Raw genomic sequence first — 140,120 nt, 5'->3', positions numbered from 1 at the left:
GGACAAACATTAGATCATTTATTCTTAACAATAATTCTTGTTATGCTCATGAGTAAGCATGGCCTTTATGTTTAAGAAACCTGACCAAAGTTGCGCAACTAGTAAGTGACGGGGCCATTCATTCATTCAACAAATATTATTGGGTGCCTACTTTGTGCTAGGATTTAAAGCCCCAGAAAATTACCCAAACTTTCTGATACCCTCTGTTCCCAACCTTCTAGATGTGGAGGCCACAGCCACAATTCCTCCCCTAGCCTGCGCTTATCCTCACACACTTCCCACAAAGCCAACCAGAAAGTGCTCCTTCCCCAAGGCCTCAGTGAGATCTCAGTGGACACCCATTGTGTTGGGTTAGTTTGGATCTTGCATTTCAGTTTCTGGATCTGGAATCAAATGCCAGTTCATAGGGTTTGGGACTTGCAGATTAGTAGGGGAGATTAGGTCCCCAACTCCAAATAAAGGGTTTAATGGGACCAGACATAAGTGATATAAGAAGTAGAGGAAGAGCCAGGCGCGGTGGCTCAAGCCTGTAATCCCAGCACTTTGGGAGGCCGAGACGGGCGGATCACGAGGTCAGGAGATCGAGACCATCCTGGCTAACATGGTGAAACCCCGTCTCTACTAAAAAATACAAAAACTAGCCGGGCGCCTGTAGTCCCAGCTACTCAGGAGGCTGAGGCAGGAGAATGGCGTGAACCCGGGAGGCGGAGCTTGCAGTGAGCTGAGATCCGGCCACTGCACTCCAGCCCGGGCGACAGAGCCAGAGCCAGACTCCGTCTCAAAAAAAAAAAAAAAGTAGAGGAAGGAAAAAAGAAAGGAAAGAAGAAATGGAAAAAAAAAAAAAAAAGGAAGGAAAGGATAGGAAAGGAAAGGAAGGAGGGAAGGAAGGCCTGGAAGAAAAAGAAGGAAAGAAAGATAATTTAGGATTTATTGAGCATGTTCTACATATCACATACTGTTCAAAGCCCTTTCACTTAAATCTCATTATTATCCCCATTGTTTCCATGAGCAAAGTAAAACTCAGAAAGACAAAATGATCTGCCCAAGGCCACAGAGCCAGTAAGTTACTTAATCCCAAGTATGTCTGATTCAGAGCCTGTACAATTTCCTAGCAGGTCAAAACAATGAAGAAGCCATTGCCAGGGTCTCCTGTTCCAGTATAGCCTGCTTCCTTGAGGTCCCTATACATCTCATTCCAGATGCCGAGTTTCTGACCCCAACCATGTGGTCTCATTCCTGTTTCCCACCTTTCTCTGTTGCACAGCACAGGCAGAATCAGAGGAACCGTATAAGTATTCTGGGTAGGGTTGGGGGTGTGGCTTTGGGGTACAGGCAGGCAGTCCCCTATCTAGGATTTCACGATCTGAGGGAAGAGGTGCCAAATCCTTCTGGGCTAGAATTGGATGGTTAGATCAAGAAGAGGCTGCAGTGTGGCTATAAGTACCAGGGCCTCAGGTTGGGAGGGTAGATGACTGCGGGGACTGGGGCAGGTGGAGGGAACTAAGCTGGTCCCTTCCCCTTACCCCCATCTCCCTACAGAGTCAACAAAGGTGATGTGGTTTCCCCTGTGGTCTGTTGCCCTAGACACCTGCAGTTCTGAATATGCATGTATGTGTCTATGTGCCAACTATGTGGCAGGGGACACAAGGAGAAAGCACTGGGACAGGATGGGGAGGGGCAGGAAGCCAGACAGTCTCCTCAAGCCCAAGACAGAGAAGGTACCACGAATGAAAAGATGGCAACGGTCACCCCTTTGACTATGTCAGGTCCCCAGCCAGGAGCATCAGGAGAGAGCTAGAAAGGAGACATTGTGGGGATCAGGAGCCTGGGCTGGTAGTCAGGGAACTTGAGTTTTAGGCCCAGTTCTGCCATTAACTTCCTGGGTCACACCTTTCTAAGTCTCAGTTTCCTGCTTTGTAAATAGCAATATCTTGGCTACTTACCTCACAGGGCTGGCCTGAAATCAGATGAAGAATACATAAAAGGATTTGTACCACTGTGAGTTTTAGAATTATTGTCCTGATGGCATAACAAATATTACAATTGCTTACTTTAGTTCCTGGATACACAACACACCCAGAGTGTGGAGATAAGAACATTAAAAACAAAAACAAAAACAAAGCCCCTGCCCTTCTATTGGTCACAGAGTGTTGAGGAAACAAAACAAACACATAAAACACTTGAAAGCCTCTTGCAACGCCAACTATTTTAAAAATCTCACTGTGTGATCTTGGCCAAGTTGCAACCACTCTGGGCCTCAGTTTTCTCATCTATCAAATGAGGGGGCTGCTTTAGATCATCTCTATTTGTTTTTCTGAGTCTAAAGCAGTTTTCTGATTCTGTTAGTCCAAGTGTAAATGAGTGCATCGCAAAGAGGGAAGACTGGAGTACATCAGGGCAGAACATGGCCTCAATGAAGCTGGCAAGTGTCGGTCAAACTGGGTTTTGAAAGAGCCCAGAGATGTGAATCAGAGTGGGGAGAGAAGAGGGGGTGACATTCCAGGTAGAGAGAATGGCATGTGCAAGGGCGAGGCAAGGAAGCAGAGGGTGGCAAACAGATTAGCCAGGCTCAGGAATGAGGTTGGCAGGATTGGAGGGACCTGGGGAGGAAGTCGGGAAAGGAAGACTAGAAGGGGGCAGTCCCGGGGCTGAGTGGCTAAGATGTGAAAGTGGGGGAGGAATATGGGTGGGGAGAGACGCTCTCAGCCCGAGTTCGGTGCCAAAGCCTGTGGAGCCAAACTCCACCCAGGAGAGAGGGAAAGCAGGGTCCCCTTGCCAAGAGGCCCCACCCACCAGGGAAAGCCCTTCCCTCCCTACCCTCCTCTCCCAGCTTCACTCCCAACCCTGAGGTAAGCAAGGCCCCGCTTAGGCCAGAACCTTGTTCATGGCAGAAACACACAGATGGGCAGCCACCACATCCTTCTATAACAATAATGCCAGCAGCAAAATAATAATAATGATAATGATGAAATAAACTACCCATCACCTGCTCTCTGATAAAACCCCTCAGCAGCAAAACCTCACGATGTACCCATTCCATTTACTAGAATATTTGCTCCCAAAAGCTGCAAGTGTTTTATAAGATTATCTAGTCTCCAGGATCCCCTGCACCTAACACTATATCAAAACCACATAGGCCGGGTGCAGTGGCTGACGCCTGTAATCCCAGTACTTTGGGAGGCCAAGGCAGGTGGATCATCTGAGGTCAGGAATTTGAGATCAGCCTGGCCAGCATGGGGAAACCCCATCTCGCCTAAAAATACAAAAATTAGCCAGGTGTGGTGGCACATGCCATTAATCTCAGTTACCCAGGAGGCCGAGGCAGAGGATTACTTGAACCCAGGAGGTTGAGGTTGCAGTGAGCTGAGATTGCGCTACTGCACTCCAGCCTGGGCGACAGAGCAAGACTCACTCAAAAAATAAATAAGTAAATAAAAACCACTTAAAAGAACCTGTGAAAAAAAAGATTCCTGAGTCCTATCCCAGACCCCATCAGACTCTTTGAGAAGGTTGGATAGTACCCAGGAACCTGCAGCACCACAGGTAATTCTAAGGTGTGGTTAAGTTTGGGACTCCCTGGTCTAATCCAAACCATTCCTTTTACAGATGAGGAAACGGAAGACATGAGGAGGATGTAAATTGCCAGAGATGACATGGTTAATCAGGGCCAGGGCAGGCAGAGAACTCGGGCCCCCAGGCTTCTAGGTCAGCGCTCCTTCCACAGCCCACACTGCCCAGCCCGGAGATGCCTGTGCCAGCAGAGATTATGGTCAGGGAGGCAGCCACTGGGCCATATTCTAATCATGAGTGAGAAGAAATTCGTCTGAGTTGCAAAATGCCTTTCTGCAGCCAGCTTACCATTACTTGCTCCAGTGGGCCCCTGCAGGGGTACTGTGGTCCTCCCGCTGGCAGGCTTGAGCTTCGGCCTTGCCATATGCCCCAGCACAACCCTCCAGTTGCCTAGGGGCTATACTGGCTGGCAGACAGGATCCCACTTTACTACAAATCTCAATGCTTCCTATTTGGAGGCACGTACCTCTGACTCCAGAATCTCCAGGAGAGACCCCTGAGAAGGTCTTGGCCTGAGGACACTCACTTCTCTTTCCCCAGGAGGGTCGTTCAGGGTGGGTTTGGATTATGCGCCTGTGAATCAGGAAGATTAGAGGCAGGAAAGAGAGCAATGAGCTGAGGGCGGCTAAGCTGGGAGGCGAGCAGGGGTGTCCTGGCTGAGACCTTGAAAAACTCCACCCGTGATGATCACCATTATACTCCTCTTCATCAACACACATTTGTTGAGCATCTACTCTGTGCCAGGCACCGTGTCAGGCTCTCAGGCACAGAGGCAAAAAAAAAAAAAAAAAAAAAAAAAAAAAAAAAGCCACAGTGAGGAATTCATCACCTCCTGGGGAGCAGGATACAGTCTAAGAACAGAACCTGGAGTGGAGAAAACTGTTGGATGAGGGATTCGAATAACATATGCCACAAAGGAGAGGGTGGATTCAGAGTCACCGAGAGTTCCAAGCAGGGAGAGACCTAATGGATCCTGGGATCAATGTGGACTGGGGAGACGGTTCTGCCCTCACCTGCTCTCCTCTGTGCTTGGGGTCTGAGGAAACCCAGAACAGTGATTCTAGAAGTCCGTCTCATCAGATCCCTCACTCCAGCTTGGCCTAAATGGCTAGGGGTGGGAAGGCAGAGGAGGCAGAGACAATGTGCAGACATCTCCCTTGGGCAGGCCCTGAGTCCTTGGGCTCCAGGGTTCCCTGCACTGAGCTTTCTCTCTCTCTCTCTTTTTTTTTTTTTTTAGACAGAGTTGCGCTCTTGTTGCCCAAGCCCGAGTGCAATGATGCAATCTCGGCTCACTGCAACCTCCGCCTCCTGGGTTCAAGCAATTCTCCTGCCTCAGCCTCCCGAGCTGCTGAGATTACAGGCACGTGCCACCACGCCTGGCTAATTTTTTGAATTTTTAGTAGAAACGGGGTTTCACCATGTTAGCCAGGCTGGTCTCGAACTCCTGACCTCAGGTGATCCATGTGCCTCGGCCTCCCAAAGTGCTGAGATTACAGGCATGAGCCACCAAGCCCGGCCCCCTGCACTGAGCTTTTAAGAGATCATTTAGGCCGGCGCGGTGGCTCACACCTGTAAATCCAGCACTTTGGGAGGCTGAAGCGGGCAGATTACCTGAGGTCAGGAGTTCGAGACCAGCCTGGCCAACATGGCAAAACCCTGTCTTTACTAAAAACACAAAAATTAGCCAGGCGTGGTAGCGGGCGCCTATAATCCCCTGCTACTCGGGAGGCTGAGGCAGAAGAACGGCATGAACCCAGGAGGCGGAGGTTGCAGTGAGCTGAGATTGTGCCACTGCCCTCCAGCCTGGGCGACAGAGCGAGACTCCACCTCAAAAACAAAAAAAAAAAAAAAGAGAGATCATTTAAAAGCACCCAGAGGAGTGGACAGAGTGAGGAAATGTACTGTGGTTACGAGCAAAGATTTGGTATGGAGCTGCTTGGGCTGGAGCTTGTTGCTTCCCCACTGCTTGACCTTACAATATTATTTAGCCTCGAGGAGTCTTGGTTTCCCATCTGCAGATTAGGGGATGAAGTGCCTGCTATATTGGGGTTGTTGCAAGGACTGATGAGATCGGGACATGAAGTACTTAACTACAGTGCCTGACACACACTGAGCTGTTAGGGACAGAGCTCCAATGCTCACATCAGTAATAGAAGAAAGACAGTGTCCTGTCTCTTCTGTCTCCCTAAACCTATTTTCCTCTATAATTTGAGGTCTCAAAGTGATCACTGAGCTGATTTATGCAAATGAATCCAATAGGGCCTATTGCCCAAGCTGACCTTTCTAGGGTGTACAGCCAGGCTACAGAAATGGGAAAATAGGTGCAACCTTCCTGATCCTCCTGAGATCCTCAAGTGTTGTCTTGAAGTTGAGGGGAACCTGGACCAGGCTGCAGGGAATGCCACAGGGACTGCAGAAAGGGCCTGGCCTCCCCTCCCAAAACACTGCACATCTGGAGTGATCTGCCCATCTGGCTGCATCCCTGGGGCAATGGCCACAGCTGCTATTTGAGGGAGGAGACATCCAGCTCCTTAGCCAGTGCCTGGGGTTGGGGGGGGGGGTCAGGGGGGCTATAAATAACTAAGAGGACCAGGGGGTCAAGGTTGACCTTTGGGGGTCAGGAGCTGGTGACTTCCCCCTCCTTGCTTGAGTCCAGAGCCAGAGTTTTAGCAAAACAGGAAGAGGCAGCAGCAGCTTCTGGGAAAGTGGGAGTGGCTCCCCTTCCCCCACTTGCCTGGGGCCTTCGGATCCCAGCCAGGACCTGGGAGAGGTGGAGTCATCTAGGCAAGAAGAGGGAGGGGCAGACCCACGCAGACTGGGCCCCAGCTTCAGTGCCCTCAAAAGGCACAGCCGGGGCACAGGAAAAGGAGAATGAGACAGAGAAGGGCAGCCCAATGGAGTATATCTGCCACCCCTGGTCCCCTCCTGTTTCCTTCTGTTCCCCAGGAAGGATAGGCATTAGAAATGGAGCTCAAAATGTGCCTGTGACCCAGGTAGTGTACAGGGAGGTTCAAGGTCAAGTTGAGCACACCTCCATCTCTCATCCCCTCCCAGCCTGCGGGGAGCTGAGCCTGAGCCCAAGTGGGTAGGAGGGAGGGTTCTAGACAGGGGGAAGGACACCTCTGGGCTTCTGGAAAGAGATCCAGGACCTGGCCCAGGTGGAATGATAGAAAAATCTTCCAATGAACTATCAAGGTGAGGCAATCCAAAGGTCTGGGTGGTCCTGGGTGAGTGCTTTTCCAGAATAATGGGGCATCTACAGGGACAAGCTCAGGAGAGCTAAGCCTCAGTCCAGAGACCCTCATGAAGTCAAAGACTGAAAGAATTATCCAGGAAATGTTGCCTGGCTTTGCTTTGCCTGAGTGAGGCTGGCCACTGAGAATCTGTCCTTCGGTATCTGGAGACATCTGGTTGGAGCTCTGGCTGCCCCACACCTCTAGTAGGGTCTGTACCTGTGTCTGTCATGGACTGCCCTTGTCTCCTGAGCCTGGAGCCCCACATTTCACCTGCTGGGAGGGTCTAGATCAGCGCTGTCCAATAGAAACAGAATGTGAGCCACATATGTAACTTATTTTCTATTAGCCACATCAAAAAAAGGAAAAATAAACAGGTGAAATTCATTTTAGTAGTATATTTATGTAACCTAATAGAGTAAATCTAAAACATTATTTTGATATGCAATCAAAATAAAAATTACTAATGAAACCTTTTACATTTTTTTCCATACTCAGTGTTTGAAAGCCAGTGTATATTTTATACTTATAGCACATTTCAATTCTGACTGGCCACATTTCAAGTGCTTAGTAGCCACATGTGGCCACTGGCTACTGTATGAACAGCACAAGTTTAGACTTATAGCTTCACCTCTTCTGCATCCCTTCCAGTCTCTTGTTGGAGAAGAGGCTCAGGAGGTGAAGGAAAACGCTGGTGAGGTCAGTGTGAAGGGTTAATTTGCTCTAGGAGGGTGACCACTCCCTTTGGCTTTCAAGCGTCTGTCTCTAGATCTGGATCAGTTCTAGTGTCCAGGCAGGCAAGGAAATTGAAGCATGGAGGGAGCAGCATCTTCCCTGACAACTGGCCTTTTCCTGCCCTTCCCAGCGCCCTTTCTCTGAGCAGAAGGTTGATAGAATCCGATTGCCTCTTCAGGCTCATTAGCCTCCACCTTCCTCTTTCCTCTTCCAAAAGCGACTCCAAATCCAAAGGTATTTGAGTAGCTGACTTAGGGAATATGGGAGGAGAAGCAAATTTGGAAGAAAATGCAGAATGGAGCTTTGCACAGGTGGAGTTTGAGGTGCTGGTGGGATGAACAAGGGGGGCTGTTGAGTGGACAGTTGGTATCTGGAGATTACGGAAGAATTTGGAGGTCATCAGTGAGAGATGAAATTATAAGAGTGAATGACATCACAAGAGCAGGAGAGAAGAGAGGAGAGAAGGGGAGGGCAGGGAAGATGGCTAAATACAGAAACCTGAGAAAACAAAGATTTCAGATGGGCGAGGAGTGGAAGCTGGAGGAGGTCAGGAGCAGTCACAGATTTCAGTGAAGCAAGAGGAAGTACATTGGAATCCCAAGTGGAAGAGAATATCAAGAAGGAGAGACTCACACTTGGTTGCAGTTGACAATGCTTTAAAATCATTCTTTTTTTTTTTTTTTTTTTTTTTTTTTTGAGATGAAGTTGTGCTCTGTCGCCCAGGCTGGAGTGCAGTGGTGTGATCTCGGCTCACTGCAACCTCCAACTCCCGGGTTCAAGTGATTCTCCAGCCTCAGCCTCCTGAGTAGCTGGGATTACAGGCACCCGCCACCAGGCCTGGCTAATTTTTATATTTTTAGTAGAGACAGGGTTTTACCATGTTGGCCAGGCTGGTCTGACCATAGGCAATCTGCCTGCCTCAGCCTCCCAAAGTGCTGGGATTACAGGTGTGAGCCACCGCACCTGGCCCTAAAATCATTCTTATAAAGAGAGCTCACACAAACTGGCCGGGCGCGGTGGCTCAAGCCTGTAATCCCAGCACTTTGGGAGGCCGAGACGGGCGGATCACGAGGTCAGGAGATGGAGACCATCCTGGCTAATATGGTGAAACCCCGTCTCTACTAAAAAATACAAAAAACTAGCCGGGCGACGAGGCGGGCTCCTGTAGTCCCAGCTACTGGGGAGGCTGAGACAGGAGAATGGCGTGAACCCGGGAGGCGGAGCTTGCAGTGAGCTGAGAGCTGGCCACTGCACTCCAGCCTGGGCAGGCAGAGCAAGACTCCGTCTCAAAAAAAAAAAAAAAAAAAAAGAAGCACTAGAACAGTGGAGACTAAAGTTCAAAGCCCAGAAACAGACTCTTCTGGAACAGAGGAAACACAACTCACAAGTAAAGGTAGGGGTATGTTCAACCTGATTGTCATCAAAGTAATGCCAATTAAAATGAGACAAAGGTAGGTGCCTTTTTGAAACATTAGCGAGAGCTCGGTGAAGTGTGTGTGCTGTCGGTAATGGCGTAACCTCTTTTGAAATCAGTTTGGCAATATATAGTAAGAGCTATAACGTGCTGTTACCCTTTGGCTCGATAACCCCACTCAGTATATCCTAAACTAGATTTCTGTAGCCACAACTGGGGGAGGAGGAGGAGCAGAATATGTGCCTAATGATGTCCCCCATCACACTGCTTATAATATAGAAAATTAGAGACAATTTGAACACTATGATTGGAAAATTGTGGAGGTAAATTATGATATTATATTTCCACTTAATAGAAAACTATGAAACTGTTAAGATGTTTATATGCAACAAGAGAACATAGATTGGTGCATACCCTATGATTGCAACTGTATTAAAAAACATATATGCATGGAGGAGAAGGTGAAGAGGAAGTATGTGCCATAGGTAATGATTATGTAGCGTGGAGTGGGTATATATGGTTTTGGTCTCATTTAATGAGTCTTAACGTTGTGGAGAGCGGGAATGAGGGTTGACCAGAAGCTGAGATTTGGGTCTCAGCTATAGGGAGGGACCTGACAACCTTCCAGAGGCCATGAATGCGTTTATCTGGCAACTTAATGGACTGAGCTCTGACCGCAAGGCAGGTGCGGTCACTGTGGGTATCAGCTTAGCACTCTCCTGATAGGAAAAAGCCCACCATGAGGGACGATGGCCAGGTGCTCACCACGGATTCCCTCCCATGCATGGGAAGTTCCTGGAGCCCCATAGTCTCCTCTACTACTGTTGAGGAGCAGGCTGTGGCAGATGCCTGTGGGGACAGCCCCCAGAGGACAGGGCCGACTGCAGGAGAAACAGAGCATCTGCAGTAGTGGCCACAGTGAGGTGAGGAGCTCAGCGGGTATGAGGGCCTCTCTACTCTGGGGTGGGGGTTGGTGGGCTGTGGTTGGCCACCTGCTGTTTCACATCACCCCAAAGGTGACATGAGATTCAGGGGCCATCACCTCCACGGCGCCCCCAGGAACTCTACCCAGGCCCCCACCTACAGTGCCATTGGGCCTCCTGCTCCTCCCCCTCCACTCTCTTCCCACAACACACTGGGGCCTTGAAATAACACATCTTTCTTTACGCCATCATTTCCACAGAATTTGCCTATGATTCATTTGTTGTCAAGAGGTATTAAATCCTCCAGCTCCCAGGCACCCTGGTCTTTGTACCCCTCCCTCCTAGGTCCCACCACTCCCCTTCCCACGGTGTCCTGCCCAGCTCTTACCCTGTCTTCCTGAGCCCCAGCATCCCAAACTCAGCGCCGCCTCCCCCACCCCCACCCCCACCCCTCTCCTCCCCACTTGACTCCTTGGGGAACAGTGGGAAGGGGCTAGGGCAGGTCCAGATGGCACCCACCCACCTCCCCAGCCCAGCTCCACCGGAGGAATGCCCTGCTGGGAAGGCCTCTAGCCTTAGGACTTGGAGATGAAGCCCTGGAAAGGGAAGAAAACTCTCTTTGCCTAAAAACAGGAGGCGGTGGAACCTTCAGACCCAGAAGCTGCCCCTTTCTGTGACTCCCCAAACCCCTCACTTGGGGAGGCTGGATTTTCCTCATACCTCCAGGCCTGGTCCCTGGGTCCGTCCCCATCACTGTTTCTGACTAGGCACAGGGGTATAGAGTTTCCACCGTGTGTGTGTGTGTGTGTGTGTGTGTGTGTGTGTCGGGGAGTAGGAAAAGCTGTCTTCTCACACCCTCATTACCCAGTAAGGCTTTGGGGTTCCCCTCCAGGGCCCTCCCCAGGGCTGTGTAGGTGTGTCAGGGAGCTAGAAGGTGGGGGTGGCAGGAGAGGAAGAGGGTGAGGAGCAAGGGGCCGGGGGGCTGCTGGGAGCTGGGCTGGGGTGAGGAGAGCTGCTGTGGTCGGGTTATCTGATGTGATGAGCCAGGTGTGCAGCTTTGAGGCTCTGGGGGTGGGGGAAGAGCAGCCTGAGAGAGAAGTAGAAACGGCAGAAGCAGCCTGGAGCCAGCGAGGTAGACAGGAAAGACAGAGGTGGGAGAAGAGAGCCTTAGTGAACCCAGGAAGGCCTCTCCCCAGAGCGCTTTTCTCCTCAAGCTCTGGAGGCAACACCAGAGCAGGCAGGCAGGTGGGCAGGGGAGTATCCACTGCCTCTGCCATGGCCCAACTTCACCAGCTCCCCAGCTCCCAGGGAACCAGGCAGCCTCCCCTCAACACTGCAGGGCTGATGGGCTCGAAGGTCCAGCCTTATCCCTGAATCAGAGCAGTTGGAGACAGTTGAGGCTCTATAATCTCGGTTGGAGGTTAACGGGTGGAGGAGGCTTTGCAGGAGGAGATAATGGGGCGGACCTCAGGTCCTCTGCACTACCCACCAGCACACCACCGTGGAGCTGGGGGAGTGAGCGGAGTTGTCGGCACCACGGGCCAGGCCAGGGGTGTGTCTGCCATCCTTGGAGCTGGGTTGAGGGCCAACTTGGCCTTTCACAAGAGGGGTCCACCTGTGAGTCCTCGCTTCTACCCTGTCTATCCCTGACTTGGAATGTGTTGGAGGAGCTGCTTGTAAGGAAGATAATATCAGGTCAGAGGTTATCTCTTTAGAGGAGAGGGTCCCCAGAGGATGATGAAAATTACAGTAATAAAGGTTAACATTTACTGAGCACCAAACTCCATGCCAAGCGCAATTGTAAATACTACATAGTAGCTCAGGTGGTTCTCACAACACCTAGGAAGTAAGTACCATTACTCTCTTTGCTTTACAGAAGAGAGACGAATAGCCAGCAGTCCCACAGCAACTCAGGGGAGTGCCAGAGTTCAAGTCCGGCTCCTGCTAGATGCCACTTCTGCTGCTCTTCACTGCTGCCCTAGACAAGGCCGGGCCCTGCGGCGTGCTGCAAGCCTTCCTTCCGTTATCTTTACCAGCTCTACACTGTCATTCACAGATGAGAAAGCTGAGGCTCAGAGAGCTCACACATTTCCCCCAAGGTTACACAGTCAGTAAGAGACACTATCAGGATTCCGATGACCTGCTCTTAAAGTTCATCTCTTATTCGCTCATTGCCTCCCTCAAGGTTGAGGAGTGGGGTGGAGGGGAGACCAGGAGAGCTACTGAGCTCCATCTGCCTCCGTGGCCCCCGCAGCCCAGAGCTCTGCCAGCAGTGGTAGGAGGAGTGTGGTTAGTATTTGCTGATGAATGAACAACCGAAGGACAAAATAATGAACTGTCATCTTCCAAGACAAAGGATTGCAGAAGCCACTGATATCCTGCCCACCGCCCTCCCCATCCACTCCTCTACTACCTCCAGTCCTTCCTGTGAACACAGCAGAGGCAGGAGCCCCTTGGGGTGGGGTCCCTATCAGGGAGGAAGTGCAGCTGGCTTCTCCCCCACCCCCGTTATCACTTCTCCCCCATCCCTACTTTATCACCCAGGGCCTCCACAGTCCCCTCCCTGTCCCTCTCCGGGGGCTCCTGGGTAGGAGAGGGAAAGACATGGAAATCAGTGGGGCTGGGGGAAGCGGGGGAAGCAGAAAGGATACCAGGAGCATTTCCCCGGCACATTTAACCTGGGGCTCACAGTCCTTGCCAGGCTGGGCCAGTGGTGTAGAGGACCAAGCCCTTTCTGATAGGCTGCTTGATCTATCTGGCCGGCCTAGTAGGCAAATGGGGAAATGGTAGTCAGGAGCTGACAGAGTTGGGGCACCTGCCCTCACTTCAGCCCTAGCCCCATGCCGGCTGCCACAGATGTTCACAGGTGTCTGCAGGATTGTTTTGTTTTTGTTGTTTTTTGAGATAGGCTCTCACTCTATTGCCCAGGCTGGAGTGCAGTGGTGCGATCATGGCTCATTGCAGCCTCAACCTCCTGGGCTTAGGCAGTCCTCCCACCTTGGCCCCCCAGGTAGCTAGGACTATAGGCACACGCCACCAGGCCCAGCTAATTTATTTTTAAAATTTGTTTGTAGAGATGCTGTCTCTCCATGTTGCCCAGGCTGGTCTTGAACTCCTGGCCTCAAGTAATCCTCCTGCCCCGGCCTCCCAAAGTGTTGGGATTATAGGCATGAGCCACCATGCCCAGCTAGGATTTGGGATAGGTTCAGGGTGGCACGGGCCTTTCCAGAGACCCAGTAGGCTTCTGAATGCAAGTGAAGAGTGCAGTGGGGAGGCCCTACGTAGCTAAATAAGGGCTGTCAACCAGGCTATGTGTGAATTTTCCATTCAACACCAAGGTCTGGATGTCTAAGGGGAGCTCTGCCCACTACCCCCAGGAGCTCACGGGAGCTTCTTCCTGCCTTCCTCCTCTCAGCAAACAGTATCCAGGAGGTCATGCCTTCCTTTCCAGAGAGCAGCTCAAACAATTTGCAGAACAATCCAGCTTGAAATTTGACACTTGATCCACCCCTCCGTGTATCCCCTAGATCAAATAACCCTGGATCTGTGACCCTTGGCTCAGATCTGTCTAATTCTTAGAGTCTGTTCAGACTTGGAGTGAGGCTGTTGAGTTCTGAGGAGGGAGGGGCTGTGGCAGCATTGACAATTTCCCCACATTCCTGTGGTACCTGAGTCTTTCCAATGCCTCCCCTCACCTGAGGCTCAATCTCTCATTACCCACCCTCTTCCCTTCCTTATTAGTGAGGTCTTGAACAACTGAACCAAAGAGCTTCTGGTTCATGCGCTAATGTTAACCTGCAGGAGGACACAGTCTTTGGCTCTGTCTCAGTCAACTCTGAATATGGTAAGCAGACCTAGGTTTTGGAAGACGCAAGAGCAGGAGGGATGGTCAGAATACTCTATGACAAAATGAGGATTCAAAACATTCCAGTAAGCCAATACGGGAGAATCAAATCAGATAAATATAAAGAGGGACAAATGCTACATTCTGCATTTAGTCAAAACAAATTGGTGGCCAGGCACGGTGGCTCACACCTGTAACCCCAGCACTTTGAGAAGCCAAGGCTTGGGAGGAAGGGAGGGGGATTGCTTCACGTCAGGAGTTCAGGACTAACCGAGGCAACACAGAGGGACCCCATCTTTACAAAACACAAAAAAGTTAGCTGAGTGTGCCGGTGGTCCCAGCTGCTCAGGAGGCTGAGACGAGAGGATTGCTTGAGCCCAGGAGTTTGAGGCTGCAGTGAGCTATGATCATGCACTCTGGCCTAGGCCACAGAGAGACCATCTCTGTCTCTCTCTCTTTCTCTCTCTCTCTCTCTTTCTCTCTCTCTCTCTCTTTCTCTCTCTGTCTCTCACACACACACGCGCGCGTGCACACACACACACGATCAGCCAAGTACAGAATGAGGGGGATGTGGCGGACACTTTAGGGAGAGGAGTTAGCATGAAGTTTCTGAAGCCACATGGAATTAACTTCACAGGTTCTGAAGTTCAAATGAAGGTGTTTAAATTTGCATAAGTCTGTTTGCATTTCATTTTCTAGCAGGGACATTATTAGCCTTTTTGACTCTCATTTTCTCACAAGTGTACAGTGGAGTTTTCCGGAGGCTTCTTGACACATGATATCATAACCGGTTGAATGCAGAAGCCAATATGAGAATCTGGCTGCCTTCTATTAAATCAGACATTGGCCAGGCGCGGTGGCTCAAGCCTGTAATCCCAGCACTTTGGGAGGCCGAGACGGGCGGATCACTAGGTCAGGAGATCGAGACCATCCTGGCTAACACAGTGAAACCCCATCTCTACTAAAAAATACAAAAAAAAAGACTAGCCAGGCGAGGTGGCGGGTGCCTGTAGTCCCAGCTACTCGGGAGGCTGAGGCAGGAGAATGGTGTAAACCCGGGAGGCGGAGCTTTTGCAGCGAGCTGAGATCCAGCCACTGCACTCCAGCCTGGGCGACAGAGCGAGACTCCGTCTCAAAAAAAAAAAAAAAAAAAAAAAAAAAAAAAAAAAAAAAAAAAAAAAAAAAAAAATCAGACATTAAAGAGATTTGCAAAACTGTGAAACAATACTGTCTTGCCATTAAATTAGTTTTACTGGCCGGGCGCGGTGGCTCAAGCCTGTAATCCCAGCACTTTGGGAGGCCGAGACGGGCGGATCACGAGGTCAGGAGATCGAGACCATCCTGGTCTACACGGTGAAACCCCGTCTCTACTAAAAAATACAAAAAAACTAGCCGGGCGAGATGGCGGGCGCCTGTAGTCCCAGCTACTCGGGAGGCTGAGGCAGGAGAATGGCGTAAACCAGGGAGGCGGAGCTTGCAGTGAGCTGAGATCCGGCCACTGCACTCCAGCCCGGGCAACAGAGCGAGACTCCGTCTCAAAAAAAAAAATAAATAAATAAATAAATAAATAAATAAATAAATAAATAAATAAATTAGTTTTACTTTGGAAAGTGGTTATTTTAAAGAAAAAATGTGTTATTTATCCTAACTTTTAATAGATTCATTATTGCCACATTTAAAGAATACACTTTAAAAGTTTCTGTTTTAATTTCCAATGGTACATATTGATGGATCTAACCCACATACACAAAAGTCCTTTGGGGTCCTTATTTTTAAGAGAGTAAAAGGACGCCAGGACCAAAATGCTTGAGAAACTGGTCTAGAGGCAGGCCACAGAGGTGCACATTCAGAGAACAGCACATACCCGGACATGGTGGTGGGTTGAGTTTCAATGTCTGGAACAAAGACAAATGACACTGAAGAGATCATGGTGGGGTTTATACCTCATCAGAGAAGCAGGGTTCCAACAAACACGGGGATAAATGAATCGATCAAACCCGATTCTTGAAACTTGTCTTGATTCCCTTTTCTCTGGGCATAAGCCAACCCTTGCCAAAGAATACTGACATTAATTATAGGTCAGTAAATATGCATGTGGTGAAGTCCAGGTGTTGGCGATTGTTGAAGGAGTGACATTGACAAAGAAAGAACATGACTGAAAGAAGCTGGGGACAGTAGTCACTAGAGTTCCATGTATTTCAGATTTATATTCCTACCTTCCCACCTCTTTCCCACTTTTCTCCCCAAGTAGCATGCGGTTGGGGCCAATTTGGTTTATTAAGTGGCACACCTGCCCCCTGGTGGCCAGGTGATACAGTGACACCTTCTCTCCATTCTGGTAGATAGCATGGAGCAGAAGTCCCTAGCACCAGAAGCTGAGATCCGGAAGGGCCCCAAAAAATCAGCCTGGAGTAAGTCTAGAGGGCTGGTCAGGGATCGGAGGTCGGAATGTGGGAGCAATGTCACCTCCTTGATAAAAACTTATTTGGCCATCTCAACAACCCAATAGTGATGCTGGCCAACTTTTATGATAACTACGTGCCAGGTACTGTTATAAATGCTTTACACAGATTATATCACAACAGCAGCAAATCTATGAGGTAGGTACTATTATTGTTACCATTTTGTGGATGAAGAAACTGACGCTCAAAAACATTAAGTAACTTGCCCAGGGTCATACAAGCAGCAAATGGCAGAGCCAGGCCTGGGAGACAGTAGTTTACTTGTTAACTGTTACTTGTAACTTGTTAACACCTTGCAGCTTCCACTTGGCATACCTTGCACTCATCTGTCTGTAGGGCTATCTTCTCCCACTGCACAGTGTCTTTCTTGGGGGCGGCGACTGTCTTGTTCATCGCCGTATCCCCAGCACTGAGCTCGGTGGTGTGTTTGGTTAGAAACATTGGAAGGACTACACAACTTGGCTGGACCTCAGAGGGAATCTGCAGCCTCGCTCACTCTCAGCACGGACTATGCTCAGAGGCCCCGGGCACAAGATCTTGACCCTGGGAGGCCCTTGGCTGAGGTGTGAGAGGGTCAGATACTCTCTGTTGCCTGGGAGGAGAAGCCAGAGAGCAAGTCCCTAACCCCATGTCGCTGGCATGAGGAGAAGTAAGCACCACCCTCAGTAGCAGAGACTCAGCGCCTCGCTGAATCTCAGTCATAACATGGAGACAGAGAAAGGGTGGAAGGGGATGTGATTGGGGCTTTGGGGGCGGGGAGGCCAGGCAAGTAGCTCAAAGCTATCCCCGTAGGGCAGTAGCACCACCTAGTGGTGAAGCTCAAGATGATTTAGGAAAAATAGCCGGCTAATCCATAGCTGAGGGGAGGCTGGGAATTCCCTCCTTTGGAGAGCGCGCTCTCCTTGGATGGAGCTACAGGAAAGGACCTGGAACTTTTCCAGCGTCTCCCCAAGCCAGAGCAGCTCACTCCAGAAGGGCTCACCAGGTTGTACAAAATGTGAAGAAAACACCCCTCTATGGACACGTCCTATGGGCCCCAGGCTGAAAAGAGCCGCCTAGCTGAGGTCATGTCAATGAAATCACACCCTCTTCAGGGAACGGCCTGCATCTAACGACTACCTGGTGCAGGAATATAGAAGTGACTCCCCCGCTTCATCTTGGGGCCATCCAAAGGGCCATCCCAGCTTCAGAGATCCCCACACGGGTTGATTGAGACCTTCATTGAGACTGCATTGCAACCCAACTTCTCCCACTGCTGATTCTACTTCTTTCCCTTCCACCAGGGCTGATAATCCTGAGACCGCTCCCCAACAAACTCCCTGCACTTCAACCTTCATTTCAGGGTCTACCTCCCTGGAATCCAGCTTGCAACACCATCCCGTATATCATATATGACATGTGTGCGTACAGAGATTCGGAGCAGCTGTCTGCAGCAGCGAGCTCTCAGATTCCCCCTACTAGCCACAGGCTCCACACCCTGCTGTGCTTCTGGGTCTCGAGGAACACACACTCCCCAGCAGCCTCACGGGCTCCCTGCCCACAATGAGGACTAGTTGCCTATAGGATGTCAGCGTGATGAGCCATCTCCTTGGCCACGCTGGAGGTGTCAGACAGCATCCATCTTTCTTGTCATCTGCAGAGGCCATGGGGTAGGCAGACTGTCCCCACTGCACAAGCAGCCTGCAAGGAGCCTGGTAGAAGCTGGGGAAATTGAAGGGCTCTGGCTACTCCTGGCATGCCCTGTTTGCTTGCTCCAGGGCTAAAGGAATCAATACTTCCTAGCACACCAGTGACTTATTTATACCACATGATGCTTTGAGTCTATCAACCCCATGGTCTGTGCAGTGTTTTTGCTTTATGTCTCTTTTAAGGAGCAGACTCATTCACACTACCCCAGGTGTGGCACAGCCCATTGTAAGGGGAGGATGTTCCCTATAGAGCTTCCATATGATGTCAGGTTAGTGGCCATTCTGCCCAACAGATCAAGAGAAGCACATTAGGCCAGCATCCTCACGGAGTCATTCACAATTTGTACCAGATAAGAACGCATTGTGTAGACCAGTGCTGCCCCATAGACTATTCTGTGATGATGAAAATGTCATGCCTGGCCGGGCGCGGTGGCTCAAGCCTGTAATCCCAGCACTTTGGGAGGCCGAGACGGGCGGATCACGAGGTCAGGAGATCGAGACCATCCTGGCTAACACGGTGAAACCCCGTCTCTACTAAAAATACAAAAAACTAGCCGGGCGTGGTGGCGGGCGCCTGTAGTCCCAGCTACTCGGGAGGCTGAGGCAGGAGAATGGCGGGAACCCGGGAGATGGAGCTTGCAGTGAGCCGAGATTGCGCCACTGCACTCCAGCCTGGGCAACAGAGCGAGACTCCGTCTCAAAAAAAAAAAAAAAAAAAAAAAAAAAAAAAAAAAAAAAAAAAAGAAAATGTCATGCCTGTAATCCCAGCACTTTGGGAGCCCGAGGCAGGCAGATCACTTGAGGTCAGGAGTTCAAGACCAGCCTGGACAACATGGTGAAACCCCGTCTCTACTAAAAATAGAAAAATTAGCCAGGCGTGGTGGCAGGTGCCTGTAATCCTATATACTCTGTCGGCTGAGGCAGAAGAATGGTTTAAATCTGGGAGGCAGAGGTTGCAGTGAGCCGAGATTGTGCCACTGCACTCTAGCCTGGGTGACAGAGCAAGACTCTGTCAAAAAACAAAAAAAAAAAGAAAAAAAGAAAATGTTGTGTATTTGCACTGTCCGTTACAGTAGCCCTGAGGTTATCAAACACTGGAACTGCGGCTTGTGCGGCTGAGAAGCTAGATGTTTACCTTTATTTCATTTAAATACTCACATGTGGCTAGTGGCTACTTGTTTGAACAGTGTAGGCATAGAACCAAAGCTTGGAATGTGAAAACTTAAAATCACTTGATCCTAATTATGCAATCTTCCTGGGGTATATTCCTCTTGGTTTACCTGGAAAAGTTCATTATAACACAGCCTTGGAAATTTTGTGTTCTTCTAGGTCAGCTATAAAAATGAAAACTAGCCGGGCGAGGTGGCGGGCGCCTGTAGTCCCAGCTACTTGGGAGGCTGAGGCAGGAGAATGGCATGAACCCAGGAGGCGGAGCTTGCAGTGAGCTGAGATCTGGCCACTGCACTCCAGCCTGGGCGACAGAGCAAGACTCTGTCTCAAAAAAAAAAAAAAAAAAAAAAAAAAAAAAAAAAAATGCTACATAAGATCCTCCTAACAGTGTATCAGAACTCCATTCTCCACATTCCTCCAGCCAGAGACACGCCCATTTATGCAGCTGTTGATTTCCTTTCTCTAAGTGCCTTCATGTTTCACAAAATAACCCTCAAGTTCTAACCCCGATTCCCCCAAGTTCATCTCATCCCACTGAAACACATTTTAGCCTTTGGTTTGAAATATTTTCAGATATTTCTGAAAAATTAGAGTGAATCACATCCCCAGGCCAACTTATCCTAAATCAATACATTGGCTGGCATGATTTCCTTATTTTCAGATCACAATGCTGTGTCCTTGGTTGGTTATTCTTGTTTACTGTGCTTAGCAACGCTATCCTTCATCATAAATCCCACTTCTTTGGGAAGCAGAGTGGAGTGCATCGGCATAAGTTGGGCCCCTTAGGAGTCCTGTTTCTGCACAGCAGTCATTTGTAATCCTCCAGGTCACTGGCACAGCCACCATCTCTAATGGCAGACACAGTTTTGCCAATAGCTGCTTGGTTTTCATTTTTGAGGGTCTCATGTAGGTGTCACATATGGACTGCACACTTCCTGGGAGCAGAGCACAGTTTGATCCAGCACCTCTAATTTTCCCAGCTCAGGGCCTGCTTTAGGAATGGGAACCTCTTTTATCTCCTCTCTAGGAGAGAGCTAGCAAGACCATCAGTAACCTGTCAGGTCCCCCAACTCAGTAGGAAGCAGGACAATGTAGCAGTTAATTTGTGGCTTCTGAAGCTAGCTGATGAAGGTTCAAATCCCATCCCTTGCTAGTGTGGCATTGCTCAAGCTATCCCTTCTGTCAAATGGGGGTAATAATGATTCATCTCCCTTAGGGTCCTTATAAGGATAAGGCAAATTGGTTTCCATAAAGCATTTATTTACAGCAGTACTTGCAACAAAGTAAGTGCTATGTAAGTATGAGCCATTTTTATTACCATAAGCAAAGCTTTCTACATTGGTTGACTTGACAAACTGCAGGGCAAACTTTTTTCTCTTTGGAAATCATTCAGCAGGCACCGTTTACATCCTTTCGCCACCTATCTCTAGCTTTCACTAAATCTGCCACACATTCCTGCCTTCTCTGTTGGCCTCACTTCGATTCTCCTACATGCTTCCAGTTAGCCAGCTGGAGGATTTTCCTGTCTCTGGGAATCTTGTGGAAAATCTTGCACTTTGGTGCACACCCTTCTTCAGTTATAATGATATACCTTAAAAGTTTTACATTTACAAATGTTTATTTTCACACTTTCATTCTAAAATAGAATCGATGATGACCTTTTCTCCCAGTTCAGCCCCATGAAAACTCATTTTTCCCTCTTTTCTTTTCCTCCCAGCTCCTAGACTTCCTTTGGAGGAGTGGCCTAGGTGGTGGGGCCCAGGGCTGAGTAACTGATACTCCCAGGAGTTTCCTGGAGAAGACAGGGCCAGAAGGAGAGCTGGGAAGGTGGCAACATTACAAAGACAAATGCATGTTATAGATGAGGCAACAGCATTATACAAGGGTGAGGCGGAGAGCCCAGCAGGCCTGGGCCACATTGCGGTGGGGCAGGGTCTGACTCACAATGAGGCAGAGGTGAGTCTCCTTCCTTCTCCTTCTCCTTCTGATGGGTTGGTGGAGTTACAAGCCATGGAAGGAAGGAAGGGGTCCCAGATCCAGACTTGCTCTGTCTGAAATCCAGGGCTTTCCCCAGGGACTGGGTCAGCCACCCGGGGAATGGGGTGGCTGAGCTCAAACATGGTGGGGTCTGAGCTCAAACATAGTGTAGTGAACAGGACACCAGACCATGACTCCAAAGTCTGGTCCTGTCCTAGTCCACTTCTTTTTTTTTTTTTTTTTTAAAGATGGAATTTCCCTCTTGTTGCCCAGAGCTAGAGAGCAACGGCACGATCTTGGCTCACTGCAACCTCCACCTCTTGGGTTCAATTCTCCTGCCTCAGCTTCCCGAGTAGCTGGGATTAAAGGCATGTGCCACTACGCCCAGTTGTGTGTGTGTGTGTGTGTGTGTGTGTGTGTGTTTAGTAGAGACAGGGTTTCTCCATGTTGGTCAGGCTGCTCTCGAACTCACGACCCCAGGTGATCCTCCCGCCTCGGCCTCCCAAAGTGCTGGGATTACAGGCGTGAGCCACCCCGCCCGGCCTGTCCTGGCCCACTTCTAACTAGTTATATATGCTTGGGTGAGTCACGCCCTCCTCTGTCTGTTTTCCTTAATGAGGGGATTGACTCATTTAGCAACTTTCAAGTGTTTTCTCCTACTGAAGAGCAAGCTGGACCAATACGTTCCGCAGTTAAAATCAAACAAGAGTCTCTCCCTAGACCCTTGTAGAATAACAATAGCAACAATAATTAATGTACAGAAGTTTCACAATGTAAGTTCTCCCCCCATAAATATCTCCAAATCAGTGGTACCTGCTACCCTGTATATTAGAATATAATACAAATGGAGTCTGAGTCTGAAAACAACTCATATCTAATAAATTTACAGATTAAGAGATACATATGCTATTCTGCAGTAAGGAATGTGGCTTTCAGATGTTTTTCCATCTGAAGAATTCTGAAAGACATGGGGCCAGGTGGATACCGAGGCTCTTGCAGTGTGAAGTCTGATTCCTCCCTGGGTTTTCAGGGAACAACGGATACAGGTGGAAGGACACAGCTTCCGGGAGCGGGGCGGTCACGTTCCCACTGACTTTAACATTTCTGGTGACACAGCAAATGCGGTCGCATTCCCCAAACTCAAGCACTGATCTAAGAAGCCTCCGTGATCCACCTCGAAGAACGCCTTTCTGTACTGGTCCCGCACACCTACAGCTCACTCTCACAAGGTCCCCACCCTGGAGTAAACGGACAGACCGTTCCCACCCGCGGGGCTGGGCTGGCTGCAGAAGAGAGCATGCATTTGAAGTTGTATCACTCCGCCCCTGCCTCACTGGCTCCTTTTGACTTTTGGGTGGTGGAGTGAGAATAAGAAGGGACGCTACTCCACATCATGGAACCCCCAAACGCTGTCTCTGACTAGCCACCCGAGGCTGCCCCGCTCTCCCTTCCCACACTCTGGGGTGCGGGAGCGCTAGCTCTTAGCCCCGTGGGTGAACAGCGGCCTTGGAACCACACCGAGGCGGCAGGGAGATCATGACTCAGCCGCTGGGGTCTGAAAGTTCTTCTCCTCCATCCCACCCTGCCAGGTGGAGGAGATGCGGCTCACTGCTTCTTCAGACTGGAAGTGGGGAGGGGGTGGGGGGAGCAGGCTCTGGGTTACCCTCGGTGACCCGAGGAGGACAGGGAGGGCTGGCTCTCCTGGGCAGGAGGTAAGGCACTGGCAGGGGGAGGACGAGGATGGCAGGTGCTATTCTGCAAACTGGGGACAATTCAGTCCTGCTACCTGGATCTGTGAAAGGAGGGCTTCCACCTCAACCAACTCCTTAGATCCAGGGTGAGAAACTGGGGGCTTGGTGACAGGGATAGCTATGACCACCATCCACTATTCTTCTGTGAGGCTGTTTTTGTCTGTTTTCCTCCTTGGGTCTCTCAGCAGGTGGGTTCGTGCCTGGTGCTCCAGTGATGGGAAGAAAACCCACCTCACCACAGCTACTGCCCATGAGAATATAACCAGGGCAATGGGATGTCGGTGGGCACTAAAGCGGGTGGGGTGGGAGCTGTGGGCTGATTATCATGAGTAAGCAGGAGAGGGAGACCCCACTAGGCTCTGGAATGGGGGGCCTGCAGCAGGGGGAGGTGCAAGTGTCTCTGTCCCTGAGGAATTGATGCATTTCCCCTGCCTATTCCCTCAACACCAGTCAGCAGCCACTTATGCAGTAGTGGGGGCATCTCTGGGCAAGGCCCTGCCTCCAGCCTCTGCCCTCTGCCCCCACTTGAGTTTCTTTGTCAAACAAACAGCAACTCCTCATGGCTGAGGTCTCAAGGGACCAGGGAAAGGTCTGCAGGAGAGGGGTTAGGTTGAACAGGAGAGAGAATGGGCTGGGTGGACAGGGGAGGTGGCAGAGGAGAGGCTGAACCCCACACAGGGTGAGGAGGGCTGCTGAGTAGCTGCCAGCCCCGGGGCCGGCACGTGGCCCTGGAGGAGCGGCCCCACCCAGGCACTGCCTCGGGCTGTCCTAGTCAGGAGATCTCATTGCCAAACACTTCGAGCACGAGGGGCGTGAGCTTCATGCTGCTCTCAGGCTGGAAGGAGAGGCAGCGGTACTGCTTGGAGTGCTCCTCATTGAGGCTGCGCAAGTCGGCCAGCTTCTGGATCATCTTGGCATAGAGCAGGTGGCTGCCCGGGGGCGGGTGGCGGCAGCGGATGTAGGTCTGCAACGTGTTGGACAGGCGGTCCTGGATGGCCTCGATCAGCGCGGCATCCTGCACCCCGGGACGATCTGTGGACACGGTGGTAGAGAAGGCACAGGAGCTCTGAGCTGGGCCCCTCACTGCTCAATCCCCCCACCCCCCACCCACACAGACACTCAGTGGCAGCACCCCCTAGGCCACCCCTCTATGACTGCTGACTGGTGATACCACTGCATGGCCCCAAAGCCCTCCAGTGACTTCTCCTTGTATTTAGGATCCAGTCCCAGGTCCTCCCATGGGCCCACCTGGGCCTGTCTCTGCCTGGCCTTGCTCTCTGTCCATGCTCCGTCCATCCCTCAGCGTTCTGATGTGCCGTGCTCTCTGGTCACCAGCCTTCACATCTGTGTTCCCACTGCTTGGAACTCTGTTCTGCTATCTTTGCCAGACTCTTACTGATCCTTTGGGTAACAGCTTAAAAGGTCTTCCTCCAAAAGACTCCTGGCAACACTCTACCTCCGTGGCCCAGACCATGTCAACTTCCCTCCTTCTACCATTCTGTAGTATCATTTACTTTATTTTTACAACTCTTGCCATGTTAGGAATTAGTTGTTAAATAGCGTTTGTTTAATGTTTCCATCTAAGCTTCATGAGAGTGGAGCCTGTGTCCTGTTTGCTGTTGAACTCCAGTACCTAGCATAGTGCCTGGTACCCAATAGGTGCTCAGTAAATTGTTGCTAAGTGGATGAATGAATGAGTGAATGCTGGCTGGGCAGGTGTAGGGGAGCCCACCTCCATTCCTTGAGCCTCCAGTCCAGGAAAGCATCCCTGGGCAGAGGCCACTAGCTTGTCCCCTGAACACAGCACTGGCTGAGGCAGGGCCACCCCTCTTTGAACCTCATCACTGACATCATGTCCCCAAGGTTACAATAACTTCCTCTTCGGCCTTTTCCCCCTCTTCTCACCTCTAACCAGCAGAAGAGGTCAAGGGTCACAGCACACTGCCTCCAAAATCAATCAGGTAAACTGTATAGGCAGAACTATCTCTCAGGCTCCAGGGTTTTGTACCCTGCCCACGAGAAACCTCAAATAACAGGAATATTGAGCCCAGTTCACACGAGAGCAGAGCCTGAGTATTGGGAACACGCAGGCCCGTCTGTGGCCCGAGGAACCCTGCTTATCTAGTTTCTCAGAATCCCCCCTACGAGTCGCCTACAAACTCTGTAAGGCAGAGCCAAGGGCAGTGAGGGGCACCTCAGCATCCACACACCACTGGGGCTCTGCAAATCAGCAAAGTAGGCATTTCCTTCTCTGCCTCTCCTTTTGCTACATCTCCCTTCAGGTTGCCCAGCTGGCCCTCAGCAGGTCTTCGTCCTTCACGCTCCCTGCTCCCCAGGTCCCCGAGCTCCTCCTGGCCTAGCCCCATACCTGGGGAGACGATGCAGATGGCCATGAGCAGAACATGCTCCTCCTCATGCAAATTCAGCTTCTTCAGTCCCACCTGGAACTTGATGAGGGGCTCAATCAGCTCCAGGCTGTGTCCGGCTGTGAGAGACAATGGCCAGGTACTGTGGGCAGAGCTGAGGAGCCGCCCACCCACCTCCAACCCCATGAGTCGGACCCTCACCCTTCTCTCCCTGTTGGTGCCTAACTCCCTCCCATGTGTCTGATTGGAGCCCAAACCCCAGGAGGGGTGGAGACAGACTCTGGGCGCTGGAAAAGGTGGAGGTGGAGTCCAGGCATACCTTTGGTCACGTCACTGACGCGGTACTTGTAGTCCTGGTTGCCACAGGTCCAGGACATGTCATCCATGGTGAAGGATTCATTGGAGCGTAACATGATGACCTCAATGGCACTTGACTTCAGCAGCACTATCTGGTCCTCAGAGGTGAGGTCTCTGCAGGGGAGGGAGGGAAGGAGGTCAGGTTACCAGTCAAGGCCTTCCAGACACACAAATCAGTTTAGTGTTTTGACAGGTATACACCTGCTGGGCGCCAACATGTGCCCTGGGTCTTTCATCGAGGAGCTTGCAGCCTGGCTGGAAGGGACAAGAGTGTTCCTTGAGAGAGAACAGTTCAGCACTGTGATCATGTGCCAAGGCCGGAAGTGAAGTAGCTCAGTTACTAAGACAAAGAAAACCCAGAGGCCAAGCAGCCAGAGCTGTGAGGCACAGGAAGACGGAGCCCAGGGAAGCTCCCAGCGTTGAGGCATGAATATGGCGGTCTGCAAAAGGTAGGACCACAGTATCTTCAAAAACACCCAAGTTTTCTCCTCCTCTCCCTCCTCCTGTCTTCCAGTCCTTCTCAGTAGTAAATTCAGCCAGCTCTGTCTCCAGGATGTCTCTCGAGCTGCTGATCTTATTTCCACTCCTACCAGGAGTGCTCTGGTTCAGAGCTCCAGCGTGTTTACCAATAGCCTCTTATGGGAATCTCAGACTTGGGTCTCTCCAGTCTGTCATTCATCTTTTTTACCACTGCTGTAGGTCAATGTCTTCTTGTGCTCAGAAATCCTCACTGACTCTCAAACACCCTAGGTTCAGGCCCATACTCCCTAACTTGGCTCCAACCTCTCATTCCAACTCCCTTTCCCATGGTAAACTCCACCAACCTTCCATTCTAGCGGGATCATGCCACTCCACATTCAGATGCTGTGTGTTCTCACTGTGCCTTTTTTTTTTTTTTTTCTTGAGACAGGATCTCACTCTGTTGCTGAGGCTGAAGTACAGTGTTATGATCATAGCATGTTATAGCCTCAAACTCCTGGGCTCAAGTGAGTCTCCCATCTCAGCCTTCCAAATAGCTAAGACTACAAGCATGCACCACCATGCTCAGCTAATTTTCTTTTATTATTATTTTTAGAGACAGTGTCCTGTTCTGTCACACAAGCTGGAGTGCAACAGAATGACCATAGCTCACTGCAGCCCCAAACTCCTGGGCTCGAGCAATCCTCCTGCCTCAGCCTCCTAAGTAGCTAGGACTACAGATGCCTACCACCACACCTAGCTAACTTTTAAATTTTTTTTTGTAGACATGGTGTTTCACTATGTGACCCAGGCTGGTCTCAAACTCCTGGCCTCATGTGATCCTCTCATCTTGACCTCCCAAAGCACTGGGGTTACAGGTGTGAGCCACTGTATCCAGCCATCACCACGCCTTTGAGCATACTACAGCTCCAGCCAGGAATACCTTTCTAATGTTCCATTTTGTTTTTCTGGTCCTGAATCCACTGTGTTTTCCCTTGGAGCCCCGCACCCTCTGACTCTTCAGCACAGTTAGGGCCATGTCGTTGTGACGCATTGAACATTGCTGGTGCTCTTATTTTGCCCTTCTCTTCCAGTTCTGCTCTTTACATGCTTGTTTTCTACTTTTTTTTTTTTTTTTTGAGACAGAGTCTTGCTCTGTTGCCCAGGCTGGAGTGCAGTGGTGCAGTCTTGGCTCACTGCACCCTCCACCTCGCAGGTTCAAGCAATTTTCCTACCTCAGCCTCCTGAGTAGCTGGGATTACAGACACCCACCACCACGCCTAGCCAATTTTTGTATTTTTAGTAGAGACAGGGTTTCGCCATGTTGGCCAGGCTGGTCTCAAACTCCTGACCTCAGATGATCTGCCCACCTCAGCCTCCCAAAGTGCTGGGATTATGGCGTGAGCCACTGCGCCCAGCCACTTGTTTTCTACTCTTATTTGTAAGTTACTTGGGGGCCAGCACCTCCTCTTAATCACCTTACTGTTGCCCACACAATGATCATTGAGCCCTCAGCACAACAAGAGGATTAATAGAGATGCGTTGATGAGTTGAGAGGCCAATGACTAGTTCCACTATTCTGAGTCATGATTGAGCTTGTCTGAACAATGGCGAGGAAAAGGCAGGGCTCACAAATCAGCTTGCTTCTGGCTTTTACTCTCTTTCTCTTCCTGACTGTCTATTTCCTCCTGGATATCCTGTAGATAGGCTGTCATCCCCTGGATAGCTGCATGTTTGTATATAAAGTCAGGAAGCCGATATTAACTGATGAGAGTGTTGTATCAATGGGTGATAGATGGTGGGGAATGAGAAGCCTTGCATGATCAGGATGGCCAGCAAAGGATCTGTATTGAAAAAAATCACAAAGTGCTAGAGTTGGAGGGCCCCTCTTAGGAGCTCTTAGAGGTGGCTCCTACATAACCTCTGTAGGACTCTCCTAGGGTCAGGGAGCTTAGGGCCTCTGGACACAGCCATGGAGTTGTTCGCGCCGAGATTAATGGCCTCTTCTATTGAGCTGCAACCCACGATGATGGTACACTCATTTGTGGTTTACAGTTTTGTACTCAAGAAACCCAGAACCAGACTTCTTCACTAGCCATGGGACTTCCTTCGAACCATAGCTAATGGAGTTTTTTAAAAAGGAAAACTACTTCAGATAGTCTAATGACACAATGTCTAAACATCTCACCATCCTTGTCACTTTTCTCTAGATACTCAAATCACATTTAAAAAACAAAAAGGAACACCATCCCCGTTTTTGATTTGACTCATTATACAAGTAAAACATACTCATTATCAAATCTTTGGAAAATACATAAAAATGTAAAAACAAATTAAAATTGCTCATAACCACACTTCACATTTCGGTGTATTTTCTTCCTGTCTTTTTTTCTTATTTATTTTTCTATTTATTTTAATTTTTTTTTTTTTTTTGAGACAGAGTCTTGCTCTGTTGCCCAGGCTGGAGTGCAGTGGTGCAATCTCGGCTCACTGCAACCTCTGCCTCCTGGGTTCAAGCCATTCTCCTGTCTCAGCCTGCGGAGGAGCTGGTACTACAGGCATGAGCCACCACACCCGGCTAATTTTTGTATTTTTAGTAAAGATGGGGTTTCACCATGTTGGCCAGGCTGGTCTTGAACTCCTGACCTCAAGTGATCTGCCTGCCTTGGCCTCCCAAAGTTCTGGGATTATAGCTGTGAGCTGCCGTGCCTGGCACCTTCCTATCTTTTTTCTATACAAATATATATATATATATCCACACATATACATAGAGAGAGGGAGTATATCTTTAACATACTGGAGCTTATACTAATTCTTTATCCTGCTTCCTATATTACTCAAAATTCTTTAGCCCAGTTCTTAGAGGGTTGCATAATGTTACATCATAACAGTATACTCTAAGTTATTGAACCAGTCTTCCATTTATCTATTTTTGAACATTTTGATTGCTTCCAGTTTTTGCTATCATAGGTAATTCTGGGAGGAATATCTTTATACATAGGCTTTTGTTCAATGCCCCACTCAAACAGATGGCCAGCAGTGAACACACCTTCCATGGGTGCGGACCAGCGAGACTTCAGTGGGATCACTGCCTTTGTGATCCAGACATCCTGCTGCTAGGAACAGAAGCCCAAAACAACCCCAACTGACTGCCCACAGCCTGGAAATACAGGGCCTTTCTAAATACAGCTCACAGCCAGGACCAAGGATGATGGCAAGGTGGGAGTAGAGGTGGAGTTACAGGGGAAGCCACAAGAGAGCTTGTTCCACAATGATAGGCACCAACACAGCTCCGTTCCCCCTCCCTCACCTGTGTGACATTTACACCCTCCTCTGTCTTCACGCCTGCAGCCGCTTCTGGGCACCCGAGATGTGACTGGAATTGTGTTGCTGTTTCATCTTTCCCACCCCCACAGGCAGAGCTCGGCCCCTCCCCTCCCGCATTCCCACGGTACCTCCAGCAGGCTTCTAGCAGGGCTCTTATCTCCTTGCAGCAATTGTTTACACGTCTGTCTCTTTCATCAGACACCAAATCCCTGGATGCCAGGGACTGTCTTCTCAACAACTTTTGTCCCTCACAGTTTGTGTAAGAAAGCTATTTGTTGGATGGATGAAGAAATGAATGTGGAGAAAGGGCACAGCACGAAGGAAGCATGATAACCCCCAGGGCTCTTCCCTGGGTATGGAATGGCAATGAAGGTGAAGGCATTTAGCAGAAAAGGGCAGGGCTGCAGCTGACGTGGCCTGGTCTCTTGTGCACTTTACTTGGCAGTGAAGCCTGGGGGTCCTAAGTCCTGGGATCTAAGGCTGCTCCTGGCCATTTAGATGCTGCTGCTGACGCCACCTCCTCCGTGCATTTCATTTGCAGTGCCAGCAGGGAGGGAGTTTTGTGGGGTGAGACTGAGAAACTAAGGGAGGAGAGGTGGGAGGAGAGAGCAGGCCAAGGCCACACTGTAGCGCAGTTCACACCCAGAGCAGCCCATCCAGCCCCGCCCCACGTTGGTCTCATGCCCACATTGGAGACTCATCCTGTGCCCCCACACACCCACACAGAAGTCTCATCCTGGCTTCCCCACACCCTCCGCGCCTGCCTATAGGCTGCAAGATCAAAGCCACCAGGGACGCAGCCACTATTCTTCTATGTCTTGGAACAACAGAACCCCTAAGTGTGGAAAGCAGCAGAACGAGAGAGCTGCTGGGCTGGCCCATGCTGGGCCCAGTTGGAGCCTAGGTTTGGGCTCCAGTCCAGGCTCAGCATCACCTCTGTCCAGCCACAGAGAGTGTCCATACCAGTGTCCCTGCAAGCTCTCTTAGCAAGGCCTGCTCCATTTTCATTGGCATGCCTTCTGCTCTGGGACTTCTCAAGTCATACTGAAGACAGAGAAGCAAACCCTAGCATGTTCAGGATCAGTTTAATCCATTTTGCATCAATGGCTGGGCAGCTCCTGTACCTGCCCATATGTACCTCACTTTAGCCATGAGTTGCAAGGACAGACTAGGGGACAGAGGGGAACATGATGAAAGGAAGAGGGCAGACTTCAATTTAACCTCGTGAAGAGAAACTGAGAGTAGTACTATTTGTGTCAGGGTCCATGTGGGAGGGCAAGGAATAGGGAACTTGAGCATGGGAGAAAAGTGGAGGCTGGGGTTCCTTAGTGAAGGGGGCAGCATTGGAGTAATCTGATTCAGTAAGTAACTTTCTTTTTAGGACAGCTTTCCTGTGTGTGCAATCTCAGCCCCCACTGGAATCACTGAACCTCAGTACCTGGAAAGGGTCATGAGGGCCCTCTGTCCTACTCCCCACTAGAGCAGGGAAAAATGAAGCCTGTGTAGATGAGTACTACTGCCTGACATGAGGATGGAAGCGGAGTGCTTCCGTGTTTTTCCCTTAGCCGTTTACACAAAACAAGACTTTGGTATATGTGGAGTTTGCAAACAGTAACGTGAAGCGTGGAGGAGGGAGTTGGAACTTGTGCTCTACGGAATGTATTGTCAGTTCCAAGGAAAGGCTCTGAGGGTAAACCCTGTGCTCAGAGCAATGCCTGACTCACATGAGATCTGTCGCTTGCTCCTGCCTGCCTGCCAGAGGGCCCTCGCTCCTATCGCTACAACCAAAATGTGCAATGCGGTAGAAGTGTCTCATCACTGTCTGCCAGTTTTCTTTTCTTTGCCATTTTCACATTAATTCCAGAGGAAGAGCATTGAAAAATTTCTGGTATTTGGGTTGGTGACAGGCATAAAATAACACAGAGCCAGTTTTCTCAGGGCAGAAACGAACTGGAAAGTTCTGGGTTTAACTCTGTGAATGACCATCATCTCACTGGCAAGGCAGTAATTTAGGAAATAACTGATGGCTTTTCTACACAGCTAAGAGGTTCATAAACGGATATGTGGCACCTCATATCTGTTTCCATCCAGAGCCAGCAATGTTAACTCATTTTCCAGCTCCCCGTATTCTAGCACTGAATCTGAGCATTAGTATCTAGGAAGCATTTTGCTCCTTCTACCGGAAATCCAGCTCTTGCTGCTACTTAAAATGATAATAATATTGCTTAAGATCGATTTACTTCTCTTTCTCAACCATATTGTTCATGTATTTTATGGCAATATGCCAAATGAACTTTTGGGAAGAATTAATATACAAACATACATAAATATAGCCATCTCCCAACACATCTACTAAATGTGTCAGTACTCTATTTTAAGAATATTGGCCGGGCGTAGTGGTTCATGCCTGTAATCCCAGCACTTTGGGAAGCTGAGGCCAGCAGATCACTTGAGGTCAGGAGTTCGAGACCAGCCTGGCCAACATGGTAAAATCCCGTCTCTACTACTAAAAATACAAAACTAGCCGGGCGTGGTGGTGCGTGCCTGTAATTTCAGCTACTTGGGAGGCTAAGGCAGGAGAATTGCTTGAACCCGGGAGGTAGAGGTTGCAGTGAGTTGAAACTGTGTCATTGTACTCCGGCCTGGGCAACAAGAGGGAAAGTCTTGTCTCAAAATAAAATACAAAAAATTAGCCTGGCATGGTGGCATACTCCTGTATGTAGTTCCAGCTACTTGGGAGGCTGAGGCAGAATTGCTTGAACCCGGAAGGTGGAGGTTGCAGTGAGATCACGCCATTGCACTCCAGCCTGGGTGACAAGAGCGAAACTCCGTCTCAAACAAGAAAAGGAAAAAAAAGAGTATTAACACTGTATGAGTATTTAAATATAAGTATTATATACACTGTTAGTGTTACAACAATAAAACATGGGAATAAATGAATGAAATTTATATGAGTGAATTGATAAAGGAGGATCCCTTCTCTAGTAGAACTCCTTATACTTATCTATTTTGGCAAAAAATGTTTCAGTATGGTTACGAAATGGTCTTTATGTTTTTCTTTTCTGAGACAGATTCTTGCTCTGTTGCCCAGGCTGGAGTGCAGTGGTACAATCATGGCTAACTGCAGCCTTGACCTCCTGGGCTCAAGTGATCCTCCTGCCTCAGCCTTCCTAGTAGGTGGGACTACAGGCGTGTGCCACCACACCCAGCTAATTTATAATTTTTTTTCTTTTTTCTTTTTGTAGAGAAGAGGTCTCACTATGTTGCTCAAGCTGGTCTGGAATTCCTGGGCTGAACTCCTACCTCAGCCTCTCAAAGCGTTGGGATTATAGGCATGTGCCACCACGCTTGGCCAGGAAATGGTCTTTAAATGGTCTTCATTTTGGTGAAGGATGCCGGGGTCATATACGCCAGGAAACCTGTCTTTCTCCAGGATTCCTAGACTGTTTCACAAGTCTACATGGCCAACCCTTCTCCTCTCTATCACTTCATTCTACTCTCAGAGTTGGGGTGTGGAGGAATCATGTCGTTGAATTTAAAGAGATAATATGAGGATGCCAGTCAAGCCAGCTGGAGTAACACAACAGTGAGCTGGGAGTTCTAGGCCTGGTTCTGACATGCTGGCTCCAACACCAGGAAGGGATCCTGGCTGGCCGTTGGACCTTTCTGGGCTTCCATACCATCATCCAGAAAGTGAGGGGATGGACTAGCTCTCCAGTGCTGGCCTGCAGAGTAACGCAGGATAGGCTGCACTTCATAAATACAGATTTCTGGTCCTACACCAGAGGTTCCGATTTAGCAGGTCTAGGGTAGGGCCTGAATCTCTATTTTAAAGAAGCAATGGAGGCTGGGTGCGGTGGCTCATGCCTGTAATCCCAGCACTTTGGGATGCTGAGGCGGGTGGATCATTTGAGGTCAGGAGTTTGAGACCAGCCTGGGCAACATGGCAAAACTCCGTCTCTACTAAAATAAAAAAATTAGGGCAGGGTGTGATGGCTCACACCTATAATCCCAGCACTTTGGGAGGCCGATGCAGGTAGATCGTGAGGTCAGGTGGTCGAGAACAGCCTGGCCAACATGGTGAAACCCCGTCTCTACTAAAAATACAAAAATTAGCTGGGCATGGTGGCATGCACCTGTAATCCCAGCTACTTAGGAGGCTGAGGCAGGAGAATCGCTTGAACCTGGGAGGCGGCAGTTGCAGTGAGCAAAGACAGCACCATTGCACTTCAGCCTGGGTGTCAGAGTGAGACTCCGTCTGGAAAAATAAAAATACATACATACATACATACATACATACATACATTAGCTGGGCATGGTTGTGGGTACCTGTAATCTCAGCTACTTGGGAGTTTGAGGCAGGAGAATCGCTTGAATCTGGGAGCAGAGGTTGCAGTGAGCCGAGATGGCATCACTGCACTCCAGCCTGGGTGACAGAGTGAGACTCCATTTAAAAAAATAAAAAATAAAAAAAAGGAGTGGTGGATGGGTGATCTCCAGCCCTTCTTATAGCTCAGTCTAGGACTCTGACTCTGTTCCCTAGATATTGCAGAAGTTTCTTACCTGAATCCTGGGATCATCTTAGCAAAGCCAATGACCTTCTGGATGCTGTAACTGACCAGGTCAGCCAGGTGGGGCAGCATGGAAAGCTGGGACAGCTCTAGAGTCAGAGAAGGGTCATCTGAATCTTCTTCACTCAGATCCAGGTTGGAGAACCTGGACGAGTCCATCATGTCTGGGGGAGATGAGGGAACAGAAGGAGCTATTTAAGGATACTTGGACCAGGACCACTCCTGCCAGCCCCTGCAAAGACCTGGTGTGCCCTGGCAGGAGAGCCAGCTGGGAATCCTGCAGTGACTCCAGAGGTCACCCTTCAGCCCAGGCTTCCCTTTGGGACTCTCTCTGCCTCTTTCAGCAGCATGAGACAGTAAAATCAAAGAGCCAGAGACACTCAGAGCAATGAGACTTCCTCAAGCAGACCGTGTGCTGTTCCTACAGATCTCAATCAGAAATGAATTTGGGACCCATCAACCCATGGAAAAAAATGTTCAACCTTGCTAATGATCAAAGAACTGAGATGGAGAACATCTACACTTTTCACCTATAAACCAGAAACAAAAATGTTTAAATACTGATGCCAGTATTTATAAAGATGCAGGAAATAGGCAATGCCTATGAGGGCTGGGGTGCTAAAGGAGATGCACATTACTGCAGGTAATCTAGAAAGCTATTTGACATTAGTCAAACAATTGTGTGTACTCTTTGACCAGTAATCCCACTTCCTGGAATTCATTGTAAGGGAAAATTTCAGATAAGTGTAAATATTTAGCTATAAGTATACTGTTGTCTTATTAAAATGCTGGGAAATAATCCAGATATCCAATGGTAGGGGATTTAGGTACATTATTGTATTCCAAAATACTGTGCAGCCTTTAAAAATTATATTCTGGATGCATACTAAATTGTAAGGAAAAACAATGCAATATTAAAAAAACAAGTCATCAGATTGTATACAGCAAAATTTCTTTTCTGAATGTACATATGTGTTTTTAAAAAAAGAGGCAAGAGATATATTACAGTGCTAACAGTGATTATCTTTGGGTAGCAGGATTAAAGTGTATATATATATATATATATATAGTTTATGTTTTCCCAATGTCTAAGATGAACATGTATTACTTTTGTATAATAATTTTTTAAAAAAATAAAAAGTTTAACTTGTTTGAATTTTTTTTTTTTTTTTTTTTGAGACGGAGTCTGGCTCTGTCGCCCAAACTGGAGTGCAGTGGCCAGATCTCAGCTCACTGCAAGCTCCGCCTTTCGGGTTCACGCCATTCTCCTGCCTCAGCCTCCCGAGTAGCTGGGACTATAGGCGCCCGCCACCTCTCCCGGCTAGTTTTTTGTATTTTTTAGTAGAGACGGGGTTTCACTGTGTTAGCCAGGATGGTCTCGATCTCCTGACCTTGTGATCCACCCGTCTCGGCCTCCCAAAGTGCTGGGATTACAGGCTTGAGCCACCGCACCCAGCCAAATTTTTAAATAAATATATGCTATACTGAACATACCACTTGTGGGGAGGGCAGTTTAAGCACCTTGAATCAATGAACTTACAAGAGGGTATCAAAAAACTCCTAAATAGGCAGGGCGCAGTGGCTCATGCCTGTAATCCCAGCACTTTGTGAGGCCAAGGCAGGCGGATCATCTGAGGTCAGGAGTTCGAGACCAGCCTGGCAAACATGGTGAAACCCCATTTCTACTAAAAATACAAAAATTAGCCAGGTGTGGTGGTGGGTGCCTGTAATCCCAGCTACTCTGGAGGCTGAGCAGGAAAATGGCTTGAACCGTGGAGGCAGAGAGTGTGCCACTGCACTCCAGCCTGGGTGACAGAGCAAGATTCTGTCTCAAAACAAAACAAAACACAAACAAAAACAAAAAACAACAACAACAAGCCTCCTAAATAATATGGAATTACTATTGAAAGCTGAAATACAGAACAACATATGGATTAAACAGACTGGCCTTAACTGATATAAAGAAATATGCTATCACCTGGAAAGAGCAGGAAGGTAAGTACAGAAAAGAGACAAGTGGGAGGGATTCCTACAAGGTGAGGGGCTGGGAGGGTCAGCTGATCATGCAGGGAGCAAGTGTTCTAACTAGTATCTCTGTCCAGGGGCACTGGGACCCTTTCCATCTATTCTGGATCTGGGCACAGATTCATCACTGAGTATGGAATTGCTTTATCTAAGGTTCTAATTGCCTGGAGGGGAAGGTTTTTTCCCATCCCTGCCCTCCTGCAGACCCCAAGCAGAGGACACCAGGGTCAGGTTAGGGGTAGAGAGAGGAAGGACAAGAGCAGGGGGCAGATGAGGCAGGGTGATGAAGAGGAAGGAAGAAAAAGGCCACAAGATGGAAAGCATGGGCGGGGCGTGGTGGCTTATGCCTGTAATCTCAGCACTTTGGGAGGCCAAGGGGGCAGATCACAATGTCAGGAGATGGAGACCAGCCTGGCCAACATGGTGAAACCCCATCTCTACTAAAAATACAAAAATTAGCCAGGTGTGGTGGTATGTGCCTATAGTCCCAGCAACTCAGGAGGCTGAGGCAGGAGAATCGCTTGAACCCAGGAGGCGAAGGTTGCAGTGAGCCGAGATCGTGCCACTGCACTTCAGTCTAGGCAACAGAGCAAGACTCCATCTCAAAAAAAGAAAGGAAGGAAAGCATGATGCCTCCCAGACTCTCAGCTGAGCTGGAGGGGACAGGTCCTCCAGGGCCAGAGTGGTCCCCAGAGCTCAGGTGGAAGGTGGGCCGCAATGGGACCAACACATTCTCCTTCCCACTCCAAATTTCACCTTCTGAAGGGCCCAGGATTAAAATATCACTTAAAGGAAGCAGGTCACCTCCAGGGAGGGGGCCATGGGCTGAAGCCTGGCTTAGAGGAAAGAGCATGGGCCTAGGAGCCCGATGCTGTACAGCTGGAATCCCAGCTTGGCCTCTTCCCCAATGTGGGCCCTTGGGCAAGTCACCCCCTTCTGTAACAGAGGGGCTGTTTTGAAGACACTGCATGGCACACAGTATGTATGTAAGTTTCTATTAGGGAGCCTTCCACCTCCTTCTATCCGGCAGCCCCAGGGCAGGTGGGGTGGACTCCTCACCCCAGCTCCCTTACTCCATGGAGGACTGAAGTCCTGCTTACCTGGAGAGGTGATATAGTGATCTGAGCAGCAGGAGGAGGAGTCCCCAGAGAAGCTGGGAGTGTGTCTCGAGTTGGGCCTGGAAGGATGGCTCCCTCCACCATCATTCACACGAACTGGAGGCTGGAAGGGAAAGATGGGGTCTCAGACCCACATTTTGGGGTCACCTTCCTACCTTGGTCCTGATCTCTGATAGGAATGGCTTTGAGGAAGGTCTACGGGAAGGCGAAGCCTCTCAGTGCCAGGGGGCAGAGCAGCCTCCGTCCCTACCCCAGTTCTATTCAGGATGTCCCCTGCCCTCTGTCCCTACTCCCTGGGCCCTGGTTCCACTAGTGCTTCTCCTCTGGACCGATTCATCCTCCCAGCAGGCAGACATACCCGGAACTGGCAGAAGTCGGAGTAGGTGGGGTCGTAGGTCTTATGGTGGGCGTCCAGCAGGATGGCAATGATGCGCTGCTGCTCCTCAGACAGCTTGGGCCGCAGACTGTCCTTCAAGGCCTCCTCCTCCTTCCGCTTCAGGATCATCTCCCGCTTCCTCTGCACCTCCTCATCTGTCAGGATGACTGTGGGGTGGGAAGGGGAGTCAGGAGGGCCAGCCAGCAGCTCCTCCAGAAAACCTTCCTCCTGTGGTTGTGGGTAAAGGTCCAAGATAGGAGGGGCTTTAACACTCGGGGCTCCCTCGGGGGTCCTCCTGCCACAGGGACTCCCACTCCACTGTGTGAAGAAATATTGGGTTTGCTATGGTGGAAAGGAAGGTACACGCAAGAAGAAGAAAAAGAGGATTTGAGAGGTGGAATGGTCTGCGCTTTAGGGAGTCGGGGGTTCTCAAGAATGAGTTGTGGGACCTTGGGCAAACTCTCTGGGCTTTTGTTCTCTTGTTTGTAAAATGAGAGATTTGAACCAAGGTTACCTTCTTGTACCTTCCTCCATAAAGTGTGTGTGTGTGTCTGTGTGTGTGTGTGTGTGTGTTCACATGCAGGTGGGAGAAGTAATAACACCTGCCTCAAAGGATCAACTGATTTGAGAACTGGATGCATGCCTGGCCCAGAGCAGATGCTCACGAAATGTTAGTTCTCATCTCTCCCCTACCCTGATGTTCCATGAACCTGAAGAAGACATCAGAGTGGAGAAAGGATGCCAGAGCTCTCACAGCGCTGGAAGTGAGGTGTGGAGAGGACGCCTCTGTGTGGCTGTCTCCACATCCAAGTTTCCAGACATGGGACTGTGGAATATAGAAAGACTAGGCCTCTTTGGTTCTCTGCAAAACCACTCCTCCTCCAGCCTGTACAGCCTTGACATTTCTGTCCATGGAAGTTTTCAAGTCCTCTTGAAGGCCCCAAAGGGTGAGGCCTTGCAGCTCTAATCTTGGAAGTTCTCTCCAGCCACTAATCAGGGTGTCGGGCCGTAGAGAGCTCCAACACCACCTGCAGGCTTGTGCTTGCCTCCCTGTGCTGGGGTAGCTGTGGGGGTTGGGGGGATGCTGGGAGAAGAGGTGCCTGGCACAGCGGCTGGGCAAACAGACCTCCTGGCTGTGGCTTGCTGAGCGCTGACGGCAGGAGTGGGCACCGGGGCCCTTGGCCTGTAGCTACTTGCTCGGTGCTGATGCTGCCAGGGCATCTGCCCACAGAACTGGGGAGTTTCACAAGAGCAGGGAAAGGAACCAGAAGCCCAGGGTGGGTGAGTTCCAGGCTTCGAGAAAGGTCCATTGGCCCAGGTCCTCAGGTAGGGGGAGGATGAGATAAGTTGGTAGGGGGTGAGGAAGGGCCCATGCTGGGTGGGAGTGGACAGCCAGTGCCACAGGCATAGCAGGAAAGCGAGTGTTACTGCAAGAGATGGCGCTTCCCTCCACGGGGAGCCTGGGAGTAGACCACGCCCAGGTGACTGACTTACCTGCCCAAACAGCTGCCAACTCTCCTGCCACAGTGGGTGTCTGCACAGACCCTACCAGGTCAGGCAGGGTGGGAGAGGAAGGAGCAGGGAGCATCCAGGGAAGGCAATGGGGGTAAGCCCTCACTTGGGGAGCCCAAGATTAGGTGTCTTGTCTTTCCTGCTCACCTGGGGACCAGAGGAGTTAGGGAGGCCTGTTTCTGCCAGCCACACCATGGTGTCTACAGGCATGTAGCTCAGCCTGACTGGACTTTGCTAATTTTCCAGTGATTCTGTGAGGCCATTCTCCTGCCCAGATACTTTTCCTAGCCCCTACTGCTGACCACATCCAAACTAAAGTTGGCTTCTTACTAACTTTCCTACTTCATGTCTTAGTGCTTCTGGACACAGCCTCTGTTCTGGGCACACTGGCATTGCTGCTGGCCTGGGAATGTGACCTGCTCATACTTGCCCCTGCATTTCCAGTTGTGCTGGGTGCCTGTCTAGCTGGGTCTCCTCTCCCCAATACCTGTATGAGTTCTATCAGTTCTTCAGTGCCTACATCATAGCCATCTTTTTCTGTGAAGCATTTCTTGATTGCCCTGAACTGCACCGAGCCTCGTTTTCTTCTGCTGAGCTTCATTTCCTATGCCTGCTACATATTTAGTCTTTCCCACACACATTGACACCCAATTATCTTCTGCTCTGTAAGACTCATGGTTAGCACAGGTTTCAATTCATTACCTACGGAGGGAGCCCAAGAAGTTCTAGGTCTCTTTCTCTAGATTACAAGTTACTTAAGGGCAGGGTCCATGTCTTACAATTCTTTCTTTCTTTCTCTCTCCTTCCTTCCTTCCTTCCTTCCTTCCTTCCTTCCTTCCTCCCTCCCCTCCTTCCTTCCTTCCTTCCTTCCTTCCTTCCTTCTTTCCTTCCTTTCTTTTTTTCTTTCTTTCTTTCATTCTTTCTTTCTTTCGAGACAGAGTCTTGCTCTACTACCCAGGCTGGAGTACAATGGCACCATCTTGGCTCACTGCAACCTCCACCCCCTGGAGTTCTAAGCTATTCTCCTGCCTCAGGCTCCAGGGTACCTGGGTTTATAGGCACACACCACCACGTCCGGCTAATTTTTTTGTATTTTTAGTAGAGACAGGGTTTCACCATGTTGGCCAGGCTGGTCTCGAACTTCTGACCTCAGGTGATCCGCCCACCTTGGCCTCCCAAAGTGCTGAGATTACAGGCGCGAGCTACCACTCCCGGCCTTTGTTTTATAATTCTTATATTTTCCCCATAAAGGCTAGACCGGATGGGCTACCTGGCTGTGGTGTCTCCTCAATAGTCTGACACCAAACATCAAATGCATCCACACAGATTACACCAACTGTGTGCAAATCATTTTCCTGGCTCAGGAAAGGCTAGTGAGTACTCCAGTGCTGCTTGTCTCCTGCAATGTAGGGTATGGCACCTGGCACACCAGAGAGCTGAGCAAAGCTGACCTCTTTTATTGAAATAATTGTTATGGAAAGATTTTCAAGACAGAAAACCTTGTAACGGAACACTTTTAACGTCATATAACCTTTCCCTGATGATTCAGAGGTATCATTCTGAATAATTACTGAACATTGCAGGACAAGGTTACGGCCTCGGAGTTCGGAGGCTGTCTGCCCCGCGTTGCACGGCTCGGCGTGCTGGGCTTTGGAGTTCTTGGGCTACTTTTCTTGCTTCCAGTGTCCACCTCTCTGTTAAGCTATGCGTTGTCTCTTCTTATTGGTGTCTGCCTCTGGGAGTGTGCCTTTCTACCCCTTAAGACTTACTTTTGATCTCTTGGGAGCTAGAAGTTCCGGTGATCAAGTTTGATGTAATAAAAGGAAAATATTCTTAACGCTGGATAGCACATATAGACTTTTTCTATCTACGAGACACTATTCTGAGAGCTTTTTGTATATTAACTCATATATTTAGTCCTCATGACAACCCTTTAAGGCAGGTTATTGTTACTCCCATTTAGCAGATGAGGGAGCTGAGGCCCAGAGAGGCTTTCTACCTTTCTCAAAGTCACACAGCTAACAGTGGTGAAACTGGTATTTAGACCTGGGCAGTCTGGTTCTGGAGTGGAAGGTCATAACCACTAGCCTCTACTGTGTCTGATTACATCTGGATATAGGCGGACCTTGGCTTTCAGCCATGGAGTTTTGACACACACTGTGTTCCAATCCATCTGAAGAGTGTGAAAATAAAATTAAATCACAAAGCTTGTAAATTACCTACTTTAAAGAGACAAAGAAAGTTCAAGTTTAACCCTATAACATGATTCCTCCAAGTCACTTGCATCAAATAGCAACCATCATCTTCTATGCAGGTAATAGAGGAAGAAATGCTGAGATCTAGCAGTTTCAAACAGGCCCAATCCATAAGCCTTCTGCAAGGCAACATTGCTTGAGGACTGAATAAGTCTAAAGTCTTTCACATATGCAAATGCACTGTGATTTATGAAATAATTTGTTTAAAGAGCTTGTTAATTTCATAGGAAACTTCTTATCATTTTTTTCAATGGATTGAACCTAAAATGTCATTACTATCATGTAGGAAGACACTATATAATATATGAAGCCATTGACCCAGAATAAGAGTAAACAGATTCTGAAAGAGTGTTGGACTCTTTGGTGATTAGGTGTCTGAAGTGCATGAGTTTTGGCATATGGACTTTGTAAAACCTACATGGTTGCTCAGAAGCTTTTTTTGACTTCCTTTTAAGCTCCTTGCTCAGTGTGAAATAATTTTGTGCAAGTTATTCCCATGCAAGACATGTTCTCTCCCTAAGGAAGTCAAGATCTGCAACATAAACAATTTGAAAACATTTCAAGATGCCAAGGATGGCCTAAGAACAACCACAGGAAGACGACATAAAATTTTTCCAAATGAATGGCACAGACATGATCAGGTTTGGGAGAATCTTACTGATCTATAGACCTGTGGAAGATATACAGAGAGAAAAAAGCATAATGAGGAGCTAATATTAATTTATTCCACACATTTATTGAGCACCTACCATGTGCCAGGTACTTTGCTAACACCAGGGAGAAAAGACATACGTCTGTAAAAACATCAAACAAGTTACCATAATGTGTGGTTCTGTGCAGGACAGGTATAGTATAAGCAAAAAGCAAGAACTCAGGACATTTCTTGGGTTCCCAGGGTATAAAGTCAACTAAGAATGGAAAACAGAGAAAATGAGTCTTTGGTGGGACCAAGCTCTTTTCAGTCCATCTCTTAGAGCACGTGAAAGTGCCTGGAAATGCATAATGGAGTGAGCTCCGACCCACTGGGGCCACGAGAGGCTGCCTCGGGTGTGGCCCACAAGCCTGAGCTTTGGAAGCAGACAGACCTAGATTAGAATGAATGCTGATACCATCATCTTAATAGCTCAGAGCCATGATATTTTAATTCCTCTGAGCTTCCTCAGCTATTGAAAAAATAAAAGTATTTACATATTTAGGGAGTATTGTGAGAATTTCAGACGAAAATGCAAGTGCCTGACGCGTTATCTGACTCATAGTAGATGGTCAACACACGGGGTTTCTGTCCTCATCCTTTCCCTTCCTGTGCCTCTTCTATGGAAGGCCCATCTTCCTGCCCCGCTGTCAGGAGCCTGGGCTTTTAGCTTCCTTCCTGTGGTTTTACAAATATTGAGATACTCAGTTGTCTCTGGGATGCTATGCCTTGGGGACAAAATCCAGCCCAGATAAGAAATGAGCAGCTCTCCCAGGGTTCTGAGGCTGGAGGACTTCACACTGGCAAGGCCTCCTAAAGCTGGGCTAACCTGAAGCTGGGAATGATGTCTCTTCCTGGACGATCTTCCCTTTGGGAAAGTAAAAAGCACCAGGACATTTCTGTTTTAACTGGATCCCCGCTCCACCAGCCCATCTGGAACTCAGTACCATTCCCTGCACTGGGATGAGGAGGGTGGTGTGGTGAGAAGCTGCCTTGGGCATACAGCAGGATGGGGACATAGGACTCCACAGGAGAGAATTAGGCTGGGGTGGGGGTGGCTGACACATAGCGTTGATTTAGGGATGGGATGGGCATCGCTTCTGGGCTGCTGGGTTCCCACGTGGTAGGGTGCTCCTGGGCAGTGCCCTCTGATTTACCCCAGGCTGGTGCTGCTCTTCACCACGGATGTAGCGCTGTCTATGGGGACCAGGAGGCAGGTAGAAGGGGACGTGAAGTCTGATTCTAGTCCCAGCTTGGCTACCAACTTGCTTTCTGATCCCAGTCCTGAGGTCTTTACCTTTCTGAATCTCAGATGATCCTTCTATTCTAAGTCAGTAGGACATCCTCTTCCTCCTGAGGTAGGAGAGGGGCCTCTTGGGCATCAGTGAGCTTGGCCCTGAGGGGAACTCTTGCAGCAGTGCCTTACAAACTGCAGCAGCGGAATCTCATGCCAGTCTTGGTTAGCTGGAGCTTTAGAAACCAGGCTCCCTGCTTTGCAGAGGCTATCTTCTCTGCGGAGATGGGACTGTGCTGAGCACACCTTGTTGGTGCCCACCCTAATGCCTCACCCTGAGCAGGGCCCACTGAGAAGCCCCATAAGGCACCCAGGCCTCCAGCCTCCACTTCTTACTCTCTTCAGGATAAACACAGGAGCCAGGGCGTGGCAGGGACTAGGGTAGAAGAGATCAGCGTGCCCAGGCCTGCACACTGTGGAGGTGCGGAGAAACCACAGCCCTGGAAATACCTTCCAGGGCTGCCAGTGTTGGCTGGGGAGTCACCAGATGAGGAGGGAGGAATTGTGACCCACAGAAGAGGATCCGAGGTCAAGGCCCAAAGAGGAGGCCCAGGGTGAGGGCCTCAGCTCTGCCTCTGTGTCCCAACAACAGAGACTTTTTATTCCCATTAAGGAAGAAATTTGCTATCCTCTAAGCCCTGTCCTGTGACTCTTCCTCTGTCCCTGACACATCTTCCTGTTACCTGACCTCTCCCCATTCCCCACCACCCCATACGGTCCCATAGCCAGGAGGGTCTGCATCTCAGCAACATCCCCACCCCACTCTGACTCCTCAGACACACAGCTAGGAGGGCCTGCGTTCTGTCCTAGGGCCTGGTGGGGATCTGGATGCAGACAGCAGACAGGAGTGAGCAAGAGAAGGAGAGCAAGGAATGAGTGTGCAGAGGGCACCCATGCCCAGCTGGCCGTGCTCCAGCCCAGAGAGGACCTGGCTGGCCCCTCCCAGCATCTGCTGAATTCAGTGGCTACTCTAGTTACCAAATAACTGTCCTAGAGCTCCGATGCAAAGTTCAAGTGTTGTTTTCAGTGGTGGGTCAGAATATCCATGTAAATATGCCACGTTGATCTTCTCCAACCCCAGAGTGGGACAGGAAGCCCTATAGAGTCACTCCTCTTTCTCCATCTGGATTCAGAGGGTCGTCCTAGAACCCAATGCATCCTCTGGCAGACTCTTTCCTCCTGGTCTCTCCCTGGCACAAGCCCTCAGATCTGTTCAAGGCGCCAGAGAGGCTGGGAGGCTGGGGTGGGACAGAACGTGGATGCCAGCTATGCTCTGAATACTAATTCTCCCCATCACTCCTGCCCTTCCCAACCCACAGCAGCCCTCTCTCCCCAAGCCCAGAGGACCTGGGGGTCCTTGAACCTCATTCTTCCCTCTCAGTCCAGGTAACAGGGAGCTATGAAAAAAGAATGGCATCCTGGAGGAAGACCCTGACCCAGGAGTAGAAGGGACTCTTGAAGGCAGTGTCCTGCCTCTCCTTCCTCTCAGACTCCACTCTGGAGGGACCCTTCCAGGGCCTCTGACACCAACACACAGATCCTCAAGAGGTGCACAGGGCCACTGAGTGCATCTGACCCTGGACTTCCAGCTGCCTTGTCACCAGCTGCTGGTCCCATGAGGCCCTGGCCCCAGACGCTGGCAGCTACACAGGAAGGGCCAGGCAGACCCTCCGCCCAAACTTGCAGGAGAGTGGCAATAATTATAGTGGCAGAGGTAAAATAGGCCCGTGTATCTACGTCCGACCCATTAACAACACGTCTTCTAACACTGACCGCCTGACTCCTACCCCTTATAATTATAGCAAGCCAATATCACCTACACAATGAAAGTCCTTTACGAAAAAAGCTTTACCTATCCATAATAATTTCTCTACAAATTTCCCTAATCATAACATTTATAGCTACAGAATTAATCTTATTCTATATCCTATTTGAAACCACTCTCATTGCATGCTAGTCAAGTTAAATTATGGGATCAGGTGGTTGTTAGTTTTTGGGCTGTGAGTGTTAGTAGTGGAATATTCAATGAGCCTAAGGCCTTTCCCTGACTCCAGCTCAGGCCCAAACCCCACCCAGCCCCTGGACACTCACACTCCTTCATCATGCCGATGTCCACACAGCGTTTGAGCCGGCAGGCCTGGCAGTGGCGCCGGTTGTCCTTGGTGATGCGGCAGTCCCCGTTGAAAGGGCAGGTGAATAGTGCCTTCCGCTTCATGCTTCGCCTGCCGAGAGAGCACACAGCCTGCCCTGGGTCACTGAACTTCTGGCTCCTTGCCCTGTGACCACGGAGACCTGTCTTCTGGGCCCCCGGTCTCCATTTCTCCAACAGAGGACATGGGGCCCACCCCAGCTGCCAACCACTCTTACCTCTAGGTTGGGCACCAAACGATTCTTACTTCTCCTTTCATTGCCTGCCCAGCTCCCATCATGGCTTGTACTTACTTTTTTTCTTTTAATTTTTTTTTTTTTTTTTTTTTTTTTTTGTGGGAACAGGGTGTTGCTTTGTAGCCCAGGCTGAAGTGCAGTGGCATGATCTCGGCTCACTGCAGTCTAGACCTCCTGGGTTCAAGTAATCCTCCTGCTTCAGCCTCCGGTGTAGCTGGGACTACAGGTGCATACCACCATGCCTGGCTAATTTTTTGATTTTTTTATAAAGATGGGATCTCACTATGTTGTCCAGGCTAGTCTGAAACTCCTGGGCTGAAGCAATCCCCTCTCCTAGGCCTCCCACAGTGCTGGGATTACAAGTGTGAGCCACTGTGCCCCGATTCTTTTTTTTTTTTTTTCGAGGTGGAGTCTCGCTCTGTCACCCAGGCTGCAGTGTAGTGGCTCACTCAGCTCATTGAAAGCTCCACCTCCCTGGTTCACACCATTCTCCTGCCTCAGCCTCCTGAATAGCTGGGACTACAGGCGCCCGCCACCACGCCCAGTTAATTTTCTTTTGTATTTTTAGTAGAGATGGGGTTTCACCGTGTTAGCCAGGATGGTCTCAATCTCCTAACCTCATGATCCACCCGCCTCGGCCTCCCAAAGTGTTGGGATTACAGGCGTGAGCCACCACGCCCGGTCGCACCCCGACTCTTATACTTACTTTTACAGTACTCTGCTCCCCTTCCCATTTTAAAAAATTACACAGGAAATAATGCAAGTGCATTTCCCTAGAAAAAACCTTTTTAAATATTGAAATCTCCAGAGTAGCCAGCATAGTAACATTTAATGAGCTGCTATGAGAAGTAAGGATGCTAGTCTCAGCATGAAGTCTTCTAGAGTCTAGAGACCTGTGACAGGAATAGCTCCTGTTCTGGGGATAGACATGCACATGGAAGGGAGAAAAGGCCCAAACCGTAGCTCTAGACATCCCAGAACCTGCCCAGAAATAGAAGGGGCCAGACAAACAGGTGGAAATCCTGAGGCCTGGCCTTGGATTTTTGAAAGGAAGAGAAAGCAGGAACTCTGCAGGAACAGAAAACCAGAGCTGGGCACGGTGGCTCACGCCTGTAATCCTAGCACTCTGAGAGGCCGAGGTGGGCGGATCATCTGAGGTCAGGAGTTCGAGACTAGCCTGGCCAACATGCCAAAACCCCGTCTCTACTAAAAATACAAAAATTAGGTGGCCATGGTGGTGCATGCCTGTAGTCCCAGCTACTTGGGGGCTGGGGGCTGAGGCAGGAGAATTGCTTGAACCCAGGAGGCAGAGGTTGCAGTGGGCCGAGATCATGCCACTCCACTCTAGCCTGGGCAACCGAGCAAGACCCTGTCTGAAAAAAACAAAAACCCAAAAACAAAAAAACCCAGAAAACTACTAAAGTGTTCTTAGCTAGAAAGGTGGCACCCTTGAGGCCAGGGCGTGGTAGCTCAGGCCTGTAATCCCAGCATTTTGGGAGGCCGAGGTGGGTGGATCACGAGGTCAGGAGTTCAAGACCAGCCTGGTCAACATAGTGAAACCCCATCTCTGCTAAAAATACAAAAATTAGCGGGGCACGGTGGCGCATGCCTACAGTCCCAGCTACTCGGGAGGCTGAGGCAGGAGAATCGCTTGAATTTGGGAGGTGGCGGTTGTAGTGAGCCGAGATGGCACCACTGCACTCCAGCCTAGGCAACAGAATGAGACTCTGTCTCAAAAGAAAAAAAAGAAAGAAAGAAAAGAAAAGTGGCACCCCTGTAGCCTATGTAAGTTGTGTGTGTGTGTGTGCGCACAAGTGTGCAAGTTTAAGGGCTCATTTTCCTAATTTGAACATTCTCTCCCACTGCCAGTCATACCACGTGGACTTTGGGAGGCTGCATAAAGGACACCTCCCTGAGGCACGTCCCTTGAGGCTTTTCATCATCCGTGTCCTGAGAGTCCTGTCCTCCTCCCAGCCCCAGCAGAAGTGGGCCCCACTTTTCTGACATAGTTAGTTGGGGAAAGGTGGTGGCGGAATCACCGTCTGCATGAGCAGCAGCATCTTCCAAGGAACTGCTGAGAGTGAAGATGCCTAAGCCTTCCCAGCCAAAGCCCAGCCCCAACCATTTCCTTCCTGGAAATGAGCTACTGACATCTGCTCAGGGACCACGCGTTAGTTAGGATTCTTGGTAAAACATGACTCACTGTTCATGTTCATTAGCACACACACGGGGTTGAGGGCAATCGCACTCATCAATTGACAAGCTTGCTCTAGCAAAGGGACAGCTGGGGACCACACCGACTCAGCCCCCGGGACAGAGAAGAGGTAAGAGTAGGGCTCTGCTGGCAGTCCCAGGCAGGCCTAGACTCTTAGATCCATAAAGGGCCCAAGAGACTGTCAGTGTAACTCCTTCCCTTTATACATGGGAACACTGAGGTTAAGCAGCTTATGGGTGAGGATGTTCAGCAAGAAGTGCAGGCTTCTAGGTCTGGAAGTCTTAGGGATCTGAGGCTTAGCCTTTAGCTTCCTGGATTGTTTTCAACCCCAGAAACTTAAAGTGCTCAGTGAAGTTGATGTCCTAAACAGCCCCAGGTGGCTCAAGGCCAAGAATGACCCAACAGTCAAGGAAGCAGCTGCTGTTGGTTTTGGACCCTGACTCTGGTACCCTGCTGTGACGACCCTCATCACCCAAGGGGCCTACCGCAGAGCCGGGGTTGTCAGGGAGGTGGAGCAGCACCAGGCTCTCAGGGGCTCCTTAGCTCCAAGTCAAGCCTGCCTCAGGCCCAGTCCTAACCCTGCAGTAGCTAACAAGAGAGAAGTTATACGCCAGACTTTTTTCCATCTTTGTGGAAACAAAAAGCCTTTTGCCTTTCACATCTATTTGTTTACTGCCGCTTTTCTGGAGGGACAAGAGAATATGGAAGCACCTTGAGAACTGTTAGCGTTCCCCAGAAACGAGATACAATCATCCCCACAGGGCACATCTGTATATTCCAGGACATGAGATTGGTGTCCCTCCCACCAACCTTGTGGTTCTTGAGGCTTCGTCTGTCACCACAAATGCTCAAGCCTCAGAATGCCCGTAATTCTCTAAACTTACTCAAGGACCAGAAGTTTCTATTTCAGAAGAAACTCATTTCCTTTTTTTTTTTTTTTTTTTTTTTTTCAACAACCAGGCATTTCGCTCTGGTCGCTGAGGAGCTGCTCTTTCCTCCCACTGGCTGTTTTGTCTGGCTCAGAGCTCTTCCTGTTAAACCTGCAAGGCCATGGGCACCAAGAAGACAGCACATCGTCAGCCTAGCCCAGCCACCACCTCCAGTGATGTGAACCAAAGCCTCTCAGCAGACCGGGCCCAGGGCTGAGAGCTTCCTGAGGCCCCAGGGCCTATCAGAGGCCCCGTCTGTCCTTCCCCAGGCTCCAGGGAGCCTGCATTTGACCCTCACTTGGGGGCAGCTCCAAGTGGAGCCAGCTGCAGGGTTGCCTGAAAAGAGATTCCAGTGCTTCCCCATCTTTCTCTCATCTTTCTCATGTCGCTTTAAATATGAAGCTCCATCTCAGACGTCTATACACAGGAGGGTTGGAGATTGTCACTCAGCCCCACTTTGCCTGACAACAGGAATGAGGCTAGGAATGGGAAGAGAAAACAGTGCAGAGCTGAGTTAAGAGAAAGTACTGGGACTGGGCGTGGTGGCGTGAGCACGCCTGCAAGCCTAGCACTTTGGGAGGCTGAGGTGGGCAGATGGCTTGAGCTCAGCAGTTCGAGACCAACCTGGTCAACATGGTGAAACCCTGTATAAGATTAAAAAAAAAAAATTTAGCCAGGCATGGTGGCATGCAACTGTGGTCCCAGCTACTTGGGGGGCTAAGGTGGAAGGATGGCTTAAGCTGGTGAGGTCAAGGCTGCAGTGAACCAAGATTGCGCCACTGCACTTCAGTGTGGGTGATGAAGTAAGATCCTATCTCTAAAAATAAAAAATAAAAGAGAAAGTACTGGGGGTAAAAAAAAAAGTTTGGTGCTCTTGCTTTTGCTTAAGAGTTGTCATATGAAGCCCGAGAACACTGAAAAAGAAGAGAACACCGTTATGCTCTGGAGCATGGGGTCAGTGTTCAGGGTACAGAAGGCTTGCTCGCCAGCTCCAACTGCCAGACCCAGGGGCTCCCTGGAACTCAGATCCCAGAGCTGGCCTTTGAGGTGTGTCTGGCCCAACATGTGTGTTTGCAGGGCCACAGATCCTCTTGGCTCAGAGGTCCTGTTCTTCCCTGTTCTCCCGCCTTCCAAGGGCACTTCCACGTGTGTGGCTGTCATTTACTCTCTGCCCACGAGGAGTCAGGACAGCCAGACTGCCCAGCCCTGGCTCTACGCTTTGTCCTGAAGGTCCACACCCTACCCTGCCTTCCTCCCAATACTAATTGCCTGTGAGCTGGTTTGGATTTGAGAAACAAGAGCTTCAGGTTTCCATGAGAGCCCATTGCCTCAGCTGCTCTCTGAGCCTGGACCCTGTCATCCTCTGGTTAGTTGGCATTTATACCCCAGCTCAGGAAGGGGGGTAGGGGTGGGGCAACCAAGCTAAATATAGATGCAGTTTCTAGAAAGCCAGGGGTGAGAGAGGACATTGACTGATTCTCATGCCAGAGACCAATTTATCAAAACAGAAAGAGACAAAAACCTCACAAAAGCATCAAGAGCCTGGGGCCAGGGCCTCAGGCCTGGGACAGTTGGGCCTTTCTCCAGTAGGTGGCCTCTGCCAGCAGAGACACACGTTGCATAACCCAGGCGTAGGGTCAACTATCCCCTCTGGGCTCTGTCTCCACCGCACTGAGTGTCACAGAGATCCCAGCGCCTGCTCAGGATACAGGAACTAGTGAAAGCTCCTGATCTGAAAGAGCTATGTGAGGCGCTGGGAATGCTAACTAGATTGATTATGGTGATCATTTCACAATGTATATGTATAGGAGAACATTGAGTTGTGCATCTGAAATACAGACCATGTCTATCTGTCAATTATACCCCAGTGAATCTAAAGGAATAAAAAGACCTACATCATTTGATAGGGGCCTACATGTATGTGAGAGGCAGCATCAGGGGGTTCTCCTCAGGTGGGTTTAGAAAAACATTAAAGGACAGTTCACACTGTAGAAAAGAGCACAGACTTTTGGTTTTTTTTGAGGGCAACTGGCAATGTGAATCAAGCATGTTAAACGCACAGACATTTTAACGCAGTAAAGCGACTTCCAGGTATTTATCCTGTGGGTAGATCTTTCCATGGGCCCAACAGTGGTTACTGCAGCTCTGTCTGGAGAAGCCAAAGACTGAACCTAAATGCCCATGACAGAGGACTGGTTTTTCCTTTCTTTTTTTTTTTTTGAGACGGAATTTCACTCTGTCACCCAAGCTGGAGTGCAGCAGCACGATCTGGGCTCACTGCAGCCTCTGCCTCCCAGGTTCAATCAATTCTCCTGCTTCAGCCTCCCCAGTACCTGGGATTACAGGCATGCGCCACCATGTCTGGTCAATTTTTTTTGTATTTTTAGTAGAGATAGGGTTTCACTATGTTGGCCAGACTGGTCTCAAACTCCTGACTTCAAGTGATCCACCCACCTCGGCCTCCCAAAGTGCTGGGATTACAGGCATGAGCCACCGCGCCCAGCCAGGACTGGTTTCTTTTCTTACGGAACCTCCATATAATACGCTGTGACTATGAAAAAGAAATAGGAAGAATACTGAAATGGGAATGAGCTTGAAGAAGTGTTCTTTAGTAGATAAAACCAAGATGCAGAATGGTGACGTGTGTGCACACATACACGCAAACACACACATACGCACTTTTACATAAAGAATCTGGAAGCGAACACGATGATCTGGCAACAGCGACAGCTTCCCGGAGGAGGTAGGGAACTAAGAATTGGGTTGAATAGGTGATTTACTTTTCACTTACATATCTTCTTAAGCTGTTGGCTCTTTTTTTTTTTTTTTTTTTTTTGAGACGGAGCCTTGCTCTGTCGCCCAGGCTGGAGTGCAGTCGCGCGATCTTGGCTCACTGCAAGCTCCGCCTCCCGGGTTCACGCCATTCTCCTGCCTCAGCCTCCCCAGTAGCTGAGACTACAGGCGCCCGCCACCACGCCCAGCTAATTTTTTGTATTTTTAATAGAGACGGGAAGCTGTTGGCTTTTAAAAAAGCCGTATTATGACATTACATCTAAAAAAATCCACTACCCACTACAACTACCTAAACATTAAAAATGAAATACAGTATTTGGTTAGATTGATCTGTTTGAGTTTAAACCTTAAAGCACAACCTTGGCCAAGTTACTTAACCTTCCCATGCTTTAGTTTCCACATCTGTAAAATGGGAGCAACATTTCAGAGAGGGTTGTAAGGACTAAATAAAGGAAAAAGGAACAGGACCTGGACAAAGGAAACCCTAAATAAAGGGAAAGAAGAGAAACTAGCAGAAAGAGGCAGTGGGAGGGAGTGCTGAGAGTGGGTGAAAGTAGATTTTAAAGTAGATTTTAACCATCTTATTAAGAATTTCAGACCCTGGAAGCAGACACCATGTCTTAGGCCTGCTCTCTGGGTGCCTAGCATGGGAGCCTGCAGGCAGCAGAGTTTGAAACCATATTGCTGTTTTATACGCTATAGCTCCTGATGTCTAGAGCCATAGCCCCCTGTGCTAGTTACAGCAACCACTGTCCAGTTCTGTTGAGCACCAGCCAGTTCTACCAGCCAGCCTGTTGAGTTCTGTTGAGCACCAGTCCAGTTCTGTTGAGCACCAGCCAGCCTTTGACTGACATGAAGCTCTCTCAGAGCCCTTGACCCAGCCCTTCCCTCTTCATACCTCCTTCTGTTTAGGAACCTCTTTTCAGAGACCACTGCCAACACATCACATAGTTACACTTTCCAAGTTCCATGTTAGAGGAAAGGAAGAAAGGATCGTCTGTCCACAAAACTAAGACACTAAAAAGGGATAATGATACTAGTGATCACCATTGGAAGCTTTCTAGGTCAGTATTTTACATACTATCGCCAATGTTCTCGACAACCTTTTGGGTAGGTATTATCCCTGTTTTACAAGTGACACAAAAAGGCACAGGAAAGTTAAATAACTTGCTTTAAGTCACACAGCTAGCAAGTGTGAAAGCTGGAATTAGAATCAAGATCTCTTTGACTCCAAGGAATCTGATTGATATGGTTTGGCTCTGTGTCCCCACCCAAATCCCATCTTGATTTATAATCCCCATGTGTCGAAGGAGGGGCCTGCTGGGACATTATTGGATCATGGGGACAGATTTCCTCCTTGCTGTTCTTGTGATACTGAGTGAATTTTCACAAGATCTGATGGTTTTAAAGCGTGGCACTTCCCCCTTCACTTGCTCTCTCTCTCTCTCCTGCTGCCACGTAAGACAGGCCTTGCTTCCCCTTTCCCTTCCGCCATGATTGTAAGCTTCCTGAGGCCTCCCCATCCATGCAGAACCATGAGTCAATTAAACCTCTTTCTTTATAAATTAGTCAGTCTTGGGTAATTCTTTATAGCAATGTGAATATGGACTAATACACTGATCTTCATATATACTATGGTCCTCATCAGGAATGTACCATCTCTCAATCCAAGCTAGAGCAGCAGTCAAAAACATGCTTTCCGAAAGTCCAGGAGCATGAAGCAGAGGCTGTTTGAAGGACTCCTCTAGGACAAATCCCCCTAGGGATTCAGGCAGTCTCTAGAAGGATGCTTTGGAAGTGTAGGGTCACATCTGACCATGCTCTCCACTGGCCCTGTGTAACCCAAGCACAGGGAAGATCTCAAGTGTGTGCTGAGTGCAAAGTCATGCAAATGAGCCCTGATTAGAGTGCTGAATTTCAAAAGAAATAAAAGAGTGACAAAAAGGTAATGTTAAATCCTATCCTTGCAGCTGTCTTTCTTGATAGCTTCAGTGACCTTCCCTCTCCAAATATTCTGGCCTCCTCGACCCAAGCTTCTGAACATTACTCTTGGACCATCCATAGATCATCCCACTCATTCTCTTTCATTCACATCCATGAACATCTGTGAATGGAGGCTGGCTGCCAAACTGGACCTGGACAAAGTCTCTCCAGCAACACTGACTTCTTGGTCACTCATTTACTTGTGCCCATAGAACACCCCGTGTGGCTGTTCCTCCCTTTTTTCTCTATTTTCTCTCCTTTAAGCAGTTTAGGTTTTAAATTCCTGGACATCTGCCCTATTTCTCTGCTTCCCTTCACATCAGGTTGCTAGAAGAGCCACAAATTTCAGTGGGGTGACCTTCCTGAATGCCAGAACATTCCTCATGTTCCTGGATCCTCGCCAGCCTACCTTTTGCCCCCTGCACTCCGCATGACCCATAATTAACAAAGTCCTCATGGAGCTAGCAAGCGAAAATGCACTTCTCTGCACTGTCTTTGTTAGCTTGTAGCTTGTAGCACACAGCAGTGCAGCGTCCTGATTAAAGCATCCCAACAGGGAGGAAGAAGACAAGATAAGCAGGCAAACGATGACCTATTTCTCATCCTGCTTTCCAGGATCAGCTCTTAAACCTCACCATCCACCTTCATTCTCTTCATCAAAGGGGTTCCTCTGATTTTCTTCTCTGTCCATTACACCTTTCCTTTATATCAGATCCCGGACAAAGTCATCCATGACCATATTCATCCACATGCATATACATACATGGATCATCCGCTATATATATCATTTGGAATAGACCTATTCCAAATGTTTTTCCTCCTCTGGCTCTTACTTATGCTTTAGTTGTTAACATATAGCCAAGAGGTGTCTGGCCATCTACAAGCCTGCCTGTGCCAACCTTATATTCACACTGGAAATATCATCTTTCTCTGAGGATGTCCCTGTATTCCAGAATATCAAGAAGCACAAGCAACATGAAAGAGCTGGCAGGAGGAATTGACCAGCAATGGCCTCTAATGCCCAATCATAGATCGATAGAAGTGTGATCCCTCTCTAGTCTTCTAACCATCATCACACTTCAGCTAGATGATGAGTCTTAGACTAGTTTTGATGATAACAACTAGCTCCTAGAGCAGTTTAGTTAACTATCTTAGAAGCCAAACCAAATACTAGATGGTTAAATGGGATTGAATTACTGGTTTCCAGGGCTTGGAAAACAGCTGGTGACCCAACATTCAAGCAATGCTGTCTATGAATAACTAACAGGAAAGGGCCAAGCAAGCTCCTTGAGAGCAAGGACTTAGTTGCTGTCATCTCTGTGTTCCCAAGGATGCAAGGATGCAGCGCCCACCATAGAGAAGGTACAGACCACTGATATTGTCCTTGCTTCCTGGGATCAAATTTTCACAAACAGATGTAAGCAACCACAGGGTTCTCAAGCAACTATGTGGACCAGACCAAAATGGAAAACTTCCAAATAAAATTTGGATGAAGCAAAGAAGGAGAAGCAGGCATCAAGGGTGGAAGAAGAGGAAAAATGATGTATGTATAGCTGATTCTCATTATTCACGGTAGTTATGGTCTATAAAGTCACTGTGGACACTGGATTACTGAATATTGAAACATTGTTCCTGGGGGAAACACAGGGTGAGGTTTCTGCAAGCGTCTGGTCACAAAATTTTCGTCAACTGATCAACACATAACCTTGTCTTATGTGAGTTTTCTGTTTAACGACATCTTATTCAATAGATATTGTTGATTTGTTGATTTGTTGATGTTGTCTGCAGGAAGCTTGTCTAACACACCTAGCTTCCCTGAGGGCACATCACAGCCTTGCACTTAGGAACACCAGACAGCAGTGCAGCACTACACTTGGGAACTGTTTTAAACAGCAAAGTCACCAACAAAAATCACAAAAAGGTAAAAAAGGTGGCACTAAATAGATTGTGAAGACCTTGGCTGGGAAGATAGGTGCCAAGCCATGCGAGTTTTTCACTGCTCTGCACATGTTCACAAATGACCACAAAGGGGCTGCAAGTATTGAATTTGGTAAATTTTAGCAAGTGGGCAGATTTGCAAATACAGAATCCATGAATAATGAGGATTGACTGTCTGCGTGTGTGTGTGTGTGCACATGTGTGTTTGTTTATTTACATATCAAACAAAATTCAGAACCTTGCAGCTGTCTTTCTTGACAGCTTCAGTGACCTTCCCTCAAGTTTCTGAACATTACTCTTGGACAATCCATAGGTAACACCACTCATTCTCTTTCTTCCACATCCTCAAGCAAGTGACAGACATGTTGGCCCTTTAGAATGTAGCAGTCTGACTTAGTCATTAAGACAGGGACAGTAAAGATCTAAGTAAGGTAGACTGAGGACAGGGTAACAAGACAAAACCAGTCTGCAGCCCATAGTGCCAGGCATTGCAGGCAGTGGTTGTGACCAACAGCCAGCAACAGACTCTAAGGGCTCTTGTCAAGGTGGATTGACGGTGGGTTAAGGTGGCATCACGTGCCCACAAGCAACACAGTCACTCTGTCAGTCTGTGGTGACACAGACTACAAACATACCATCCTTGTTCATTCTGCCATCTTCCACACTCAAGCCTGGGGCATGATAGGACCTGTCCTCCCTCCACCCAGATGCCTCACACATTCCTGTCCTGAGGATTCCCAGCCTAGTGGTGTGTCAAGGGCAGCAACCACAGATGCACAGCAGTCAGAGCCACTCCAGTGAGGAACTGGCGTTCAGTATGTCACCACCCAACCAGCTGCCATCTAAGATTCTCATTTCCCAGAACTGGATCTCAGGGGGAAGGAGGCCTAGGAGGAGAGAGTGGATTTGAGGGTAGAGACTCCATAACCAAATGTTTTGGTTGCAGATTGACAAGATATGACCTTCGGTGAGAAACTCCATATTGACAGCTCCTAGCCCAATGCCAGATCATAAATGCGGATTCAAGTCTGGTGAGGGAATGAGTGAAAGAAACACAAGGCCAGACATGATAGCTCATGCCACTAATCCTAGAACTTTGGGAGGCCAAGATGGAAGGATCGTTTGGGCCCAGGAGTTTGAGACCAGCCTGGGCAACATAGGGAGGCCCCATCACTACAAAAAAATCAAACACACACACACACACACGAGGAAAGTGACTGGGTTGCTGGCTGGCTGCGCGACTTTTGTTTATTTTATGAGAGCATGTTTCCATGAAGGGCAGCAGTAGTGGCCCATCAGGCTAAAAAATCTCAGCTTTTTTCATCAGACTGAAAAAGTGTTTTTCAAAGCACTTTTTTATATGTCATCTCATTAATCCTCAGATTAACACTATGTAGCAGAGGGGCTGGATATCAATACATGCATGCCATTAGTTGAGTTAACTAAAGCCTAGAGATGTCAAGGACATCCATTTGAGCAAGGCTATCCCATAAATTATTGCCATGGCCAGCACCCCAGACCACGCCTTTCTGATGGGTTTCATGGTAGTAAGCAGGCTCTGAGGTGTGCATTAGATTCCCCTTTCATCAGCACCCAAGGCAGCCCCCCAAGTCCCAGGACCTGGCAGAAAAGGGTCCATGTGTCACCTGGGACACACAACCAGGGCTCTAGAAGGCCCACCCTGCAGGATGTGTGGACCTCTGGCCCAAGGATTGGCAAATGCAGCAACAGGACTTAGAGCCAGCGATGCTGCTTGTCTGGTTCCCCGAGCTGGGGAGTAGGTTGCCAGGAAGCGAAGCGGGCAGTCAGTGCCAGGCCAAACAGGCAATTAGCACCCACAGAAATCCCGCTGCCCAGCAATTGCTCAAGGCCATGAAACTCTGGGCCTGCTGATTCCTGGGGCAGAGGGCAGGTGAATTGGGAGCTTGTGTTGACAGAGAGCCCCCAAGTCCTTGAGTAAGAGTCCCACATAAGCACCTGGACTTGAATTCACTGTGCCCCCAAGGCGAGGAGAGCGCTCCAGTTTAGACAACCAAGCCGACCTCAGCATCTTCCTCTGGACTTGATTTGTGCTTTCCTCATTTGATGGTTAGAGCCCTGCCATAGTCACCTCTGGTCTAGACTGCTAGACAGAAGCTCTGTTTTGGCTGCCTTCTTTCAGGCTACTCTCTCTGTCTCTCCAATACATGCCAAATGCTAATTTCTCACGATTCCCAGTTCCCGCCCCAATTCACCCCTTTCCCACCCTCCCACCCTGGCTTTGGATGGGAACCTCCAGTGCTTTTCCCACACCTATCACACCTGTAATCCTGGGCTCATGTAAGGGGAGTGTGTTGGTAAAGAAACTGGCCCTGATCAAACAGGAATGCAGGTACATTCCTGACACTGCCTGGGTGTTCCAAGGTTGACTTTCAGACCAGGACAAACAATCCTTGGGTGAAGAAGACACGGATACAGATCATGATGACCCGACAAGAGGTGCCATTTCCCATGTTCCAAGAAACAGTTTGGATTGGATGGAAAGGCAAGCTCTGAAGCCATGTTCTTGGGCTTTCCCCAAAGACATGTCTGTGTCTTGAGTGAGGAAGCTATGATCATCAACAGGGAGGAGGTTCACTCTGGAAGGATGGACACATGGGTTGGTGCAGGAGGCTGTGGGTCACAGGTGTAATGGAAAGATAGAGACCCACACAGCAACCTCAGGAAAGCAATTTCCAAGTGAGTCAGAGGACACATCTGGAGCTGAGAGGAGGGAAAAGAAGAAAGCACTCACCAAGACCTTCCTGCTCCTATGACTGTGAGCGCCGCATGTTCCATGGACATTGCAAGGAAGGAGACGTGAAAAATTCAAGGGCTCCCTTCATGGAAACACCTTGCTTCTTCTCCCTCCCTTTCCCTTGGGGAGAGCCTGGGAAGAAGCCTCACCTGAAGAAGCCTTTGCAGCCTTCACAGGTCATAGCATTGAAGTGAAAGCCCGTGGCTCGATCTCCACACACCCCACAGATCCGGGGCACATTCCGGTCGAAGTCTCCAGGGTCAGGCAGGGAAGTGCTGGCTGCCATTGCCTCCATCCCTGTAAGAAGAGTAAGCAGGCCATGGTCAGAGCCAGAATCAGTGCCAGGGCCAGCTGGCATCCTTGGTGCCACCCACCCCCTAGCCTCATCCCACCGCCCCCATCTCCCACCCCCAGGGAGCTCAGCAAGGGTTGGCATCTCCCCAGGGCCCAGGCCTGAGCACAGTGCCTTTTGAGCCCTCATATATGATTCTCCCTACAACATGGCTTGGAATCAGCTGTCTGGTTTCAGATGTTGCATCTGTCAGGCTAACTTGGGTTTAGTGGTTCATCTCTGCATGCCCCCACTGTCTGCATTGGAAAAGGTGTTTTACTTCCAGGGTGCAAGGATCATATGAATGAACCCATGCATACTACTGGCACTAGCTCTGCCTCAGGCACAGACCTGAACCAGATCAGGGGCTTCTATCCTGCCCAATGCCCCCTCCAAGGGAAAACGAGAGTCCTCCCTCAGCCTCAGCACCTACATGTGAAGAGAAACCCTCAGGCCTCCTCCTCTTGAGGGTGAGGAGTGATTTAGGTGATTTAGGTGCCCTGGTCATTCCAGCCCCAGCTCCTTGCAACCATAAAGCTCAGGGCTAATAGGCTTATGCCCCTTTTGTTCTGGTACCAAGATGATCAAAATTTCAAGATACTTACCCCCTTTTTTGGGCAATAATACTTAAAACATTATTTTGAATGTCCTTCTGAGTCATGTGAGTCCTATACAATTAATTGTGTTTTCAGAGATGGTTTCTATAAATAGGCATTATCATCTAGAGATGGATTTCACACTTGAGGAAAAGGAGACGAGACAGAAGAAACGAAAGGCCACAGCTTTGAGAGGGTCTTCTCAGGAAGCAGCTGGCATGACTCTTTCATTAGCCGAAACTGGGCCCTCGGCTTTGCCTGCTGCATCTAATCCTGTCTACTGTTAGGCTCAGAGATGATTCTGGAATACCTCAGACTGCCCTAAAATGCTTTCAGACCCCACTGCCTCCCAGTTCTCCCAGCTTTATCCAAATCCTCAAAAGGGTCATTACAGGTTACAGTGACCCCTTTGACCCAAGGCAAAGGGTCCTTCATGTCAGAAGAAAAATAAGAAAGAAAGCCAGGAAAGAAGAAACAAGAACCCACTCCATCCCAGGGTACCATTTCCTCCTGCCCCTGGGTGACAGAGGCAGATTCTGGGGGCCCTTGGGAGGCTCTGAGCTACTTTTCAATGACTAGGCCCATGATCTCTGATCAAGGGTGTGGAATATCAAAGCTCATTAAGTCTTATTTCACCTTCATACCACTCCATGGTGTAGATGCTATTATCATCATCCCCTTTACAAACGAGGCCCAGAGAAGACCAAACTTTAAGATATGTCTAGAAACTACTACTGCCAAATGAATAAAACAAATACTTTCTAAAAATTCCCCAAAGAGCTTCATACCAAGGGAAAGAAGTGGTGCAGATAAGCAAGAACATCGTATCACCAGTCCCAAAGGGACAGAGGGAATCCCGGTCACAGACAGACCTCGGAGATTCCCTAACCTCATTTAGCTTTTCTTTTTCTGGAACCCTTAATGTATTAGGTTGGTGCAAAAGTAATTGTGGTTTTGGCCATCGAAAATAATGGCAAAGATCGTAATTACTTTTGAACCATCCTAATAATAATAGTGACACTATTGCTAATTTCATTCACAGCTAGACTTATACCTGTTAAACTCTAATGTATATATAACATATACATTAAGTATATGTTATATATACATTAAAACATACTTTTATATAAAGTTTAGCAAGTATATATACATTAAAGTTTAGCAAGTATAAATATATACCTACATATAAAGAGAGAAGCACTTTCAGAAAAAGAACAAAGATCATTGTAGTGATAGCAAAGACATGGAATCAACCCAGGTGCCCATCAACTCTGAACTAGATAAAGAAAATGCAGTATGTGTGTGTGTGTGTGTGTGTGTGTGTGTGTATATACATACACACACACACACATATATATGTGTACACACACACCCACACACACACTGAAATGCTATGCAACCATAAAAAAGAACAAAATCAAGTCCTTTGTCCTTTGCAGCAACATGGATACAGCTGGAGACCATCATCCTAAGGAAACTAAGCCAGAAACAGAAAACCAAATAGCCCATGTTCTCACTTATAAGTGGGAGCTAAACATCATGTACATATGGACATAAAGATGAGAACAATGGACACTGGGAATACAAGTGGACGGGGGCAGGGGCTGAAAAACAACCTATTGGGTACTGTGCTCTCTACCTGGGAGACCATTCATACTCAAAATCTCAGTATCATGCAACATACCTTTGTAACAAACCTGCACAGGTACCCCCTTAACCTATAAGAAAATTTCAGAAAAAAAGAACAAAGGAATGACTAACAGAAACCTTTGGAGAGATAAGATTGGGGAGGGGTATGCATTATGTAGTAGCAGTATTCTATTTCTTTGAGTAGTGAGCATATGGTATCTTCTTATTACTATTATCAAAACACTACATCTATGTTTTGTACATCTCTGTTTGCATGTCCTTCTGAATATATAAACATTTCATAATTTAAAAACAATTAGAAATAGAAAAGTGCTTGTGGGTCTATCAACATTGTCCCCAAAGACCATCCCAAGTCCAAGCTGACGCCTGCAGGTTTTAGAACATAGCACACAGTCAAGATGTTGCCAGCATCCCGGAGGCCCAATATCATTGTGGGGTAATAGGGGAAACCATCCAGGATGCTTGTGGCTTAACCCTGGGTCAGCTGAGATGCTGCAGCTCCGAGTCATCATGGTGTTGCTACAGAGTCTGGGTCATCCAGGCTCCCAAGTGTCCAGTGGATTTCGTGGAAAACAGAGAAATCAAATGGGGGGAGGAAGGAATATCTGGTAAATCAGTCTGACACATGTTCAGCATCACATGGGCTCATTTGGAGATGCTATGATGCAAGCGAGTTGGAACAACATACTACCACAGCACAGCAACAGGGCAGTCCTGCAATGGGGTGGGGTGCTGCCCTGACATCAGGAAGTCTCCATGCTGGGGGTGAAGGCTGGAAAGGCTGGATTGAGCCGCCAGAGGCCCATTTCAGGGGCGCTGACAGAAGACCCAACCCTGCTTAAGGTTATTTGTTGCTATCAAGAAGTCAGAGCCCAAGACCAGAGTCCACATGTGGAGAAGATGCCCAAGCCTCTGAGGCTTGAAAGCTGAAAGTCCCAGGAATGACAGGCAGAGACTACAGAAGGCAGGAAAGAGAAAGAGGAGATGGGGGCTGAATAGGAAACATCATATGCACAGGAGAGCCCAGCCAGGGTCATGGCCGGAGCCAGCAAGCCCCATCTCCTGAGCCCTTCTCTGAACTCCCACCCGCACCCCACACACTCATGCATCTCAGCTGCAGACTCTGCTGGTCCAGGACCCACCTTGCAAGATCCTGGGTGGTATCCCTTCCTTCCCCTGCCCACCACCTTCTTATGGCCCACCCTTGCCCCTTGAAAACAGAAAGCCAGGGAAGTTGTGGCTAATGAGGAAACACCTACCTGAAGGAGCACGGGGCATGTAAGTGGAGCCCAGGGGTGCTCTTCTATGAGGTCTCACAGATACTTCAGACCCAAAGCCTTCTGAAATGAAGAAGGGGAAACCTTTTATCTAAAGTGGAGCACGGACCGCCTCACCAGTCTCTAAGGAAGTGGGCATGAGAGGATCTTTCCAGGAACTTTAGTCCCCAGATCAGGGACTGCAAACAGAAGTGGCTTGTTGGGGGCAGGCATGCCATGTCATCGCTGGCAGAGATGTGGGGGTGGAGGCTGGGCAGCAGCCAGGATGGCCCTCCCTCGAGGCAGGGAGTAGTAGGAGCCGTGGGAAGGGGTGGCGGCAACCAGCCCCGGGCAGAAGGAAAAAACCTCCCGCCTAGGCACTCCTCCTCCTCTCACAGCCCAGGGTGTCAGGAGGGAAGAAGGGTCTTTTCCTTAGGGAGACCCACACTACCCCCTCCATCTCCAGATTGTAGGCAGCTCAGGAAGCAGAGCAACTGGGCCACGTGGCCCACTGCTAAGAGCGGGAAGACAGCTGCCCAAGGCAGGGCAATGGAGGAGGCGCACAGGAGCTGGGAATGGGGCGGACTTGGATGGCAGCCCACAGCCTTGGCCTCTTGGGACAGCTTCAAAGGCAGGTGTCTGAGATCTCCTGTCTGTGGAGACTGGGTGTAGGCGGAGCAGGTGCTGCAGGGGTTAAATACAGCAATGTATTGCTTTCAAACAGGATGTTTTCTGCCACTTTTAGCTCTTCCCCAGACACGCTCAACACCCCCAGCTGCAGTAGGGCTGACTCTGGTGCCCAGACTCTGGATCTTAGTGGCTGGCGGGGGGGCCAGCAACGAGGCACGGGCAGAATTGTACCCTTTCCACTTCCACTCCCACCCAGCCCTGCTTGCCCACCTGCAGACGTAGACAGACAGACACACACACACACACACACACACACACACACACACCACACACAGAGTTTCCTTCTCTGATGCCAACAGGAGGTGACCCTGGCAAAGGCCTTTAAGTCAGACCCCAGATGGGGTATGTCTAGATCCCAGTTTTTGTTTTTCTTTGGAGACCTCTGTCTTCCAGTAGCCTAAGCAGGGAAGGAGGAGAGCTCAAGGGGCTTTCAAGACCTGGGCCCAGTCCCAGAACTGTGAGCCGGCTGAGGCCACTTGCCACCCCTTCCAGCACTACCAGTTCCCAGGGAGCATCGAGGAAAGCACCAGTGGACAATGAGCCGAGATAACCTAAGCTGGCCTGGCCCCCACCAGGGGCATAGGCAGTGGGAGGTGTCTGCTGAGGACAGGCGTGCTGCCACATCCTCCCAAGCCAGGCCCTCCTTTGCTCCCTCTGCTCCTACTGCCCAAGTCCTTCCCAGCTGACCATGCTCTGCAGGGTTCCCCCTCTGGCCTTATTGACTCCTCAGGCTCCTTTCCTGGTGGGCAGGAAGGTGAGGTGGGGACAAGGTGGATGCAGAAAGGAGCACTGCTTTCCTATCCTCAATCCCTGTGGTTTTCAGAGGTCAGAGGTGACATCCAGGTAGACCACCACCTTGGAACTTAAAAAAATGTTTCTGGAGTATTTACTACATGCCAGGCCTACTAAGCTCTGCATACATTATTTCATTTAGCCCTCACAATAGTTCTGTGAGGCAGGGAGCAGTCCTACTTTACAGGTAGCAAAGCCAAAGTTCAGAGCACTCTGAGTGACTTGCCCAGGGTCCCATAGCCAGGCAGGCAGTGGTGCCTGGGGCCAAACAAGGACGGCTGATTGTAGTGCCCAACTAGGTCCTTTTCCAATGATAATCATCAGAGCAGATGCCTACTGCTCTGCACTGGGCCCTGCTCCATGGTTTTCCTGTGTACTCACTTACTTCACTCTCACAACAGCCTCCTCCAGTGGATACTTTATTGCCCCAGGTTAGGGGTGGAAACTGAGGTGAAGGGAAGGTGATCGTCTTTGGAGCTGGATTTGAATCCAGGTAGCTTAGCTCTGAGTCATTTCTGCATCCCTAAGCCCTGGACACCTTTCACTTCCACTAAGTCGGGAGCAATGCAGAGAACAGTCCCCAGGTCATGAGGGAAGAACCCGGGGATTGTTCTTGTCCTTCCAAGGGTCCCAGGCCAAGGGATGGCAGGCCTCAGCCAGGATCCATCCACTTTCTGTCACCCAGCCCCTCTCATCTGGGAAAATCCCATTCAATGGATGAGCCTCTCCTCCTCAGTCAACTTTCCAGTACTGGATGGTCCTTTTAGGAGAGATATCCTAGATTCGGCCTCTAAGTCCAAGTGCAAACCTATAGGAAAGTGTGGCAAAGACACAAGATGGAAAAGAGGACAGGTGGAAAAACTGCTTAATACCTGCTCTCTGCCACGTCACACGCCCACCCCACCAGCAATTCATGTTCTGAGTACATAGAACATCCCACTGCTTTTGCTGGGACCGTCCCCAGAGCAACCCTCTCCTGACCCTGCTTTAGAAACACCAAACCCCCAGCACTGAGCCTCAGAGAAGCAGAGGGGGAGGAGCTCAACTCTGTAGAAAGCCCCTGGCTTCCATCCCTCCAGGGCCTGCATCCCACATCAAAACCCCTGCCTGACCCTGACCCCAGTCCTGACCTTGCCTTAGCAAGAAATGAGAAGATAACATATTTCCTTCCAGTCACTGAAGCCACAACCATTGCCTCTCCTACACATCTGCCCGTCAGCCCACACCACAGGCGGCCCCATCTTGCGACAGCTTCTGTTAAATGGGCATCCCCAGGGCAGTCTCGCCTACGGCAGTCTTGCAGGGTGATGACTGCCAGGTGTCCTGGGCAGAGCCCTGGGAAGGCAAAAATCAAAGTCCCTCATGGCTCAGTTTAACTCCACATTGACTGGACCCTCCTAAGGGTGGTAAAGCTGTGACTCTGAGAAGGACCGTGGAGTGGACAAGAAGTCTGGTCACTAACGTCTTTTCTAGCTCTGAGAGCACGCAACTCCAAGACTGGAATTCCCGTCATCAGAAACACTATTTTTTTTTTTCTTTTTAAGAGACAAGGTCTCCTCTGTTACCCAGGCTAGAGTGCAGTTGCACAATCACAGCTCACTGCAGCCTCTAATTCCTAGGCTCAAGCAATCTTCCACCTCAGACTCTCAAGTAGCTGGGGTGACAGGTGTAAGCCATGCCAGGCAAGAAGGCCTTAAATGAGATGAAGCTTTCTCCCTAATCCCTCACTAGCCAGATGAACCCCAACATTCATGCCTCAGTGAGTGAGACTCACTCATCCTTAGATGCCAATGAGCAGGAAGGGCACAAAAGATGTGGCCCCTAATCGACCCCAGGAGAGGGGTTCTCTCTCCGCCAGGTTGGGACTGGGGTGATCTAAACTGGGCTTTCTAATTGTTGACATTGTTTCAAAGTTCCCACTCCTTCTAGAAAGAAATGGAAAGCTAAGCTATTTCCCCACAGAGTGGGAGACAATTCTTTTTCTTCCTAAAATTGCGACACACACAGTCAGCCACGTGTTGGGCTTTTCTAGGAGAAGATATGCCTGTGTGTCCGCCAGCCACAACTGCACATGCACTTGTGCGCACACACCCTTGTCTTGCTATTTTTCATTTCATCATCCCTTAAACTCTGCCCCATCGAGTGCTGAGCACTGCATGACCTACCTGACTTTTTATTTGTCATCTCTTTTTGCCTGGTGCATAACTCAGGCACAGCAATATCATGGCCAGCTAAGGTGATACCCTCTCTTCCTTCTCCACCATCCCCAACGTGTACCCATTTTCTTTGTCCAGAACAGTCTCAGTATCTCCCAGAAGAAGCTGACAGGGAACAGAGTGATAATAAGGGGGAGAGGAGAGGGTTTACTGTATAAATAGAACATATCCAAACTACTTCCTGCCCCGACTGTCTCCCCAGCTCCTTCATACACACACATTTTAAATATGGGTAAGAATGGTTAGAAATTATTTTCTACAGACCACAACGTCCACAGTAAAACCCAATAGATAACATTCAGCTCAGAAAATCTCAAGATTGGAAGGCAACAGCACCACCTAGTCCAATCATCTTAAATTTCTTTTATAATATTCTAGCCAAACAGCTTTCCAGCCCATGTTTGAATAATTTTCCTAGTGGAGAACCACCTCCCATGGCAATCCACTCTCTTTGGATGACTCTATGCTTAGAAAGCTCTGTATCATGCACAGATGGAACAGCCCCCATGGCTTTCAATGGCTGCTCCTAGACAGCTCTTTGCAGCCGTGTTAGACAAACCTACTAGGCCATTCACACAGGAGCTCTAGAGGAGGGATTGGGGGCCACGTATGGTGCCATATGCACATTAGAAAAAGGAGCCCTGGCCAGGCGCGGTGGCTCATGCCTGTAATCCCAGCACTTCGGGAGGCCCAGGCTGGTGGATCTCTTGAGGTCAGGAGTTCGAGACCAGCCTGGCTAACATGGCGAAACCCCATCTCTACTAAAAAAAAAAAAAAAAAAAAAAAAAAAAAAAAAAAAAAAAATACAAAAACTAGCCAGCGATGGTGGTGTGTGCCTGTAATCCCAGCTACTCAGGAGGCTGAGGCGGGAGAATCTCTTGAACCAGGGAGGCAGAGGTTGCAGTGAGCTGAGATCGCACCGTTGCACTCCAGCCTGGGTGAAAAGAGTGAAACTCCATCTCAAAAAAAAAAAAAAAAAAAGAAGAAGAAAAGAAAAATTAAAAAGAAAAAGGATCCCTTTTTCTAAGACTCTTAGACTTTTCTAAGGCACTAAGCCCTAAGACACTTCACTTCCATCAGTCAGAAAATTATCATAAAAATAGAACACTCTACAATGCTTATGTCGTGAGTGAGGTTGCAGGGGAGAAGCCGCAGAAGATAGCCTGGATTACACTTAATTTTGATTTAGACCCTATCAACTTCCCAGGTTTGATCATGATCCCCATAAGAAGAGTGAGTAAGGTGGTAGCACAGAGAGCGTCTGCCTTTGTGGCCTGCACCTGGAGAGAACAGCGTCTGTTCCACGGAAAGGGCCCGTGGAGCAGCGTGAGTGCTGGATGTGCTCCCAGCAGGGCTGCCGCCTCCTCTGTCTGTCACTTGGCTCTTTCCACAGGAGGCTGGGTCCCAGAAACACAGCTCTAAACACCTCTAAGAACGTTTAAGAGGCTCACCAGTCATGACCGACTTAATGATGGGAAATTCAGTGGCTGATGACACCGGAGCTGCAGGAAGGAGTTTACCCCTGAAGCTTGTTCTTCATTAACCCTTTTGGGACTATGCATCATCTTTGAGAATCTGCTAAAATCCATGGACTGACACCCCCTACAGTATCAGGGTATATTAGTCCATTTTCACACTGCTGATAAAGACATACGTGGACTGGGAAGAAAAAGGTTTAATTGGAATTACAGTTCCACATGGCTGGGAAGGCCTCATTATCACAGTGAAAGGTACTTCTTACATGGCGGTGGCAAGGGAAAATGAGGAAGAAGCAGAAGTGGAAACCCCTGCTAAACCCATCAGATCTCGTAAGGCTTATTCACTATCACAGGAATAGCACGGGAAGAGGGGCCCCCATGATTCAATTACCTCCAGCTGGGTCCCTCCCACAACACGTGGGAATTCTGAGAGATACAATTCAAGTTAAGATTCAGTGGGGACACAGCCAAACCATATCACGGGGCTCGTGGGTCACTCCATGGAAACCAGGCTACACACTCTCATTCACCAATGCTGCTCTGGGGAGCTCTAGCAGCTTCTTGGAGCATGGCAGGACTCAGAGCAGGGAGCCCATGAGGCCTCAGGCAGTGGGACAGGAGATCCATGGCTTACTTAGATAGATTTCCACTTCTTATCAACAATTTTTCCTGCAAGCTGCTTTTTTCCAGTGGAAATTCTGCCCTCAGCTTTGTCAACAAGATTTCTGGGCTGATTACTGCTCTCCAGGTAACAGGCAGGCTATGCTGGAGAGTGGCCGGTGACGCATAGGGGACTGGCCCATTTAGAAGCTGCAGTCCAATCTCTCTGGTTTTATAACTGAAGAAATGGAGGCCACAAAAGTAGAACCATGGGTATTTAGAGGCTGGGAAGGGCAGCATGGAGGGGAAAATGGGGAGAGGTTGGTTAACAAATACAAAATTAAAGCTGGACAGGAAGAATGGATTCTGGTTTTCTGCAACACTGCAGGGTGACTGTGGTTAACTATAATTTACCTTATATTCCCCGAAAGCTAGGGCAGAGGATTTTGAATGTTCACAACACAAAGAAATGATAAATGTTTGGGGTAATAGATAAGTGAATTGCCCTGATTTGATCACTGCACATTGTGTACCCATATTGAAATATCACTCTGTATTCCATATGTACAATTATTATGTGTCAACTACAAATACAAAGAAAAAATTCTAAGAAAGTCAATAAAAACAAGAGAAGAGAAGTACACTCCCTTACTGTGTGGCCTTGGACATGTCACTTCCTCTCTGATGGCCTCAGTCTCTTCTCAGTCTCCTCTGAGGTAATCAGAGAGGAAGTGACATATCCAAGGCCACACAGTAAGAAAGTGTACTTTCTCATCTCCAGCCTGGCCAAGTCCAGGACCCCCAATCGCCTGCCTGAGTAGCTTCAGGGCGAGAGTGTGGTGTGGGGTAGGAATGGGCCATGGAAACAGGTGTGTACTCTCCCTTGGGGCTGAGAGTTCCCTGTAGGAGGCCTGATGCAGACTGCAGCAGGACCACCAGCACTGACTACATCCTTACAATCAACATAGAGAGACAAAAACGTCGCTAGGATCACCCACGTGCTCCTGCCTGACCAACTCCAGCTCCTGGCTTCAGCTCCCACGGCCAAAGACATGAACAAGGACTCAAGACAGGGAGTACTTTAGAGGGAAATGGGATATGCCCGGCCTGAACTTTCTCTACTCTGGGTGAGTTTTCCTGGGACACTAGCATGGGAGTGTCAAGGATATCTGCTACAGGGAAAAGTTGATGAGACAAGGAGGCTATTTGTTCAGTGACTTAAAGACCAAGAAATAGAAACTGGGCAGCCCCAAAGAGGGAGAGTAGGCCCAGCCCTTCTTTGGGGAGACCTGAACTACTGCTAGTGTTAGTGCAGCTGATGGCTAAATGAGATTTTCTCTAAAAATAAAAGCAAAAACAAAAAAGCAGCTCAAGACAGCAGAAGAGGGCTGCTTCCAAGCCATTCCCAAGCCCAGCTTCCAGTGTGGCTGCGTGCCTCCCTCCAGGCTAAGCATCTGTCTTAATGCTGGGACCCTCAGCCTGAGTCCACATAGGCCTGAACCACTCTTTTTTTTTTTTTTTTAATTGCACATCACTCCTTTATTATACTGATCTGGAAAAAGGATTTAGTACAGTTATGCTCAAACGAACACTGAGCCCATGTGGCAGGTCCAAGCAACTAGAACATGATTCAAAAATCCGTGAAAGACACACTTAGACAGGGCCACGGGCATTTCACTGCCACGTAACAAAGCAGGGAGGGATTCTAAAACACACAGCAGGAAGCACTCCTCCTCCTACATATATATATGTAAATCTAACACATAAAGTATATCAGGATTGATCCCAACCTTCTAGAGCCAGCTCCTTTGAGGTCAGGGAGGAAACAGTTGTCACATTACCATGCAGGTTACATTCTTCTTCCACTGGAATGACCAGAGCCTCCAGTCAGTGACCTGGCTGCAGAAGAGCAGAGGACTGGCTCCTGGGGGCAGACAGACTGTCTTGCTTCTCCTCATTGGTTATGGCTTAGCATGGTTCCTCCCCACAAGTCCTTACTAAACAAAACACTCGCAAAAACCCAAGTCACTACTTTTAAACTCTCTTGGATAAGGGGAGCTTTCCCACAGCTTGGACTGAGAACCTGTGCCCTAGAAGTGCTATACTGACTAGACTGTATGAAGGGAGTGGGTGCAGGAGACAAAATGGCTAAAATGAAAATGGGAGCCACTGGTCCCCATCTGCAGCTACAACTCAAGATGTCTACAGATGTGGTCAGTGTGACATGTGCAGGAGGGAGGGGCAGAGGGACCCGATGGGCAGGGAGGGTGCTCCTGGGGACAGTAGCCTGCCCAGACCTGAGCCACTCTTGCTCAGGCAAACCTCTTTGAGGCCCAACCACCTACCCCTATCCAGGGTGGCCAGGCTTATTCTCCTTATTTTCCTTCTGGGACCAACATGATCTCTGAATCACTCAGACTCTTCCTGCATTGTGTCAAAGGTCAGTATCCAAACCCCAGGTCCTACCAGCTCCGAGATATTTGGGATCCTTGGGATCAGACCCCTTGCCTTTGTCCAGCCTCCTGGGCCAGCCTACGCCCCTGGCCACCTGACCACTGTTCAGATGCCCCCAGAGCCCATTCCTGTCTCCTCATCTACAAATAGGGGCATGATAATACCTGAGTCTCAGGTCTTGTGTGGGGATCAAATGAGCTGATCTCTGAGTAGCCCTCAGAAGGGTGCCTGGCACACCATAAGCTTTATATGTTAACTTTATTGGAACCGTACCTGGCTTTAGTATAATCACTGGAGAATCCAGGAAAATGAGATCTTCAGGCCCCACAGAGGTGCTGTGAAGGGCAGGATGCCTGCTTCTCAGTCCCAAAAGCTCCACCCCAAACAAACATTGCCCAGAAAGCCACAATTTTGCTGAGCTGGGAAAAAAACTGACCACCCCACCCACTGTCTGTGGCTTCTAAAACTCTTCCAAAACTTCTTGGGGTGAGGAGATGTGAGTTGTTCTAATCTCTCCCCTAACAATCAGAGAAGCTGAGGTACAAATCTAGACTTTTCCTCCATGTAAAAGATAAAGCCTGTGGCTCCCAAGTTGTCACTGATTACCAACCCTTACACCCATCGTCCTTCCTGTCGCTTCTCACCCAGTGTCACCTCCGTCCCCCACCTCCCTCACTATCAAGTGCTGGTCCTGTACCTGCATCTGTTATCACTGGAGTGGGACCTGAAGCTTGACTACCTCCAGGATGCCCCTCTGACTGTTACCAGGGCAGCGGCACTACCACCACCCATTCCCACCCACCACCACCTGCAGCAGAAAGCAGAACTCAGGAGAAGGCTGAGGTGGGTGCTGAGGGGCTGGAGTCAGGAGGTGGCAGTGAGAACTGTGGAAGCCCTGGCAGAAGAATGGCCCCACCATTTCCCTTCACCTAGACGTGGGGTGGGCTCTGGCTCAGTGGGCCTGGACTCCTGGCTGCCCCAGCTCTTAAAGGCCTGGGAAGGCCATTCACTTATCCTGGGATAGATTCTGAAGCCTGTGTCAGAATCAGGGAGGGATCCTCAGGGTCCTCTGAAATGGGCAGGGCTGGGTTAACTCTCCACCAGGCAGCTCCAGTCCCGTACAGGGCTGATTTGCCCAAACATATCCTCTCCAACTTCTGGGTTATTAGTAAGGGGTGGACACTTCCCCCGTACAGTATTCATGCAGCTTCTCAGGACCTGGGCCAGGTGGGAGGTTCCCACTCACTTTCAAGGGCAGCAGCAGGCACCCCAAGGTGACATCGGCCGCTCCTGCATTTCTGATCTGAATGACTCCCCCTAATGAGCTTCTCCAGAGCGGTTTGGTCAGGCTTCCGGCTATCCTTCTGGGTAGGGTCCCTCTTGGGGACATCCCTGGAGGGCCAGGGATGGGATGTGGCAGCATTTCTTCTTGGCCTCACACTGGCTTCTGCTACCTTATCTCTGATGGGGACCCTGCCTATGTTTCAGTTCCAGCCACATGGAAAGGCCTGTACTAGAAGTGAGAGACGCAGTGGTGAGCAAGACATAGACTCTGTCTTCTGGGAGCTTACAGTCTACTGCGGATTGGGGGGTGGGGATGGGGGACAAACAGGAACCTCCAATTCAGTATGACACATCCTACAATCTAGGTAAGTGCCAGGTCTAAAGGGAGCATATGCGAAAGCCTCTGCCTCATCTTAGTGAGAGAAGAGAAGAGAAGGCTCTTTGGAGGCGGTCCCCTCCCAACCTCTCCACGGAGACAGGAAGGAACAGAGGAGTTTAATGTGGTAGTGGTAAGAGGCGTAAGGAGCACTCCAGGCAGAGGATACTGCACATGTAAAAGCTGAGAATGAAAGGGAAAGAACATGTTTGGGACAGAGAAACTCATTCAATATAGCTGGAGAGAGGGAGAGGGCGCCAGGAAGAAACGCACCAACTGACCACACTCATGTCAAAGGCCTGTAGGAAGTACATTCCACTCTTTTCTCTGCTTCTTCAAGTTAAACCCAGTGAGTCTTGAATATCAGGAATTTTAAATTATTGCCATGATTTATTGAAACTGAAGACTTTCAGACCCCATTCAGATCCCCATTCCAACCTGAATCCACCTGGAGGGTTGTGAAGAAAATAACAACAGGGCCTCTCTCATTGTTTCATTGAGAGGTTAGCTATGCACAGGCCTCTTCTGCAGCACAGCTGAAGTCCCAGCCAGGGTACACACAAAGCCACTGTCCCCCATAGCCCGTCAGGGAGATCCTTAACCCTGAGAAGAATAGGACCATCAGTAGTTGAGCTAGAAGGGAGAGGTAAAGGAGAGAGACCTGAAAAATTCAGCCTAGCTGAATAGAAAAAAAAAAAAAAAAGGTCTTGTGGGAGAAAATCGAAAGAAAGAACAAATGATTCAATAAGGGCAGATGGAAGGAAGGTTAGTGAACAACTCAGCTGCCATATCACCAGTGCAATCCTTACTGAATTCCTCAGTCTGTCCAGGGTGGCCAGATATGGTTGATGGGCACAGAGAGAGGTGAGTTGCCCACAGCTGCAGGATCCTCAAACCTGCCTCCACCAGTCTATTCAGCCCACTCTGTTCTGGTCAACAAGGTTAATTGCTCGTTGCCAGGAATTTGTCTAAGGAAGGGCATCAGACAACATACATGATGCTCACAGAAAACACGCACCACCGACGGGTGTGGAACATCTCATATGCAGATAGGCACATGCCAGTCCATATCCTGAGTCTGGCTGTCCAAATTCACTGCTGGCCAACATGACATAAGCCTTGTCTTACCCTCAGAGCTATAATTGAAGATAACCCTCTTGGTTCAACGTTTCAGACCAAATATCAGAATCTGTCTGGAGTATTCTTCCCCAGGGCCACAAAGTGGTAGGAAACAGCTGCCTCTGTTCTAACCCTTGAACCCTAACCAAGTTAGGATTCACCTTCCCCAGCCCTACCCATTGGTCATCTCCCTCTTTGTTTTTCTTTGGTAGCCAGGGGGCAAAGAGGGAACAGATTTAAACCACAGAGTACTTTCCATAAATGCTGCCCCAGGACAGAGAAGGAGCTAAACTCAGGGTCCCTAGAGGAACAACCTCTTTCCCTAGAGGAGCAACTTCTTTCCCTCCAGGTGGTCAGCTCTCTGCAGCCCCCGAGTTGCCCTGAGCCCGGCCTGCTGCCCACCGGGCCTCTGAACCAGCTGGCAGAAGTTCCACTCCCTGCACTCAACACTCTTTCTGACAAAGCAAACACCCCTCAAGAAGGAATTTGATGTTACTCAGAACCTAGGTTCAATTAAAGGACTTGTGGGTGAAACCCCATTTCCTTTGACTGGGCTGGGCCCCACTAAGTCAGTTGGAGTTGCTGCCAGGTGAGCTGCAGACAGGTAGCATCCTAGGCAGGACGTCAGTGGCCGAGGTCCATCTCCGCCCCTGGGGGAGATGCCCACTGCTTCCCTTCACTCCCCCGCCCTTACTTTTCCCAGAATTCCCCCTGACCTGAAAAATAACTCTGCAGCTAGGCTGGTCTGTAGCCCAGGATTGAAGTTTAACAGAGATGAAAATAATTCCCCCAGTGAGCTATTTTCTGCCCAGCTTTCGGAACATAGCTCAGAGTGACAGGCACAGTGGGGCAGGGGAGGCTGGCCTCGGGTCACTAACTAGGGCCACTATCCATTTAGGGCCCTTCCTATGTACACTCCCGCACTCTTGCTGGCACCGGATTTTATAGAGGTAACTGCCTGCCACACCTGCCTCCACCTGTGGATCCACATGGGGCATGAGGGTGGCAGGATAGGGAAGGCCCACAGGAGTCAGGGGTTTCCATCCTCCATGGCTACAGCTCTTACAGAATGCAAGGAAGAAGAAGAAAACACTGCTACTTTACCAAGCCTCCAAAAGGAGGTTCTATAAGACTGTTGTGTCAGCTGAGATAAATATTTTAAGTATGTTATAAAAATTGTTACACTGTAAAATTATACTCTATAAAAATATTAGCCTTACTATTATTTTTCCAGGTATTTAAGAACAGGAAAGGAGGAGGAATAAACTCAGGTAAAAAGGGGAAGGCTGTGAAAAAACACCATGAACGATTGCATGGAGCATGATCCATTCATTCGTTGTCTACCAAGCCCACCCCCAAACTTTCTACTTTTTATTTTTTTATTTTTTATTTTTTGCCTTAAGAACTTATCCTCTGTTAGTTTCCTTTTGATTTGTTCTCACACAACTTTTCTTCTAATACCTACAGGGAAATACCTTCCTGAGAAGACAGAGTTTGGGAGGCAGAGAAGGAGGAGGGGAGAAAGGAAAGGAGGGGAATGTATTCTTGGAATATCTTATTCTGAAAGGTTTCTTTCTAACTCACAAGGAAGAAACACTCTGTATTATAAAGCTATTATCACATTCTGGGAGGGGTACCTTCTAGTACATTAGTCAGGAATTCTACATGAACAGGGTTTTTCCCATCCCACTGTGTAACAGTCACCTGTTAAAAGAAACTACCGGAGGATGCAGTGGAGCCCGCAGGGCAGACCTGACTGTGATGTGTGCTGTTTGCCACCCATCCTCCCCCATCACCAACAGTGATTACACATTTTTTTTTTTTTTTTTTTTTGAGGCGGAGTCTCGCTCTGTCGCCCGGACTGGAGTGCAGTGGCCAGATCTCAGCTCACTGCAAGCTCCGCCTCCCGGGTTTACGCCATTCTCCTGCCTCAGCCTCCCGAGTAGCTGGGACTACAGGCGCCCGCCACCTCGCCCAGCTAGTTTTTGTATTTTTAGTAGAGACGGGGTTTCACCGTGTTAGCCAGGATGGTCTCGATCTCCTGACCTCGTGATCCGCCCGTCTCGGCCTCCCAAAGTGCTGGGATTACAGGCTTGAGCCACCGCGCCCGGCCGATTACACATTTTTTAAATTGGCTGTCAATGTTTTATAAATCAAGAGGTTACATTTTTGAAAAAAAATTCTGAATGTCCAGTTTTCTATGAAAAAGTTGGGTAATCTGACCACACCAGGCTGAAGCTCCTGCTGGAAGCCTACTGGGCCAAAAGGGGCTGTTCCTATCAACCAGCGTGTGCCCTCCAGTCCATCTCATGGGGTCTGCATCCCTCCAGCCTCGCTCATGACCCACCTGGCCCTGGCCCCCTGACCAGCCCACAGTGACAGCGGAGCTCACGGTTGGAAGTGGAGGCAGCTGGCCTGGGTGTGCCCAACGCTGGATTCTCCCCACCACTAGCTGTGCAACCAGAACCAATGAAATGCACTCTCTAAGCTTCTGCTTCCTCAACTGTGAAATGAGAAAAATACCACCACCCACTGCATAGTCTGTGAGGAGTCCATGAGATAATCACGTCAAGTGCTCAGTACAGTGCCTGGCACGTAGTACCTGCTCAGTAAACCTTAGTGCTTATTATTGCGCACAATTGCTATAATGACTAAGGAGAATTCATCTGAGTTGCAGCCCAGTTTTTGAAGATGATTTAACAACACAAAGCAATTGCCCTTAAACCCTCCTTTCTTGCTCAGGGACCTGGTCTACAGACAAAAACCATCTAGTGAGTATATCCATGACATGTTAGTTATTGTGTGGAGCAGGGGCACTTCAGAGATAGGATTCCGACCTGTTCCTGGGGCTCGCAGTAGAGTGGGGGGAATGGACGATGGAACACTCACAGCACTGACAGGTGGAGTTACGCACAAAGCTCTCCCCACACGCCCTGCCCAGGACCACACAGGAGCTTGGCATTCAGGAGGACCTGGGGGTGGATCTGATTCTTTTCTCCTTCTCCTTCTAGGCTCCAAAACTTTGGGGGGCTTCGCTAAAAGACACCCAACCTCGAATTAATTCCACTCCATTTCCAGTTTCCCAGACTGTGCACGTGATTTCAACAAAGCCGGTCAGGTCTCAAATGGAGTTCATTATAATGGAATTTTACCTGAGGCAGCCCCTCCTCCACTTCTTAACATCATGGCACCCAAGATATGGGTGTGCTTGCCAAAGAGGCTGGGCAGAAGTCACTTCCTGCCCCTGGCAGAAGTCCGGAAATTCAGAGCCGTTTGGAACAAAGAACTCTGCCCCGAAGGTGTTTTCCAGCATCTCCCTGACCAGACTGGAACTGCCCCATTCACCCTCGTACCACCTGCTGCGTTTTTTCCAGCTCTCCTAGACAGGAAGGAGAGGAGGGAAGACTGAGCTGAATGACCAGGACACTGCAGGAAAGGCAATGTGCAAGTGAGGAAGAGAACATGCATTCTGGACTTAAGCCTGAATTTAAATTCTGGTTCTGATTTAGTAGTTCAATGTCTTTGGGCAAGGAATTTAGCCTCTTAATCTCTGTGAACCTTGGTTTCCTCTTCTGTAAAATGGGTATAGTATTACCAGCTTCACAGGGTTATTGAGAGGCATAAATGAGAAAATGCATGAAAAGCACTGAACACAGTACCTGGAACATAGTGAGTTATCATAACCATTGGTTATTACGATTGTCAGCTATTACATAATATGGTAACCTCACAAAGGCCAAAGGTTGGTATAGAAAGAGACACTGGGTGGAGCCGGGGTGGAGGGATGGCTGAAGAAGGTAGAACCCTGTCTCTGATCCCAGCACAGGCCTGGGAGCCAAGGCGAGGCCCAGGGCAGAAGCACCTGCCTGCCCGGAGCTGACAGGCACAGACTGGATAGGTAATTACAAAGTTGAGGGCTGGGGTGGCCCATGCAACTGTCCAGCCAGCCACATTCCTTTGTCCCGTGGGTGGTTGGGTGGTGAGTATCTGGCTGTTTATGTGGCTACCAGGATGGTGAGTGTGGTCAACACCTCTTTTCCCCAGTAGCCCCAGCAGGGTATTCGACCTTCAAAGGGAAAAGGACTCTCTACAGGCATTTGGCTCCTTTTCCCATGGCATTGCCTCTGTTGCCTCCACCCCAACCCTCCAGCTACCCCTTGCTTCTCAGGTTAAACAAGTCAAAAGGCCAAAGAACAAGGCCAGACTCTGAAGAGATAGCCAGTAGAAATCACCAAACTTCACCCCATCTCAGTGGAGCCCTTAAATGATCAAGAAGCCCAGGACAGATGTGAATCCATCACTGCCCCAGCCCTGTGTGCTTTGATTAGCCAGCCAGACTCATGGTTCTTACACTTCCATGTTCTTTTCTCAAAATTGATGTCCTTTTCTCAAAATATATATTCCTCCTAATCCACTTATGAAAATGCAATTCAGTAGGTATTAATTGAGCACATAGTATCGGCTCACTGCTGACACCAGGCTCTTGGTTGAATTGAGAAGACCACCAAGTGTTGGAGAGGATGTAGAACCATGGGATACCTCAAGCACTGCTGATGGAAGCCCAGAGAGGAAGGGCTTCAACTGTACATAGAGGCCCAGCACAGAGCTCTCAGAGTCAGGCTGCGGCATGTATGTGGTCATCTGTGCACAGTGCAGCAGACAGGCACACACATGAGCCAGAAATTGGGTCCCTAGGTCATGAATAATACAACTCTTATAGCTAATCATTATAACTGTAGAAACTCATCTAATACAACTTTTTCATTTTAGAAATGAAGCCCATATCAAGTGTTGGAAAGGATGGAGAACAATGGAAACTTTCAACCACTGCTGAAAGTGTTTTTTGGAACATCCACTATGGAAAGCTGTTTGGCACCCTATAGCAATGCTGAACATAGAATTCCATGGGAGGCAGCAATTCCAACCCTAGGTATGTGCCCTACAGAAATTCTTGTGAGTTTCTCATGCACCAGAAGACAAGTATAACATGTACACCCCTAGCAGTACTGTCCTATCATAATAGCTCAACTGGAAACAACCCAAATGTCCATCAGTGAGAGGAAGATGTACAAATCGTGGTGTATTTTTCCAATGGAATACTACACAGCAGTGCAAACTAATGAACTGCAGTGGTGTGCATCGACATGGATGAACCTCAGAAAACTCATATTGACTCAAAGAAGTGCATCACAGAGAATACACATGTATGTGAACTCCAAAGCCATGTAAAATGAAACAATATAGTGTTTTGTAAAACATACATAAATGATAACTTACAAAGAAAGCAAGGAGACAATTAACAGAAATTCACTTTGGGTTGGGGAGTAAGGAGGGGGAACGCAAATGGGGAGAGGCAGAGGGGGCTTTTAAGGTGCTGCGAATGCTCCACTGTTAACTTGGGTGGTAGGTTCAGGCTATAGGATTCTTTAATATATACATAAACATATAATCTTGTGTATATGATATATCACAGTTTTTAAAATGAACAAAAAAGAATTGAAGAACCCAAGCTGCAGAGAAGCTAAGTAACCTTCACAAGCTCATCAGCTAACACATGACAGAGAAATCAATTTGCCAAATCTGAGTTTAGTCAGGTGCCAGGACAGCCATTCCTGAATTCTAAACGGGCCTCACAAGGACAGGGTTCTGGGCTAGAAATTTTGAAAAGAAGTACAAGAGTCTTTTTTCCCCACTTGTAAATTCCCAGTGTCTTGAGTAGTACCTGGCACACAGTAGGCTCTTGGCCCATGTGTACTGAATACACATGCCTTTCAAGGGCCTACTGTGTGCCAGGCACTTGACTTACATCACCTAATCCTCACACAGCCCTACAAGGGAGCTATTATTATACCTGATTTACAGGTAAGGACACTGAGATTTGGGGATATTAAGAAACTTGCCTGAAGGTCACAGGCTACAAAGTGATCATGCCAAGATTTGAACCTAGGAGTCTAACTCAGACCCTGGGTTTCTCCTGTTCTGCCAGGCTGCTAGCTTCTAACAGCACTACCTAAAATTTTAGTTATCTACCAAGGAACCCTGGGACCCACAGGGGGTGGGCAGGCTGAGCATTTTCTCTTCCTGTGACCTCTGTCTCCAGGCTCTGACAGAGCAGTTTGTATGGCTAGGCCCAGGGCTGGCAAGCTGTGTAAAGCAGTGGTTACAGGCTGACTCTGCAATCCTGGGCAGGTGACTATATCTCTTTAGACCTTGGTTTCCCCACTATGCCTGCTGGAGAGGATAACTGTACTTACCCCAGAGAGAAGCTATGAGGATTGAAGGAGACAAGTAAAGCAATCAGCACGGGGCCTGGCATGAGGCTATCAGAGGAGGCTAGAGTCCATTTCTCCTTCCAGTTGGGCTAGGTTCAGGAGTCCTTAAGGGATAGCCAGGAGAGGGAAAGGGTAGGCAAAGTGAGAATAGCTCCCCATTGGCCAATGGGACAATCAGCACATAGTAGGTTTTCAATAAAGAGGCTTGTTTGAAAGATTGTTTCCTATTTGCCTTCCAGACTATTAGAGTCATATTTGATTCCATACAATTTCTCTGCACAGTCCTACCTCCCTTGGGTTCTTGTTTGCTATTCTTAACCTAAGTAAGGTGACCGAGACTGCCAGAGAGGCACCAAGATCTAAAAGTGCTGGCAGAGGGAGCCTCCTTCTGAGAGGCCACTGTCCCCAGAGTAACCTTTGGGCAGTCCAAGCTTGCTCTCAGGTCAACTTGTTCAAACTAGTTAGTACATCTAACCCCGCAGCTCACAAACATTTATTGCAGGCCTATAATGTGCAAGACAGGGCACTAGTGCCCTGTGGCCATCCCATGAAGGCAGAGGTGGGAGAGTTCCATGCAGGTTAAGAGCATGGGCTTCTGCAAACCTGAGAGGGAGTCCTGGCTTTCCTCTTCACAGGCTATGACAGCTTGGCATGTTGACTAACCTCACGGAGACTCCATTTCCTCATTTGTAAAGAGAACATAACTGGTTCCTACATCACAAGACTTAGTGATAGGTCTGGGAGGCACGTAGCACAGCACCTGTTACCAAGTGATTGCTCAGTAAGTAGCTGAAGCTACAACTCCAGCACCAGCAGATGGCACACACTGGATGTGTCATCAGCAAAGCCTTGGGCCTCATGGGTATTCCACAGTGCCTGGAATGTCCCACCTTGCATAACACCTCCAAGCTTCAGGTTGTCATCAGAAGGCCAGTGAGAGGCAGCAGTTTCTCAGGAACCAACCACCGAGTCTGCCCAGACTACACTTTCCCGCGAGTTGCAGCTGCCCACACCCTGCTCAGGACCAGGACTCTCCCCTGTGCAGAATGAGGACTTTGTATGGCATCTGGTTCTGGGAACACTGCTTAGTCTATTCCTTGGCACAGGACCTGCAGGGCAGGTTTGCAAAAGCATGACACACATTCCGACTCACAGAGTACTGACTGCTTCTGCCTTCCACTCCTGCTATTTATCGACGAGACACCCCCATCCTCCCCCAGCCAGCCTTGGGGTGGGGGTCTCACCACCTCCCTTCCCCACAAGTCACTTCAAAGACATGACTCCCCAAGAGATCTTCACTTGCCCTTTTCATTTGTTGACAATGAGAATGACTTCCTTCCTGGCAGAGTGTCTGAGAGTCATCGTGGCGGCTCTGCTCCCTCCACCCCTATGCCCGATCACCCACAGGCTGGACCTCTGGGGAGCCCATCCTTTGTACCTGGGCCATGAGGACCCAGGACCCAGAAGGCAGGACAGTTTCTCTTCCACATGTCGCCACAGCAGGATACAGGCACTGCCATCAAGGCCTGTCACTTGGATTGAGCAAGAACAATCTGTCCCCACCCTGGACCATTTCCCCAATAGTCAGACCAGACCAAAGAGGCAAACTCTAGCGTCCTGGCGAACTGACAATGTCTCCTGCAACGTAGCTTCTCCCTGGCTTTGGCCTCCACTTTGCTTATCATTTCCCCGGAACCTGATTACAGGCGACCTATGTCCTTTATCAGTGTGGGCAAGGTTTGCCTACCCTTGCCTTCCTGGCTGCTTACCTGCTTTACAGCCAGACTTTCTGTGGGATAGTGTGGTCCCGAGAGGTCTGGGAAGCTGGATGAGCAAAACAAGGAGGCTGCAGATATGGAGGAAGAAGGAAGAAGAAACGTGAGGCCCAGTCTTGGCTTCACTATGAACCCCAGTTTCCCCAGGGGAAGCTGAAGAGGAGCTGGCAGACCTTCCTGTCCCTGTCTGAGGTCGGGGTGGGGCAGGAAAACCAAAGGTGAGGCCAGTCACAAGTCAAGGGTGAAGGGAAGTCACAGGGTGGCTGGGAGCAGTGCTGCCCTCAGGGAAAAGACAAGAATTGGCTGATAACACCAGGGAGCAGTCTAGGGTGTTGGGGTCTGTCCTCAGAATTAAGCTACCCCTGCTTTCCCTTGAGCATTAAGCCTCCCCCAACCTCATCATCCCCTCATCACTGCTGTGACCTCTGCTGAGTTTGGAGTGATGATCACTAGGATGATTAATATCCCATTTTTCCCTGGAGAGTTTGGGTTTATGTCCATTGTCCTGGTATAACCATGCATGGCATCCCCTTTCACTCTCATAAGTATCCCAGTTTGCAAGATACATTACACAGGCACTCTTTCTAGCATATCCAGGAGGACACTGACACAGGAAAAGGTTAGAGACAAATCAGAGGGAAGCAGAACAACAAGCAAGGCCTTGGTGACCCAGAGTGGCAGCCAGGCTGGCTTCAGCCCAGCTGGATCCTCTCAGAACTGGACAATAGTGGAGGGAGAGCCTGAGAACTGCTGCCCACCCTGGGGTTCAAATTGTCTTGGAGTCAGGGGCCTAGTCTGGTGGGTTCTGCTTTCTGCCATCTCTCAGAGGGCCTGGAGTCATGCTGGGCACACAAGAGGCTCTTAATCAAATCTGGTCAATTCCTTACTTTCCTATACCTGCATCCAAAACAGAATTGCAGCAGGAACAAATGGAAGCTGAAGCCCTGTAATTCTTTATTCAGCAACACACCAAATGTCATCTAGGTGGTCCTCCTGTCTCTGGCTCTCTGGCTTCTAGGACCTGACTGCTGCAGAGGCAACAGCGAGTTTCTAGCAGAGATTCCAGATGCCCATCCCAGCCAGGACAGCGGTGCCTCCTTAGGATGTGGGGTAAGAAATCAAACAATGGGAACTCCCTCTCCTGTCTTAGATAACCACCTAATGTAGTAGCCACCTGATGCAGCCCACTCGGCCCCAGGCCTTTCTCCATTCACAGCCTGGGCTTTGGACACCTGCTATCTGTTCTGGGGGTAGAGTGTAGGGGTCCAGGAGGTCCTCTTGGAGCTTCCTCTGGGACTTAGTTACAAAAGAGATCAGTTCTGAGGTCAAATAGGGGAATACTACTGAGAAACCATAACCACAAATTATCAGGGCACCCCAAACAGCACCCGACCTTCCATAATGTTTGTACAAACAAAGTCTGATGGCCTCTGCTGAAGAGGAGCAAAGGGTTGGAAAGGCTTTCTAACTCTCATTTTTTCCCTCCTTTCTTACCCTATTTTCTAGTTCTTCCTTTAGCTTGGTAAGGGTCCAAGTCACAGCTGATCAGGACCAGCCAAACCCGAAGCCATGGGACCCAGCCAGAGCACAGACTGAATTCCCCAGCTTTTTGCAGTTTGAGTCAGCCCCACAGCCGGATTGGCCTCCCAGGACTCTTCTCAAATGGGTCCAGAGAGGCTACTGAGTGGGGGCCATGGACTCTGCAGGGAGGGCTACTTCTGCTCAACGATTTCTGGCACCCAAAACAAAATCCAGGGAGAAATGTACAGTCTTACTACCTCCTGGTCTGGCTGCATGCCAGTCCTGAAACTATTTCGGAAAGACCCACAGTTTCCTCCAGCACTTGGACAGGGAAGGGACGGCAGAAGGTCTCTCAACACACAACACTCTCAGTTCATAGAATTGAGGCTCCAGTGTTCAGATAACCCATCTCTACCTCAGCAAACCACCTCCAATCCCTAGCCTGGGTTAAAGCCTTCTTTGCCAACACCATGACTTCTCTGGCCCCAGACTTTCCCAATTTCTTTTGCTCACCCCTTTCACTAGCAGAGACGGGCCGCTAATGAGACCACTAGGCAGAAACGGAATGAAGGGCTGGAAAAGCCTGCAGTGCTGGGATGTACCTCTTGATCCTAGGAGAAAGATGAGATGTAGATTTATCATAAAGCCACTATCCCTTCACAGTCACCTCCTGCTAGAATCATCCCATAGCCATTCCATAACCACTGCTGTATTGGGTATCTGAGCCCCTGCCCATGAGGAAGACCACCTTCCAACAGGTAGGTGGAGCAGAGCCGAACTCTGCCCAGGAGTTTCTGCAATGCTCAGAAAATGCCTGCCCAACTGCTTGCCTGGGCTCTGGCCCCTTTGGCTTCAACTGAGCCCAGACAGGAGGCTGACTCACTCACCGCTCGCACAGAGAAGGAGGAGGAACAAGAGGAGGAGGAGGAGGAGGAGGAGGAGGAGGAGGAGGAGCTGCGAGAAGGGCCTGGACTTGGAGACCCAAGGCTCCCCCAGCCCAGGCTGGGTCTCAGACTCTGGTCCCTGGGTGAAGAGGAGGGGCAGTTGTCCACTGGCCCTGGAGATCACAGGCTGTTCCCTCCTAGATACTTCTGAATCTTCCTCACCACCACCACAGATGCAGGGCACCTCACTTTCCAAACAGAAACTACTCCTTGAGCCTCTTCCTCATTTAAATGCTTGCCCCTGAGTTCCTCCGAACATCTATTGACAGGCTGTCCTGAAAAACTAGGGCCAATTAGGTCTAAACTCATTAGTAGTTCAAAGAAAGATTAAAAAAAAATTACTTAAAAGACCCAACTCTACCATCACAGGTGGACCATACCTGGGCCCTGTAAGAAAATAAATAAGGCTACACGCCCTCCACTCCAGCAGTTTTGAACACCATCGACAGCCAATCGCTCCTTTTCTTATTCCTCCACTCCATGCCAAGGCGCCCGAACAGAGGAAGGAAACAAATGCTTCTTGTTGCCCAAGTGCTGAGCACTGTGCTAGCGGAGCATTTCTCCTTTAAGTTGCTTAAGCACCGAGGATGTCGCCGCTCCCCTCGCCAGCCTGGCACGAACTTCACCCTTCTCAAACCTCAGTGCCCCTTAGTGTCCCAGCCTCATGGCACGACAGCCCCGACCTCAGTCGCCAAGTTTACCGCTGGGACTTAGATTCTAATGCTCGCACCCGGGCTCTCAGGCCCCAGTATCCCAGACGCCCCGACACCGAGTCCCTATCCTGAAACCCCCTTCCCCGCTGCTCCCGGGTCCGCACCTGGTCCGGCCGCGGGGTGGACAAGCTGTTCCGCGCTCCCGGCGCCCACGGCTCGGCTGCCGCCTTTTGACAAGCAGAGACAGCCCAGCACCTGGCCCCGCCTCTCGATCAGGCCCCGCCCCGGCCCCGGCCCGGCCCTCCGCCCCGCCCACAGGTCCAGTCTTCTCCTGCCAGGAGCTCGGTTGGCGCTGCAACCATCTTGACTTGGAATCAACCACCCTACAGGCCACGCTGTAGCCTTAGAGACTCTACCTCGTGAAACTTGCATCGACTGTCGTCCATAGTGCAAGGCACGCTTCTGCCCTCTGTGGGACAGAGTTGTCGATGTTTATAGGTGCGGATTCCCGCTTCAGTCTGCATTAATCGGGGATGCAGCCCCCCACCCTTCCTGCTGTGGTTCTACCCAGCCTGCTGCGGACGCCCGGGCCAGGTGCGTCCCCTCCTCCTGGGCTGACCCGGTCAGGACTTCGTCGTCCGCGGGACGCTGGGGGGCGCCTGCCGACTGGCACCGGCGGCTAGCTCCGCACGGGTGGGAAATCCAGGGCTCCGCTCGCTATCCTGTTACTGCTGCAGAACGCCAGGAAGCTCAGCCTGATCCCACAGATTAGGGTAAAAGATCCCTAGGGGCCGAGGTGGAAACCGGAGTTGCATCATCGCTCCCACCCGATATCACCTTGGCAGCGACCGCGGCTTACCACGTTTCCGGTCTGTCGCGAATCTCACCCAAGGGAGCTGAGTCTCAGCTTCCCTGGTCCCTGGTCCCCAGTTCCCCCTTCCTCTCCGTGGCATCGGCGTGAAGGGAAAAGATAAAGAGTACGTCCTGAGACCTGGAATTGTGGATGACTGTGGAAAATTCACCACAGAAAATTTTGGCTAAAAGTTATTCTCTGCTTCCCTTGACTACGTGATAGGCACAGCTCTAGCTGCTAGAGGAGAGCTGAAAAAGCTGGGGTTCCCTCTTCTAAGAACTCGCTGTGCAGTGGGAGAGTGTATAAATAAATAGCAATTACAACATAATCTTCTGGAATAGAAATGCCCACAAAATCATCCAGCAGTGGATGACCTCTTTTAGCCAGGGAAGATACTGCTATTCGCCTCTTACAGAGGAGGAAACCGTGGCTCAGAGGGACAAGGTGAAAGGGTGGAAAATTGAGGCATAGAAAGGTTAAGTAATATGCCCAACATGACTCAGCTAATCAATGAAGGACTAGTGCTAGAGCCCAGCAAATCTGCCGGGGCAATGGTCTCTGAACCATTTCTGAGACAGCCATGCTGGACTACATGATAACCAGCCCCCTCACAACTCAATAATGGGGTTAAAAGAAACAGACTGAGGTAAAACAGAAGGAAGAACCTCCAACAGTGAAGTTTGTTAAGCGCTGAAACAGTTCATTATGGAGGTATCATGGAAACTTTCTGAGGAGACTTAAACAAAAGACAGAAGAGAGGCACAGCCTTTGACTGAACTTGGGAATGGACCATTTATTCTGAGAAACAGATGAAGTGCCCCTTTAGAGGTCCTGCCAGTCTGATGGATGGATTCTCTACCCGTAATGAAAGTAATAGGAAGAATTCCCTTGCCCAAAGCATCGTGGGAAAGCTAGAGGTGATTCTTATGGGAAGAAAAGCATAAGAGGAAATTTCCAACTGCTAATACCTTGGGACCTTCTCTGGAAGTCCCATGAGCCTCTGAAAGAGGTTGAGCACTCAGAAGTCACTTTTGTGGTGCTTGATTGGCCTGACATCTTGCAAATAAGCCTTATCAAAAGATGGTGGATGCTTACTAAGTATTCCATAGTAATTGACAGTCTTTTTTCACAGCTCTTTGTTGGAGGAGAGGTACTTGTAATTCATATGTGTAAACTGCTTTATAGTATAAAAAGAATTCTTTGGAATATCTTACTTGATCTTTATCACAGCCTTTTCAGACATGAAGAGTAAAAAATAATGTTCCATTGTACAACTGATGTGCAGAGTTGTCAAGGTTTTTACAGCTGAGGAGTATCAGAGCTATTGGACCCAGGTCTTCTCTCTGCACATCCCACTGTTCCATGCTGCCTCTAAAAAACAAAAAAAAATTTCCATGCATGCACTTTTCACAGAGTTGGAGAACTCAGAGGTTCTGCATTTGGCAGATTGGCAAGATTATAGATGTCATCACGGTCCCCAGCACATGCCGTCATCAGCTCCATCACCTTGTCTCTAACCATGTTCTTCTCATATTCCCCCAGTACCTTAACTGTTCTCTCTCATCCGCCTCTCCAGATCTTCTCCTCTTTCAGGTCCTGCCTGTTCCATCAGGCTTTTCTAACATCTCTAGGCTGAAAGGAACTGTCAATTCTCTGGTCTTTGTAGCGCATGCATTGTCTATATTGCATGATTTGGCACCTGATAATGAACCATCTGGTATTTACATTGAACAAAGATAGATTTTTTTTGCCTGTTTTGTTCTTAGAAGGAAAGTTATTTTGTGAAAGTAGAAAAGCAAGATCATATGAGATTCACTTCTCCTGTGTTCTGCTATAATCCATAATTGTCTGTGGACCCTACTTCTCCCTAGCCAGGTATACAACTGGAAAGAGAGGTTGCTGTCCCACACTGTGTTCTCTTGATGCCTTGATGACAAGCACCATTCCTGCACTACAGAGTTAATAGTTTTAAATTCCTCTATCTTGACGTCTCTATAAACCATGTACCAGAACCTGTGCAGAAGACATTAATTTTTCTTTTCCCTGAAGTTAACATTTCTCATATTCTCACTTATCCCTGGGATGGGTAGTGGTCTTTATTGGGATGTACAGATTGTTTTTTGTCACTACTCATCTCTGCCAAATTACATCAGGGTATATCTAGTAAGCACTTGCTTGGCTAATATTAGCCAAGTCTGGTGGTGTGCTAGATATCCTGCTATAGCGCTATAGACTCAAAAATCTGTATAAAAACAAGAGTCTTTCCAGGTGCATCTGACTTTGATGGAAAGATTCCAGAGGCGCTAGGCTGAGGATTTCATTTCATTCATTTCATTCCTGTGCATTTCATTCCACAGACTCCAAAGAAAGGCAGGGCCTGGTCTCTTGACCTCTCTGCCAGGCTCTAGGTACCTGGGGATGGCCTGGGCAGTTGTGGCTGCAGTCAGGCCATAGGACTGCAGCCTGTCCTCATCTCTGGGCTTCCCTTTTCTGCAGCCTGGCCACTGTCCTCGAGGCTGGCTGATGCTCTCTGCACCTCTTGCTGTTGTGTCAGAGCTTGAGTGGGTCACTTTGTCCCTGTGAGGCTCCCAGAGCCCCTGTCCCCATGGACAGAGGTTTTTTGAGCTGCCTAAAGATTGCTCTGCAGGTAAAAATGTGCCCTTTGAGCTCTCTCTGGAACACTCCCATCTAACTGTTTGTTTTTCCCTTTTTAGGGCTATTTTTCCCCCTTAAATATTTTATGGTTATGGGCACAGTGGGACTGAAGGGAAGCCTCTCTTCAGTAAACTCCCAGAGAACATTCTGAGAGACATGGGCATGGAGTTAGAAAGACAGAAGGGACCAGCCCATCTTTTCAGTTTTTTCCCTTGTTTTAGAGATTTTTAAAAAACACACATTAAATTCAGAAAGATTAATTCTTTTACATTTCCTAACCCTTGTTAAGACAAAAAGGATCAAGGATGACTCTCCTTATTTATGTTCCAGATGGTAAAAATAGAATGAATAAATGTAAGAAGCTGTAGCAATGAAAGCAAATCAAGGGGTCTTCCCAGGACAGTGTTTTTCAAATTTTTAACTGCAACCCATAATAAGAAATAAGTTTTTATTGTGACCTAGTTTACTTAGGAATATATATAAGTTTCCTGCTACAAAAGATGTTCTACAATGTTTTCTATTATTTTCTCTATCCTCTTTTCCTTCCTTCCTCCCTCCCTCCTTCCCTCTTTCATTCCTTTTTCTTCCTTCCTTCCTTCCTTCCTTCCTTCCTTCCTTCCTTCCTTCCTTCCTTCCTTCCTTCCTTCCTTCCTTCCCTCCTTTCTCTCTCTCTCTCTTTCTCTCTCTCTTTCTCTCTTTCTCTCTTTCTCTCTTTCTTTCTTTCTTTCTTCCTTCCTTCCTTTCTTCCTTTCTTCCTTTCTTCCTGCCTTCCTGCCTTCCTGCCTTCCTGCCTTCCTTCTTTCCTTTTGGGATCCACCAAATTTATTTCACCGTGCATTAATGGCTTGTGACTCAAAATATAGTATTAAAAATCCTACCCTGCACAGTGGCTCAGGCCTGTAATCCCAGTACTTTAGGAGGTTGAGGTGGAAGGATTACTTTGAGGCCAGGAGTTTGAGACCAGCCTGAGCAACATAGTGAGACCCTATCTACAAAAAATTTAAAAATTATCCAGGTGTGGTAGGTAGTGTGTGCTTGTAGTCCAAGCTGCTTGAGAGGCTGAAGTGGGAGGATCGCTTGAGCCTGCGAGGTCAAGGCTGCAGTAAGCTATGATCATGCCACTGTGCTTGAGGCCTGGGCGGCAGAGTGAGACCTTATCTCAAAAAAAAAAAAAAAAAAAAAAAAAAAAAAAAAAATTCTTGCCCTAGATCATGGGCTAGGCTGACTTTATTGTTTGAGTAGTCAACCGACAGAAGACTCCATCCAGGGAATTGATGGAATCTTGCCTTTCTGAATGACAGAACAAGTCCCTCTCACCATGGGACCCCCTCATTTAGAGCCTGGAACACGAGATTCACAGAAATACACTTGAGAGACCATCAATGGCTTACATGTAGCACCCTCAGAACCCTGCAGGGGATACATGATGATTCTGGTGATTCTACCTCCAAGAGTGCATGGTCAGGGTTAGGTCACTGAGGCAGAATGTATCCACCCAATGTTTGTTTTTGTGGCCTTTACTCAACTGATATATTACCACTTCAAGTATTTTCCAGGTTTGGGGAGTTCGTTTAGCCTCAAGATGCCTATGGCACCTCAGAAATCTTGATTGCTCCAGAACAGAACAGAACAGCTCCAAGGAGTCCTGTGCAATGCCATGAGGAGTGAATGCACACAGACCCAGCCTGCCCTAGAAAGGGTAGGGCACCGCCAGTTATTCACTCCAAATCCATCTGGCTCCAGGGCTCCATTCCCAGTAGCCCAGCTCATGTCTTCTTCCTCGGGGCTTTTGGCATTTGTCTTTCCCACCTGCTCCCACATCTTCGAGCCCCAGGCTGCCAGCCTGCTGGCCCGCACACAGCGTCTGCTGGCATGGTAAAGTAGAGCCTAGAGGCCGAACAGAGAAAGGTTTAAACTCCCACCTGCACCTCCAACCAAACACAGCTCAGAACTCTCTCCCAGGCTCCTAGGTATTTGCTGGGCTCCTGTCCAAATCCAAGCAAACAATGATGACTCTTCTCCAAGCCCCAACCCCAACCATAGAGATCAGCAAAATAGACTAGAGGCTCAGGGTCCTTTCCCATCTATGATTAACTATGGCTGTGGGTTTTGCAACCACCAAGATTACTCTTGTAGGGAGATGAAGCAAGCCTCATTCCCAATGCCTTTGGGGAATTCTTATTCTGCTCTTCTGAGGACGAGTGTCTTGTGGAGGAGCCCGGGGTGAAGATAAATGGAGGGGCTCCATGGCATGGGAGTCAGTATCTTGGGAGCAGGTGAAAATGGAGTTAGTGTCACATTGCAGTTGAAGAGGTCAGTATAGAAAAGCTGATTGTTTTTGAAAGAAGCTCCCCATCCCCAGGGGAAAGTTTTCAGGGAAGACGATTGGGCAATGACCTCCTTCATAGCAATGAGCAGAAGCCCCACAAGCCTCATCTTGGGCATGCCTGCTTGTTTCTCCAGAAGAACAGGAAGGACATTCCGTAAGCAGCCCAGGAATGCATTAAACAACTCTCCCCTGGGGCCCCAACTCCAGAAAGATGTGGCTGTTGACAGCCCTTCTCCTTTGCCTTTGACATCTGGCCTGGGACAAACATACTACCAAGCACGGCTGCCCTTTTGGTTGTGTTTGCCTCATTGTCCTGTGTCGTTAAAAATGTTGCCATTGTTAAAACTGTTGTTTCGGGTGCCCACCTCCACTTCCAGCTGGATTTGCTCTGAACTGCATGATAGTGGTGGTGTGTTGCTTTGTTATCATCCATGTGTCCAACAGCCAAGAAGTTGTCTATAAATGTTTTTAATTTAAAAACCCTATTGCAAAAAAAATTGTGATCCCATACATGAATATTATTTTCAAAGTACTATCATTAGTTAATATCTGAAGTCACACGACACAGGGTGAGATTCATCATCAACAGTAATGAGTGGCTTCAATTCCATGGAAACATTCATCTTAGGAACAGGAACTAGACAGACTGGCTCAGAGACACCACATTGCATTCTCTTCCTCTCTGGAAAGTCTCACTCTAGGAGCTGTAGCTTCTGTATTTAGTATAGTCTGGCTGGGGGCCTTGTCTTTAGCCGGGCCTATCTACACTTGGGTTTGAAATATCCCTACATTTGAAATAGAAAGGAATTTGATTGGTAATCTCCATGTACCTGACAATGTCCCTGTCCACCTTTTTTTTTTTCTTTTTTTTCTTTTTTTGAGACAGTCTTGTTCTGTTGCCCAGGCTGGAGTGTGGTGGCATGATCTCAGCTCACTACAACTTCTGTCTCCAGGTTCAGGCGATTCTCCTGCCTCAGCCTCCCCTAGTAGCTGGGATTGCAGACATGTGCCACCACATCCAGGTAATTTTTTTTTTTTTTTTTTTTTTTTTGTATTTTTTAGTAGAGATGGAGTTTCACCATATTGGCCAGGCTGGTCTCAAACTCCTGACATCAAATGATCCACTTGCCTCGGCCTCCCAACGTGCTGGGATTACAGGTGTGAGACACCACACCCAGCCTTCCCCATCACATTTCTGCAAGGCTCCAGGGATTTAAACTACAGGGAGAGTGGGGACAGCAAGTCAAGTTTATAGTGTAGTGGTAAAGAGCTTGGGCTTGGACTGCTTCTGATTGGTCGAATGATGTTGGGCAAATTATTTGATCTCTCTGAACATCAGTTTTGCCATCAGTAAAATGGGGATAAAAATAGTCATAGAATTGCTGACTTCATAGGGTTGTTGAAGAGATTAAGTGAAATAGCCTATATAAAGCCTTTAGCACTGTGCCTGTTACATAGTAAGTTTTCTGTGTAGTAATTAGCAAAGCTCCTTAAAACTGTCATGGCCCCTGGAGTTTCAACAAGATATTACTTCACATCTCTCTGATTAGGGTGGAAGGAGGGAGCAAAGGAAGGGGATATGAGAGGTAAAAGGAAAGGGAGTGCTTGGCCTGACTGTGATGTTTTTAAATATCTGTAGGTCTATCAGCTATACTGTCACCTATTCTTAAAATGGCTTTGCTTCTGATACACAGACCCATTATTTTTGCCCTTTGCCCAAAATATTTTAGACGTAGCCTAATTTCTTAGAAGTCCTTGACTTGAGGTGGGCGGCTCTGATCAGCTGAGAGAACCAGTGACCTCCAGACCCTAGGGTCTTATGAGATATTGGCATCATGAAGCCCTTACTGATTGCCTCCAACAGGCCACTTCCTCTTTTGATAAGTAGGAAAAGGGAGGCAAGTCCATCTCACAAGATCTAGAAGAGAATTAACTGGAAAGAATTGCCAAGGGTATAGCTACTGTACATCTCAGGAGGTATGCAAACTCTCTGAGATCTGGGTTGCCCATTGCTGTGTAGGGACACAGAGTCAGACCCAACAGTGGGAGCTGTTTGCACCAGGGCTACCCAGTCAGGAGCATTTGAAATTTTTAGAGTAAAGCATTTAAGATAATGTTTTGTGCTTTATGCCAACTGTATTCCATATCCAGGAAGAACTCTGTCCTTTGGGGGGCTTATCTCTTGATTACAAAAGGTGAATGGCGTTTTTGTTGTTGTTTAGAGAGATGGAGTCTCACTATGTTGCACAGGCTGGTCTCGAACTCCTGGGCTCAAGCAATCCACCTGCTTTGGCCTCCCAAAGTCCTGGGATTAGCAGCATGAGCCACCACGCCTGGGTTATGCATGGGATTTATAGTCCCTTTTTGAGGGTAAAGATGAAGGTGAAGGCTTGAGGATTTGTGAAATGTGGTTTGTACTGCAGAAAAATTGTTTTCTTTCAACAAAAGATTGTGTTCAGATTGCTTTTTGAAAGCCATTTATAAGCAGCAGTTGGTACTTTAAAAGTCACAGTGGGGAGGCTGCTAGGATCAATGCAGTTAGCAAAGGTCCAGGCTGCTTCCTTCTTAAGAAGGCCCCTCTCAGGCAGCTCCAGGAGTCCTTCTGTTTGGTACCAGAGCCAGTTTGCTGGCCAGTTTGCTGCAGCTTACACCTATCGTAGTGAAGAGGTCTACACTTCTGTTGTCCACTTCCACCAAAAGGTACATCAATTCTTTAAGCAGCTCCATGCAGCAAGCTAATGAGCACACCAGGGACATGAGAAGGGCCTGATGATGCCCTGGTGGCGTGAGCAGATCCAGGTAGCATTTGTGGATTATCGTGGAAGGCAGGATGCTGATATCCACAATGCCGTAGACCTGGATTAACTCTCCACGCTGCAGTCTGGCCTTCCGGCTCTTGCAATAGATGCTCAAATTATTTGGGAGGATGCCTCACAACTTCCCAAAGTGCTCCCAGAAACATCTGCCATGGATCTGCAGCCCCAGAGTAAAGAGGATCTCAGGAAATTAGAATCACAATTCTCTGTGACAGTGCCCTGCTTGGCATCTACCAACTCATATTATTTTACAGGTTGTTCAGTTTAAAATCTAGTCTCTGAATCTCTGGGGTTAGAAGCCAGAACAGCGCTTACTTCTGGGAAGGAGGCCGGAGATAATGACTAGGAGAGAATAGGAGGGGGGTTCCATGGCAGTGGTCACATTCTACCATGTTCCATTTGTTGAGCTGCAGTGGACACCTATATGTGTTGACTTTATGATAATTCACCACCGTGTTCTACACTTAGCATTTGTGCACTTTTCTCTGTGTGTGTGATAGTTCCATTAAAAGCTCACTTAAAATAATCTAGTCTATGAAGCATTCTCAAGAGACTGACTCCACAATGTGGAGAGGAATTTTATTCCTCTCATTTTACAGAATGGGGAAAGTGATGTTCAGAGTGACCCTCCCCACAGGGGCAGCATGAGAAGCTGGGCCGTCCCCTGCAAAGATGACCCCTGGGTGATGGATGGCATGGTGACAGCTGGGTCAGAAGCTCCTTTAGGGTAAGCATTGTGTCTCTGTATCCACCAGTGCCTAAGACAGTGCTGTATGTATAACAAGGGCTCCATACTCTATTTGGTGGTCAAGATCCTTTTCAGGACAGCTGAAGAAACTGAAGTCTGAGAAGCTAAATTCTTTGACCTGCCTAGCTTATTTAAGTAGAATCTTAGACAAGATCCAAGTAGAATTCAAATGGTGCTCTGGGTCTGGGATTACCAAGGGTCTAATGCCACAGGTCTTTGATCAGATTAAACCAGACATACAAACAGGACAGGCTCTCCTGGCCATGGCTATCTGCAGGAGAGGGTGTGTTGGCCACTTTTGGGTCATTAGGAGAGGAGCCTTTCAATTCTTCACCTGGCCACCACCATGGACCTCCCGTTAACCCCTATTTCCAGGAGAGCTGCCCCTCAGTTGGGGTTCCTGGAACCTCAGCAGGCAGAACTCTGAGTGGCCACTACCAAGTACAGAAAGAATGTGTTGAACAGGCCAAGGAACGTGATGAAGAGGGTTTTCATCCCTTCTTCACGGGCCTCACCTCAGTTGACCATTTTACCCTTTTAACTCCCTCTCCCCACACTTCTGCTCTATGCAGACAAGCCAAGTTCTCCCTCTTAGAGCCCTCTTCTATCCTCCCTCTGCTCCCCCATTCACCTCCTTTACCTCTGCTCCTTATTCATCAGCAGGATCCTTGTCTGTTGAGTGGTGGAGCTTAAGGGCCATGGAGAGCTGATGGTCAATGAGTCTATGACTTGGACCTGCTCAGGTAAGAGCTCAACATCCCAGTTTCCAGTACCGTCCCTGACATTCTCCCTTCCTTTCCCTGCAGTGAAACCTAAAACCTAGGTGAAGAGGGGTGAGAAAGAACATTTAAACAAGTAGTTCAGGTGCCCAGACATGAAAACACCCACTGTTGGTTCCTGGCAGTGCTAGGATGGAGATTCTGGGTCATGTGCTGGACCTAGAACAATGCATCACAACAACTGAATCTTTTCTCTTTCTTTTCAACACAGGGTCCCACTCTGTCTCCCAGGCTGAGTACAGTGGTGTGATCTCAGCTCACTGCAGCCTCGACCTCCCAGACTCAAACAATCCTCCCAGCTCAGCCTCCCGAGTAGCTGGGACTACAGGTGTGCATCACCACACTCAGCTAACTTTTTGTATTTATTTGTAGAGACAGAGTTTCACCATGTTGCCCAGGTTGGTCTCAAACCCCTGAGCTCAAGCGATCCTCCTGCCTTGGCCTTCCAAAGTGCTGGGATTAGAGGCATGAGCCACCGCGCCTGGCCTCTGAATCTTTTTTCTATATCTTTGAAGTAATCTCAATGATATCCCAGTTCCCTGTCCTCTTTTCTTCTTCCCAGGAATCTTATGCTTAATCTTGATAGGAATTACAAGTGAATCCCAGAGGCAATGTCAAAATTCCCACTGTTGCTTCTTGGAGACAATTGAAGAAATTCAATCATTTCTGCCATATTTAGGGCTGAAGCCCCAGAGAATCAAGAGTCTTGACATCACCTTTCCCTTACCGATCTTTCCCCCCATTCCAGGAGTCTTAAACTTTGGACTGATACGGTCTACACTGTCGGTTGTAGCAGTGCAATCTGGGCCAATAGAAAGGCTGATTTGGTGCCTACAGCTGGTTTACTTCCTTATCAAAGCTCTGAATGTGAGGAGACACAATTCTTGCTTTGTGGTTACTAGTAGTCTCCCTCTAATCTCTTGTTATCTTACTGCATTAGATGATCCGTTGACATTTAATCTGTAGTAATTAAGGATTTATTGCCATGTTTCTTTCTCAGAAAACAGCATACACCCTTTAAGTAGAGGGCATTTAGGGTCAAATGGTGTTGGAACTAGAACAACTGACAAAGATGTGTCAAGATAGCATTACCTTCATCTTAAACTCAGCTTTGAAAAAGATGTTTCATTTCTAATAGTAGAGTGGATTAGGCACCCTGAATGATCCTCCCAATTGAAGCAATAATTTTCTAAAAGCTTAAATTTATCACCAGGCTGGCACCAAAGGAAGAAATCTGCAGAACTCAAAATGAAGCGAAAACAGGAAGAGAGGTCGGTAAGCCAGGACCAAAGCTCACCTTCACCTGGTGAGTTCCTGTAGAACCCTGGGAACCTTGAGCTTTCTTTCACTTTAATGGCTTTGCAGGGCATGGGGACGGGAGATAAAGATCAATCTGCATGAGCTGGGCTCCAGGACTCTCTGTGTAAGGAGAAGGAGAAATAAACCTGCACAAAGAGAGGACAGCAGGGAAACTGGCCTGGGCCATTCTGGATGGTCGGAAAACTAATAAATGTCCCCTTAAAATTCACAACCACGAGGTGTCTATCTGGATTTGCAGTCCAAATTTATATGCTATGTGATTAAAGAAAAAAAAACACTCTCAAACATAAAATTTAATTTAAAATGATCCCAGGTTATTACTACTCAGATAACTAGTGGAATCAAATATAAATCTTCTCTGGCCAGGCACAGTAGCTCATGCCTGTAGTTCCAGCACTTTAGGAGGCTGAGGTGGGAGGACTGCTTGAGCCTAGGAGTTCAAGACCAGCCTGGGAAATAAGGTGAGACTCCATCTCTACAAAATAAATACAAAAATAAATCTCTGCAGGACATCACCCCAGTATTCAAAGATTTGCCACAGATGAAATTTCACAGATAATTATAGCTCACAGTCAAAGTCACAAAACACGTGAAAATAAAGCACAATGAGTAAGATTCAGCAGAAAGAAGCCCACAAAAGATTCAGATATTTAAATTATCAGATATAATATAAAGTAACTAGTTTTAATAGGTTTAAAGAAATAAAAGAGAAGTTCCAAAAATGGGCAGGTAACAAGAGATTATATAGATCACCAAGAAGACTCAGAAAAGAACCAAAAAGGATTTCTAGAAATAAAAAGTAATAAGGGTGGAATCTTTTTGTTTTTGTTTTGTTTTTGTTTTGTTTTGTTTGAGACAGAGTCTCCGTCTGTCACCCAGGCTGGAGTGTGGTGGCGCGATTTCGGCTCACTGCAACCTCCACCTCCCAGGTTCTCACCATTCTCCTGCCCCAGCCTCCTGAGTAGCCAGGACTACAGGTGCCCGCCACCACACCCAGCTAATTTTTTGTATTTTTAGTAGAGAAAGGATTTCACCGTTTAGCCAGGATGGTCTCGATCTCCTGACCTCGTGATCCACCTGTCTCAGCCTCCCAAAGTGCTAGGATTACAGGCATGAGCCACCATGCCTGGCCAGGGTTGAATCTTAAAACTCAGTGGGTAGATTAAACAGCAGATTAGACATAGCTGAGGAAAAAATTAGTAAGCTGGAAGCTAGAGCAGAAAAAATTGTCTAGAATGTAGACCAAAAAGACAAAGCCATAGAAATATGAAAGGTTAAGGAGTACCGAGGAGAAAGTAAGAAAATTGAATTGTTCCTAAATAGAGTTCCAGAAGGAAATAGAAAAATGGGGAAGAGGTAATATTCAAAAAGACAATAACTCAGATATTTCTGAAATTGTGGAAAACATGAATCTTTAGCTTTAGGAAGCACAGTGAATCCAACAAAATGAATAAAGAGAAATTCAAATCTGGGAACATCATGAGAAACAAAACACCAAAGAAAAAAGAGAAGACTGAAAGCTACTAAGGAGAGCCAGGCGCGGTGGCTCATGCCTGTAATCCCAGCACTTTGGGAGGCTGAGGCGTGTGGATCACAAGGTCAAGGGATTGAGGCCATCCTGGCCAACATGATGAAACCTCGTCTCTACTAAAAATACAAAAATTAGCTGGGCGTGGTGGTGCATGCCTATAGTCCCAGCTACTTGGGAGACTGAGGCAGGAGAATTGCTTGAACCTGGGAGGCAGAGGTTGCAGTGAGCCGAAATCACGCCACTGCACTCCAGCCTGGTGACAGAGCAAGACTCCGTCTCAAAAAAAAAAAAAAAAAAAAAAAAAAAAAAAAGAAAGCTGCTAAGGAGAAAGATCACCTACAAAGGAGTGGTGAATAGACTATGACTGACTTCTCAACAGCAATAATGGGGCCACATGAGAGAAGGATATAGCAGTATCTTCAAGGTGCTAAAAGAAAATGACTATGAACCTAGAATTTTATATCTATTTTAAAAATAAGAGCTTAACAAAAATATGTCCTAATAAAAATTGAGAGCATTTACGACTAACAGATATTAAAGAAAATTCTCAAGAAATTTTGGAGTTTTTATTAAAGAAAATTCTAAATAATTTAAGCAGAAGGAAAATGATCTTAGATCGGCCATCTGACATTCAAGAAGGAATGATGAATATCTTTATTCTAAGATCATCTTCCTTCTGCTTAAAAGTCATAATTACTGTTTTAAACAGTTAATATTGGTTAGCATTTACCTAACCAATATTTATGTGTGGTAAGGAAAGGCTAGAACTAAAAGAATAGATATTAAAATCATCTGGGTTGTACAGATTGGTGTTAAAGTATTCCAAAATCCTTGTAGTGTTTAGGAGGCAGGCGCAGGTATTGATTAATTACAGACTTTATTAGAGTAAGAATGAATATAAAAATAACTAGGAAAATCATCACAAATAGATATAGAGGCTGGACACGATGGCTAACGCCTGTAATCCCAACACTTTGGGAGGCCGAGGCAGGTGGATTACTTGAGGCCAGGAGTTTGAGACCAGCCTGGCCAATATAGCAAAACCCCGTCTCTACTGAAAAATACAAAAATTAGCCAGGTGTGGTGGTGCGTGCCTGTAATCCCAACTACTTGGGAGGCTGAGGTGGAGGCTGCAGTGAGCCAAGATCATGCCATTGCACTCCAGCCTGGGGGATAGAGCAAGACTCAGTCTCAAACAAACAAACAAAGAAACAAACAAATACATGTAGAGTATATAATTTCAAACCAAGTAAAGGGGAAAAAAAGAGGTCAATGAAGGTATATTTAAAGAAAAATAGAAAAATAGAGACAAAGCACTTAAGATGGTGGTAGCAATAAATCAAAATATGTCAATAAACATAATAAATTGTAATTAAGTAAATGTTCTATTAAAGAATGGAGATAGATTGGGTTTTTAAAATTTCAAATACATGTTATTAAGTCAATTAACCAGGAAGCTAAAATAGTTCTAAATTTGTATACGTTTAATAACAGTATTAAAAGTATGGGGCAAAGTGACAGTATGATAAGAGGAGAAATTCAATATTATAGTGAGTGATTTTAACACACAACTCTAGAGAAGTGACAGATTAAGGGAACAAAAAATGAGTGAGGATAGAAAAGACAATTAACAAGCTTGATTTAATATTCATGTAAGGAACATAACATACAAAAATTAGAGAACATTCTTTTCAAACCCTACATAGAATGTGTGTAAAAGTTTAGGAAAATTGGCCACATGTTCCGCCATAAAGCTATTCTCAACAAATTTAAAGGATTGCTTTCATCCTGACTGTATCCTTAGACCCCAATTTACCTAAAAAGAAATAATGTCAAACAAGATAGGTCAGGTGATGCTGTGGTAATAACATCACAACTTGAGTAGCTTGATTGACACAACAGAGGTTTATACGTTGCTCAACATGCAGACAGCCCTCCAGGGCAGCTGCTCTCCACCTGGGTCTCAGTGTTCTAGACTGAGCATGTCAGCATGTATTTCCCCAATCCCTGTGGAAAGGAAAAGAGCATGGAAGATCACATGCTGTAGTGAAAGCATTTAATTGTATGTATTTAATTGATCAGAGTAAGTCGCTTAGCCATAACTAACTTCAGGGGTCAGTGAGTAACCCTTTCATAGGTCCAGGAAGGGAGGAGAACTGGAAATACTGATGAACATCACAATAGTCAATAATAAAGAGTCCAGGAAAAACCCTTTCCAACCAGAAATTTTAAATGTATTTCTGAAGAATAAACCATAGAGTAAAAGAGAAAATACTCAGAATATAATAATAACAATGCTATATATTGAAATTTATGGATGCAACTAAAATGGTACTTAGAGGGATGTGTATAATACTAACACTTGCTTAGCATTTACTATGTGGCGGACATTGTTTTACTTACTCTATATGTTTTACTCATTTAAGTTTTCTTTTTTGAAATGGGGTCTCACTCTGTTACCTGGGCTGGAGTGCAGTGATCATAGCTCATGGCAACCTAAACCCCTCCGGGCTCAAACGATCTTCCCACCTCAGCCTCTACAGGCATGTGCCACCATGCCTGGCTAATTTTTGTATTTTTGTAAAACAGAGTTTTGCCATGTTGCCCAGGCTAGTCTTAAAATTCTGAGCTCAAGTGATCCGCCCACCTAACCCTCCAAAAGCGCTGGGACCACTGGCATGAGCCACCACACCCAGCCTTAATTTTCATAACAACCCTTGAGGCAGGTATAAATGAGGAAACTGAAGCACAAAAAAGCTAACTGAAGTCACACAGCTAGAAGGAGCAGGGCTAGGAATTGGACTCAGAAAATCAGGCTTTAGAGTCCACATGCTATAGTTGCAAATGTTTACATTAATTTTTTTTAAAGTTCAAAATTAATATGTTAAGCATCCTATTTTAAAAAGTTAGGGCCAGGTGCAGTGGCTCATGCCTATAAATCTAGCACTGTGGGAGGCTGAGGCAGGCAGATCGCTTGAGCCCAGGATTTTGAGACCAGCCTGGGCAACATGGTGAAACTCCATCTTTACAAAACATACAAAAATTAGCCAGGTGTGGTGGTGCACACCTGTGGTCCCAGCTACTTGGGAGGCTGAGGTGGGAGGATAACTTGAGCTTGGGAGGTTGAGGCTGCAGTAAGCCAAAATCATGCCACTGCACTACAGCTTACACAACAGAGTGAGACTCTGTCTCAGAAAAAAAGAAAAAGTTAAAGGGTTGTGCTTGGTGCCTCATACCTGTAATCCCAGCACTTTGGGAGGCAAAAGTGGAAGGATCACTTGAACTCAGGATTTTGAGACCAACCTGGGCAACATAGTTCATGAGTGCGTATTAATGTTTTTAACTGTCATCCAGAACCCCAAGGTTCATTCTAGCCTTGTTTTCTGGCTTTTCTGTAACCTCCCTCTCCAATAGTGAAAACTTGCTTCTACCACCCATGTTTCATAAATCAATATTCATGATAAACCCAAATAAATATCAGTTAGTGACTGAATGAGCAAATGAGTAGGGGAGATTAGATAAATCCCCTCTATAGGAGAATTTCAAACAGCTTACATAGAGACCAACCCACTCAAGGAGGTGGAGCATCATTTCCTACTCTGAAAGTGTGGTGTGCATGCTGTTATTTCCTTTTACAAACACAGTATGGAAAAGGGTGAGAAATGTAACTTTATAGCGAGGAGAAGTAGCAAACACTACCTCAGCCAGGTGGTCAAGGTGAACATTATTGGTGATAAGTTAACATTAATAGCATGTACCTTTGATATGATATGATGAAAATGACAATTTACCTCTATAGTCTTCTTCCCTAAAACACATACTTCCTGTGTAACTATGAAAAAAAGAGATCAGACAAACCCAAGTCGAAGGACATTCTAAAAAATACCTGACCAGTCCTCCTCAAAACTGCCAAGATCATAAAAAACATGGAAAGTTTGAGAAACCGTCAGTCTAGAGGAGCCAAAGGAGACATGATGGCTAATATAATGTGGTGTCCTGGATGGGATCCTAAAACAGGAAAGCTAAAGAAATGCAAATAAAACAGGGACTTCAGATAATAATCATATAGCAATATTTGGTCATTAGTTGTCACAAATGCACCATCATGATGTAAGATGTAACAACAGGGGAAACTAGGTGTGAAGTGTATATAAGAACTATCTTTAATACTCTTGCAACTTTTTTTTTTTTTAGAAACAGTGTCTTTCTATGTTGCCCAGGCTGATCTCAAATTCCTGGGCTCACACAGTCCACCCACTTCAGCCTCCCAAAGTGTTGGGATTCCAGGCATGAGCCAGCAGTTGAGGCATGGCCTCAACTTGTCTATGAATCTTAAACTATTCTAAAATAAAAATTTATTGAATGTTTTAAAAGGGGGATTTCTTAAGCAAGAAAGAAAAGGAGTAAACTGAAAGACTAACCAATTTGACTATATCACAGTGGAGAATCTCTGCTATAAAAAGACAATGGCCAGGCTCAGTGGCTCACGCCTGTAATCCCAACAGTTTGGGAGGCTGGGGCAGGCAGATCACTTGATGTCAGGAGTTTGAGACCAGCCTGGCCAACATGGTGAAATCCCATCTTTATTAAAAATACAAAAATAAGCCTAGCATGGTAGCGGGCACCTGTAAATACCAGCTATTCAGCAGGCCGAGGCAAGAGAACCATTTGAACCGGGAGGCAGAGGTTTCAGTGAGCTGAGATCGTCACTGTGACACTGCACTCCAGCCTGGCTGACAGAGTGAGTGGAGTGAGACTTTGTCTCAAAAAAAAAAAAAAAAAGGCCGGGCGCGGTGGCTCAAGCCTGTAATCCCAGCACTTTGGGAGGCCGAGATGGGCGGATCACGAGGTCAGGAGATCGAGACCATCCTGGCTAAGACGGTGAAACCCCATCTCTACTAAAAAAATACAAAAAACTAGCCGGGCGAGGTGGCGGGCGCCTGTAGTCCCAGCTACTCGGGAGGCTGAGGCAGGAGAATGGCGTGAACCCGGGAGGCGGAGCTTGCAGTGAGCTGAGATCCGGCCACTGCACTCCAGTTCGGGCGACAGAGCAAGACTCCGTCTCAAAAAAAAAAAAAAAAAAAAAAAAAAAAAAAAAAAAAAAAAAAAAAAAAAAAAAAAGACAACAAAATAGTGAAAAGATAAGCCAAAGAGTGGAACAAGATAATTGCCACATGGTTAGCCAACAACAGATCAATACCAAAGATATATAAAGGATGGCTATGAGTCAATCATAAAAATATAAACTATTACATAAAAAGATGAGCAGAAGATTTGAGTAGGCATTTCACAGTAAAGGAAAAACAAATGATCCATAAATATATGAGGGGTAAAAGTCCTCATTAGTAATCAGGGAAATGCAAATTAAAACCACAATAAGATATCATTTCACATCTCCCAAGTCGAAAGGTCAGTCAACTCAAGTTTTAGCAGAGATGTGGGGCAGTCGTAACTCTCATCTGGTAGGTCAATTGGACCCACCACGAAGAACAGCTTATCTCTGCCTAGTGAAGTTTAGTGTGCTCAGACCTTATAACCCAAAAATTTCACTCCTAGTTATGTACTCTGGAGAAACCTGTTGCTCACATGCACCAAGAGACAGGTACAAAACGTTCACTTAAAAATTGTTTATAATAGCCAAAAAACTTAAAAATATATTCGTCAATGGAATAATGAATAGATAAGTTGTGGCGTGTTCTGAAATGGAATACTACATGGCATTGGAAAATGAAAGAACTACAACAACTCACATCCACAAGGGTGAATCTCACAAACATAAAACTGAGAAAAGAGGCAAGTGATGGAATATACACAGAATGGTTTCATTTATTTAATGTTAAAAACAGGAAAGATTAGAGAGTCTAGTATTTAGGGATACAAAACTATCATTATCTCCTGAGCCAAAATGTGTTCAGTGCTATAAGAAAGTAATGATTTCCAAATATTCTTAAACATGATTTCACTACTCTTCACATGCATCCCCAGAGACCATAGACAGTTTTAGGGCTGGATAAGTACAAGTTCAAAGACACTGAGGAAATTTACTAGTCTAAAACTCAATCACACAGATGGCAAAAGTATAAAGAGGATGATTAATACAAAGCTTAGGATAATGGTGAGCTGTTGGAGGAGAAAATGCAGTGTGCTTCTGATGTACTGGTGTGCTCCCTTTCTTAATCTAGGTACATGGATTTTCATTGCAGTATTCGTATTCATATTTAACTGTGTGTGCAATCATAGTATACCTGTTTGTGTATCATGTATGTGCCTCAATATTCAATGATAATGAACTTGCTAAATAAAAGGTATACTGAGGAGCCAGCCATATAGAAGATAGCTGTGGCGGATGTGAACTGGGAACAATTAATATGCAGTATCTCTTTCCTGTTTCTTCTCACTAAGTTTGACTTGATTATCCAGTCTACCCAATTTATCGTTTTGAGTTTTTATTTAAAGGTCTTTTCACTTTTCATCTGGTTATTCCAGGTAATTGTCTGCATGGGCCTTTGTGTTGTCATGTGCTGGCCTTCCTGGCCATTCCTAGACTCATGCTTCCTCCAGAGGCTGCACAATCAGATGTGCTCTGCTGTGTTCCCACCCGGACTGCATTTGCTGATGCCTGGACCTCTGTCTGGGTTCCCAGGCCTCGGGCTCTATTTTTCAAATCTGTTCTGTCATCCAAGGCTAAAGCTCTCCATGTTTCATGTGAACTCCTGGTCGCCTTCTCTTGTGGGAATCTCGCTCACTCACAAGCCCCCAAGTCTTCTTATTGCTCTGTTGTTTGTGTTCTTTTCATCTCAAGACAAGAAAAAAATTCAGTTCAGAAGTCTACATCCAGACCTAGGATAAAAAGATTCCTTTTCCCTTCACCTTCAAATTCAACAAGTTAAGTATCAACGTTTTGCCTCCACATTTTTGGTAGTATAAGATAATAATGAAGATCTATGATTCTGGACTCAAACTGACCTAGGTTTAAATTCAGGCCTGCCAATTAACAACTATAGAACTTGAGCTGGTTATTAAACCACTTGAATCCCCAACTTTACCTCTGTATAATAGAGATAATATTTTTCTACCTCATAGAGATGTCATAAAGATTAAATTAATTAATGCACAAAAAGCACCTAGAAGGTTGCCTGAAACATGGAAAGCACTCAATACGTTAATTATTACTTTTAAAAATCTTAATTATTACAAATTTGCTTCAGGAGTTGAGTTCTCCCTCATAGTGAAATGATTTCTTGTTAACTTTCCTAGCGTGAAATGGTCCTTCACCCAGATTCCTACCCTCATACTGTCACTTCTACTGGTTTGAATAAAAAATGAGAGTCCAGGAAGTTAACCTAAAATCTACCCAGGCAGATGAGAAGCTGGTCCACATCCTGAAAGGCTGCTGAAGGGTCAGAATTTTCGATACCCTTTTTCAGTGATTCCTCACAGTCCCACATTCTTCTGCTAGTCTTGAGGGTCTTCCCAATTGCTTATTTCAATTCCTTTTAGGAGGCCCATCGCTGTTCACTTAGGTCCTTCAGTGAGCATAAGGAATGACTGGCCTTTATCTTTAACTCCATGATAATGGCTGAAAACTCTCAGTCTCCCTTGCTCTTCTTTTACCCACACAGAGGACTCTTAATTTGTTTGTCCTCCTTCCTCTTTTTCTGTCATTCAGCCATAGTGACTTGCGAACTTATGTAATAAAAAAAGCCAACAGTCAAGAAGCAAATTGGCATTAAAATATCTAAAACGTATGAAAACAGTTATCTACATAAATAGCCTTTTGTAAAGTTTTAAAATAACCTTTGACCCACCCAGGCATGTTTTGTGATTCAAAATTTTAAAAATCAAAAAAAAAAAAAAAAAAAAAAGAAAGAAAAGACAATACTCTCCCATCTGCTAGATGAAGTCTGCAATTTGGCTTCAGAGCTTTACTCCGTTAGAGCACAAATTCCTTCAAGAGGATACGAACATTTGGAGAGGGATAATACTGCTGACTCTGGTTTGGCAAACTGTGTTCCACAGCATACTAGCTCTATGGGATGTTAATAAATACTTTCATAACAGAAATAAAGTTATATGATCAAAAAGATTGGGAAATTTTATTATAGAGAAAGTAAATACCTTGCGGTAGCCCACAAAGTCCTGTTTGATCTCACCCCTCCCTACCTCTCAGGTCTCACCAAACATGCAAAAGTTTACTTGAGCTTCAGCACCTTTGCATATGCCAGTCCCTCCACCTGGGATGCTCTTCCCAGATCTTCACATAACTGGCCTCCTCTTATCATTCAGGTTTCTGCTCAGATGTCACATCCCAGAGAGGGTCTTTCCTGTCCACTCCATCTAAGGTAGACACCCTTACCACATCACTCTTTATGGCAGTCTTTATCACTATTTGAAACTGTGAGTTGTAATTGTGCATTATCTGCTCTTCCAATTTAAATTAAAAACCATATAGATCTCATTTATTGCCATCGGTCTGGTGTCTAGAGTAACCCCGGCACACTGCAGGAACTCTGTAAATATTCGAAAGAATGGATGAACCAATATTAAGTAGATTTCTTCAATACAGAACTTCTCAGGGTCTTCCATGAGCAAATCTGCATCAGAACTCTTCAAGCAAGAGACATAGTATGTGGGGTTTTCCAAACCTATTGGAAGTATACCTTGAAGCATCAAGTGGGAAATTTTTCCATTGCTCATACTTTTGGAGACACTGCTTTAGGTTTTATACATGACTTTGTACCTAAATGCATTTTAGATTCTGTCTGAAAGCTAGTTTAGAGAATAAGAGAGTTGGGAGGACTCATGAGGCTATAAACAGAGCAAAGATGTATTAGATAATGAGACTGGGAATGGAAAAGATCCCGGAAGTAAGTAGTAATAAGTAGATGGAGAATTTTGCCCAAGATTGCCCCAATATCTAGATGAGTAGATCTCTCTTGGGATACATCTCTGAGGCTGAGCACAGTGGCTCACACCTGTAACCTCAGGACTTTGGGAGGCCGAGGCAGGTGGGTTGCTTGAACCCAGGAGTTCAAGACCATCCTGGACAATATAGTGGGATCTCATCTCTACAAAAAATACAGAAATTAGTTGGGCATGGTGGTGCACACCTGTACTCCTAGCTACCCAGGAGGCTGAGGTGGGAGGATCACTTGAGCCCAAGGGGTGGAGGCTGCAGTGAATTGTGTTCACACCACTGTACTCCAGCCTGGACAACAGAGCAAGAGCCTGTCTCAAAAAAAAAAAAAAAATATGTCTTTGAATTAAGGCCTTTCTCAGTCCAGTTGTACCTAGCATTAGACCCATTTGCTTCTGCTGAAGTTTTATTTATAAACAGAAAACTTACCACCCTCAACAGGGACTGAAATCAGGACAGACTGAGAACGTGCTGAGGAGGTTGTTGCGTCCACTTTATCTTCTGTGGGGGAGATACTGATATGCCTTTGCAAATATGTCTTTTTAAATGTCTTCACTGCTTTTACCTGGGCAGGAGAAAGGTGAACTGGGAATCGAGAAAGGCTCATGGGCTGGAGGGAGAGGAAGCTGCTATCTTGGGGGAGTTAAAATAACATTTCATCTTTATCTTGGATGAACTGTAAACAAGTTCAATACTTTAATTTGCTTGAAAAATAGCTTTTCTTTTTTTTTTTTTTTTTTTTTTGAGACGGAGTCTCGCTCTGCCGCCCGGGCTGGAGTGCAGTGGCCGGGTCTCAGCTCACTGCAAGCTCCGCCTCCTGGGTTCACGCCATTCTCCTGCCTCAGCTTCCCAAGCAGCTGGGACTACAGGCGCCCGTCACGTCGCCCGGCTAGTTTTTTGTATTTTTTAGTAGAGACGGGGTTTCACCATGTTAGCCAGGATGGTCTCTATCTCCTGACCTCGTGATCCGCCCGTCTCGGCCTCCCAAAGTGCTGGGATTACAGGCTTGAGCCACCGCGCCCGGCCGAAAAATAGCTTTTCTAAATGCTTCTAAATTGACTTAATAGTTCAGAGGAGAGAACATGATCTTTGCGGAAATAAGCCTCCAATTAAACCATGTACTAGCTGTAGAGGTATTATGATTGAGTTTAAAATGCAGGCACCATACATTTTTTTTTTTTAAGAAAAAGATGTAAGAAACTATCAACATTGATGGGCTTTAGAGAGAGAAACATGGGTCAGATGAGGGATGTGTTGAAGGAGATTTTTACTTTTCATCTCATCTTTCTGTTTCACTTGGCTTTTTACCATATACACATATTACTTTTTAAAAAATGTTAATGCATGAAAAGATTGTACTTCCCTATCTAGGTCACCCATCTCCATTTTCATGCCTGGGTCTGGGGTAGGAAGAAGCAGAAACTGGAAACATAAGAAAAGAACCAGCAAGGGTCAGCTCAGAACTCCTCCAAGAGGGGCTGCACATGGGTCCCAGCTGGGCCACTGGGTTGGTGCTACTTGCCTTATCTGAAGGAGTGTGTCTAGCCATGCCTTATTACTAAAGAAAGAGAAGGATTGTATTAATGGGATCATTGCCCCGACTCCTCAGTTGATGGCATAAAGGCAAGAAATCTAATAACCTATTATCAAAATGATTTTTCCAAATAGAAAAGGGTTGGACTTTTCTCATCCCCCTCAAAACCTTGGTGCTAAACTCAGGGATCTTGCTTGGTTCATATCTGCCTGAAACTGAAAACATTCCCATACCTCCAGAATTTGTCCTTCGTGGCCTGTCCTATTGTCATCTGCCCTACGAGAGAAGGAATGACCACTGGGCTTACCTATTGAGGACAAACCTCTTGAATTGGCTCTTTTGAATTGATCATGCACTTTGCTGGGAAACAAAGGTATAAAACATTAGTTCTTGGGAGTAGTACTGCCTCTGAGAGTGGTGAGTAATAAGTGCCAAGTCTGAAACTTTTTCAAACCAAGTTTGAAGAGGAAGAAAGAGGAGAAGGAGGAGGAGGAGGAAGAAGCAGCTTAAGAAAATGGATTGAGGCCGGGTGCAGTGGTTCACACCTGTAATCCCAGCACTTTGGGAGGCCGAGGCGGGTAATCACCTGAGGTGAGGAGTTCAAGACCAGCCCGGCTAGCACGGTGAAAGATTGCCTGTCTCCACTAAATAAAAAAAATTAGCTGGGCATGGGGGCGGGTGCCTGTAATCACAGGTACTTGGGAGGCTGAGGCAGGAGAATTGCTTGAACCCAGGAGGCAGAGGTTACAGTGAGCTGAGATCGCACCATTGCACTCCAGCCTGAGCGATAGAGACTCTGTCAAAAAGAAAGAAAGAAAGAAGAGACGAGAGAGAGAGCGAGAGAGAGAGTAGAGATAGAGAAGAGAGAGGAGAAAGAAAGAAAGAAAGAAGAAGAAAGAAAGAAAGAAAGAAGAAGAAAGAAAGAAAGAAAGAAAGAAAGGAGGAAGGAAGAAAAGGAAGAAGGAGGAGAAGAGGAGAGGAGAGGAGAAGAAAGATAGAGAAGAAGAGAGAGACAAGAAAAAAGAAAGAACAGAGAGAAAACACAAGAAGAAAGAAAGAAAAAGAAAGAAAGAAAGAGCAACCAAAGAGAGGAAGAGGAAGGAAGGAAGGAAGGAAGGAAGGAAGGAAGGAAGGAAGGAAGGAGAAAATGGATTGACTCCAAGTACCCTCAATATCTACAGAAATGTGACCCTTCAAACCAGATGACCTTTCAGGTCCTTATCATTATGTCTTGGGTCTCGGTAGCCTCTTTCTCTTCCCTTCCTTCCTTGACTCCTTCATTCCTTCCCTCCCTCCCTCCTTCCTTCCTTTCTTTCAATAGATGTTTATTGAATACCTACTAAGTGATGGGCATTGGTGCAATAGAAGATACAAAAGATTGGTGCAAAAGATGAGAAACATACAGTTCCTACTCTCAAATACCTCATTAATACATCATAAGAGGTCTAGTCAAGAGTCAGTGAAGCTCTAGCAGAGCTGTTAATTCTGAGTGAAGAGACCAAGAAGGCTTCATGGAGGGGTTAACATTTGAACTAAGGAGAGAAAGTGAGATAAGTAGATTTTAGGATGGCCCCATGACCTTCACACCCTGGTCTAACTCCCATGATTATATGGCAAATGGAGATTATCCACGTGGATCTGATCTAATCACATGAGCCCTGTGAAAGCAGGCATTGTATCTGGCTGGTGATAGAAGAATAAGTGAGAGACTTGAGGCATGAGAAGGGCTTGATATACCATTGCTGACTTGAAGATGGAGGAACCACAGGAGAAGCAATGCAGATGGCTTTACAGACTCGAGGGAGACCCCAGTGACAGCCAGCCGAGAAACAAGAACCTCAGTCCTGCAGCCACTGGAACTGAGTTCTGCCAACAGCCTGAATGAACTTGGAAGCAGATTCTTCCCCACAGCCTCCAGAAAGAGCCTACCCAGGCGACATGAATTTTGGCCTTATGAGACTCCAAACAGATAACCTAGCGGGGGCCACCTGGACTTCTGGCCTACAGAGCAGTGACTTAATACATGGATGCTATTTATCATTAGGCTGTGGTACTTATTATACAGCACTAGAAAACAAATGCAAACGGTTTTCTATTCAGAGGGAAGAGCATGAGCATGACGATATGGAGCACTCAGAGACCTTAGGGGGAGAGCAAGGGGCTCAGTATCTTCAGGCATATCAGTGTATCAGTGGGAAAGGAGTGGCATGGAGAGTCCACAAAGCTGTTTGAGTCAGAATGGGAAGTCATTTATTTTCATGTGTGTTAGGGAGTTTGGGCTTTATCCTTGAGCACCATGTTCTACCTCCCCTTCCCCTTGGAAGCTACATCACCTCCTGCCTGGCATGGAAATATCATCTGTCTTTCTTTTCTCTTTTTTTCTTTCTGTTTATATCTATGTGTATCATCTTGCCCTTCACTATTTGCACTTTTCCCCTTGAGGTAAGAGAATCCCCAGGAGGCCTGCCTGCCAATGTGGCGATACAGCTATGGTGGGAAGACAGCTGTGCAGTCATGGCAAAGGCAATGTCCTCCTGCCCAAGTCCACCAGCAACCACCACCAGCTCTCCTCTCCACAGAGGGACTGGCTGATGAGGAGAGAGAGTGGAATCAACGTCTACAAATGGGAGGAATGGAGTGGATCAGAGCCTGGATATTTCATTTAGACAGCAATGGTAGTGAAGCTCTGAGCACTGACACAAGGATCCCAGTGGTCATGCAAGTGCTATCTGTTTGGAAAATGAAGGAGGTGAGATGTATCCATTAGGGCCGTAACAGAAAATACAATTCACCCCAGAGGGGTCAAATGAAGAAACCTTGAAGAAAAGTCAATTGACAGAGGCATAGGCAAGGTTAAGGGAATGAAAATGGACTGTAGGAATGTCAGGAAATCATTACCACCTTGATCTCAATGGCCCAAGGGATGAGGAAAGAAATAGCAACCAGAGCCTAGAGACAGCTGGAACCATAAAGAATGAGACGCCTGGCAGGAACTGCAGTCACTGCACAAAGACTTGGCCCTGGAGCAAGGAGAAGGAGGGAGGAAGACTTGGCCTCCCTTTCCTCTGGCCCTTGGATCCCCTGCTGGACCCCGTCTGAAGCCATTCAGTGAGGGAGTCCATGGAGGCATAGTCCAGAGAGCCAGCCTTCTGGGACACAGAACAGAACAGAGAAAGATGAGAATGGATCCGAGTGGGAGGTGGGAGTGAGGAACAGAGAATAACCCGAGGTAAGGGAACCAAGAGGCTCATTGGCCCTGCCATGATGTTGACTTTGCCATGACCTGGGCCATGTATGAACTCAACCAAGACCACTTTTGATGCTGGCACCATTGCTATGGCTATACCCTTGCCAGTGGTACCCAAAAAAGGAATGATCTGAAAGAGGAAAGGCTCCCATGACAGCGAAGCTCATATCTTGGCCCTTTGGTTTAGGGACCCTCTGTGAGTACAGCCACCTCCCATGACAGGAGAAGGTTTGGAGGAATAAACGAGCGTATCATATGTCATTGTGGGAGCCTCTGGTCAAGGGACATTAGGGGCTTCCCAGAGATCGGAGTCTGAACTATTTAGGATCTACATGTTCAGAGTGGTGGGAAACCATGCTTGGAATTGTGGACTGGACTGACCATTTCTGCCAAGTCTGTAAGGCTGTGTTTTGGAGGGAGAAGGGCAGCAAAGAGATCACAAAAGGGAAGGATGTGGTTAAGCCCTTCTTTAAGAGCACAGCTTGTTATCTTTGGGGTCAAGAAAATTATAGGGGATTGATAAATTTACTAGAACAGCAAGAATCACACTGGGTTTTTTCCAGCTTTAAATAACAACATTCTTTTCCCAAAATATCTTCCTTAGGCTTAGAAGGATCCTAGGAAAGTTTCTGACCAACCCAGATGTAGTCCAGAGAGCCAGCCTCCTGGGACATAGAACAGGACAGAGAAAGGTGAGAATGGATCCGAGACGGAGATGGGAGTAAGGAACAGAGAATAATCTGAGGTAAGGGAACCAAGAGGCTTATTGGCCTAGGCGTGATGTTGACTTTGCCATGACCTGGGTCACGTATGGACACTTAAAAATTAATTTTGGTGAAGAGCTGCAGTTAGTGCTATTAGGGCAGATGGAGCCCTTCAGTGACCCAAATCCTGCTACAGACACCACGAGGCTTCCTTGTCCAACTCGGACAACCCCCTGCCTCCTCTCAACTTTTTGGCTCTAAAAGGTTACGTATTATCTCTCATCTCTTGCTCAACCCCAGAGCTGGCCTCAGCCACTGGGCTCACTGAGGTGAAGTGTCTCCAGCCCTGTGGGACATTAAGGACCAGGTCTATGACTGGGGGCAGAGATGAGGAGACTGAAGTCCTCAATAAAGAGCCAGAGGACGTGTTAGCCGCAAAAGGAGTACATATCCTATGGCAAAACTGCAGTCTCTGCTTCCTGCAGATAATTCTGTGTGGCCTGGCCCAGGACAATGGGACCTATCCTTCAACCTCAAACAGCTGGTTCAGGGCACTTCTTCCCAGGAACTCAACTTGTTTACCCTGTGGCCCAAATTCCCTCTTGAGCTCAAAGAAACCCATGCAATAGAAGTCTGGCCCCAAACTTTCACAATCAGACCCTCTTCATTGGGTCTCCAGACACAGGGACACTAGACCAAGATGGGATTGGGAGGCCCAGGTCAGTGTGGCCAGCAGGGAGGGGGGGAGCTGAGCCCAAGACCATGCTGCCCTGTGGCCTCTGCAGCCTGCCTGAGACCACAGGCGAGACACACACATTGGCATCATTGCCCAGGCCAACCACTTCCTCCATGGCTCCCCAGGGCTCTCAGACCTCTGAGCTTGGCACAAAGCCTGCAGCGAGACCTCTGGACCCGTTAGTGAAGGCAGGAGAGGTGGGTAGGGGCCTGGGGCCTGAATGACGACGGGTAGCCATCATCAGAGCCTCCCAGGTTTGATGTCCAAAGACAAACCAAGGGCCAGATGTGACTTAGCGTTTATTAGTATCATTGTCAGCAAGACAAAGCACTGTCTACAGGCGACCAAAAGCTGAGGATCTCTGCCCACCATCAACCCCTCCATCCTTGCCCTAGCCCCCAACTCCAAGCCCCAAGGTGTTCCCTGGAGCAGATTCTGCTGCCTGGAGGCACCAGGTGCAGGAGCTTTCCCTATCAACAAGCCGGCTTTCAGTTTCCTAAACCCACTTCATTAGGTTCAGGTCTGCCCACCCACCCCCAGCCCAAGCCCAATTACAATCTCACCTGCCATGGCGGTAATCAGTAATTGTGCCAATTACTCTAACCGCCGGGTGCTGAGGAGGAAGAGACCCACCCACACACTGCTGCTGAGATGCTTTCTTCCAGAGCTCTGTTTGCCTACTCTGAGTGGGACTGATATCTAGGTGTTCTCTGAGAACTCAGTGTACCTTCTGCTCCCGACAACTTGCCTTTCCACCCCCACCAGAGGAGATAGGGCCCGAGGCAAGTCAAGTGGGGACAGAAAGCACTTCCACATCTCCAAGATGCTGCAGACAAACCTCGAGTCTGTTCTCAGCTGAGCAAGTGGGTAACATAAGTGTTCTACGTGCCTGGGGAAAACCTGAGATCCAGGGGGATAAAAGGATCCTGGAATTAAGACGCATGCCACTCTGTGCTGTGGGCTGCTGCCCCCCGCCTGGAGTTCTTGTTGCCCTGCTCCCAGGGCCAAGAATGCTATCCTTATCTGGTTCTGTCCATCCCGGCCAGCCTTAACCAGGTAGTGCTAGGTGACTTGGTTATACCACAGCATGCTTGGGGATGAACCAAAGTGAAGGAAGACATTACCAAGTGAAAAGATGCCCCAGTTCCCGTTTTAGGTGAGAAGACTAAAGAGTTCCTGCTCCAGGTAACAGCACGTGTGGAAGCTTTGGTCTCAGCTTAAGCAGTGGAAAGTGCTGTACAGATGTGCCTACCCACACCGGTACTGCCTTTTACCCTATCCTTGAGTACTGAAAACTAGGATGATTGGCCACAGAGCATTGTTTAGGGTATCATTTTCAGTCAATGATTTGTGAACATGTATTTTTAATGAGGTTGTCAGGTTCCTAAGCACACGTTATAGTTTCTGAGAACCCTCTTGTTATCAAGTAAATCTGATCCTTTCTATCATTTCTCACTAACAGAAAGACATGGAATGGAAAGGAAGGAATGGAAACCAACCACGGTCCCAAGGAGAGTCTCTGATGAGCTGGTCTTTGGAGTCTAACAGTTCAATGGCGGTTGAGTGATGGTGATGGCCCTAATGATACTAAAAAGTCCCCTTCATTACACCCTTCAAATCACTCCCACACACAGGCTGTGTCACTCCTGTTTCCCTGGGTCCCTGCACTTCACCTGGCATCTGATTAGGCCCTAAGAGAGCTCTTGCTGGGCTAACAGGTAGTACAGCATTGAGAACAGGTGTGTGCTCTTCTGTTCCCAAGGTCTCTCAGGCCTCTGTTGATGTAGCTGTATTGTACTCCCTGCACACTCCTCAGGTGCTACATGAACGCCAGGGCCCTTGCCTCCCACCATTCAGGGCTTTCAGCCTCAATCTTCCCCAGACCACAGACTCTTATGCCTCCTCCACAGTTTCAAGCTCCTAAGCCACTAAGGTGGGAATGTGAGAAACAATACCACCTCCCCAGTCAAGCCCAAGCTTACCCTTCTGAGGTCTAAGCTCAGGTTGGTTGGGAAGAGAGGTGGAGACTCTAAACGCAACCCTGCTATGGGCAGGAAACATAGGACTCACAACGGAGTAACTATGGTGCTGCTTGAATCTCTCCCACTCACGCCATTAGCTCACCTGATCAGGGTATCTACCTACACTTCACCTTTCCCCACTTACTACACCTTTCCCCATTTACCTACTCCCCAAACAAAAATATTTGCTTTTCTGACTTCAAAGAAAAGCAGAGATATTCCTGCCAATGAGACTCTTCAAAGCAAATTCCTCCCTATCCAGTTATACTGAAGCCAGCATAGGAATCTGCACACGTGTGTGTGTTTGCCTGTGCATGCAAGGAGGGAGGGTTGTGGAGGAAACTATGGGATGGGAGAAACCACAGCAACTCAGGGAGAAGAGGACAGAGGAAGATTCAGGTGGACAAAGCCTGGGAGAGCAAAGGGTTGGCTCAGACTTGTAGATGCCAAGAGGGCTCATTTTGCTTACTGAACTGAGTGGGATTCAGTAACCCGTTGGGTGTTGACTACTGAACTGAGTCACCTCTTTTGTCCATCCCTCCCACATGCTGAAGGACATGGACACCCCAAGTAAATTTTCCTCCTATGACTGTGCGCAGTGGCTCATGCCTGTAATCCCAACACTTTGGGAGGCCAAGGTGGGCAGATCCCTTGAGGCCAGGAGTTCAAGACCAGCCTGGTCAACACAGTGAAACCCTGTCTCTACTAAAATTGCAAAAATTAGCCAGGCATGGCAGTAATCCCAGCTACTCGGGAGGCTAAGGCACAAGAATTGCTTGAACCCAGAAGGCGGAGGTTGCAGTGAGCCGAGATCACGCCACTGTACTTCAGCCTGGGCAATGGAGCAAGACTGTCTCAAAAAAAAAAAAAATCCTCCTTTGGATTGTGTGAGCCAAGCAGTAGGGGATAGAAGTACCTGGGACACGTCCAGGGCTAATAGATGCTGGTGGTATACTGGATGAGTGCACTTGAAGTGGAAGAGAACGGTAAAATAGCACAAGATGAGGTCAGTTCCAGGGCCAGGGAATTTGACAATTCCCAGGCAATTCTCTCAGGAGAATTATGAAAGAATAATTCATGTTCATTTTCCTGGGAATGGCAATGACATCTTCAGTTCCTCTGGATACTTCCGGCTTAAAACCCGGGCATACCAAGAGAGTCACTGTGTGTATAACGTATCTGCTAAAGGATAGAGATTCTCAGACTGGACTTAAAAAGTCCATCTATTTTGTTCATAATCCGTAACAACACAAAAATGTTTTTAGCGGAAATGATATTTAAAAAAAGGTTGCTGTAGCAATATTAATATCAGAACAAACAGAGTCTAAAGCAAAACAAACAAAAAAACACCCCACAAGCATTATAGGAATAAAGAAGATCATTACTTAAAGATATTATATCAGGAAGATACAACACAATAAGACTAAATCTGCACGCATTTAGCAATATAGGCTTGAAATACATTAAGCAAAAATTGAGACAATTATAAGGAGAAATTAACGAATACATGGAGTAGGAGATTTCCACTCATCATTTTAGAAATAAGAAGCTTAAGAAGCTAAAAATCGAATAAGAATAGAAATAATTTGAACAAAACTTATTAAGTCCTGGGTTGTTAGATGTATATAAAATCTTACTCCCCAAAATGGACAAGACACACCTTTTTTAAGAACAGATGACAAAATATTTATAAAAGTAAATCCTAAAGCACTTCTCAAAAAACACCCAAAAAAGTTTATATGTTCTGTGACCATAATAAAGTGAAATAAAAATTCAATTTCAAGAAGATAAATAAAGTATTTATTTGGAAAACTTCTAGTGCTCCCCTAAATGATTTAAACCAAAGAAATATAATTATGGTTATGAAATTGTTACAACCAAATAATAATGAAAACAATACACATCAAAATTTGTGGATGCAGTGAAAATAGTTTTGTTTTTTTTTAATTTTGAGAGTGAGTCTCGCTCTGTCGCCCAGGCTGGAGTGCAGTGGCGCGATCTCGGCTCACTGCAACCTCCGCCTCCCAGGTTCAAGCAATTCTCCTGCCTCAGCCTCCCAAGTAGCTGGGACTACAGGCGCGCATCACCATGTCCGGCTAATTTGTCGTATTTTTACTAGAGATAGGGTTTCACTGTGTTAGCCAGGATGGGCTGGATCTACTGACCACGTGATCTGCCCACCTCGGCCTCCCAAAGTGCTGGGATCACATGCAGGAGCCACCACGCCAGGCTGAAAATAGTTTTTATAGGAAAATGTATGGTTTTAAATGTGATTAGAAAATAGGATTGAATGTTAGTGAGCTACATATTCAATTCAAAAACTGAGAACGTTCAAAGAAAGTAGAAAGAAACAAGAAACCAAAACAATGAATCAGGAAACAATAGTGACAAACTCGAAAGTTGGGTTCTGAGAGAATTAATAAACCTGACAAACTTAAAAAAAGTAAAAAGCAAGATTTATCTAGGAAGGAAAAGGAATGAAAGAGGGGTGGAAAGAGCCTTAAAGGCAAGTAGAGGTACTATTTTTCTGTTTTGTTTTTTGAAATAGGATCTTGCTTTGTCACCCAGGCTGGACTGCCGTGGTGTAATCATGGCTTGCTGTAACCTCAACCACCTGGGCTCAATCAAGGATCCTGCCTCAGCCTCCCGAGTAGCTGGGATCACAGGCACATGCCACCACATCCAGCTAATTTTAAAATTTTTTGTAGAGACAGAGTCTCACTATGCTGCCTAGCTGATCTCAAATTCCTGTGCTCAAGCAATTCTCCTGCCTTGGTCTCCTAAAGCTCTGGGATTATAGGCGTGAGCCACTGTGCCTGGCCTAGAGGTACTGTTGATATGATAAAAGCCTAGAGGATATTATGTCCATAGAAGGCAAGCCCCCCTCTCCCTTTCCTGTTGGCAATGTGGTGCCCATGTCTTAATTATCTTTGTATCTTCAAAGGTTGGCAGCCTGGTACATAATAGGTATTCAGTGGGGTTAGTGTATAGAATCAAATCCCCTTCTTGAGTAGGTTGTCTATGGCCCCAATATTGGAGTGAACAGAGAGTCAAGAATTAAATGCTGCTATTTGTTACTGACATTAAGAAAAGAACAAAAGTTGACTGGGCACGGTGGCTCACACCAGTAATCCCAGGACTTTGGGAAGCTGAGGCGGGCGGATCATCTGAGGTCAGGAGTTCCAGACCAGCCTGGCCAATATGGCAAAACCCCATCTCTACCAACAATACAAAGAAAAGAATTAGCTGGGCATGGTGGCACATGCCTGTAATCCCAGCTACTGGAGAGGCTGAGGCATGAGAATCGCTTGAACCCAGGAGGCAGAAGTTGCAGTGAGCCGAGGTCTCACCACTGAACTCCAGCTTGGGTGACAGATTGAGACTCTGTCTCAAAAAAAGCAAAGGACCGAAGTTTAAGAAAACTTAAAAAATAATAATCAGAGCAAATCAAAATTATCTTTATAATAATACTCTCATTTACTTAGATGAAATTCACTTGAACAAGAAAGGAAGGGGTAGTGTTATAGCTGCCAGGGAAGGTGTTCAGCACCAGGACACACAGGTCCCACATATAAGTTTCAGCTGCCATGACTGTCACATGCAGGAAGCAGATCAATCGTGGTAGCTGTGCCCAAGCATCTTCATGGCTAAGAAAGTCGGATCTGCCAGATTCTCACATCAGTCTACAAAATCAAAGGACTTAATCTTGGCTTTCACAGACACACTCATATGGGTCAGGAGCAAGATCAGGAACACAGCAAAGTTTGAGCATTTCTGGCTGCAAATGGAAAATGGTAAGGCATACAGATCCAGGACACTGAAAAGTAGGATCTCCAAAAATGTGACCCTTTCCAGGCACCTAGCCCTGAGCCATTCCCTTGTGGTTCTGACTGCCATCTTGACTTTGTACCCTGTGGAGAGTTCACCCCAAGTCTTATCAGGCATTGCTAACTTGGTGTGAATCCATGTATCAGATGATTTCCTGACATGAGCATTTGATGGGGGCGGGTTGGGTGGAGTGAACTGAGGGCACGGGGGTAGAAAGGCATGAGGGCACTGGCTGCCTGAGGGGAAAAACTGGCAGGGAAAACTGTGTAATGCAGAGTACCACCCAGGGCCAGCCCTGAGCATGGGGTCAGCTGAAGGGAGAGCCCACAAGCTGGGAGAGACAGGAATGCATTCTAGATGCCCCAGCACAGCTGGAAGCCATGTGGCCTCTCTGGATCAGGGCCAGGAGCACAAGCAGACTAGCAATCAGAGAGTGGAGGGAGAGACACATAACATCTGGCTCAGTAAATAACAGCTTGCAGAGAAAAAGCTTCACGTGAGTGCACCATGGAACGGATGCAAGGTTGTGAGCTGCTATCACTCCATCAGCCCCACTCGCCATGTCAGCAGCACCCAGCCACCAGGAGGCTTTGACGGCAAAGCCCAACAACCTCAAAACAATCCTAACAAACATTTGTAAGGCACTTCATGATGTAGAGGTCTTTCAAATACGTTATCTCCCTTGAGTCTCACAACATCCTCCGGAATGTATGTATTTAAGACTTTTTAATTTTATTTTATTTTTATTTTTTATTTTATTTTACAAAAGAGGAAATTGAGGCTCAGCAAAGATAAGAAACTAGGGACAGGCCTGGGACTTCTAACTCCAGACCTAATGTTTCATGCTTTGCTTTTCAATGTGTGATCCACAGACCAGCAGCATTGGCTCACCCTAGAAGCTTGTTAGAAATACGGAATTGCAAACCTGGACCTCATGAATCAGAGTCTACATTTCAACAAGATCCCCTGGCAATTCGCATTTTACATGCACATGAAAGCCTGAGAAGCATTGTTTCTACCATATCGGACCACTCCTCGTAAGCACCGGCTGATCTGCCTGGGTCATACACTCTTAGGGCATCTTAGCATTTTAGAGCTGGAAGGCAATTCTCAAAAGCTCTTAGGTCCACCCTGTCGTAGGACAAATAATGACACCGACACATTTGCAAAACAAGTCCCTAGCAGAACAAAGGTAAAACCCCAAATCTCTCTTTTGACTCAAAAGGCTTCCACTGTAACTGTTCTCTTCCTGTTTCTTTATGTCTTTATTTTCACATTTGTTGCTTTATATTTGGGATTGTGTTTTTTTTTTTTTTTTCTTTCTGTAACTGGTAGGCCAGTTATGTACAATTTAGGCTAATAGTAAATTTCATTGCATTTTCTGAGCACGCATTAATAGAGAATGAAACAATAACAAGAACAAAAGCAATAATGGCCTTTTCTAGCATGACCTCCTTTTTAGGGTCAGTCACATGATAGGTAGCTGCAGAAAACCAGCCTAGTATGAAAGATCAGTCCTAGATAATCTGGGACAATCATGGAGTTGCTTACAAATATACATTAGATGTAATAATATGTGGAGAGATCTACTTAATAACAACGTGTGGAGAGATACCTATGTATCTGCAAGGATTTAGGCCACCCTATTAAAAGTGCACCTGGGGAGCACAAGTGCAGGACTTTAGCACTTTTCCGGTTAACTTGCTAGATATAGATGGCCAAACCAGATCATTCAGGCCAGTGGTGATTTTTGAACCTAAATATTCTGGTTTGGCTGTTTTCATTTGTAAAATTAACCTGATACTTGCCAAATCACAGCTTCATTCATGCTCTATGAAGAGAAAAGTAATGCTCATGTGAGTGTGAACGCACATGTGATTTAATATGTGTATTTACATATAACTCAGCTTTGTTGAAATGAGATAATATGTACTCAGACATTCAGCCCACAAATGGTGTGCAATTCGGGTATCTAATCCTAATATCTCTAGGAATGTTTGAGGTGGGAATGGAGTTGAGCTTATGTTTCTTTCAGTCACTTCTGGCTCTAAGTTCCTGCTTCTATGGAATTTTATCTCTTTTTTTTAATGTCTTACCTCTTGTGGACGTTTCCACCTCCACCTGCATTGATTCAAACATGTAATTCAGCCCATATTTCTTAATTTCTCTAAGATGTTACCACAAAGACCAGGCGGTGTCTACTGCATGTGGACTACTGTAGAACTGAAAGTAACTGAGGGGCAGTTCTTTGCTGCATAACAGAATCAGTCATAATGTTGATTACTATCATCTTTGTCCTCAAAAGTCTTTCAGCTCTTTCCCCTCCCCATATTCCCACCACGGGGAATTGTATTCTACTTGGACTCGAGCCTCCTACCATGTTGTGGCTCCTTCCTCTCCAGTCTCCTTCTGAACTAACCATCCCTCACCCACAAATTCCTATGCTGGTTATCTCTGTCTCAGTCAAAGCCCACTCCATGCAAAGACTGCCTTCCACAACCCAAATGGCCCATCATGGTGTTTGTTCAACAAAGTGCTTGAAGAAGAATTTTCCCTGTCAGTGACAGAGGCTCCTTTCCCAACACACCAACACCTTGTGTTACAGACAGCAGTCCATGCGCTAGTGTGTACATGTGAATGTATGTGCAAGCATGGGTGAGAGCATATGTATGTACAAGTGTGTGTATGTGTGACTGTGTGTGTGCACGTGCAGGGAGAGCCCTAAGAGCTAGATCAAATGTTATTGGGAAAAGGCACAAAGTAGATGTTTAGACTCACTCGTTAGGTGTTGGATCCAGAGCTAGGAAATCCCACATGTCAGTCTTATGAGGGTCCCAAGGAGAGGATTCCCTATACCCAAACTGCATCTGCCTGAAAATTAATTAATTATTTAATTGTGAAATGACATAGAGATGATGCAAAGGAAAATAAAGAGATAGAGCCACGGGGAACTGGAAAGACAGAAAAAGAATTCATTGAACAGCAAGTTCCAAGGTCATCTTGATTCTCAGAGACCTGGGCTACAGTGACTTGCCACACACGCCACTGGGAGGGACAAAGTTAGGTAGGAGTTGCTACTTCTTGGGCATGGAAGACCATGGGGAGGGGGAGCAAGGTGAGCTATATAGCCTCTCCCTCCTCAGAGATCTCTGAGGCCCAAGATAGTCCACCAGTAAAAATGGAGCCAGGTCCTGGCCTTCCTGGGGGGAGAAGGAGGGCAAGGATGAGCTCTCAAAGCCAACCCTAGTTTAAGAAATTTCCAAGCAAAGGAACATGAGCCCAGCTGCACCCCCAGAGTTAGAAGGATTGGCTTCTTGAAGGTTCAGGGAACAGGATGGGTTAGCTTTATTTTATTTATTTATTTATTTATTGATTGATTGATTGATTGATTTTGAGACAGATTCTTGCTCTGTCACCAGGCAGGAGTGGAGTGGCACAATTACGACTCACTGCAATCTCAGCCAGCTGGGCTCAAGAAATCCTCGCGCCTTAGCCTCCCAAATAACTGAGACTACAGGCAGCACTCCCCAACATGCCTGACTACTTTTTTTTTTTTATATTTTGTCGAGACGGGGTCTCCCTCCATTGCCCAGGCTGGTCTCAAACTCATGGGATTAAATGATCCTCCTGCCTCGCCCTCTCAAAATGCTGGGATTACAAGTACAAATCACTGCACCTGGTGGAGTTAGCATTTCACCAGCTCCTCTCACACTGCTTATGTTCCCCAGGGTTTAGAGCCTCCAGAGGAGTGAGGGCTGTAGACAATACGTTCAATGTCACACATGTTACATGGAGATGTAGGCAAGACCAGAACGTCAGTGGACATGTGCTAATGGCCTTCCCTATTGTACGTCCAGGCAGCCCTGCTGGGCCCCAGCATAAAGAGGCCGTTGAAGTCTGTGCTCTGCCCTTGTTGCAGGGCAGCACTGCCAAGCCCAGAAGAATCCTCCCTCTACTTACCTCCTCCAGCCCCACTAGATCCTGACCTGGCTTGAAGAGCCGTGCCCCTCCAACTGGGATGAGTTCTTCAAGGAACGAGAAACAGAGACTGCATCCCAGCTCCATCCCTGACTTCTTGTGTAACCTTTGCTAAGTTGCAGAATCACCTAAGCACCCATTTCCTTGTTTAGGGAATGGCAGTAATAATGACTACTTTGTGGGGTTGTTTTAGGATGAAATGGAGGGTACCCGACTTTGGTTTGGGGGACAGTGGAACCGGTTATGGCTTCCTCCAGGGCCACATCATGTTGCCCAGTGCTCAAGCACTAAGCACTTGAGGGCAGGGACAAGTCTCACTTATCTCTGTGCCCTCGGTACCTGGCACAATGCCCAGCTCATTCTGTGGTATCCAATATGCATGTGTTGAGCTAAATTTGGCAAGTCAGAAGGTCATGGAGAAGGAAGCATCTGACAGGTTCTGTCACCTTCAAAGCGCAAGGACCTGAGTCCCCACCCCCACCCCAGGACCCACCTCCCCCCAGCCCCACCCAGCTCTCACCATCTCTCAGCGCTTCCTCTTCCCCTCATTTCTCTCTTGGGCCAAGGATCACCCTGGGAGTGTCCCATACGGGTGTGCTGTGATGATGTGCCCTGCTCTTGCCCGATTAGCTTCCACAACTGCTCCACCTGACCCCAGGGCTCTGCACACTCCCTGGGCCCCATTACTCCATCAGGCCTGGACCCCCTCCCACCACACCCTCCTCACTCACCTAGTCTCCAGATAAAATATAGGATGCCCAATTAAATTTGAATGTCAGATGTACCTATACTAAAAGAAATTATTGTTTATCTGAAATTAAAATGTAACCGGTATCCTGTAGTTTTATTTGTGAAGTCTGGAAAGGCTACTTAGGCCGTGCCTTTCTACCAATCACAGTCTTCCCTTCCTCCATACCTGTCTTCCAGTCCCACCAGATCCTAAATGACCTTAGCAGCTGGGACCATTCATTAATTTATTCATTCACTCATCCAACACATTTTTATTGCACACCTACCAAGCACCAAGCCATCTGCTAAGCATTGGGGTTACAATGACGGAAACATCAGACGTAGCCCCTGCCCTGTGGAGTTTACATTCTGGAGTGAACAGCAAAGGTGAAAGTGAAGAAACAAATAAATACAATTATTACTAAGTACAATCCATGCTATTAAGAAAAGAAAGTAAATAGAGGACTGAACTAGAAATTAGAAGAGGAGGGCTGGTTTGGACAGGGCAGTGAGGAAAACTTCTCTGCAGAGATGACACACACGTGGACATGAAGAATGAAAATGGGGCCAGTTCGGTGTGTGTGTGTGTGTGCGCGCGCGCGCACACACTGGGGGAGGATGGGATTCTAGGCCCCATGGTAGGGAAAGAAGTTCGACTAGTGGGAAATGAAAGACTCAAGCACCTGGCCAATGATAAAGGGTATAAGATAAGACTGGGAAAATGGGAAAAGTGCAGAATTACTCAGGGTCTCACAGGCTATGGTAACATTCCAAACACACACACGTGCACGTGCACATGTGCACACACACAGCACATATGCGTGGGCACACTGAAAGCTTCAGGAGAAAAGAGATCATGAACTGAAAGCTATTAAAATACAGTTCTGGTTGTTTGTTTGTTTGTTTGAGACAGGGTCTTACTCTGTCACCCAGGCTGGAGTGCAGTGGTGCAATCTCAGCTCACTGCAGCTTGGACCTCTCAGGCTTAAGTGATCCACCCACCTCAGCTTCCTGAGTAGCTGAGACGACAGGTGCATGCTACCACACCTGGCTGATTTTTTTTTTTTTTTTTTTAATAGGTGAGGTCAAGCTATGTTGCCCAGGCTGGTCTGAAAGTCCTGGCCTCAAGTGATCTTCCCCAAAAGACAATTCTTCATACTTCCTGGAAATTGAAATGGAGGAGCTGAGGGTTGGCAGCAGGCAGGCCAGTCATGAGGCCACTGTGGAGTCCAGGTAAGAGAGGATGGTGGCTTAGAAAAACCAGGGCCATGGTGGCCATTGAGATGAATGGTGGAAAAGCAAGTGCATTTTGTGTGCGATCTGGTGGACTGGACGGTATATTGGATGTGAAAGGTAAGGCAGCACCAAGGACCACAGTCTTCAGCAACTAGAAAGATGAAGGTGAGGCAGGTTAGATTGGGGGTGACAGAGGGGAATCAAGGGTTGTCATCTGGATGCATTACGTTGAAATGTCTGCGAGGCCTCCAACAGAATTGTCCAGGGGAACTGCTTCTGGGAGTCAGAACACAGAGGAAGAATGGGGTTTGCCACCATACACATGGTGTCTAAACCACAGAAATACGGCAGAGGGGATGGCAGTACCAAGTCCATGCAGCACTGGCTTTCCAGTCACTTTGAAGAGAAACCTGCCAAGAGGCCTGAGAAGGAATCACAGACAAGGCAAGAAGGAACCAGAAGGGCAGCGCCACATGGAGGGAGCAGAAGGGAAAAGAGAAGGCCTCGGGAGGGGAGTCAGTTGAGTCCGGGCTGCTGGGAGAGGACATGGGAGGTACAGAAGCGCTCCTCAGGCCGAGTTTCATGTGAAGAGCTGCAGTGGAGCAGTGGCTGGGGCTGAGAGAGGAAGTAGAGGCAGCAAGTGGCCCTGCTCTTGTGAGGAGGATGGCTGTGGAAGGGTCAGTGCGATGGACTGGCAAAGATGGATCCTGGAGAGGGATACCTTTAGAGATGAGAGGTAGAGCATGCTGATGGGAACGGTCCAGGAGAAAGCAGGGTGGGGTTGGAGGTCAGGAGAAGATATGAAGGACAGCTGAGGCACCCTCCCCTTCAGGTGCCACCCCCCCACCCCCACCCCCACTACCCCGCCTTCCTCCACAAAGGCGAGGGAGCCATGGCCCTGGGACCTGGACTCAGGCTTGGATGGAAGGCAGAGGCCCAGCCCTCGCTAGGGTGGAGAAAGCCGTGGAGGGGAGGACCTGCCTTTGCTCTGGAAATAGAAAACCAACACTGGTAACTGAGTAACTCTCGGAGAGGGGTGCAAAGGCACTGGCAAAATCTGAAGGAACAAAAAAAACCTGTCCCGCTTGGGCAGCGAGGTGGATCGGATGTAGGCGGTGCAGCGGCCTGACCTGCAGGGGTCACAGGGCTCTTCCCAGTCCTGCCCGGCCACAGCCAAAAGCGATGGTTCCTGGGAGGCAGAGCATCGCTAAGAAAAGATCAGGCGCTCAGCCCCAGGCCGGCAAGTCCCATTTCCTCTACCCACAGCCACTGCCTGCTCCGACTGCAGCCTGGCGCACCACCCGGACGGACAGACAGACGGACAGACGGACAGACAGACAAGGCGGGCCTTGCAGCCTCCGCCAGCAGAGAAGGCCTGCGCGCGGGATCCAGCAAGGCCAATGCCCTGCCTCCCTCCAACCACCGCCCACCCTTCTCTGACCGCTCTAGCGCCGGATCGCAGCTCCCCTCCCACACCCCTCCTACCCGCAGGGGGCAGCCTTTACTGCCATCCTCTCTCAAACCTCTCTCTCCTGCGGCCCCAAAGAGCGGGCTACACACCTGCGTACCCCACACACCTGCGCACCCCACACACCTGAGCACCCACACACATCTGCGCACCCCTCACACCTGCACACCCAACACACCTGCACAGTCCCTCACACCTGCGCACCCCACACACCTGCGCACCCCCTCACACCTGCACACCCCACACACCTGTGCACTCACGCACACCTGCGCACCCCCACACCTGTGCACCCCCTCACACCTGCACACCCCACACACCTGCGCAGCCCCTCACACCTGCACACCCCCCACACCTGTGCACCCCTCACAGCTGCGCACCCCTCACAGCTGCGCACCCCACACACCTGTGCACCCCCTCAAACTTGTGCACCCCTCACACCTGCGCACCCCACACACCTGCGCACCCCTCACACCTGCGCACCCCCCACACCTGCACACCCCTCACACCTGCGCACCCACACACACCTGCGCACCCCTCACACCTGCACACCCCACACACCTGCGCACCCCCTCACACCTGTGCACCCCACACACCTGCGCACCCCACACACCTGTGCACCCCCTCACACCTGCACACCCCACACACCTGCACAGCCCCTCACACCTGCGCACTCCCCACACCTGTGCACCCCTCACACCTGCACACCCACACACACCTACGCACACCCTCACACCTGTGCACCCACAAACACCTGCTCACTCCCTCACACCTGCACACCCCACACACCTGTGCACCCCCTCACACCTGTGCACCTCACACACCAGCGCACCCCCTCACACCTGCGCACCCCTCACACCTGCACACCCCTCACACCTGTGCACCCACACACACCTGTGCACCCACACACATCTGCGCACCCTTCACACCTGTGCACCCACACACATCTGCGCACCCCCGACACCTGCTCACTCCACACACCTGCACATCCCCCACACCTGTGCACCCCACAAACCTGTGCACCCCCTGACACCTGTGCACCCCATGCACCTGCTCACCCCCTCACACTTGCGCATCCCACACACCTGCGCACCCCACACACCTGCGCATCCTGACACCTGTGCACCCACACACCTGTGCACTCCCTCACACCTGTGCACCCCCTCACACCTGCGCACCCCACACACCTGCGCACCCCCTCACACCTGTGCACCCCTCACACCTGCGCACCCCCACACACCTGCCCACTCCCCACACCTGTGCACCCCTCAGACCTGCGCACCCCACACACCTGCACACCCCTCACACCTGTGCATCCCACACACCTGCACACCCCTCACACCTGCGCACCCACACACACCTGTGCACCCCTCACACCTGCGTACCCCCCACACCTGCACACCCCACACACCTGCGCACCCCCTCACACCTGTGCACCCCACACACCTGTGCACCCCTTCACACCTGCGCACCCCTCACACCTGCGCACCCCTCACACCTGTGCACCCACACACACCTGCGCACCCTTCACACCTGTGCACCCACACACCTGTGCACCCCACACACCTGCACACCCATGCACACCTGCGCACCCCTCACACCTGCGCATCCCCACACACCTGCGCACCCACACACACACCTGCACACCCCCCACACCTGCATTCACGACTGGATAGCAGGCTCCTGGGAGGAGCTTTCTACCAGCATCTAGGAGTCCTTGAGTGACAGGTTGGGCTGTGGGTGAACACAATGCCCTCTTCCTTTCTGCCTCAGTACCGCTGTCCTCCCTTGCTTTGGGCAGGGCCCCTGCGTCCCTCTCTGGCCTCACTCCTGTCCCCAGGCTCACTGCCAAGGTCGCAGGAAGCAGAGGTGCGTCTCCCCCTGCAGCAGACCACCCTGGCCCTGCTGCTGTCCAGTCCCCAGGCCTGCCCTTCTCCACCCTGCGCCAGGACAGCAGGGCCTTCAGGGAAAGGAGGGGCCAGGCTGCAGGGAGTGGGGCTGGGCCTGCCCTCCTGAGGAGGAAAGGAAGGTGAGAGTCAGTGACCTGAGAAGTTTCCATGAACTCTGGCCATGAGGGAACAGGGGGGCACCAGGAGGCTGGGCCCCACACAGCCGGAGGGAGCCACCTGGCAAAGTGGTTTCCCTACCATCAATTTCTAATTGGATCTTGAGGTAAACAGACACACCGGACCTGCCCTGAGGAAGGAGGCGGGTTGGGAACTGCTTGCCACCATGGGCATTAGAGGAGCCAGAGGTATCTGGAGCAGGGGGTGGGGATCAGGGCTGTGGACAGCCCGGCCGTCCATCCTGGGCAAGGAGAGATGGCTTGCCCAGGAAGGACGGTGAAGGCTGTTCCCATCCCCACTCCCACTGGCGCTGTTAAGGTACTGTCTGTTGATGGATAAACTGAGTGCATGTAAGTGAGAGAGAAGGGGTCATGGTTGGTCTGAGGAAGCAACCAGTTCAACACCTCCAGCTGCTGACTCGGCTGCCTCCCGTCCCCAGCCCTCAACATCTCCTTCCTAAGCCGATGGGAACAAAGACGCCGCCAGTTTCCAGTTGTAAAAGTTGGAGGAACAATCAAGAACAAAGATCAAGGCTTCACATTTTCCATGACATTGGTGCAGGGGCGGGGACACCATGCCTACCTGGCACAGTCCCCATTCCCCATGCCCTCTGGGAAGCAGGAAACTGCCATGTGGGCACGGGCAGTGCCAGCCTCTCCATTAGCATGGCGCCTCCCCTGGGTTGGCCTGGGTGGCTGTCTTGGCCAGGCCAGGCTGTCTCCGCAGAGCCTCCTGAACTCAGTGTCCCTCAAGCCCCAGTTCCTCCCATTTCTGGGAGATCAGCCAGCCTCAGAGGCCAGGAGCTGGGAAGCAGGGAGCCCACCCAGGAGACCCCCAAACCCGTAGCACTATACAGAGGTCAATGGTCAGAGGGAGAAGGGCAGGGGGACAGCAGACAGAGGACTGTAGGTATGGACTTGGGGGTGGGTGGGGTTGTAGAGGTGGTGAGGGAGCAGAGTTCTGGAATCCATTTGCAGGATGTCAAAGAGCAGCTGAGACTGGGCTGCTTCCCAAGGTATGGCTGACATTGACTAGTCTCCTTGTCCTCCCACCCCTCTGGCTCCCTATTCTCGCAGCTTCTGGGGGAGCTAGGCACGTAGTGATGAGTCCACCCAGGTAAACAGATGATGATACATCTGTTTAATGGAGTACTCTTCAGCTGTTAAAAGTGACATAAACCCATTGATGCTGGCAGAGAAAATGACCAAGGTTTATTAAGTGGGAAAAAAAGGTGAAAAATGATATGTAGATTATGATACCATTTTGTTAACAATAAACCTAATACTACTACATTTGGATATGTGTATCTAAATCATGTAAATAACTATATATTTGAATGTACTTTAAAGAAGTATACATAGATAAATATGAAATAGTTAGAAGAAATTATATCTGAGATAATTTAGACTTAGAGAGACATTTGTATATGAATTTTTAGAATAAGCATGTATGATTTCATAATAAAGAAAGAAGGTGAGGGCAGAGAAAATGGTTCGGAACAATCCAAGTCAGTAGATAGATGTGGACATGCCAGGTACACATGCACACACACATGCGCACGCGTGCACACACACACACATGCACACACATACACACATGCCCACACATGCACACACATTCACATCTACATGTACACACATTCACATGCACATATGCACACATATGTGCACACACATGCATACATGTGCACACACATGCACACACCCCCACATCCACACACATGCACACCCACACACGCACACACACACCAAGCACACCTGGCCCACCAAGGAGGGCACACCTAGTGAATCTGGCAAAACTTGGGCAGCACTTGGCTCAGGCACATACCCACAATCCTGGGTTCCCTTGGCATGTGTCAGGAAGGGCCCAAGGCTCTCTCAAGTCACTGATCCTATCTCAGGTCCGCTCAGCTCCTCTAGCTTTCCCAGCCTCCAACTCATCTCCCTGCGAGCCTTGCCATTTCTTGCCAGGTACTCAGGAACCAGGATCCTATTGATAATGCCAGGAGAGTCAAAAATTGCTGGTGAACAGCACCCCTCCTGGCTATGAAGATGGCCTCCCTCTTCTCTAGGGCACTGGGGTGCTATCTGCAATGCTGGACTGTCCCAGAGTTTCCTGTGGATTCTAGTTTGACCAAGGAACACCCTGGGAAACACCCAGTCAATCCAAAACATGATCCTGGTTCTGCCACTCATTTCTTCTCTGGTATTGGACTAGTTATTTAACCTTCCTGAGCATCAGTTTCCTCAACAGTAAAATAGGAATAATAAGGTGATTGTGAAACTCAAAGATGATAATATCTAAGAAACTACAGTCTTTAGAAGACAAACAAGGAAATGATGACACAAACTTGAGGATCCCAGTTCCCTCAGGGTGGGGCAGGGATTGTGATCAGGGAAGAACACAAGGCTTCTAGAGTGCCAGCAGTATTCTATGACTTGACCTAGGCAGTGAAAGCCTAGGTGTTTGATTTATTATTATTTATTAATCTGTACATATATATTTAATATACATATGCTATGTTTCACAGTAAGAAAAAAAAGTAAATACTTTGGACATTTTTCTGCTCAGTATAAACGTAAAAGTAGTAGTAGGAAGTGCAAATTCCCATCTTCATACCCTCAGAGGAGCATCTGGGACTCTAAATTTCGCCTGGTTTCCCAGGGAATTGAAAACAGGTAGACAGTGGTAGGGCTGTGGCTGAGTTTGCTGGATGGCAAGGATCAGCTAATGAGTAGAGATTCCAGTTATAAATTCAGACCAATGTCGTTTTCCTTGCTGGTGGGTGCCCAGGAGGGCAGATGACTTTCTGAGAGGCTGTCAGTCCACTCCAAACAGCCCTACCTCCTGTGGTCTCTCTCCCCCACAGACTGTTGAGGACAGCGGCCTCATCTCCCCACTCTTGAATTCCTGCCCGGGGTGGTCCTCACCCCTGCAAAGCTCCCTGGACCCCAGACAGGCCCCTTTCCACGACTACCCACCACCCTACTCTTCAACACAGCCTCTTCCTTGGGCCTCGGCACCCCACCTTGCTGGCCCCAGACAAGGACCCCTGCCTTCCCCAGCCTCCCAAACCCCCCACATCCCCAGCCCTTCCTCCCCTGCTATGGGTTCCCCTAGACTTTGAGAAACACTCTGCCACTGAGCACAGGCATCACCCCCTTTCATCGGCCCGCTGACTTGGCAATCTCCCCACAGTGAAGGTGGAGGGAGCTCTCAGGAGAAGCCAGGACAGAGGCGGGGCCTCCTGCCCACCCAGGCCCTGGACCCTGGGCATCGGGCAGCCCTCAGGACTGAGCCCACCCTGCCATCGGAGGCCACAGGAATGTCCATGAGGGCCTGGCCAGGGAGCTGCCCAGTGGTCATCAACGCCCTCCCCCCCACATCTGACTTGCTCCGTGTCTCTCTGACTCAGCTTCTGTTTGACTCTGTGATTTAGTTTCTCTCCCATCCTTGATTTTCTGTGGGTCTCTGTCTTCACAGTCCCCAGCCTGCACAAGGGTAGTGTGAGCCTTTCCTCCGTCTGCGTGTGGAGGGACCCTGGGCCTCTGGGTCTGGCAGTCTGCCTGCACCAGGGTCCGCTCTGTCCGGGAGGTCTCCCCAGCCCCACCGAGGGAGGTGGCTGAGGTGAAGAAAGAAGCCAAGGGCCTCGGTGGCAGAGCCGGGCTGAAAGGAAAGAAGAAGCTGATGAAAGCAGGGCGCTGGAGGACGGGCCGTGGAAGGGCGAAAGGGAAGTGCGCTGTTAGTTGAATGGGCGCATTGGAGGCAGGTGGGGGTGGCCGAGGTGTTACATAATCAGAGCTGAAAAGGAGTTGAGTTTTGGAGAAAAACAAGATCTTAGGGGAAATAAAGTTGGATTACAGGGATGGGCTCCGATACTAAGAAGTTCTTTTCAGTGTCTAACTTCAATCCTGCCTGCGGCAGAACTAGCTTTCTCCATGTGTAGCTCTTGCATCCTGGAAACTCACGCAGGGCATAATGTGAAAGGAAGCGTGAGAGTGCTTGTGAAGGGCAGAGAGTCTTTCTCCTTGGCCTGCGAAGCCACCACAGTGTCCCGTCCCCACCGCCAACCACCTGATAGCTCCCGAGTCCTTGGCATGGCCCAGAGACCAAGCTGTTGGCAATGGCAGCTCCTGGCTGTTTAGACAATCTTCCTTTCACAAGTTTATTTATTATTCTTTTCCCACCTCTCCACCCCTTCCCCACTAGCTGCTTAAAATATTTTTCAAACAGAAAAATCCAACCACAGCTGGAAACCAACCCTAAAGTTAGTCTGGAACATGGGAGCTGCCAGGGAAAATTGCTGGGGCTCAGGCTGTGGGAGGAAGGGCCTGAGCCGCGGAGACGGGCTCGCTCTGCAGGGCCTTGCAGCAGGGACACAGATGCAGGGAGAGGGCACTGAGCACCGTCATCATTCTACAAACAGCGAGAACCGGCTGCGCACCAGGCCCTGCGCCAGGACCCTGAGGGACACAAACCGCCTTAAGGAAAAGGGGCCGACCCCATTCTCAAGAAGTTACAGGCTTAATAAGGAGGTAAGGCATAGACACAAACACTCCAGTGGCAATCATAGCATGCACTTATAGGGTGTTTGCCATGTACAAGGTCCTGACCTAAGCACTTTACATGTAGTAGTTCATTAAAAACCCTCATCAGCCCTGTAAGAAAGGTACTCTTATTATTCCCATCTTATAGAGGAGGAAACTGAGGCACACAGAAGGTAAGAAACTCTTTAAAAAAAAAAAAAAGACAAGAGTTGCACTCTGTTGCCCAGGTTGAAGTGCAGTGGCGCAATCACAGCTTGTTGCAGCCACAACCTCCTGGGCTCAGGTGATCCTTCCACCTCAGACTCCCAAGTAGCTGGGTCTACAGGTGCACATCACCAAGCCTGGCTAATTTTTACTTATGTTTTATTTTTGTACAGGCAGGGTTTAACCATGTTGTTCAGGCTGGTCTCGAACACGGGGTTCAAGTGATCTGCCCACATCAGCCTCCCAAAGTGGTGGGATTACAGGTGTGAGCCACCGCACCCAGCCAAGAAACTGTCACACCATAATACAACTAGTAAACAGTGGAGTCAGGATCTGGGCCCAGGGAATCTGTCCTGAATCCATCTTAGCGGCTATGCTATGCCACTTCTGTACAGTCATGCAAGGGGAGAGGCAAAACCCCATGAAAGAAGCATAAACAAATTAACATAAGAACTCAAAGAAGGGAGAGATTGTCCCCGGCAGAGGGTCAGAATCAAGGAGTGCTCCCTGGAGGAAGTAACGTAGAGCAGCCTCTGGAAGGATAGTGGGGCTTCTGAGCCTGTACTCAGGGGCAAGGACGGAAGGTCTACAGCAGAGATCACTAAAGCAGGAGCAGAGACAGCACCCGAGAGGTCAGCTGCTGGTGTACAGCACCACCCAAAAGCCTGTCCTCATGGCAGCCCAGTGCCCAGAAGGGACACTGGCCCGAGGAAAATGTCCAGGCAGGCCAGGCTCAGCCACAGTGGAAGAGCAATTCAGATTCATGCTCCAGCTCTCCAGCACCCTTGGCCTGTATCATCTCCCTGCACCTCCTATCTGCTCCATTCTCTCACTCTCACCACTCATCTGGGTCCCCTTGCAAACCTGTTCATGGGGAGAGTGAAAGACAAAACTACAACACCTGAAAAACTCCTTATAATACAAATATTTGGTGGCATCTAGACAAAAATCACCCAGCTGTCTTGTTTGGACAGTTGGGTCCAGTAGAGTGACCACAGAGCCAAGTGGCCACAGAGCCAAGTGGCCTGAAGCCTCAGGAGATAGGCAGGTGGGTGTGTGGGCAGATTCTGCCTCTCCCTGTCCAGCCTGTACTTGGCTGAGATGCCAGGTCATTTGACATCTCTGGGCCTCAGTTCTCTCAGATGTGATGATGAAGAAATATGAGCCCTTTCCCGGCTCTAGACCGACAGCTCCAATCATAGCCTCCAACTGCAGACATCTACCTGTTCCAAGGTGCGTCCCGATCCCTTCCTGTCCCACCAGGCAAGAGCAGGTCAGGCCAGACCCTAGCCCACTGTTTTGGGTAATCCAGCCTTGGGTGGGTTCCTTCCCTTTGATCCTGGCTGCCTCCTGATCCCTTCAGTGGAGGGAAGCAACCTCCAACCTCTTGTGGATTTGGGTTTTTTTTTTTTTTTTTTTCAGAGATGGGGTTTCGATGTGTTGCCCAGGCCAGAACACAGTGGCTATGCATGGGTACGATCATAGTGCACTGCAGCCTCAAACTCCTGGGCTCAAGCCATCCTCCTGCCTCAGCCTGCCAAGTAGCTGGGAGGACAGGCGCGCCTGGATCCTCCTGTGGATTTTAAGAAAGGAAGGAATTACTGGAGTCTGGAGGCCTGGGCCGGGCCTCCCACGCCCCCTGGCGGAAGGAACAGAGCTGTGTCCAGACCTGCACTGGAATCTGTGGCCAACCTTCCCACCACTCTCCTCCCACCCCTCCAGTCTTTTCCTCTGACCTTATTCATTCACCCTTAACTGCACCTGCACACACTCTGGGTGCCAGGCACATGCCACGAGATGGGGCATGGAAGTGATTGAAATTGTCCCTGTCCCAAGGTCCTCTCTGTTCACTCAACTCTGTTCAATTCATTCAATAAATATTTATGGAGCTCCTCCTCTCTGCCAGGCTCTTCTCAAGGCCGCAAGGACACCATCCTGCCCTCACAGAGTTTAGTCTAACAGGACCTATCGCCTGCTAAACAAACAATCATCATACAGTAGATGAGCCACAGGTGCCAGAGAAGAGGCCAAGAGGAGACATGACAGATGCACCAACAGCGGCTCTCACACCGAGCAGGGGGCTGGAGGAGCAGAAGAGGGTGTGGGTGCGCATGCGTGTACGTGTGTGTGCATGCTGGGGGATGGTGGGAGATGGATTTGCAGAGATGGCAGAGCCACGTCAAGGCTGGGATCGAGTAGCTGTATAGGATCCCTCCAGGCACAGGAAATGGGCTATGGGGTGGGGCAGGGCGGAAAGAACTTCCCACACCAAGAGGACAGAGAGAGGAAGGGCACAAAGTCCCAGCATGTTCAGGAAGCTACAAATAGTTTGCTGTGGTACAAGTGTGTGGTCAGTGGCAAGGAGGCAGCAAGAGGGTGGAAGAAGCCTCACAAGTTGTATAAGGGGCTTGGGTCTGATCCTGGCGCTGTGAGGAGCCCCTGAAGGCTTTAAGAGACAGAATGATACGAATGCTTCTGCTTTCAGAAAAAGACCACTAGACCAGTGGAGTGTGGAGCGGGGCTGGGAAGGCAAGTGGCCGAAAATGGCATGGTGCTTGTACCCCAGCTGTGTGACATCAGGCAAGCCACATCACTTATCTGAGCCACAGAGGCCTCATCTGTTAAATGGGGGTGCATCTGTCAAATGGGGGTGATGATACTCAGTCTATAGACTTGTTAAGAGGAGTAACTGAGATAATATGCAGAAGTGCCTACTATGGTACCTGACACATAATAGACACACAGTAAATTACATACATGTGCGTGTGTGTATATATATACACACACATATGTGTATATACTATATATATGTATACTATATATATGTGTATGTGTATATATATATTACATCAGAGAGCCTACCAAGAAGGCTATTGCAATTGCCTAGGCAAGAGATGCAGAGAACCTGAATTCAACCATTGTGGAAGGTGAGAAGAAGGGGACGTCAAGAGCTATTTCAGACAGTTGCCCTTTGGGAATGGGTTGGATATGGATCTTGTCTTTCTAAAAACATCCCAGAGTTCATCTCAGCCTTTTGTCCTCAGGCACTAATCCGTGACCCATGCATACTTAATCACCTTCCCGCATTTTTTACTGCTCGCTTTATATTAGGTGTACATATGCTTGTTTAAGGCTTGTCCAATTTGCAGTTTGTCTGGCTCAGGCACAGGATGCCTGGAGTTCAGGCAAAGGCCCTGCTGGCTGAGCCTCTAGGTAGGGATGTCTCAGGCAACAGTGGACAGATTCATGGAGGTTTTGAATGACAATCAGATGAGGATCTGTCCAGCCACCACGTTCATCCTTGAAGCTAAGATTGAGAAAAGAAGTGCTGGGAAAGTTGACCATGGAGATTGGCTGGCGCCTGGGTTTCATCAAACACTCATTGCAGAGTGAAAATCTAGGAAGCCCATCTCCAGCCTACCCCTCAGGCACAGCTCCCCCAGCTCCCCGGCCAGGCAGCCTTCCTCCCACACCTGCCTCCAGGGTGCCAGCTCTTAACATAGGTACCACAGGTACCATTCGGGGGATGCTCCAGCCCCTCTAGAGGAAGGGCAAAAAGGGGCAAGCAGTTTTTGTGTGTGTAGCTGGATCACCGTTTAACCTACTTAGACTGTGTTCATCTGAGGTTGCCAGTGGCGGAGGGACTTGCGGCAATTATGAAGGGCTAAGACCCCCAAAGCCATCTCATGGTGTTGTCACCCTCTTCAGGCCGTACTGAGCCTGGGGCAGTTGTTAATAGTGTCAGAGGCAGCTATTAGTCTCTGTGGTCTGCAGGTCCCCCTTTAAGAAAGTTTGATTATGTTATTTTAAGATGTTAGTTTGTGTTTTGGTTTTTCCCCAATACCTGTCCCCTGTTCCAAAGGGATAACTCAGTCCTCTAGATTTCTTTGGGGTAGAAATTTTTTTAAAAATCATTCAAAGACAACCTCTTGAACTGTCTCTCTTGAATTCCTGGGCTTACTCAAGAGATGATATCAGGTGTTCAAGATGCTGTTGAGCAAGGACAGCAAGGAGCGAGCAGGGTGAGGGGAGAGGAAGCTGAACCCTGCCCTGGCATCACCGTGGAGAAGGGTCAGGGTGTCCAAGGGGCATGACTGCATGGGCATGTTGGACCCTGCACACCAGCTTTACCAGCCTGGGCCAAGGTTCCCAGGTCACGAGGAGCAGTAACATGACCCAACACAGAGGTCTGTGGGACAAGGGACAAGGGGGAGATCAGCATGACATGGTGAGAGGCCCTTGCATACCCTGCCTCCTGGGCTCCAAGAAGCAATTCTCCAGGACTCCTGAGCGACCATGGGGAGGGGGAGGTAGCCTCAGTAATGGAGGAGATTAAATCCCCTGGGGCCAGTCAGGATGGGGCTCTGAGTTAGATTTAGGTTGGTTTAAATTTTTTAAAAATAAGACCTCTTTTGCCCTCCAGGATTTGTGGAGGAAGATTCATCCCTCCAACTGCAGCCAGGACACTTATTGGCTGTTCCAGGTGCACCTGTGAGCCAGGTGAACATGGGCCCAATGCAAGCGAGACCCTCCTTCCCTGGTCCCACAGACAGCCTCGTCAGGTCCCTCAAAGGAAGAGCTGAGAATGTGGTTTTGGGGACCACCTTGGTTGACTGGCTTCTGGGTCCCCTTCACAAGGTCGTGGTGAATTGTCAGTTCCTTGATGTTGTGCCAGACCCCTATTAACTTCAGTAGGGAGGGCACCAGGTTCAAGAGACCGAAGAAGAGACCCCGAGCCAGCATACGAGACCAGGGGCGTTATTAGTGGGAAACTTACACATGGGGATGTTCCCATGGTGGCACGCTGGGCAGAAGAACCACAGCCACTTGTGAAAAACATGCAGTTTACAGCATTTTCACTTCTCACCCTGCCCCTAACAGCCTCCACCTGGCAGCCTTCACTTAATCCAAAAGAAAGGGGCTCAATCCCCTGTACGGCCATGTCCCACTGGACAGCAGGGAAACTCGGACGTTCTCATAGATAAGAAATTAATCTCCAGCTCGGCCACTCCCAGAATCTTTAGCTCAGACTTCTGAACTGCTTTCAGGTGCATCCGCTGTACAGGGTCACTCTCAGGGTAGGCTTGAGTTATCACTCTCAGGTGTGTCTACCATACACTTGAACACATAAGCTCCCTGCGCCCTCACTGTGTCTAACCTGTCCGAGCAGAGCTCTCTGCCTCCAACTGCACCCACAGGTGCAGACCCCTGCCTGGGACCTTCTCTACATAGACACCCTATGTGCTACTCCTCCAAGAAAAAGTCTGTAAACTCTCTTTCTGTGCCTTCTTCACACAAATTAGCACAGTAAGGAAAAAAGAGACAACTTGGGAGCAGAAATCCCAATGATCCAGTTTGGACCCTACCACAATAGTTAAGACAAATCAGCTTCCGCCTCAGTTTTTCCACCCATAAAATGGGAATAACAGCTGCCTTACATCAAACGAAGTGCCATGTAAGTGGTAAAATGCTCTAAGGTTGTAAGGAGTTTTTAAAAGCAAGGGACCCTATTCATTTAGAGAACTGAACCCAGAACTTCAGAGGGTGAGAATGTTTCCTCAACTCTAGACATATGAGCCAGAGCTTTGGGCTCTAAGATCTCTGATTCACGTAAGAATAAACACAGAATCCATTAAATAAGGTTTGTGTGCCTCTTAAGACCACTCAGGTACTACAGTGGCTGCAGCAACGGGGTTGTGACCTGGCTCAGCCTCCAACTCTCCAAGCTTTAGCAAGTCCCGATCTTTTGGGAAAGTGCACCCAATAAGGAAACAACTGACTTAGTTCTGGTCCTGATTCTTTCACTCACTGGGTGTCATTTAACCTCAAGCAAGCTTTCTCAAGCGTGGAATCAAGAAAGTGGGGACAGAATGAAGACCATGAAGAGCACCTCCAACTCGAATTCCTCAGTCACCCCACCAGTGCAAAGGCAGGTCACGACAGCCCTGAAGATCCTCCTGCCTCATCCCGTTCCTGCCCATGAGTCCAGGAAGGGATGCAGAGCTGGGCAGAGCTAGTCGCTGACCTGCCCCTGGCCCCACAGGGCCTTTTAGGACCAGCAGCCCTTTCCGGCCTGCACTGCCCTGGGCCTATAGGGCCAAGAGTACATGCATGTGGAGAGATTGAGGAGGCTGGGAGCACAGGAGTACACAGCTGGTCCCCTCTGCCCAGGCCCACCCGGAGAGCCCCAGTGAGCTCACGTCTGCAGTAACCTCACTTCTCATAACTGCGACGGTGAGACACGCCTGGGAAGCCAAGCCCAGGTGAGAAGTGATGGCTGTCTCCTCAGGAATGTGCTGCCCAATTAACACTGCCTCCCAGATGGCTCCTGCGGAGGCTAGGACTACTCCCCCAGGGCGGTGCTGGCCAGCCTCCAGGCTGAGTCATTCTGTGAGCATTTATTGAGGGCCTACTATGCATCAGGCATAACAAGGAGGAATAAAAGCCACACTGGAGAGTACAGTCTGTCTGTCCCAGACACACTTTCGGAGACAGATTGTCAGAGAGCCTCAAGAGCTCTACTGGTGAAGCCCCCAGACCTCCATCAACCCAAAGCCCTCCCACTTCCTGACCATAGCTATAAGCCCTTAACTTGTTTCCCTCTCTTTTCAAAGCACCCACAATTCTCAATCTCCTTCTAGGCTCCTCTTCATCTTAAGCTGTATGAATCAGGCTGCTGCCTCCTCATTTTCCTGCTTCTGGGACAGTCTAAACCACCCACTGTCCATCTACAGACATTAGGTTTATTGCTTCCTGTCCTTGGCAAGGTGTCCAAGAGAGGCCACAAAGTGAGGCAACACCCATGTGTCTAGAGGATGGGTTCTCACTAGAGGTGCTCTTCAGGTTAATTACCTATGGAGGCAGGTCCTCAGGCAGGAAAGCCTAACTTGGAAGATAGGCCTCAGTTAGGCAAGGGGCCTCCCTCTCAAAGGGCATGTGCCCTGAGGGCTGAAGTTGGAAGAGGTTAGAAACCTCAGCGTGGCCTACATGGTATGTGGTCAAAGCAGTCATTCTTCTTGTTATAAGATCCAGTCTTTTATCTTTACTAGCTCTATATCTACATGTTAGGATTGCATCCCACCAGGAAAAAGAGACACCCCAAAGACCAGGCTTACATGATTTTGAGGGGCTATTTGTCTCATTTAATGAGAGCTCAGAGGTTAGGCAGTCAGGCTCTGACCATGGCTCCAATGTCATCAGGGGTCCAGGCTCCTTTTACCTTTCTACCCAGTCTCCCTTAGCATGTACTTCTTATCGTCACAAGATGGCTACCCCATCTCCAACATCAAGTTCAAATTCCAAGCAGGAAGATGAAGATCAAAGGATCAGTTGAGTCTCCATCCCTTTTAAGGAGCTTTCCTGGAAGCCTGGAAGTTCCACACAAGTTCTTAGACCCCATCGGCCAGAACTGGGTCACACAGCCACCTCTATTTGCAAGAAATAGAGACTGAGAAATGTGTTTTTAGTTGATCATTTGCTGCCACCAACAACATCAGATTTGGCTAAATGAGGAATAAAAACTGGTATAGAACTTGTAAGGAGAGAGATGTATAGGAGCAAAGGGGAAAACTGCCCCCTTTTCCTGTGAAGGGGCTCCCACTTGGTCACAGGTCAGGCTCTCAATGACTTAAGACAAGACGAGAGGGGGACCTCGTCCAATTTTTATTTTGGGGACTCAGTGGTTTTTCTAAGTAGACACTGGACTGGTCAGAACCACAAAACTGACCAGTCTG

General features: G+C 48.3%; 1 protein-coding gene across 3 annotated transcripts; it reads right to left on the bottom strand.

Annotated features, from left to right (window-relative positions):
• Positions 1–20,278: 20,278 nt before the first annotated feature.
• On the bottom strand, positions 20,279–84,381 carry VDR (vitamin D receptor). 3 transcript variants are annotated; one of them, XM_030939246.1, is made up of 13 exons: positions 84,309–84,366; positions 83,061–83,158; positions 81,021–81,097; positions 79,234–79,355; positions 61,974–62,054; positions 58,287–58,434; positions 45,210–45,340; positions 37,349–37,533; positions 36,973–37,093; positions 33,840–34,011; positions 25,453–25,604; positions 25,136–25,252; positions 20,279–23,799 (listed from the first exon to the last, which is right to left on the bottom strand). In XM_030939246.1, the coding sequence occupies exons 5-13, from the start codon at positions 61,990–61,992 to the stop codon at positions 23,540–23,542; spliced, it is 1,305 nt and encodes a 434-aa protein (XP_030795106.1). In that variant the 5' UTR covers positions 61,993–62,054; positions 79,234–79,355; positions 81,021–81,097; positions 83,061–83,158; positions 84,309–84,366; the 3' UTR covers positions 20,279–23,539. The 3 variants fall into 3 exon arrangements, with proteins under 3 accessions (XP_030795106.1, XP_030795105.1, XP_030795107.1); XM_030939247.1 differs by lacking the exons at positions 79,234–79,355; positions 83,061–83,158 and having other exon boundaries at positions 23,540–23,799; positions 84,309–84,381; XM_030939245.1 differs by lacking the exons at positions 79,234–79,355; positions 81,021–81,097; positions 83,061–83,158 and having other exon boundaries at positions 84,309–84,377.
• Positions 84,382–140,120: the final 55,739 nt, after the last annotated feature.

The sequence above is a fragment of the Rhinopithecus roxellana genome, chromosome 10 (assembly GCF_007565055.1).
Source record: "Rhinopithecus roxellana isolate Shanxi Qingling chromosome 10, ASM756505v1, whole genome shotgun sequence".
Taxonomy (NCBI): Eukaryota; Metazoa; Chordata; class Mammalia; order Primates; family Cercopithecidae; genus Rhinopithecus; species Rhinopithecus roxellana.
The sequence above is the reverse complement of the archived record's forward strand: the minus strand, read 5'-3'. Positions and strand labels throughout refer to the sequence as shown.

What these genes read in the sequence shown, in the direction of transcription:
- VDR (XM_030939247.1), bottom strand. An exon ending in CCGACTTCTGCCAGTTCCGG is followed by an intron (nt 37,094 to 37,348) that starts GTATGTCTGCCT and finishes TTTCCCTTCCAG; the next exon opens with CCTCCAGTTCGTGTGAATGA. An exon ending in CGTCAGTGACGTGACCAAAG is followed by an intron (nt 25,253 to 25,452) that starts GTATGCCTGGAC and finishes TGTCTCTCACAG; the next exon opens with CCGGACACAGCCTGGAGCTG.